The sequence below is a fragment of the Triturus cristatus genome, chromosome 12 (assembly GCF_964204655.1).
Source record: "Triturus cristatus chromosome 12, aTriCri1.1, whole genome shotgun sequence".
NCBI classification, from domain to species: domain Eukaryota; kingdom Metazoa; phylum Chordata; class Amphibia; order Caudata; family Salamandridae; genus Triturus; species Triturus cristatus.
The window spans coordinates 417,867,041-418,011,219 of NC_140595.1; positions in this window are offsets into that span (position 1 = coordinate 417,867,041).

A 144,179-nucleotide genomic window follows, 5' to 3' on the forward strand; every position below is an offset into this window, starting at 1 on the left:
TTGAAAATGCTACTCTTAGAAAGTTGGCATTTTCCTCCCTTAGCCATTTGGTGCCTGCAGCCTGTCTCTGGTCTCGTGACTGGGTGTAGCTGACAGCTAAGCTTTCTGTATTCCTTCTAATGGCTGCATATCCCCTATAATTAGTCTGGAGCCAGGACAGGGGAGACAGGATGCCTCAGGACTTCAAAAGTAAACCTCTAAAAGCTTCTCTCCCCACTTCAAAGGCCCAACTGGGCATAAATATAGGACCTCAGACACCAATTCTTCAGTACACTTCTGGACCTGTGGATATTCTGTCAGGAAGATGGACTGCTGTGCTGTTGCAGGAACTACCTACCACTGTGCTGGACCGCTACCAGAAAGCAACTACTGTGCTGCTGTGCTGACCTGCTGCCTGCTGCCCTCTTGCCTAGGGAGGAAAAACTGGAACCGCAACCTCATTTTGAACCCAGAACCCCAGAATGACTCTAAGGGCTCATCTGCTGGCCTCCTCATCTGAGCCTTGGAGACATAAAAGGCTTCTCAACCAGCTCCTGGACTCAGCTGCAGTGAGTTCTTGACACTAAAGCGGTCCCCTTCAGGTCCTGGAACCTTGGTGTGTCTCATGGGGCTTAAATCAGGCATTTAGGGACTTCGCAAAAGCAAATTGGCCCATTTGCTCTGAGACCGTGCGGCTCGCAGCGAAAACCAGCCCTGCTCTTTACACCGAAGCATCGACTGCTCATGAGGGACCGACTACATGAAATTCCAGCCTGCCCGTCCGTGACACCTGGCCTGCTCTTCGTGCTACACCAACAGCCTCCCACGATGGTCTCCTTGCAGACCTCATCAGCATGAACAGGACCCCTGGCACAAACCTTTAGAAGGTAAAACTTTGGCTGGACTAATCTGAGACTGTATCCGACCTGTACTCCATTGCAGTCAGCCTACACTTTTGACTTTGAACCAGTCCAGCGCAACCAGCTAGTAGCAGTTGGTGCTTTGTGCTTTTATGCGCTACGTTACCCCGTATTCTTTAAAAAATCATAACTCCTGTTCTTCTGATTGAATTGTTGTTTTGGTCTGGTTTTATTTAATACATTTTGTGCTATTTTTCTTACTTGTTGTGGGATCTTTATTTGTGTGGTGTTTTCAGTGTTTTACTGTTTGAAGTTGCGCAAATACTTTGCACATTGCCTCTTAGTTAAGACTACTCTGTGCCAAGCTACCAGGGGTTGTTCATAGGTTAGTTTGGGGTTTGTGTGTGCCTCACCCTGACGGCCATTGTGGTTGCTGCTTGATCAGGACTCACACATAGGTCAACCAATAACCCAGTTTCTAACAATGACTATCAATGGATGAACATGTAATTAGGTTTTGTCTGCTTACCCAACTTCTGGATGAATATGATACCTAACATATCCCTGCAATAGTATGATATCTGGCACAAGCAAGTGATTCAATCGAAGTAGATCAATAAAATAAGAGTTAAATATATCTCTATGGTGCAAGAAATGTTACATATGACAAAGTTTGCATGTTAGGTCTTTTAACTTGGCTTTTCTGTTTTTGAACTATATTTTCAACCGCATGAATGCACCGGTGCTCCTCTACATTACATTTTATATATAATTCTAAAAGCAATCACATGTGGAATTAAAATCCCAGCGGTGCTGTCCGATTTTCTAAGAAACACGCGATCAAAAGCACCTAATTGACCTGCACATCTGGAATCACAGTGCATTCTTGTAATTCTGAAACTCAGTTAAATAGCTCCCTCAGGTAAAAGGTTGTAGCAGGCAACATTAATGGCCTACTGACAGTGGCGAGAGAAGGGGCAGCTCATCAGCAGCAAACATTTAGAATTGCTCAAATAGCACACCGAGCAGCAGAGTAATTTACCAAATCTCTACTCAAAACATGAAGCAAATTCAAACCCTCTGTGGCCAACACAACTCCAGCGAAGAATCATACTTTCCTTGAAGAAATGCACTGTTTGGAGTCTAAAAGTTTTTTGTACAGTAAAATCATATATGGCCTCAGCCACTGTTAACCAGATGTCTCCACAGAACCGTAAGAATCGCTATGGAAATTTGCTTTAACTATTGAAAGTAAAATATAGCACCAAGAAGAAACTGAGCAATAAAAGTGTGTTGCTTTACCTGCACAAATGGTCAATCACACGCATTTTAATGGGTTGTCACCATCAAATGGCATATTTTCTTTGACCATGTTTCCAGTAATTGTGCAGACATTAAATTATCAAGGCATGGCACATAAAATGTCTAATGTTTGAAAAAAGAAACAAATGCAAGCTACATTTGTGATGATCTAGTCCCGAACAAACTGCAGGCACTAATTACAAACAGGGCACAGCTCTTAAAAGGTGTCACTTTAGTAGTGTGTTTTTCAGAAGTGAAGCTGCATGGCAGGAAAGATGGTCGCTTGCTCCAAAAACATATGTTGCCCAAGCCTCATTGGTAGGTCTTAGGTGCATCCACTTTAAAGGACGCTTTACGTCAGTGTTGAACCTCCTCCAGAATAGGACATTGTCAAAATGTGAAAAGACTGCACTTCTGTGCAAATCTGTATTTTCGAAAATGATCAATTTATTATAAATCTATAGAAGAAAGTGCACACTATAATTATTTTCTTATGATTTAAACTATTTTCTGTATTATTTGTATGTTAAAAATACTGCATCTTAAAGCCTACAATTAAGTACCCTTAAATGTTCTAATAAATATGTTTTACAGTGCCAATGAATCTGAAAGGAAAACAGGAATTGTTAATCTTGTAACATTTCCCATTAATGGCGAAACTGAAGCACATGCTTTATCCCAACTTATGTGTGCAAAATAAGTGTAATAAATACATTTTACCACACATATTAATCTTAATAGTTGCAAGCTGTTAATCTGATAAACAAGGTAATAATTTGTAATAAATAATTGTTTATTGTCTTGATATTTTGCTTGGCTTGGATTTAGCAACATGCAATAAAGAAATGCAATTTTGAATAATTTGATTGTAATACTACTGGGAAAATACTGGAAATGTTGATTAGATGAAAGAGAAATGTATTTACTGAGAACTGAGAAGATTTTCTAATATGAGCATTCCTGCATTATTGCAAAAACAAATGATTTTAAAGTTTAATTTTGAAACATAACAAGGACATTCGAAAGCGGAGACATGAATAGAATTGGTCTTCATTTTTAATTGCGTTATCTTAACTTGGAAATAGGAAAGGGTACAGGCAACCACTAATTAAAAAGTATATGTTGTGTGCTAGCAAAGCAGCATGAAGTTGCAAGAACATTGTAAATTATAAGCAATATGCAATATTTGAAACAGAATGAAAATAGGCCATGCAACCTATTCCTTGTTTCTTTATTTTTCAGCGTAGCCATCAGGCAATGCATACGTGCAAGTGTAAGTGATATCACAGTCCAATCACTATACTTGAAAAAAAAAATCCCAAAAAATTAAAACTTTTCATATTAAAATAATTGAAGACATGATCACAAACACCTTTGAATTCCATTTCGGTCAATGATGTTTGTTTGTGTCAATTTGTGGACTCGAGACGGAAAAATGCATTTGTGGGGATTTTCTGGGCTGTAAGGTACAAAGAATGTGTTATGTTCGCAGTTTCATATTCAATCATGAATGTATTAATCGAATGTTAAAAGGGAGCCTGTGAATTCATTGATCTATGATAGGCAAATATGCAATGTCAGGAAATGTAATTTAATTATACATATTCATCAAGAATGATGATAAAGGAATGACATGGGTCTCATATCGAAAAGACCTGCTCCCAATTAGGTATTTCTATATCATTTATATGCATTTCAACTTCTGTAAGCAGATTTGACTATTTAAGAAAGTGGTTTATCAATGTAAAATTGCCTTAATCAGATTCATAACTTGATGTACAATGCATAAAAACAGGCAGCTCACAGAGTTTGCACCACCAAAGCATATATGTGTAGAATAGTCAAACCATCAGGCCGGTGCATATTTGTGGATTAAATGGTGGTGCTTGGCATGTGCATTTAATGCTCTTCTTGATCGTTTGAAGAATTATAAAAGTAGAGCCTAAAGTAAGATATATATTTCACCCTAGAAAAAAATACGGCACTTAAAAAAAGCAGCGCATATGGAAAAGCTACTTTCCTATACACTAAAGAGGTCAAATGCAATACCATTTCCTACGTGGCTATAGTACAATTGTAGAAATCATACATCCAAATGATGCACATACATTTCGTATATGAGCGATTGTTTTTATTTTCCTCCCACGCCACAAAATATTCTAAGTGAAACTAAAGCACACGTAAAATATGTTCATTCCACTCTTGTGATCAGTGATAAATTAAAGACTATCGAGCCTGACAAAAGGTCAGCAACGGGCTTCAAGCTTTCTTCAATTCTCTTCCTGCGTGCGCGGGCCTGCACTTCCACCTTCAGGTAATAAATGGTATTGCACGCTTGCAAATTTCATTTCTACTCAGGAGCCTTTCATATTGAACGGATTAACAATGAGGAGACAGGTATTTTTGTACAGATGAACACAAAGCAACGCTATCCACTTACCCCTGGCTGCACGTTAGGTGAACAAAGACGGAGAATTGAAGACAACTGACTTCAGTTAAAGCACTAGTACTGTACAGACACTTCATTGAGGGCATATGTATTTGAACAATGAATTGTAAAGACGAAACAACACTGCTTCTGAAGCAATCAGCAATCAGCAAACAGCACTCGTGGCGCACGGTATCTCATCCACTGACTGCAACTCTTGTTGTAGATCACCATATCAAAAACAGCACAATAAAAAATCACAGAATGGTTATCGTGGTCACTGAACTGCTATCAAACTATTTCAGCGAGACCGAGGTTAGTTCTCTAATTAGTCAGTGTACTTGTTTCAGGCGCACAACACCCATTGGGCTCACCCGAGTACTTCACAGGTCTTTAAAAGACCATGTACTTGTTAATGAGGCTTTTGTTGTGTTTTCACCCCTTCTTAGAGGCACTCTGCCTATGGCTGGACGTTTTAGCCCCTCCTGAAATCAGCCCCCCCCCCCCCCGTCAAATTTGGCTCTAGTTGCCCGCCTGCTTGTTTTGGAGGGTCAATAGGATATCAGCAATAAAAGCTTGATGCAAACTGGGCATTTCACCCTTTTTCAAAATAATACACCTAAGGAATGGCTGAAATCCTGTCTAGCAAGACACCGTTGTGTGCTGCTGGCATGATGCCATAATATCGAGTCCTGTATATTGTGCTACAAACATATAATTGCAGGACTATTGACAAATGCAATTATATACAGGTAGTTATGGAGCATTGAGAAAGGCATTTTGCTGAAATGCATCTGTGTAGCTGATTACTTGATGAATAAATTCTGTTTAATTTTGACCCCAGAGTGCCCGCAGTTCTCTTTGGAGTTGTGGTTGTGTATACATACGTAAGTCCACTGTCACATGCGGGGCACTTGCCCTAAAGAGTTCGGCAGCTTAAAGGTGGAACTTGTAGAGCTGGATTGAATGCATGCTGCCCGAACCGCCGCAATTTGAGTTATTCTGCACATATTTCTAATGGCTCATAAGATGGGTACTATTTAATCCAAGAGGATGTGGTTACTTAACCAATCATCCTGGGATTTGAGCTAAAGGATTCTTTTTACATCAGCGGCTGGCATATGGGACAGTGTAAGGATTTTATATTATCCAAGACACACAAGACTGTTACAGGTGCGCAGGAGTGAAAGGCGCACCCATATGTATGCAGTAATTTCTCCCAGGACATTTAAGGACAGCCAGCATTGGGAGTTATATGGAGGAAAGGTTAATATTATATCCATGAGCATATTTATATTATTAACAAACATTACAGTTTTACTTATAAACACTGAGACTGTAACATTGACTATCATGCTGATTGAACTTTATATCGTGATAACACCATTGGGCGTAATGCAAGGATTGATATGCTATCATGGCGACTGAAGATGGAGTAATATACTGGGATGTTGCAACCCTTCCTCTATGTCTATTATTATTGTCCAATGGGATTGCAACATGGCAGATTTAAAGATGGCCGCCCTGAGAGGAGCTCCAGCCTAGCGGAAACCCCCCCCTTTTCCCTGCTTTTTCCCCCTTTCCAAACAGCAGACATGGAGATGACCTGGCCGATGCACGTTGGAGCCGCTTGGTTCAGCTATAGAGGAGTCTGGCCCAGGTTTCTCCCATGGCCATTTCCTACCCAGCCGTACATCGGGGCAGGGCTTACCTCTTCCCGCCAATACTGCTTCTACTTCTGCCTTTCCCGCCTCCCATGGAATTACTCGTCCTCCGGTTGTTTGCCCAGCCTTGTCTCAGTTCTGGATCCTCCTGGGTGCTCTGGATGCCGTTGGACAGGTCGAGGATGGGATTCCAATCGCTCCGGGACTTCGAGATTGATTTAGCCGATGCCCAGTGGAGCCACCTGGTTCAGTTGTTGAGGAGTCCAGCCCGGGTTCTCCCGCAGCCGCCACCGCTGCTGCTGTTCTCTAACCCTGCCCCCTTCCTCGGATCAAGTTGCCGCTGATGTTGAGGCCAGCCATGGCTCAACTCTACGTCCATCTGCTGCCTGCCAGCCCTCACTGCTGCCTCCCCATGCTAAGACCCGCCAGGCTGTGCTTGTGAGAAATGCGAGACCTCCTCCAGGTACTAAGGTGCCTGAGCCACGACTGGAGGATTGCCGTTACCAATGCCCCAGCGGTCCTGAATCCTGCACGCCCCGTCTCTATTCCATACGCCCTTGTGACCGGTGAATCATTTTCTTGATTTGTGGTTGCGAGTGACATGACCAGCGGACTGCCTTTTATGGCTGCCCCAGTGGTCCCGTGCCTGCACTCCTCTAATACCATTCACCCGCTTCTGTTTTTGAAACTGTGTCCCCCCCCCCCGCCTTTTTGTGACTTTGACTTTCCTTGCTCGTGTATCCTGCTCCCGGCTTCGCATACACGGACTGTTTGACCCTTTGAATTTTGCTCTGCCCGCCATTTTGTTTCTGGCCACCGCCGATTCCCAGGACCCTGACCCACCATCTTGTTTTCGACTTCTGTCCCTTCCCTTCGTGTAATCATGCAGGACTGTAGTTCCTTCTCCCTTTCCTCCTTTCTCCCCCTGGCCATCCTCTATCGTTTTTTTCCTCCCGCCTTTGAGTGTCTGAATTGTTTTCTGTTTTCACCCGACTGCCTTTACTCACTCCCCGCCTTAGATCCCCTTCTTCCCCCACCTATTCTTTTACTCCCATTCCTGACCCCTTTCCCTCTCTGCCTCTTAAGAGATGTCATTTATGGTATATTTTCTGTGAAAAAATGTTTATTTATGTTTCCTGTTACTCGCGGTTGCTTTGTTTTCATTGACATCTTTAATGCCTTTTCTGATTGGTATCCCACTCTCTTCCTTGTCCTTACCCTCTTCTCAAACCCCTTCCTTTCTGCACTTCCCCTCATTCTTTTCCTGCCCTCGGGCTGTTCTATGCCGTTGCCTAAACTTATTCCTTTACTGTTACTCCTCTTGTTGCCTCTTTATTAGTCTTCTCATTGCCACCCACGAGTATTCCCAGATCCCTAACACATATTTCTGTTTCTTTTTTACATGTAATATTGTGTAATTGTTTTGTAACTTGGTCGTACTGATACTCTGTAAAGCACTCTGATACCTCCAGGTCTATCCAGCTCTATATAAATCTCTTTTAATAAATAAATAAATAAATAAATAAATAAAAGACATGAACTGTTTTGTGTCCTTTTATTGCCGCAAGCATTGAGAAAGGCATTTTGCAGAAATGCGCCTGTGTAGCTGCTTACTTGATGAATACATTCCGTTTAATTTCTACCCCAGAGTGCCCGCAGTTCTCTTTGGAGTTGTGGTTGTGTATACATACGTGAGTCCACTGTCACGTGCAGGGCACCCTCCATAAAGAGTTCAGCAGCTTAACAGTGGAACTTGTGGAACTGTATATATATATATATTCACTGAAAAAACCATGGGTTTCACACACGTTATAGTTAGGAATTAGCATTTAAAAAACCTTAGAAATTCAATGAAAAACCCAAAGGTTTCACACATGTTATAGTTAGCTGGACATTTCACTCGTAAAAAACCAATGAAATTTCCCCGTTATAGTTAGTTCAGCTAACTATAACTCGCGCGCCCGCAATGCACTGCTGATGACGTCACATATTACATCACTCATGACATGGTCACTGACATCACTCATGACATCACTGATGACATCTCAAATGACATCACTGATGACATCACTGATGCCATCATCCAGTGAATGTGTGTTTTTCTGAAAATTAAATATGTTTTATATTTATGTATATCTCAAGGTCAATGGAAGAATAATTGGGTATATAATTGTTTAAATGGATGCTTTTTTTAAAAAACATTTTTGTGTAACTGACTGATTAAGGGTATTATAGTGAATACATGGCTTAGTGAGAAATGTTTAAATATGTAAATATCTGTATCAGTCTCTCACTTTGTGTATAAGTGGCTGCATGGGTTGGTGAGTAGCTACATGGGTGTCTATATAGGTTATTAGTTGGTTTTTTGAGTATCAGTCTGAGTGTCTGCATGGTTCGGTGGGGGGGTATTATGTAGTGCATTGGTGCATGAATGAGTGATTCACTCTTTGTATGTGTTGAAGACAACATGTGTGCAGGACTGTATGGGTGGATGAGTGTGTGTATGGGTGTGTTAGTGAGTGAATGACTGTCTCAATAGTGTCTTTATGAGTAACTACATATCTATTAAATTAGTATATGTGAATATTGGTGTATATAAGTGAGTATATGTGACAGTGAGAGATTGAAAGAGTTCCTGTATGAATAAGTATGTGTTTCTATAAGTGTTTGTTTTTTAGACTAACTATGTGTAAGTTTCCGTAGAAGTAAGTGTGGTGGTGTGTGTATAACTGTATAAGCTAATAAATGTATGTTTGTTTCTTTATTAGCATGAGTGACTATGTGTGAGTAACTCTATGGATGAGTGGCATTGTGTCACAGGATGTATAGGTGTATGAGTACATATGAAGAGTGAGTGCATGTATGAATGACTGTATAGGACTGTTGGTGAATGAGTGGATGTGTATGTGGTTCTAAGAATTACTGAATAGGTTGTTGTAACTGATATTGGTATGTCCATTTTTTTAAAAATTTTAGTTTCTATTTTTGTATGTGTGTATCAAAGGTTATATTAGGGTGAGAGGAGGTCTGCCACTCTATCACAAGGATGATGTCATCAGTGATGTCATCAGTGATGTCATTTGAGATGTCATCAGTGATGTCATGAGTGATGTCAGTGACCATGTCATGAGTGATGTAATATGTGACGTCATCAGCAGTGCATTGCGGGCGCGCGAGTTATAGTTAGCTGAACTAACTATAACGGGGAAATTTCATTGGTTTTTTACGAGTGAAATGTCCAGCTAACTATAACATGTGTGAAACCTTTGGGTTTTTCATTGAATTTCTAAGGTTTTTTAAATGCTAATTCCTAACTATAACGTGTGTGAAACCCATGGTTTTTTCAGTGAATTTGCAAGGTTTTTTAAATGCTAATTTTTTTTTTTCATTTTTTTTTTTACATATTTTTATTATAATTTTCTATCCTTTTTTAAAGACTATGGTTAAATTTTATAAATTCTACAATATGTTTTTTTAAAATCATTTTTATAAAATAAACAGGTAAGATTTATTAGTATAACATATTGTTTTTTTTTAATTTATTTATTTATTTATTTATTTTAACGTGCGCGTACGGTATGCGCACGTCTTGCTTTCATTACGTTAGATTTCTACGCTGTTTGCGTTCATTTACGCAATTTGCGTAGACGTACGTCGCGCACGCGCAGCGCGTAACGCGTACGCTGCACGCGCTTGTTACGCGGAAGTGAAGGGGCGTGCCTGTTTTGCGCATGCGCGCGAGCGCGTGTCTTTTTTACGCGCATGCGTACTTTTACCGTGAGCGCACCGTAAGCGTAACGTACGCGCACGGTGGGTCATGTGATCATGAAACACAACTTTTGATTGGTTGAAACTACTTTCAGTTCTAGAACACTCCTACACCACACCCATTCCCCTCATTTCTGCTTGTGATCCCTTAGGAGAAGGAGCTGAGTTGTCTTTGTGATACGATGGCAGAACAGCAGAACTCTTCTGAGAGTGAGGCTAGCAGCACTACCTTGAGGCAGAGAAGGAGGAAACAAAAGAGCTCTTTCATATGGGAGTATTTTTCTTTTCCAGAGGACAAGAAAAAGGTAAATGCACCCTTAGTGACTTGTAAGCTTTGTGGCCGTGTACTTTCAAGAGGGAATCCCAACAAGAAGTATTCCTTCGGGAATCACACCATGTTGAGACACCTTCAAGATGTACACGGTAGGACATTTGCTCGACATACAGAAGGTAACCCTTCAGTAAGTCAACCAAGCACATCCACAGCAGCTCAGCCTGGTCCATCATCTGCAGTGCCGAGTCCATCTTCGGCAGGTCAGCTGAGCCCTTCATCTGTGGGGGGAGCATCTCCTTTTTCTCGTCCTCTGGAAATCAACCATCGGTTTTCGAGGGTTTTAGTTCGGTGCGCCACTTGTCATGATCTAATTGCTTATAGGGAGACCAGTGTTGCCCTAGTGAACAATTTAATAGATCAGCACATTTGTCGTAGAGACTAATATTCCCACTCTTTCTTTCCTCTGTCCCTGCATGAACACAACGGCTCTTTTAAGAGCCAACCTTACCTTTTAACTTTTTTTATATATATTTTTTTAAACTTTTTTTAATTTTTTTTTACCGTACGCGTACGGTACGCGTAATTTTTTTTTTTTTAAAAAACACTAAAAATCAATTATCACATTACAAGGTCCTTGAGAGACTACAATGATAAACTGAAAATGTGATTGTGGAGAAGTGGAAAAAAGGGACCATGAAATTGTTGACTTACCATACCCACTCAAAAAATTATTTATTAATTAAAATTTAATTTTTATTGCTTTAAAAATGGTTCAAGTTTTCGAAAATTTTCTATCTCAATCTGAAAAAAAAGAAAAAAGTATTAATATTTAATAAAACATTTTATAATACAGTACACATATTTACATATTTTCCCCCCAAAAAAATTTCCCTTTTTTTTGCTGTTTTCAGAATATATTGCATTTCACTATAAATTGTGAAAGCAATTGCATTCATCATTTAACAGCGGGCAAAAAAAAAATAACAATCTCAAAGATTGTTTTAAAAAAGCACAGAATCTCTTCTCACTTAAACATAACATTATAGAAATCCATAATATTCTTAAAAAATATCATCTAATATCAATACTTATTTCTTTAAAATACCGTCTGACATTTTTGTTTCAGAAGTATTATCACAAAAATATATCTCAAATAACTCCACAATACATCTGGTTCCATTTCCTTTAGGCCAAATAGTAATTTTAAAATTCTTTTTTGATTAAATTTCCAATGGTAATCCAATAAAAATCTAAAGTTTAAATTGTACAGATCTCACCGATTGTCTGTAACATTTTGGTTTCCGAAAGATAAATTAATAATTAAATAAGTCCACAATACAATTGTTTACCTTTCCTCATGGCCAAATAGTAATTTTAAAAATATTTTTTGAATAAATTTCCAATGGCAATCCAATAACATTCCAAAATTTTAAATTGTGCAGATGTTACCGATTTTGGTGCCAATTCCGATCCGGTAAAAACCGGGTACGAACCGTCGGACGGAGCCTTTTCTCCGTCCGACTCGTACCCGGTGCGAAATCCATCCGAAAATGCAAGTACGATTCATACGGAAACACCATTTCCGTACGATTCGAACAAAACACCGACCGAACAGAAACTAAAAACAATTCCGATCCTGAAAGGAGCCGACGTGACGTCGGTACGCATCCAGCCTACGTTTCACGAACCAGGAAGTACGATTCGAACCGACGTCATCCCGCACGGAAAATATTTACCGGCTGCCAAAAACTGCCGGGAAATCAGGACGACACACGCAAGGAGCAGCTGGACGCGACGAACAGACATGGACCCGAACCTACGTGCCATCCCTGCCCTCCTAGCAGTCCACCTGGCGTACAGGAACCGACGCAGACGCCGCAGAAGGTCAGCACAACAACCAGGGGCAAAGGGGGGGGCAGGGGCAGGACACACAACACCAACACATGGTACCAAATCACACATGGCCTGGACATACCTGACCATCAGGGCCTGGTCACTTCCAGGGGGTGGGGGCGAGGCCAGCAACGCAAGCGTCCGCCACAACGGAAGTGGATGGTCACGCGAACCGGTACGTACCCTACCCAGGCCGCAAGAGCGTGGGTACGGAACGTACCACGCGTCCCCCTACGTCACTCCAACAATAGCGGTACGGCCCGTACCCACGTCAGAAAGGCCTTGGTACAGCTCGTACCAGCATTGCTGGGGTCATGTAGGGGTACGCGTGGTACGACCCGTAGCCACGCCCCCAAGGCCTGTGTACGGTGCGGACCCCACGGCCCCGCAACAATGGTGGGACGCACCGTACCCACCCACCAAAGGCATGGGTACGGCCCGTACCCAGGCACGCAGAGCGTGGGCAGGGGTATGTACGGACCGTACCCCCACCCGTGGAAGTACGGCCCGTACCCCCACCCGTGCATGTACGCCCCGAACCCCCACTCGTGTATGTACGCCCCGAACCCCCACCCGTGTATGTACGCCCCGAACCGCCACCCGTGTATGTACGCACCTAACACCCACCCCAGCAGAGTATGTACGCCCCGAACCCCCACCCGTGTATGTACGCACCAAACCCCCACCCCAGCCGTGTATGTACGCACCAAACCACCACCCGTGTATGTACGCACCTAACACCCACCCCAGCAGAGTATGTACGCCCCGAACCCCCACCCGTGTATGTACGGACCGAACCCCCACCCCAGCAGAGTATGTACGCCCCGAACCCCCACCCGTGTATGTACGGACCGAACCCCCACCCGTGTATGTACGCACCCAACCCCCACCCCAGCCGTGTATGTACGCACCCAACCACCAGCCGTGTATGTACGCACCAAACCCCCACCCGTGTATGTACGCACCTAACACCCACCCCAGCCGTGTATGTACGCACCGAACCACCACCCGTGTATGTACGCACCGAACCCCCACCCCAGCAGAGTATGTACGCCCCGAACCCCCACCCGTGTATGTACGGACCGAACCCCCACCCCAGCCGTGTATGTACGCACCAAACCACCACCCGTGTATGTACGCCCCCGAACCCCCCCCAGCCGTGTATGTACGCACCGAACCACCAGCCGTGTATGTACGCACCAAACCCCCACCCCAGCCGTGTATGTACGCACCAAACCACCACCCGTGTATGTACGCACCTAACACCCACCCCAGCAGAGTATGTACGCCCCGAACCCCCACCCGTGTATGTACGGACCGAACCCCCACCCCAGCAGAGTATGTACGCCCCGAACCCCCACCCGTGTATGTACGGACCGAACCCCCATCCGTGTATGTACGCACCCAACCCCCACCCCAGCCGTGTATGTACGCACCAAACCCCCACCCCAGCCGTGTATGTACGCACCAAACCACCACCCGTGTATGTACGCACCTAACACCCACCCCAGCAGAGTATGTACGCCCCGAACCCCCACCCGTGTATGTACGGACCGAACCCCCACCCCAGCAGAGTATGTACGCCCCGAACCCCCACCCGTGTATGTACGGACCGAACCCCCACCCGTGTATGTACGCACCCAACCCCCACCCCAGCCGTGTATGTACGCACCTAACACCCACCCCAGCCGTGTATGTACGCACCAAACCACCACCCGTGTATGTACGCACCTAACACCCACCCCAGCAGAGTATGTACGCCCCGAACCCCCACCCGTGTATGTACGGACCGAACCCCCACCCCAGCAGAGTATGTACGCCCCGAACCCCCACCCGTGTATGTACGGACCGAACCCCCACCCGTGTATGTACGCACCCAACCCCCACCCGTGTATGTACGCACCTAACACCCACCCCAGCCGTGTATGTACGCACCGAACCACCACCCGTGTATGTACGGACCGAACCCCCACCCCAGCAGAGTATGTACGCCCCGAACCCCCACCCGTGTATGTACGGACCGAACCCCCACCCCAGCCGTGTATGTACGCACCAAACCACCACCCGTGTATGTACGCCCCCGAACCCCCCCCAGCCGTGTATGTACGCACCGAACCACCAGCCGTGTATGTACGCACCAAACCCCCACCCGTGTATGTACGCACCTAACACCCACCCCAGCAGAGTATGTACGCCCCGAACCCCCACCCGTGTATGTACGGACCGAACCCCCACCCCAGCAGAGTATGTACGCCCCGAACCCCCACCCGTGTATGTACGGACCGAACCCCCACCCCAGCCGTGTATGTACGCACCAAACCACCACCCGTGTATGTACGCCCCCGAACCCCCCCCAGCCGTGTATGTACGCACCCAACCCCCACCCGTGCATGTACGCACCGAACCTGCTATAAGAATGGGGTGTGCAAAACACCCCCAGCAGTGCCCAGACACAGGAGGGGTGGGTGCAGGGTCCTCCCAGCAGTGCCCAGACACAGGAGGGGTGTGTACCTATCACTCCCAGCAGTGCCCAGACATCGGACAATATACCCCATCAACAAGTTCAGTGACCTACAAGGGTGATACCCCAGATGCAGGCGGAGCCATCGCTGAGCCAGCATGGCTATATTGAAAGGCAACCCTCACACATCCAGGAAATGTAGACACAGCACAGCACAGCATTTGGGAGACACCCTGCAGGAAAAATGGCCTGGGCCACAGAGGATGGAACACACCTTGGGACAATGTCACCATACAGTGAGAGCAAACATGACCAAATACCATTTGCAGAGACCTTTGTGATGGCACGCAGATGGCAGGGTACACCCCATGAGCAGCACACTCCAACATTTCACAGACCCCTAACACATTATCACCACCCCAACGCAGGGAGCACCAGCACCAACAGCAAGTCCAGGAAAGCATCAGTGTGCAAAACAAAAAGAAAAGGCTTTATTCAGCAGGAAAATATATCAGAGAAAATGTCCACTATGTACAAGGGCCATGGGCCAGCCCAGCAGCAATGTCCGGGGGGGGGGGGGTACACATCGGGACGTGTGTCCCCTAGCTTGCCTGCACAGTTCACAAGTCCATTTCATCCACAGAAGAGGGGGCATCAGGGGGGAGGGTGGAAACAGGCACCGCAGGGACAGGAGGGGAAAGGGTAGGTGTTGTGGGTGCAGGGAGGGATGAATCTGCCACAGGGGGGGTGCCAGCGCCAAAGGTGGAGGACAGAATGGCGCTGCACACGTCGGCAAGTTCCCCCAGCGACTCCCCCGTACCCAAACCAACCACAGGCCCCAAGGAGGGGGGGGGGCAAAGGGATGGGTCGCAGCGCCACTGGGGGAGGGTGTGGACAGGGTGGGGGACTCAACTCCCCTGGCCGGGTCCCGCCTCCACCGCTTGCGGGGTGGTGTCATCCTGGGGCTGGGGGGCACACTCGCAGTGGATGATGCTGTCACTGACTGTTGGCCAGGAGAGCTAAGGGGAGTGGATTTGGAGGGAGTGGGTTGTGTGGAATGCGGACTCCCACTGTGGCTGCGTGTTCTACGTTTCTCCCCCGACCCAGTGGGTGTGCCTTCCTCACCCTGTGTGTGCGTGACAGGAGGTGTGCGCTTCGCCTTCCCTGGTGGTGTGGTGCCTGTGTCTGTTGGGGTGCGTGCACGCTGACGTCTGGATGTGCGTGGGACAGGCACGGGAGTGGGAATTGTGGATGGGGCAGGGGTAGGGGGTGTTACGCAGCGCTGCAGGAGATCCAGTGCTGCAGTCAGTGTGGAGTCTATGGACCTCAGCAACTGCCGTTGGTCAGACTGCGCAGCCGACATGCCCTCCATGTATGCCTCCATCTGGGTCAGCACCTGGGTGTGGGCATGGAGGACATTTAGCATCGCAGTCTGACCAACCTGCAACTGCCTCAGGATGTCCACAGACTCCGCACTCACCGCAGCAGTGGTGACAGGGGCAGGGGGTGCGGTGCCTGGCAGGAAGGAGACATGTGGGGACCGAGCACGGAGGGAAGGGCCACGAGCATGTGGGAGGCCGGTGATGGAACCTGAGGTGGCGGGGGGATGTGGAGGGCTGCCATCAGCTGGGGGGGCAGACTCCGCCACCTCTGGGAGCTCAGCCTCGGACCCGTCTGCGTCATAGTCTGTGTTGGCAGTCAACAGGTCCTCCGCCTCACTCCCTTCGGCCTCCGTGCCACTCCATGTGCCAGACAGGACAGCACTGCTGGTACTGGTGCTCAATCTCTCCTCCCGGTCCGTGCTAGTGTCTCCTTCCGTGTCCCCCGGCGATGCTGTGGGCAAGGTGAAGAGACAGGAGAAAATCAGACACCTGTACACTTATGTCACATGAGTCAAATATACATAGGTCACATTGCATAGCCTGAAAAGCAACAGGAGTAACACCTACAAAACAATGTACACATGTAGGCCATGGAACACACAGTTTTTCTACCCACCATGCCACTGAGACACAATGGAGATCATGACACAACAGCAAATCACTGCACCTGAAATTTTAGAGAGGAGTCAGCCTCTGGGGACAAATGTGCACAGCACCTGCACCACACTGCGTCGTCAAAAAGGGATGAGCATGAATCATATCCATTTACTCTTGCCGCATGCTGCAAAGGCAATACATGAAACCAGGCCACACATGACAGGGTCACTGCACCTTGAGCGTATGTCCAGTCAAACATCACACACAGGCTAAACCCAGCAAGGAGGATGAAGCTTCTGACATGTAGGCCTTGTACGCACAAACCACCCACACCTGAGACAATCTCATTGAGACGGAGGAAGTATGTACACCTCTTACTCTGGGATGGAAACACATGGCCTCCACTAATTCATGACTGTACACACACAGCCCCTGGTGGCCATGTCCACACATCATTGACAGGCAAACATCATCAGATTGTCTCAACAACACACACAGGTAATGCCCACTATGAGTATGCACAAGCAAAATGGGTCCCCCTGTACAGTGGACACATGTAGCAACCTGTAGGTCCTAACAGTTGAGCCCAGGGTACAATGCCACCCTACGCAACCCATGGCAAAGACACAGTGAATGGCCATATTGTTGGATGACGCACATGATACCTAGGAAGAGGTGCCCCAGGGCACAGTAGTGCCCACACTCCTCCATGGTCCAGGATGGACATGACTGCAAATTAAGCAACCGTCCCTGCACTTAGCAGGCCTCCCACTCAGGCACATCATGTCAGAGGGCACACAATTGGACATGCATGCTGGAAGGCTGTACATTTTGGAGACACACCCCTATGTCGTGATTCACAATCAGTGCCAAGTGACATGGACACCACAATGACTGAAATTGGCCATGGCACACGCAAGGTCCCCATACCTGTGGCACATCACCCCCACACATGATGCTGATAGCATAGGGCACCTGCATGAACTGCCTGCCTAAATAACCGTGTGCAAGAGTGGCGACAGACCAGGGAACACATTGCAAGGAGGGGAAGGGAGGGAGTGAGAACAGCACTGTGCTACTTTGTGGAGAAGTTGACGCACTGCACAATCAAACCCTGGCAGTGTATCCATGCAACTGCACACTTACATTGGCTGGGGACACACACCTGACACACATGTACCTACCCCCTTCCTGCTGCTGCCTCTCCTGTAGGCGCCTGTCCATATCGGGGAAGACCACCGCCAGCACACGCTTCTGGATGTGGGTCAGACGACGGCGGCCACGGTTCTTACGGCTCTCAGGTGAGTCCCCCAGCAGGAGCCGTGCAATCCTCCTCGTCCAGCACCGGATGTCCTGCCAGCGTTTCCTCACCTGAGACAGGCTCCGCCTCCGACCCTCTGTACCCCTCACGGCACTGACGGCTTCCCTCCAGATCTCCCCCTTGGCAATGGCGCCTACCTGTGAGGATGCAAAAGAGAGAATACATTAATCCACATGAGCAAAGACACAGAGACACACATATAGAACAATCCTCATTATGAACAGGCCATGGTATGCATGCAACTAATTGCACCTTTGTCATAGGGACATTATCCACTGTGGAAGGCCAAATGCACTACGTGCCAGTGGAAGCACACGGGTGGCATGAGGGGTACCACACACTCACTGACCAGGGATCACACTGTGCCTCACAGGCTACACCAGGATTATGTACAGCACCTCACAGCAGTCACCTGCCCCAGCACACTGATGCTACCTCAGCAGAGTACACAGACACACACAGGTACAGGACAATCACATGGCATTGCCAACTGCGGGTACACACCTCACTCTGCCCATGTGCCAGTAGACGGGGGTGTCACAGGTGTGGGGCTGGCTCAGCACGGCATGCACACAGCACTGCTCCCTGCTCACATCCGATGGCCAGGCCATATCCATCCCTCATGCTGCTTGTGTGCAACACTCCCCATATGCACTCACCCACATGACAGGGGACTAACACACACACCAATGTGCAGGGGACGAACACGGCCTTTGGACACTCACAGCACAGGTACACTGAACAAACACACATCCATGGGTACTGACACCTGTCACACTGGGGGGAACACAGGATCACATCAGGACTGTGGAAACAACATCCCCAGGAGGAGTATGCAGGCAGAATGTGGCATGCACCTTGCATTCATTGTCACAGTAGGCACTATGCAAGTGAGGAGTGCACACAGGAAACACAGCATGCTCTGCATGGGTGACATGAGGCCTTCCACACCCTGGGACCCACTCCAAACAACAGTGCATGTCTGTCACACATGGACACAATGCCAGAAGTCACTGTCACACAAAAGGGGCACAGTCTAAGCTAGTGGAGTCTGCACTCACCTGAACCCCTGGTCGACCATACAGGCTCTGGAACTGTGGGAGGATCACATCTATCAGGGCAAGGTTCTCCTCCTGGGTGAATGGCTGTGACCTCTCCACAGTCCTGGACATGGTGCCAGAGGAATCACTATCAGCAGCAGTGGTCATGGATGAATGGATGTGCAGGCAAGTGCTCTCTCATGGGACCTGGCTGCCTTATATATGCCTGGCTGGCCTGTTCATGTATAGGAGTACAGATTGATTGGTCAGTCACATTAGCATCCTACGTTTCATCCAATCCCTTCAAACCTACCCCAGTGTGTGGCTTTGCATGGTTTCAGTTTTGATAATGATGTCAAGTCAACATCCACATTGCAACAATGTAGATTCTTTCAAACTGACTTCTGCTGTGCACCTGGTGCTCAAATTCAAAAATTTAACTCAGTCTCCATGGCAACCATCAGGCATTTAGGCCCTTATACTTGTCCCTCATGTGTCCCCTATGTGTTTTCATACATTTACACACAGGTACGGTGCGTTCCACGCCCTAGGCACCCCACAAGCAGTGATACCGACCGTACATGCGCTTGTACGGTCCGGATCACAATAAGGGCGCTGGCGTATGCGTACGCCACAGTAGTACGGACTGTACACGCGCTTGTGCGGTCCGGATCACAATAAGGGCGCTGGCGTATGCGTACGCCACAGTAGTACGGACTGTACACGCGCTTGTACGGTCCGTACTACTGTGGCGTACGCATACGCCAGCGCCCATATTGTGATCCGGACCGCACAAGCGCGTGTACAGTCCGTACTACTGTGGCGTACGCATACGCCAGCGCCCTTATTGTGATCCGGACCGTACAAGCGCGTGTACAGTCCGTACTACTGTGGCGTACGCATACGCCAGCGCCCATATTGTGATCCGGACCGCACAAGCGCGTGTACAGTCCGTACTACTGTGGCGTACGCATACGCCAGCGCCCATATTGTGATCCGGACCGCACAAGCGCGTGTACAGTCCGTACTACTGTGGCGTACGCATACGCCAGCGCCCATATTGTGATCCGGACCGCACAAGCGCGTGTACAGTCCGTACTACTGTGGCGTACGCATACGCCAGCGGCAATATTGGCCCAGGGACCCTATACACGCGCTCCGAGCGTATGTACGGTGCGTATAACAACTGTCAGTGGTGACAGGCGGCACACAGACAGGAATGGAGCGGACAGGTATTGCCAAGGGTGGACACAAATGCATTGTCTGTGCAATACCACCTGTGTGTGACACAGGTGTGTCAGGATGTGATGTGGCACTTTACCCCTGAGGTGTGGGCAAAGCACATGTACGATGAGCTGTGTACACATGTCGTGTGTGATGGTGCGCATTGTACCACACATCCCCTGCACTCCTTTGACATGTGTGCATGTCGTACACACTAGTGGAGCCATGAGTCACTTGCATGTCCCAGTCACGGACACCCGCACCTGTCCCCTGATGCCAGGTACACGGAATATTACATATGACACGTGTATGGCTGCGTTGCATGCTGCAACCATGTCATGTGTGTGGCATGTCTTTCCATGATTTTGCTGTAGGTGTGTGGTTCAATGCGTCAGCAGTTGCTGCTGCCAACATGTGTCTGTGTGTCGATGGGCATGGCACACTGTTCCGCACACCAGCCCACATATGTGATTTGCCATGAGGTGTGTATGTATCCAACTACACGGAGTATCAACACAAGTACATATCCACATGCTCCCTATGTATGTTCTGTCTCGACATGTACTCCTCAAAGGCAATGTGTGTGGCCTGTCCTATTCCTATGACATGTGACCAGTGCATATCGCATCCAACTACCTGTCTGTACCATACGCATACTACTTCTGCACATGTGTGGATGTCTGTGAATCCTGTGATGCGTGTGCATGTTCACTTACACTGGCCCACAGCTAGTCTCATGCCATGTCATCGTGATCTTGCCCCCCTCCGTTAGTGGCTGTCCCTTGGTAGGAGTGTAACCTGACTGGCGTACGTGTCCAGGAACTGTGGCACAGACCTGACTCACAACGTGGCATATGTGTATTGGCTGTGTAACATGTGCTCAGTGCATTGACGATGTTGTTGTACAGTGCTCACTCTTAGGTGTTCCTTCCATTTCACTGCAGGGCTCCGCCTCTCCCTCGACGTATGCCAGACATTGCTGCCCTGCATGAACGGGACTGTATACGCCGCTACAGATTCAGCCAACGGTTGATTGATGAGTTGACTGGCCGGCTGGAAGCACAACTCCTCCCGCGCCACAGGTATCCAAGTGCACTGACACCCAAGTTGAAGGTGATGGCAGCCCTACATTTCCTTGCCACGGGTACGTTCCAACATACCATTGCTGATGTCGGGGGCATGTCCCAGACGATGTTCAGCCGTGTTCTGCATGATTTCTTAGAGGCCATGTTGGTTCACCTGGATGAGTACATTAAATTCCCAAATCGTGAGCAGTTGACAGATGTCAAGCGTGAGTTCTATGCCCTGGGAGGGATGCCCCATGTCATTGGGTCCATAGATGGGACACATGTTGCGTTGGTACCACCACAGGCACAGGAGGTGGTGTATAGGAATCGCAAACATTATCACTCCATTAATGCCCTTGTGGTGTGTCTGTCCAACATGGTGATTTCACATGTCTGTGTTCGCTTTCCAGGATCAGCACACGATGCCTTCATCATGAGGCGTAGCAGGGTGCCAGAAATGATGCTGCAGCTGCGGAACGAGCGTGCATGTATTGTTGGTGGGTAGACTCTGGCAGTTCAGTGTTTGGCGTCATCTTCCAATCTCACTGCCTGTGCTGACACACTTCTGTCCATGATGTTTCCTTGTAGGGGACGCTGGCTATCCCAACATGCCATGGCTGATGACGCCTGTCCGCAACCCCAGCACGGCTGCCGAGCACCGCTACAACAACGCACATGGGCGGACCAGGAGAGTCATTGAGAGGACGTTTGGACTTCTGAAGAGCCGATTCCGGTGCCTCCACAAGACCGGCGGAGCACTCCCATATGCCCCGGTGAAGGTGTGCAAGATCATCATCGTCTGCTGCATGCTGCACAACATGGCAGTGGAGGAAGCTGTTCCACTCATACTGGATCAAGATGACCAGGACCATCCACCCGTGGAGGATGAAGGGCTTGGTGACGGGGCAAGTGATGTGGAGGAGGAGGAGGCTGTGGAGGACATGCGGAGTCGGCTCATACGCAACTTCTTTGCTTAGTGGTGAGTTCCAGTGTCTGAGTGTGCACGCATTGGGCCGTGTGTGGCATGTGTTGCAATGTGTGTGTCCATCTGCATGTCTGCCAAGTGAGTCAGTGGTGTGTATTGAAGTGTCACTCAAGTGATGGCGCAATGGAAGGATGTTGTCTGAGGGTCATCATTGTCACCTGTCATGTTAACAACATGATACGTGTTAAGTACATGCTTGCGGATGTGCTCCTTTGTGCTGAATCCTTGTGTGTCTCTCTTCCACAGGTCCATGTGCATGCTGTCTGCTGGTGGCATTGTTGTGCTCCTGCTACTCCTCATGAACACAGCGACATGTGCTGATTCAGCGTCACATGCACGGGCAAGTGTTGAAATCTCCTCAGGGTAAGGGATGCCTCACGTCGTTTTGGGTGTGTGAATTGTTTGTAGTCTGTGTGCACTTCTCCGGTTCATGTGTGTTCCATTTGCATACATGGTGATCCTACATGGGGAACATGACATGGGGCAGGCTTCACCTGGAGCCATGCTCAGACTTGGTGACTGTCATGTGGCAGGGGATTGGGGATTGTGATGAGGCCATCATTGTGTGTAACACTGGCCTCGGAAACATACAGGTTGCACCGGGTTGACATGGTGTGTGATTGCCCCATCAGGGCCTCAATGGTGTATAGCGGCCTCTCCGTGGCAGCAGGGGGTGTTTAGCTGTTATCCGTCACTTGTGTGCCAGGTCAATGGGATGCCAGCATCTGTGTTGCAATGGGGGGTGCCAGTGTTGCTCCCACATGTACATCCACATGACCTGTGTATGTGTTGACAGAGTATCATTGTCATTCCAACACACATGACTAATAAATTTGTCCCTCTGTCTCCAAGGTGCCTCTTCCCTATCAATGGTGCCCTGTTGCCACTGTGCGTGCCGCAGGTCTGGCATAGTTTTCATAGGTGGTGCATATGTGTCTATGTGTAGAGTGACAAGATGCTAGGGGTTTGTCAGGGAGTGGGAACTGTATTATGCACAAGATGCACAGTTCCATCCACCTCAAGGCAAGAGAGACCATCCCCCAGGGCAACTACAACATCCGTGTCGAATCCTACCCTGCAGTCTACGGACATGTGCCTCACGACTCCCATGGTACTTGTCCATATCCGGAGTGCATCTGCACAGCTCTGCTACTGCGTCGGGCAACCAGGCCACATCAACGTCCTAACGGGATGGGGGGAATGTTTCACAGCCAGCTGCAGGATGACCTTCTAGATCCACGCCCACACTCATGATGCAGCCCACAACCCCAACACAACCATGTGGCACAGTGATCCTAAACTGCATTCTGGCATCTCCATGCATCCAACCTTGGCCTAGCCACCATTCTCAACATCCGCCTGACGCAAGCATGCTGCACATTGTAGGGACACATGTCTAGACATACCTGGGAGCGGCAAGCCAGGTCACTCAACATGATCCCTGACCTCTGCGCATGACTGTTGCTCCCCTGAATGTGTCTGTAGCCACAGTTGTGCGGGAACCACTCAGCTGGTTGGGCCCAGCACAGGTGAGTTTGGTACTCCATGTCTGTATCAGATGAGACATTGGGACCCATGTGTGTCCTGGGCAAGACTGCGACCCCACGGTTTGGATGGTTGGAGTTAATTCTGAGATCAGGCATGCTTTGACTGTACGACACACACATGTATTGTAATAATGTAGAATCACGGCATCATCTTGTAAGTGTGATTAATTTATTTGTGGTGGGGTACGGGTTTGTGGGGATGACAAGAGGTGCACAGCGGGAGTGTAGAATCCAAAGTTCACTGGGGGAGTTGGTATCCTTGTCGTAGCAAAATGTCAGAGTCCATGCCACAGTCTTCGTCAACATAGGTCAGACAGTGACCAGCAAGTCCATGTGGCAGAGAATGTCATGTGCTGCTATTGGGCCAGAGGGCCAGGTGCCAGGCCAGGTGACCTGGGAGATGGTGATGTTCTGCTGACTCTCACAGTCTTTTTCGTGGACGACCCACCTTCCTGCGGGGACCCTCGGAAGCAGTCCGTGACGATGTCTGTGACGCTCCGTCGGATGAATCCTCCTCCTCCTGATCCCTCCCTGTGTCTGGTAATGGCCTTCGCCTGGTGCCACAGGGAGGGTTGCCCATGTTGTCGGCAATCCGACGGAGTACACCGGTCATTTGGGTTTGCACCGCCACGAGCTCAGCCTGTCTATCCTCCATCCTTCCTTGGTGTTGCAGTTGACAGGCATGTTGCTGGGACTGCAGGGTCTTCATCTCCTGGAGGGTCCCCTTGATGTCATTGAGGGTGGACGCAATCTGGTCCATGCCCCTGGTGTCACGCCGGTATGTATCCAGGATGTTGCTGACCTGGGACACTACCGGGTCCTGAGCTGCCTGGTCAGGTTCGCGCCTCCGCCGTCCTCCACTCCCGCCACCCCTGCCCACGTGCACCTGGCCTGCCGTTGTGGGTGCATCGGGTCTCCGGGACCCCTGAGGGATGGCATCTGCGTTGCCGCCTGCCTCCTCCTGGGTGCCCGGAGGACCGTGTCCCTCCTGGGCAGACTGGCTGGGTGGTCGTGTGCGGGCAGGGCTCCTGGACGTCTCCTGGGATGTGGCAGGAATGGGGGTGGTGGTTGGCACAGTTGTACCTGACGCAGGTGCTGCAGGTGGTTGGACACCAGAGGGGCCAGGTTGGTCTGGGTCATCCACGGAGTGGTGAGAGTCATCGCTGGCGGTGGGGTCATCATCCCGCGGAGCCTGGTCCTGTGTGACTTCCCCCCCAGTGTTGGGGGGTGTTCGTCGACGTTGACCTGTGTGTGAGAGAGACAATGTTAACAGTGTCACATGTGGCATCCATGTTGCATGCATTTCTGATTTGGCACTCTTCCTCTGGGTAGTTGGATCTGTCCTGCATTCCTCTCACAGTGCACTTGTGCATGGCTATGTCCCTTGGCCACAGCTGTCAGGGCTTTACGCATGTGTGAGACACAATCTTAGTTGATGCATCTATTTGGGTACACAGTCAGCAGTGTGGTGTGCGGGCGTAGCGAGCCATGCAGAGGCGCCTTACGTGTTGCACTGTACGTGGCCAAATGGTGTTTTGGCAAGGCAATTTGATGTTGCAGGTAGGGGACTGAAGCATTTGTGACAGGGTTCTTACCGACACGGTGGGTGGGTATACTGGGTGTGTGGTTAGGTCTGTGCCTGCAGCACGGATGGACTCGTGCACAGATTGACACATGGACCGGTCTTCATCTACGGAAGGGGGGGTTGAGGCACTGCCAGACCTGGTCTGCATGCACACAGTCCACCGGCTGACGAGTGGACATGGCCACACCACCCAAGGGTGATTTAGTCTCCCTGTGTCTCCCTTCCTCCCTCCCTCTGTCACCCTCCTCCCTCCCTCTGTCGGTCTCCCTCTGTCACCCTACTCCCTCCCTCTGTCTGTCTCCCTGTGTCCCCCCTCTGTCTCCTTCCCTCTCATTCCCCCTCTCCCTCCCTCTCTTTGTCACTCTCTGTCACCTCAGGCCAGCTTCCTGGGCACACACAGTTAGCCGGTCTTTGAATGGCCATTGGCTTGTTCATGTGAGTTAGTCCCTGTTCTCCGGGCACCCATTGGGCAGTGTGTCTGAGTGTAGGCTGCTGCTGTGGCGGTGTGTGCTGAGACTCTATCAGAGCGATGCATCTTCATTGTCTGCTGTTATGTGCAAATTGTGCCTTCAGACCCATGGCATCCTGCATGGCAGCCATCATTTGCAGGCAAGACAGTACTGTGTGGGTACACACAGTTTGTATGGCTGTGCCCTGGGCCATATGGGCTGAGGGCATTGTTGTGTGCTTGTGAGTTGCTCAATGTTAGTTTTGCTGCCCCCACTCCCAGCATCGACCACATCCTGTGTTGTGTTGGTGTTTTGTGTGGCCTGTGACTTGGCATGGCCCTGATTGATGCATGGGGCATGGAGGCGCCAGTGGCATGTGTGTGTTTGTGGAGTGTTGTTGTGTCCGGTGGTGGCTTGGGGGGGGGTGGCATGCATGATTGATTGTGTATGGCATCCCCCCCATGTGAGGTGAGTTGTTTGTGTACTCACCAGGGTCTGGGAGTCCTGGCAGTCCGTGTAGTCCCTCCACCGCCAGCGTGGACATCACCTTCTCCTCCCAGGGATGGTATTGTACCGGTCTGGGGGGCGGCCCTCCTCCAGTGATGTTCCCCTGGTTGTGATTGTCAGTCATCTTCCTCTTGACCGTCCTCCGCAGATCGTACCACCTGGATTGGCACTCGTGCCTGGTCCTTCTGGTTGTCCCAACAGCATTCACAGAATCGACGATCCTCTGCCACATGGCGGTTTTTTCGGATATGCTGGTCTGTCTGACCAATGTCCACTCCCAAAGAGCTGTGGCTCGACTCTGAGGATTTCGTCGACAAGGATCTCCAGCTCCTCCTTTGTGAACTTTGGATTCTTGGTGGTGGACATGGCGTGGGGTGTGGTTGTGGGGGTGTGGGTGTGGATGGCTGTGGGTGTGTGGGTGTGGTAGTGGAGGTGTGTGTCTGAATGTGATGAGGGGGTGTTTGTGTAGGTGGTTGTGTGAAGGTATGCAAGTGTGAGGTTCAAGTATGGTGGTGTGGGTCGTCTGTGGGCTCTGGCAGCAGTGGGTCTGTTGCAAAGGCTCATGGTTTGTGTGTGTGGTCCATTTTTATTGGTCCATTTGTGGGTGTGGCTGTGTTTGAAATTTGTGTGGGTGTGTTATGAGGAGTGATTGAGTTTTGGGCCTCTGTTTGGCAGTTTGGCAGTTGCAGGTGAGTGTATGTGATGTTTGTGGGGTTGTTGGGCCTGTTTGGTGGTGTGGGGAAACTCTACTTGACTCTCCTTGTGTAAATATGGTTTGTCCGGGTTCAGTACGTGTTTTTTTGGCGTCAGTACGGTCCGTACATGCACTGGTGGGGGTGCGGTCCGTACATTCCCTGGTGGGGTGGTGGTTCGGTGCGTACATACACGGCTGGGGTGGGTGTTTGGTGCGTACATACACGGGTGGTGGTTCGGTGCGTACATACACGGCTGGGGGGGGTTCGGGGGCGTACATACACGGGTGGTGGTTCGGTGCGTACATACACGGCTGGGGTGGGGGTTTGGTGCGTACATACACGGCTGGTGGTTCGGTGCGTACATACACGGCTGGGGGGGGTTCGGGGGCGTACATACACGGGTGGTGGTTCGGTGCGTACATACACGGCTGGGGGGGGTTCGGGGGCGTACATACACGGGTGGGTGTTTGGTGTGTACATACACGGCTGGTGGTTCGGTGCGTACATACACGGCTGGGGGGGGGTTCGGGGGCGTACATACACGGCTGGTGGTTCGGTGCGTACATACACGGCTGGGGTGGGGGTTTGGTGCGTACATACACGGCTGGTGGTTCGGTGCGTACATACACGGCTGGGGGGGTTCGGGGGCGTACATACACGGCTGGTGGTTCGGTGCGTACATACACGGCTGGGGGGGGGGTTCCGGGGCGTACATACACGGGTGGGTGTTTGGTGCGTACATACACGGCTGGTGGTTCGGTGCGTACATACACGGCTGGGGTGGGGGTTTGGTGCGTACATACACGGCTGTTGGTTCGGTGCGTACATACACGGCTGGGGGGGGTTCGGGGGCGTACATACACGGCTGGTGGTTAGGTGCGTACATACACGGCTGGGGGGGGGTTCGGGGGCGTACATACACGGCTGGTGGTTAGGTGCGTACATACACGGCTGGGGTGGGGGTTTGGTGCGTACATACACGGCTGGGGTGGGGGTTTGGTGCGTACATACACGGCTGGGGTGGGTGTTTGGTGCGTACATACACGGGTGGTGGTTCGGTGCGTACATACACGGCTGGGGGGGGTTCGGGGGCGTACATACACGGGTGGTGGTTCGGTGCGTACATACACGGCTGGGGTGGGGGTTTGGTGCGTACATACACGGCTGGTGGTTCGGTGCGTACATACACGGCTGGGGGGGGTTCGGGGGCGTACATACACGGGTGGTGGTTCGGTGCGTACATACACGGCTGGGGGGGGGTTCGGGGGCGTACATACACGGGTGGGTGTTTGGTGCGTACATACACGGCTGGTGGTTCGGTGCGTACATACACGGCTGGGGGGGGGTTCGGGGGCGTACATACACGGCTGGTGGTTCGGTGCGTACATACACGGCTGGGGTGGGGGTTTGGTGCGTACATACACGGCTGGTGGTTCGGTGCGTACATACACGGCTGGGGGGGGTTCGGGGGCGTACATACACGGCTGGTGGTTCGGTGCGTACATACACGGCTGGGGGGGGGGTTCGGGGGCGTACATACACGGGTGGGTGTTTGGTGCGTACATACACGGCTGGTGGTTCGGTGCGTACATACACGGCTGGGGTGGGGGTTTGGTGCGTACATACACGGCTGTTGGTTCGGTGCGTACATACACGGCTGGGGGGGGTTCGGGGGCGTACATACACGGCTGGTGGTTAGGTGCGTACATACACGGCTGGGGGGGGGTTCGGGGGCGTACATACACGGCTGGTGGTTAGGTGCGTACATACACGGCTGGGGTGGGGGTTTGGTGCGTACATACACGGCTGGGGTGGGTGTTTGGTGCGTACATACACGGCTGGTGGTTCGGTGCGTACATACACGGCTGGGGGGGGTTCGGGGGCGTACATACACGGGTGGTGGTTCGGTGCGTACATACACGGCTGGGGGGGGTTCGGGGGCGTACATACACGGCTGGTGGTTCGGTGCGTACATACACGGCTGGGGGGGGTTCGGGGGCGTACATACACGGGTGGGTGTTTGGTGCGTACATACACGGCTGGTGGTTCGGTGCGTACATACACGGCTGGGGGGGGTTCGGGGGCGTACATACACGGCTGGTGGTTCGGTGCGTACATACACGGCTGGGGGGGGGTTTGGTGCGTACATACACGGCTGGTGGTTCGGTGCGTACATACACGGCTGGGGGGGGTTCGGGGGCGTACATACACGGCTGGTGGTTCGGTGCGTACATACACGGCCGGGGGGGGGTTCGGGGGCGTACATACACGGGTGGGTGTTTGGTGCGTACATACACGGGTGGGGGTTCGGGGCGTACATACTCTGCTGGGGTGGGGGTTCGGTCCGTACATACACGGGTGGGGGTTCGGGGCGTACATACGCGGGCGGGGGGTGGTGGGGTGTTCGGCGCGTATGCGGGCACATGTCTCCATGGTTGCTATGGGAGTTCGGTTCGGACGGTGTTTTTTGCGTACGGTTGTGAAATGGGGAGGACGGGAGGGATCGTACTTGCGCAGTCGGACTTTATTTTTCCGCACGGTGGGTTTCTCGCCCGGGGACGTGTCGGTGACTTTTCCCGACCCGAGGACGTGTGGGGAAATCTTCCCAATGCGATTCGTATGGACTTTTTTCCGTTCGAATCGTACTTGGCAGTTTGTACGCTACTTTGACGATTCGGACGGAAAAAAATCCGGATACGAGTCGGACGGGGAATTTTTTTACCGGATCGGAATTGGCACCTTTGTCTAAATTTTTGGTTTTCCAAAGTTTCATAAAAAATTTAAAAAGTCCACGTTACAATTGGTTACCTTTCCATTAGGCCAAATGATAATTTGTAAAATCATTTTTTAAGAAAATTCCAATGGTAATCCAATAAAATGGTAAAATTGTTTTGTACACATCTTGCCAATTCTCTCTAAAATTTTGGTTTCAGGAAGATTAGATAGGAATTTGCTAAATCAAAAGGCAAACGTTGCTTGAAAATCAATTGGGAATCATTACACAGTGTCCAGCCTTTTTCACATTTAAGATAAACTGTGTAATGTCCAGAAGTAACAGTAGGTCCTTCATGGAAAATTATTGCAACTGTTACAAAAGTTTTTCCTGAAATTGATAATTGCTGTCCTGTAAACTTCTTTATTAAAGTATCTAATTTTGAACCATCAGCTTTACATCATTGCATCATTAAAATTACATATTGTCCGTATTCCTTTAAAATTAACGTTGAAAACATTTCAGATTTACACTCACTGCATTCCATGCTATGATTAGCATCTTTAACTAATTTAGCAAAAGTGACTGTTTTACTTTCTGGCAATGTTAAATAAATAAACCTTTCAGAATCAACATTAGAGCCACATATATTGTAACAGTTTTCACAACTATGTTCCCATTTATAAGAGAGACCAAACAAATTATCAATGGGAACCTCTTCTTCTTCCAGTACCTGAAGAAAAAACATCAAGAATTCCTGTGCGTCTTGCTGTACATTTTGAGAAAACTGTGTTCGTCCTGAACATACATCTAAAAGTTTTCTAATTTCAGTAGCACTTTCTATTTGAGTTTTATCATTACTCAGCTTTTGAAAAAGGAGACTCAACTCAGAACAGAATCTTTTTCCCTGATTTACTATTATCTGCTCTTGCACACTTTCCAGATAAAAAGCAACATTCAGCACTACATTAGCGTAGCAGTTGACACCAGAGCTATTTTCAAAATGACATCCTACAACCTGTTCTTCATTTTCCTTTTTCTTTTTGCTTGCAATTACATCACTCCTCTTTTTTTTCCTCCTCTCTACATCTTCATTACAGATATTCTCATTTCTCCTTTTACGAGAAACTACATGTTTCTCCAACACAGGATACTGACCTAAATGAGGAGCATAGCTTCTTCTTAATCTATTATACTCCTTTACACAATTTGTATCAGCACTAACTTTAGAGTCATCAAAGTCTATCATGAATAAACCAGATAATGTTTTCACTCGTGACAAAGCTACATAAGCCATACCTTCTTTGAACACAGTTGAACCAATGTTCACAAAAGCACAATCTACAGTCAATCCTTGAGACTTGTGAATAGTTACAGCATATGCTAGAGAAAACGGAAACTGCTTCCTACGTACATATAAGTCTTTCACAAGCATGAAACGAACTGAACAACGACAAATATCTTTAACTTCTTCTATCTGATCAAATTTTATTTTTAAACATTCAATTCCATCTTTTTTCTGATAATTAATAAAACCCACAACTCTTCCCATAGCTCCATTAACTAAACCCTTTTCAACATCCAAATTTCTCCTTAAAAATACTCTACAGTTCATGCAAACATATAGATTTTTTTCTAATCCAGCTGTTTTGGAAATGTTCTTCTCTAGTGAATCCAATTTATTTTTCAGTGTGCCTGTTAATGTGATAGTAATTCTTCCATCTTCAATTTTGTCCACTGCTTCCAATTTCCTGATATCTTCCTTTTCCAATTTTAAAAGCTCCTCATTGAATATTGAGCATTCACGTAGAGTTGGCATTAAGCAGATGACACTTTTCTTTTCTGCAATGTTCTTGTATATCTTCTCTGCAACTATTTCTTCTTTTGGAAATAAATTATGTAGCAGCCGACTCTGTAATGCTTTTTTGCCAACTTCTGTGAGTAGTCCAATCCTGATATCTTTCAGAATACTTCCATATTCTTCATCGTTTGCTTGCCTCATATTAGTAGTAAGTTCCTTGTACTCAAAGAAGGACCAAATATTTGCATTACCAATGCTTCCCAATGACTTCTTTGTGTCTTCATGTGTCACAGTATTAAACACTGGTTGTCCTTTAACTGGAGTAAGCTGTAGAAGATCCCCAAATACAATGACATGTTTTCCACCAAATAACACGTCATAGTCTGTCCTTAGAATTTGCTGCATTCTTAAATGCACAAAGGCAAGCATTAAGTTTGATACCATGCTCACCTCATCAATAATGAGAACTTGCATCTTCTTCAATACTCTTGAAACTTCCAAGCATGCTTCTCCAGTTAGCTTGTTGTATTGTATTTTGTTCTCATGCTCCACTGGTAACATTAGCAAACGATGTAAGGTGATTCCTTTTATGTTATATGCTGCTAACCCAGTTGGAGCAGTAACCACACAAGACAAAGTAGAATCCGTTTTTTGCTGTAGGTAGCTTCTGATGACTTTTATTAGGAAACTTTTTCCAGTTCCAGCTTGTCCGCTTACATACATCCTGATTGGATGAAATGATGTGCATGAGCACTCTTTTTTTTCATGTAGAAATCCGTGATCAATTTTGTTTCTGATCTCTTCATAAATTTGTTGCTGCTCTTCGTTCAGTTGTCTTTCTAAATTTTGTAAGTCTATAAATTCTTCTTGAGCTTGATTCATAGCCGTTTCCACTTCATTCATGGCTATTGATGCTTCATTTTCAACGATTGGTTGTCCTAGGGGATCTTGACTGAGTGTTACTGAACTTTGGCTGTCCTGAGAACTGTCTCTAGCTACTTCTGCTGCAATTGTAGTTTCCTGTTCAATTTCTTCATTTAACATTTGCAGATAATTTGTGAATGTATTGCATTGTATGCTGTCTTTGCAAGCATAAAATGAATCTTCATAGCTTTGAAATTCTCCCAGTAGTTCATCCTCTGTACGTCATGGTTTAAACAGCTGTAAAAGAGCCAAGTAGTAAAATTCCTTTTTGTCAGTAGTGTCGCAACTCAGCTTCCGGTGATTTATCAAACTTCCTTTTGTTTGCTTCACCAAACATCCTTCCTCACCAATGACTTTATATTTTCCATTTTTGATGTCTTCTGCGGCTTTCCGTGAATAAATGTAGTTCTGCAGCACTTCATAGAGACACATGTTCTCCAGATGTTGACTTCTCTTGGGATAATATGTGTCCAACATGTTTGATTTCAAAATATCTGTACTTTCTGGGTCATTCTCGGCCAAATATTCAATTTCTCCAACAGATTTCAGTACCCGATTTCTCATTGCTGCAAGGCCTAAACTTGCCCAAATTATTCTTCTTGATTTCGAGTAGAGACTTGCAGAAGATAACCTATCTGAACATTCGTAGGATCCAATTTCTCGATGCGATAACATCTTTAAACTGAAACTGTACAGCTTCTTACTGACAGTCTTCTCGTGAGAAATCTCTTCCCACATTTCCTTCAATTCCGTTTTCTCAGATTTAGTAATGTAAGACGTTACATATCGAGCAACAGCAATGGAATTGTCAGCTACATACTGTATATCCATGTTAGCATTCCACATGGATAAAATGACTGGGTTGTAGTCATTTATATTTTTTGATTCTTCTTTTCTTTTTAGGTTGTAGGTATTCTTAGGTGATTTTCTTGTAATAGTATGTCTCACAGATGACATAAAACTGTTTACTCTTCCATTTGAAAGAACAGGTCTAGGAAATCCAAATCGACATTTAGTGTAGTAGTTTTCTTTGCTCTTGTATTTCCGTCGACAGTATTTTCCACACCGATGACTTTGGAAACGTAAAACTTGCTCCTTTAACTTTTTCTCTTCTGTGCTTTTTGGTATAGCACATGTTGCATATTCTTCAATGTAAGATAACACTGCTTCATCAGTATCTGTTCCAAACTTTGGGGCATCCTTGATCCACAACAGCATATGAATATGAGGAGCACCTCTTGCCTGGTACTCTTTTCTCCAAAAGAAATCCACTACTTCTCCAAGAGGTGGATTTTTTTTATTGCAGATGAAGGACATCATAGCCTCAAATCTATAATTGAAATATCTGCAAACATTAACCGGATCCAATGAGCACAGTTCTCCTGCTGTCTTGTATTCGATGTTTTTAATGTTTGAATTTGCCTCTCGTAGAAAATCCAGTAAATCATCCCAAGCGTACTCGGCACAGCTTAGGGTAAGGAACCATGTTGGTGTTCCTAAATTCCGTAACATGCATTTTAATTCACCATGGCGTCGGTACCAATATTCATTTGTCCCACGCTGACAAGCCATCAGATTGATCAGTTGTGTTTCCAAATGATCATCTCGGTGCTGCACTTTCTCCATAAAATCCTTAGCAGACACATTTTGTAAATGTACTCCACTTTTTAAAATGTGATTTACTGCATATGATAATGCAGACAAGTCGCTTTCAAATAAAAGATGGAACAAATAAGGAATACTTTGTCGAAATCTGGGATCTTCTGCATATAGTCTTGTAGTCCGATACTCAGAAGCTGGAATCTGTTCTGGACGTTCATCGTATCGTCCTCCTTTTCCTTTAGGAAACAGCTGGGGAAAACATCGAGCTTCCAAGCTCTCCTCCCATACACTCACGGGAGTTCCTTTTGCTTTCTTCATCTGAAATAGATCAATATTGTCTCCCATAGCTTCTTTTGAATGTAGAGGATGTATGCTAAAATGTTCATACATTTCTTCTTCCTTTGACTTGTCCACTTTTTCAATTTGTCCAGTTGGTGTTTCTGTGTCTTCTTGTAAATCTTCTTCTTCTTCTTCTTCTATATAAATTGATTCATACCATTTGTTATTCCTTTTCAAATACAAATTTGCTCTTTGTACTTTCCGTACATCTACCAGCTCCTGCCAAATCTTCTTATTCTTTGTAGGTACACCATTAACCAGAATAACTAATGGTTCAGTTTCCAAAGTATCTGCATCAATAGTTTCCATATTTTTTTTCAAATCCAAGGGCAAATACACCACTCTACCTTTTAAACCTCTCAGTAAATCTGAAGGAGGTAATTTACCAGTTTTGGGCTCCATACGTACTATGGTCTGGAACGGATGAACACATTGAATAAGTATAGACTCATATGTATTTAATTCAGAAAGTTCGGCAGGAATAACATCCAATTCTAAATTATTATGTACAGCTCTGGTCGGCATTCTATTTTCCTCTAACTTGTTGTAACAGTATTTACAAATACGCTGATCTTCACCCAATTCAAAACAATTTTCTAGAAATATATATGTGACAAAATCTTTCCACTTATAATTATCTTCATTTTCACTCTTTCTGTAGAGATCAACATTCCTAGTTTGTTTTCAATAATGAGTTCTGCGGCAACAAATACAAGTAATATTTGGTCTTTCGTTAGAGATTTTTTCAAATTTTGTTATGTGATCATTAAATGTCTTACTTACAGAGGGTTCTACATTCTCTTCCACTTCTTCCTCATTTACTGTGTCCTTTTCTGCACTGTTTTGTTCAGGACCAAAGTAACAAAACTGAATTTCATCAACAACCTTCTCTACATCTGATACCGATCCACGGAACAGAGCCCTATTCAATTCATCTAACTTTATTGCTGGACTTTTAGCAAAATACAACCGTCTCACAAACTTTCTCATTTCAGTATGATGAACAGCCAGCATCCTAAAATGATGGAAAACACTATTACACACTTTTCTAGATAGACAAGCCAGAGAATGACCCTGCAAACCAGTATTCTCTCTCACTCTGCATGGATCTAGACTTTGAAGCACCTTAATCTTCTGTTTTACACTTTTTTTACTATATTCTCTTAGAAACTCATGAAATTTATCAATAGATTCCTGACGCACAGTGCAAATACTACTACAATTCCAAGTGTACACTGGGGCTTTAGGACGTCTCCCCATAGCCTCATCCGCCATCACTTGTACCTCATCTCTTGGAACCATTATCTCCTTCTCCATTATGCAACCATTTTTCACTTCATAAGCACGACCTCTGGTGTCAACTGCATGCAGCAAACTATTACTTTGAAAATAACTCTCTTCATTAAAAAAAGGTTCACTACTTGAACTATGCATCCATTTTCCTAAAAACACTTTACAAAAGTTTGTTCTGTTCACTACTCTTTTCCTTTTGCTTTGTGATTTCAGTACATTAACCATTTTATCTAATGTACGCATCCTATTCAAAATTAAAATGAATAGTTTCCTTTTTAATTCTAATGCCTTTGCTGCAATGGCTTCAATTTCTTTTTTTCTCTTGTAATATTTTGCCTTTTGCTTATATTTCTTCACATCCTTTATCAAATTGGACATAACTCTTCTCTGAAATATTTTTCTACGTATCTCTTTAAACGCTGTTTTTCTGTTTAAGTTAATCTTTGTTGTTGCAGAAGGTATATTTGCATTAACTACATTCTCAATTTTTTCCTGTTTTTTTCTATTGAAAACATTCTTTCCAGTACAGACATTTTGTACATTTTTCCTTTTTTTGAAGATGTTCTTTAAAAAATCTTTTGTCTGCTTACCAGAAGACTTGTTCTTTTTCCCAACATGAGCATCTCCAACTAACTTAGGTCCTCCAGTTGCCTTCAAATATAGGTTTTTTTGTGGTCTTTCTTTAGTCTGGATTTTGTAGGCATCTTAAATTTTGTTCACTGCTCTTCAGCAATACCTGAAAAAAACTAAAAAAAAATTCCTTTATTTTATTTAAATATATTACTACATTTTTTATGATCTTTTCAAATCTTAAAATACTATGTACCCCTTTCCTACAAGTGAAAATTACAATAACACCATCACAAATTAAATACCTAAAAACAATTCCTGTGTGCACACAGAGTCATGGTTTGAAATTAGGCAGAAAACGAAATTTCTTTGCCAATTGCAAAGCATACTTTCTACTACTTTTTTGGCAAGTGATAAGTACTTTTACAGTCTGACACATTTTAAATCCACTTTTCAGATTCTGAAATCATCACATGTCCAAACTGCTTTTTCAGACCAGCACCATGTGTAACCTGGGTGACTGACTACACTCCAGCAAGGGCAACCAGCCTTAGTGTTGCTGAATGTATTTGCATTACTGACTGAAACCTCAAACCCCACTCGGTTGTGAATACTGTGCATGATTCCACAGGATAAGCAGCTGGGTGTGTGCTAAGAGTCTGCTTCTGCATACTAAAAAATGGCTCCCCCTTTCCATCTAATGCAAATGTAAAATCACCAGAGCAATACGCAATAAATCTCTGCCTGTAATTCCTATTTGGACACAGAGTCATGTTTTCACATTAGTCACAAAACGAAATTTCTTTGCCAATTTGAAAGCACACTTACTACTCTTTTTTTTGGCAAGTGATAAACATTTTTACAGACTGACACATTATGAATCCACTTTTCAGATTCTGATAAAAGCACATGTCCAAACTGCTTTTTTCAGACCAGCACCATGTGTAACCTGGGTGACTGACTACACTCCAGCAAGGGCAACCAGCCTTAGTGATGCTGAATGTATTTGCATTACTGACTGAAACCTCAAACCCCACTCGGTTGTGAATACTGTGCATGATTCCACAGGATAAGCAGCTGGCTGTGTGCTAAGAGTCTGCTTCTGCCTACAAAAAAATGGCTCCCCCTTTCCATCTAATGCAAATGTAAAATCACCAGAGCAATACGCAATAAATCTCTGCCTGTAATTCCTATTTGCACAAAGAGTCATGTTTTCACATTAGTCACAAAACGAAATTTCTTTGCCAATTTGAAAGCACACTTACTACTCTTTTTTTTGGCAAGTGATAAACACTTTTACAGACTGACACATTATGAATCCACTTTTCAGATTTTGATAAAAGCACATGTCCAAACTGCTTTTTTCAGACCAGCACCATGTGTAACCTGGGTGACTGACTACACTCCAGTAAGGGCAACCAGCCTTAGTGATGCTGAATGTATTTGCATTACTGACTGAAACCTCAAACCCCACTCGGTTGTGAATACTGTGCATGATTCCACAGGATAAGCAGCTGGGTGTGTGCTAAGAGTCTGCTTCTGCATACAAAAAAATGGCTCCCCCTTTCCATCTAATGCAAATGTAAAATCACCAGAGCAATACGCAATAAATCTCTGCCTGTAATTCCTATTTGCACACAGAGTCATGTTTTCACATTAGTCACAAAACTAAATTTCTTTGCCAATTTGAAAGCACACTTACTACTCTTTTTTTTGGCTAGTGATAAACACTTTTACAGACTGACACATTATGAATCCACTTTTCAGATTCTGATAAAAGCACATGTCCAAACTGCTTTTTTCAGACCAGCACCATGTGTAACCTGGGTGACTGACTACACTCCAGCAAGGGCAACCAGCCTTAGTGTTGCTGAATGTATTTGCATTACTGACTGAAACCTCAAACCCCACTCGGTTGTGAATACTGTGCATGATTCCACAGGATAAGCAGCTGGGTGTGTGCTAAGAGTCTGCTTTTGCATACAAAAAAATGGCTCCCCCTTTCCATCTAATGCAAATGTAAAATCACCAGAGCAATACGCAATAAATCTCTGCCTGTAATTCCTATTTGCACACAGAGTCATGTTTTCACATTAGTCACAAAACGAAATGTCTTTGCCAATTTGAAAGCACACTTACTACTCTTTTTTTTGGCAAGTGATAAACACTTTTACAGACTGACACATTATGAATCCACTTTTCAGATTCTGATAAAAGCACATGTCCAAACTGCTTTTTTAAGACCAGCACCATGTGTAACCTGGGTGACTGACTACACTCCAGCAAGGGCAACCAGCCTTAGTGATGCTGAATGTATTTGCATTACTGACTGAAACCTCAAACCCCACTCGGTTGTAAATACTATGCATGATTCCACAGGATAAGCAGCTGGCTGTGTGCTAAGAGTCTGCTTCTGCATACAAAAAAATGGCTCCCCCTTTCCATCTAATGCAAATGTAAAATCACCAGAGCAATACGCAATAAATCTCTGCCTGTAATTCCTATTTGCACACAGTCATGTTTTCACATTAGTCACAAAACGAAATTTCTTTGCCAATTTGAAAGCACACTTACTACTCTTTTTTTTGGCAAGTGATAAACACTTTTACAGACTGACACATTATGAATCCACTTTTCAGATTCTGATACAAGCACATGTCCAAACTGCTTTTTTCAGACCAGCACCATGTGTAACCTGGGTGACTGACTACACTCCAGCAAGGGCAACCAGCCTTAGTGTTGCTGAATGTATTTGCATTACTGACTGAAACCTCAAACCCCACTCGGTTGTGAATACTGTGCATGATTCCACAGGATAAGCAGCTGGGTGTGTGCTAAGAGTCTGCTTCTGCATACAAAAAAATGGCTCCCCCTTTCCATCTAATGCAAATGTAAAATCACCAGAGCAATACGCAATACATCTCTGCCTGTAATTCCTATTTGGACACAGAGTCATGTTTTCACATTAGTCACAAAACGAAATTTCTTTGCCAATTTGAAAGCACACTTACTACTCTTTTTTTTGGCAAGTGATAAACACTTTTACAGACTGACACATTATGAATCCACTTTTCAGATTCTGATAAAAGCACATGTCCAAACTGTTTTTTTCAGACCAGCACCATGTGTAACCTGGGTGACTGACTACACTCCAGCAAGCGCAACCAGCCTTAGTGATGCTGAATGTATTTGCATTACTGACTGAAACCTCAAACCCCACTCGGTTGTAAATACTGTGCATGATTCCACAGGATAAGCAGCTGGCTGTGTGCTAAGAGTCTGCTTCTGCATACAAAAAAACCTCCCCCTTTACATCTAATGCAAATGTAAAATCACCAGAGCAATACACAATAAATCTCTGCCTGTAATTCCTATTTGCACACAGAGTCATGTTTTACAATAGTCACAAAACGAAATTTCTTTGCCAATTTGAAAGCACACTTACTACTCTTTTTTTTGGCAAGTGATAAACACTTTTACAGACTGACACATTATGAATCCACTTTTCAGATTCTGATAAAAGCACATGTCCAAACTGCTTTTTCAGACCAGCACCATGTGTAACCTGGGTGACTGACTACACTCCAGCAAGGGCAACCAGCCTTAGTGATGCTGAATGTATTTGCATTACTGACTGAAACCTCAAACCCCACTCGGTTGTGAATACTGTGCATGATTCCACAAGATAAGCAGCTGGCTGTGTGCTAAGAGTCTGCTTCTGCATACAAAAAAATGGCTCCCCCTTTCCATCTAATGCAAATGTAAAATCACCAGAGCAATACGCAATAAATCTCTGCCTGTAATTCCTATTTGCACACAGTCATGTTTTCACATTAGTCACAAAACGAAATTTCTTTGCCAATTTGAAAGCACACTTACTACTCTTTTTTTTGGCAAGTGATAAACACTTTTACAGACTGACACATTATGAATCCACTTTTCAGATTCTGATAAAAGCACATGTCCAAACTGCTTTTTTCAGACCAGCACCATGTGTAACCTGGGTGACTGACTACACTCCAGCAAGGGCAACCAGCCTTAGTGATGCTGAATGTATTTGCATTACTGACTGAAACCTCAAACCCCACTCGGTTGGAAATACTGTGCATGATTCCACAGGATAAGCAGCTGGCTGTGTGCTAAGAGTCTGCTTCTGCATACAAAAAAATGGCTCCCCCTTTACATCTAATGCAAATGTAAAATCACCAGAGCAATACGCAATAAATCTCTGCCTGTAATTCCTATTTGCACACAGAGTCATGTTTTCACAATAGTCACAAAACGAAATTTCTTTGCCAATTTGAAAGCACACTTACTACTCTTTTTTTTGGCAAGTGATAAACACTTTTACAGACTGACACATTATGAATCCACTTTTCAGATTCTGATAAAAGCACATGTCCAAACTGCTTTTTCAGACCAGCACCATGTGTAACCTGGGTGACTGACTACACTCCAGCAAGGGCAACCAGCCTTAGTGATGCTGAATGTATTTGCATTACTGACTGAAACCTCAAACCCCACTCGGTTGTGAATACTATGCATGATTCCACAGGATAAGCAGCTGGCTGTGTGCTAAGAGTCTGCTTCTGCATAAAAAAAACCTCCCCCTTTCCATCTAATGCAAATGTAAAATCACCAGAGCAATACCAAACAGCTTTCTGAGACCAGCAACATGTGTAACCTGGGTGACTCACTACACTCCAGCAAGGGCAACCAGCCTCACTGATGCTGAATGTATTTGCATTACTGAGTGCAACCTCAAACCCTTAAAGTATTCCTTATTTTTACCAGTACACCTTAAATTTTCGTGAAAACTTAGTCCATATTATTTTACATGTTCCTCACATTTAAATTTCTCCCAAAACAGAAAATAATAAACACAACTTCAACAAAAGGAATTCCAATTCTATTATTCATTTCTTAATTTACCATATACATCCCCTCTCAAACTCTAAACTCACCTTTAAAATTAGTTAGTTGTGAAATAAATGTGGCACTCAAACAGCAGATTATCAGAGCCACGATCTCTCTTCTGTACGCCTCTCTCCTCTAAGCAGAACCAGATAATGGCAAACTTTCCCTCTCTTTTTCCACACATATACATGTTAATTTCAAATCTCAGTGCTTCCCCCTTTTTTCAAATGTAATCACACATTTCTATTGGTTGAAAACCAACCCTTTTCCAAAAGTACCCTTCCCCCAACTTGACTTCTGCCTAGTACCCTTCCCCCAACTTGACTTCTGCCTGCTACCATAGCAACAGCTCTTGAAACACTGCTGTGCAGAGTTAGGTCAGAAGTTCACCAAACAATGTTTCAATTCCAAAGAGCAGGAGTGCTTGACTTTTCAAACCTAACAGCAAATCCATAGTACTGTTCTTTAGTAACACATTTTTCTGTACCAATACAAAACATGCTTCTATAAATTTACACATACAGCCTAGTTTTTATTCTAGAATGGCATGAAACAGCCAATCAGTTCTTTTTTTTATAAAAAAAAAATATGTATGCCTCCATTTCCAAACTGTCTTTCATTTCTTTTTACCATTCTACTGAATTACACCTCCTGAGTGCATCCAGTTCTCCTTTGAAGATGTTCACAGTGTGGATTGTAGGGCACAGCTATGTCTTCTGGAGTGAAAAGTATGCAGAGAAAACAGATATGGTGAGAGACCTTGCTTTGCCAAATGTAGACATTAAATGGATTGGTCAGAGAGGGATAAAGTGGCACCAATTGATGCCATTGGTGAAATCCTTCATGCAAATCCAACACCCTGACCTCATAATAGTGCACTGTGGTGGCAATGACCTGGGCACTTTGACTGGGGTAGGTCTGGAAATGCTTATGAAGGACACCTTTGCACAACTGTTTTCACTTTTCCCTAAAACTGCCTTTGTGTTTTCTAACATATGCCAAAGGCAAAAATGGAACTGGTCCAATCATTTTTGTCCGCAGATTGACAAAGCAAGAAAGCACGTCAACAAATCTGTTTCTGCTTTCCTCCGTGACTATGGTATGGGTTCCATTTACCACAACAACTTGCGTTACGAAATGCAAGACATTTATAGAGGAGATGGTGTACACTTCACTGATGAAGGGAACAGAGTCTTCCTCTTGAACCTTAGACTCTGCATCGGTACTTACTTGTAGGTACCAATAAAAAATCACTTCATAAACACAACGGCTCTTTTTAGAGCCCCCTAATATCTAAACACTTAAATCTGCATTACATTTCTTTTTTTTCTTTTTTTTACCGTACGCGTACGGTGAGCTTACCGTACGCGTACCCCGCGATTTTTTTTAAAATCAATAAATGTTTTCTTTGTACTTTTCTGTCCTTCTTTGACCCCCTTACAAATGTTAGGGGGTCTGTAACTCTCTTCCTTGCCCCCTTTTCAAGATATCACCCTTTTTTACCGGAGTGAAATACACAAAATGGCGGCCGCCGCTTCCTGGTTTCGACCGATTCGAATGTTTACTAAGATCTAAGAGCCAATCAGAATCGCGCTCGCGCACGTCACCGTACGCGTACGGTAAGCGCACCGTAAGCGCACCGTAAGCTGGCTCAGATATATATATTGATTTAAAGGCTATTTTCTCAGAATCTACTGAACAGATTTACACCTAACCTACAAAAGGCACTTCCTTGACCTGAGGACTACCTCTCTGCCAAATTTCATTAAATTCTGTTCAGCCGTTCGGGCTGTAGCTGTGTCTAAAGGTCCTATGGAAAAATGCATGGGAAAAACGCGTTTTGGGACCCCCCTTTTATCTCAGCCCCCGCTTGACGAATCCCCCCGAGACTTTCAGGGTAGGAGCGGAGCGTAGCGCCCCACCTATTTTGAAAAATTCGCGAGGATTCGCCGACCAGCGCCAAAGTTATTCAAAATAGAATGTTGCGGATTTCCTATAGAAATGTGGTCCTAACTATAACTACCTACTGGCGACCGCCAGTAGGTAATATATATATATATATATATATATACATATCTTCACTGAAAAAAACATAGGTTTCAGGGGTGTTATAGTTAGCTGGACTTTTCACTCGTACAAAACCATTGAAATTCCCCCGTTATTGTTAGTTCAGCTAACTATAACTCGCGCCCCCGCAATGCACTGCTGATGACGTAACATATTACATTACTCATGACATGTCAGTGACATCACTCATGACATCACTGATGCTTTCAGTTTTTTACTTTGATTCCATCAAGAAGGTATTCAGATATGTCTCACATTTGCCATAAATTCTGAATGTTAGCACTCTAGTTGCTCATTAGATCACTGTAGTAAAGCTACTGCTCACCACAGAAGTCTGCTGTTGGTATTAAAAGTGCATGTTTCAGTCTGCATATCAGAATTTTTTAATGAAATAGAAGAGGATTTGAGAAGTCACTCAAAAGTGCCCTAATTTTTCTTTCTTCAGCACTAATCATAATTTCTATGGCAAAATGAACCCCCTCATTGTGTTCCTTTTTAAATTAAATGTTTTAAGTGTTACCAGTTTATTCCAATCAAGATGGCTTCAGGTGTGCCATACTTTTGTCAATAGTAAGACAGTAACCGCTCTAGTTGTTCTTATGAATACTCTGGGACATTCTGTCATTGGGCTATACTTGGGCTACATCTGGGTGATATTTGGGCTACATTTGGGCTCTTTTGTCTCTGGTGGCCATTTTGGGAGATTTATTTGTTATGAAGTTTCCTAATTTCCTCATTTACTACAGTCTCCTCAGTAGGAAATACTTTCAGTTTTTTACTTTGGCTCCATCAAGAAGACATTCAGATGTGTCACACATTTGCCATAAATTCTGAATGTTAGCACTCTAGTTGCTCATTAGATCACTGTAGTAAAGCTACTGCTCACCAGGGAAGTCTGCTGCTGGTATTCAAAGTGCATGTTTCAGTCTGCATGTCAGAATTGTTTTATGAAATAGAAGCGGATTTGAGAAGTCAAAATGTGCCCTAATTTTTCTTTCTGCAGCACTAATCATAATTTCTATGGCAAAATGAATCCCCTCATTTTGTTCCTTTGTAAATTAAATGTTTTAAGTGTTACCACTTTATTCCAATCAAGATGGCTTCAGGTGTGCCATACTTTTGTCATAAGTAAGACTGTTAGCTCTCTAGTTGTTCGTTAGAACACTCTGGGACATTCTGTCATTGGGCTATACTTGGGCTACATCTGCGTGATATTTGGGCTCTTTTGTCTCTGGTGGCCATCTTGGGAGATTTATTTGTTATGAAGTTTCCTAATTTCCTCATTTACTGCAGTCTCCTCAGTAGGAAATACTTTCAGTTTTTTACTTTGGCTCCATCAAGAAGACATTCAGATGTGTCACACTTTTGCCATAAATTCTGAATGTTAGCACTCTAGTTGCTCATTAGATCACAGTATTAAAGCTACTGCTCACCAGGGAAGTCTGATGCTGGTATTCAAAGTGCATGTTTCAGTCTGCATGTCAGAATGTTTTTATGAAATAGAAGAGGATTTGAGAAGTCAAAATGTGCCCTATTTTTTCTTTCTGCAGCACTAATCATAATTTCTAAGGCAAAATGAACCCCCTCATGTTGTTCCTTTCTAAATTAAATGTTTTAGGAGTTACCACTTTATTCCAATCAAGATGGCTTCAGGTGTGCCTTACTTTTGTCATAAGTAAGACTGTTAGCGCTCTAGTTGTTCTTTAGAACACTCTGGGAAGCTGCAGTAGAACACAAAGGAATCAACTGACAGTCTCTGCCCTTGTTGGATGTACATGTTTTACTGAGAATGTCAGACTTCATTCTCACATGACTGAGAAAGATAATGTGAATTTACAGAAAATATGCTCTCAGTTTAGCTTATAGATCACCTTCCAAACCTCTGTGGGAAAAGCATGAGAAAATAGTTTTCTCTCAAACATGAATTATGATATCACAGCAGAAGGCTTTTTCAAATGTTAAAATCACCTTAGAACACACCACAATTCCTAAAATGAGTATGGTACCATCAACAAATGAATTCTAATGTAAATAAAGTCTTAAAACCTTCTATTAACTGCAATGCTTTTTAATGAGGTGCTATCATGTATATTTGTCCCAAGATGGCTGCCAACACTTCTTGGATGAAGTACTGACAGCCAATCAGATCGCACGATGAGATGTGTGGTTAGGCTCCGCCTAGATATATCTATCTTTTTAACTCTAATTTTCTCAGGAACTACTGAACGGATTTACACCATTTAAGCAAAAGGCACGAGTCTGAACTGAGGACTACCTCTTTGCCAAATTTGGTGTAATTCCGTTCAGCAGTTCGGGCTGTAGCTGTGTCAACAGGTCCTACGGGAAAATGCATGGGGAAAATGCATTTTGGGACCCCCTTTTTTCTCGGCCCCCGCTTGACGAATCAGCGTGAAATTTTCAGGATAGGAGCGGACTGGAGCTGGCCAAAAGTTTGGAAAATTCCGCGAAGATTCGTCAACCGGCGCCAACGTTATTCCAAATAGAATGTTGCGAATATCCTATGGAAAATAGGTCCTAACTATAAATACCTACTGGCGACTGCCAGTACGTAATATATATATATATATATATATGTATATATATATATAAATGCTCCAAAACCCTTTCCACTCTGAGAAGGATACCAGCACTCACGGGGTTGTTTCAATCACAGCGGTGACTTTATTTTAGTAACTTGTTACTAAAAGAAAGTCTTTTTGCGGTGCACCGCCGCAATGAGGCACCCACCTGCTGAGTGCTTTGCCCGATCGGTGCATTGGAGCGATATATATATATATATATATCACCTACTGGCGGTCGCCAGTAGGAAGTTATAGTTAGAACATAGTTTCCGTAGGAAAAGCATTTTTTGATTTGCTAATAACTTTGGCGTCATTTGACGAATGTTCGCGAAATTCATTAAAAAAAAGTCTATCCAGGTCAGCTCCTATCCTGAAAGTTTGGGGGTGATTCGTCAAGCAGGGGCTGAGAAAAAAGGGGGGTCCCAAAATGCTTTTTCTCCATGTTAATTTCGATAGGAAATTTTGAGACGAGCTACAGTCCGAACTGCTGAACGTAATAATCCCAAATTTGGCAAAAAGGTAGAGCTTGGTTCAGAAAGCAACCTTTTTTTTTAAATGGTGTAAATCCGTTTTGTAGTTTTTGAGAAATTCAAAAAATAAGATTCAAAAAATCAATTTTCCATAGGAAACTTTGGGCAAGGCTACAGCCGAAACTGCTGAATGGAATTTCCCCAAATTTGGCAAAAAGTTAGTGCTTGAATCGGATAGCAACCTTATTTTTAAATGGTGTACATCCGTTCAGTAGTTGCTGAGAAATTAAAAAAATATAAAGTTTCGATATCTAGGGCAGCGGTGGAGTCACGACCCCTCCCGACCACGAGCTTCATTCAGATTGGCTGCCACGATCATGAGCTTCTTTCAAATTGGCTGTCAACACTCCAAACCAGGAAGTGTTGGCAGCCATCTTGTGACTCAGAGAAGCGAGTCACCAGAAAACAGAGAAACAAAGATATAAAACAAGAGAAGGCGGCAGGGTAGAAACAACCTGACCCCCTAGGCCTGCTCAGGGGGTCCCAGAAGGACCCCAAAGGCCAAAAAAAGATTTTTTTTTTTTTAACATTTCGGCTGCGTTTTATCTTATCTTATCTTAAAAAATATTAGTGGGGGCCCGTTGGGACCTCCACAGCCCCAGGCACCACCACCTCCCCAGGGCTTCACTTATGTTGGTAGGGGGGCCACACAGCCCCCGTCCCGGAGCCTGTGATGGTCCTGGGGACCGCCACCCCAGGACACTGCTGTTTGCTATATATTTTGGAAGCGAGAGCAGGTTTCCTGCTCTCTCTTCCAAAATCCAAAGCCTATTGCTTTTCCACACGGGGAGCTGCATGTCAGCAGCTCCCCATGTGGAAAAGCAATGCCGGCTCCCGTAGGAGGCGGGGAGCTGGCAGGGACCATGGGGGCATTGGGGCTCCCCCCACGGTCCCCAATGGTGAGGCCAAGCCCCGGGGGATGGGGTCCCCAGGGCTAGAAGTGGCACAGGAGGGGGGCCACGCGGCCGCCCTCCCCAAATAAAATATTTTAAAAATAAAGGCCCGCCACAGGGAATGGGATCCCCGGGGCCAATAGAGGCCTCAGGAGGGGGGCCACACAGCCCCCCTCCTTAAAAAAAAATAATATATATATGGCCATGCCCCAGGACATATAACTGTATGATTGGTTGCAATGGGGACTTGGATGGATTGAGTGCGTATGGGAGACACATGCATAAACATATTAATTAAGTAGCACAAATGAAGGCAATATTTTGTGACATAGACACAACCATCAAACCTGTAACTTTTTTTTTATAATGAACATGTGGGCATGGTTCGGGGGATGGGGTCCCTGAGGCGAATGTAAATTAGTGAAAGTAGATGTTTTAAAAAAAAACGGTGTCGTGACTCTAGCACGGCTCTCAGCGCGGAACCCCTTGTGAAAGCAATGGATGCACGGCTCTCAGCGTGGCCTCCCCTGTGTGAACGCGATGGGTGCGTGGCTTTAAGTGCACTGGGTGCGCGACTCCAAGCAAGAATTTTTTTTCTTCTTAAAACTAAATTATATGTTGGGTTATTAGGTGGCTCTGAAAAGAGCCCTTGTGTTTATTGGGAGATTTTTGTAGCTACATGTAAGTGCCGATGCAGAGCCTTACGTTGTTGAGAAGGACTCTGTTTCCCTTATCTGTGAAATGTACACCATCACTCCTGTAGATGCCATCCATATTGAAACGCAGATTGTTGTTGTATATGGACCCCATACTATGGTCTCTGAGGTAAGCAGAAACAGCTTTTTTTACATGTTTTCTTGCTTTTTCAAACTGAGGACAAAATTGATTGGACCAGTTCCATTTCTGTCTTTGGCATATGTTAGAGTATACAAAGGCAGTTTCGGGGAAAAGTAACATAAATTCTGCAAAGGTGTCTTTCATTACCATTTCCAGACCTACCCCAATCAATGTGCCTAGGTTATTGCCACCACACTGCACAATCATGAGGTCAGGGGTTTGGAGATGTAAGAAGGCTTTAACCAAAGGCATCAATTGGTGCCACCTTAATCCTCTTTGTCCAATCCATTTAATGTCCACATTTTGCAAAGCTAGATCTTTGTCAATACCTCTGTGTGCAGCATACCTTTTGCACAAGAAAACATAGCTGTGTCCCACAATCCACACTCTAAGCATCTTAAAGGGAAGTCTGGATGCACTGAAAAGATGTCTGTAGTTGAATTAGACAGTTGGTAGACTGAGAGGTATCTAAAATGGTGGGCATGACACTTTTTAAAAAAGAAGAGAAATGATTGTCTGTTTAAGAACATTATATAGACAAAAATAGGGTGCATGTTTCTGTGTTTAAAAAGCATGTTTCGTATTGGTTAGTAAAAAATGTTTGAAAGGTGCATTAGATAGGATAAGCTCATATTTTGAAAAGTCAAGCACACTTGTTGTTTGTATTTGCAACATTGTGTGCTGAACTTGTGGCCTGTGAGTTCAGTTGAGTGTTCCATGAACTGTTATGGAAACAGGCATTAACCTCTTCTGTGCCCATGACGAGATAGTCTCGTCATGGAGCACGGTCGCGCTGTGCCCATGACGAGACTATCTCGTCATGAACCCCAACCACTAATTAAACGCCCGGCACAGGAGGGGGAAAGGGCGTGGCACAGAAGGGGTTAAAGAGAATGGGGGTAGGTTAGAAAGTTAGCTGTGGCATAAAAATGTGAATTTGATATAAATATTAAAGTAATATTTTATTACAGTGAGATTTCCCAAGTCTGTGCTATCTTTAGAAGTAGTGTATTATTAAAAAAAAGTGGAAAAATAATTTGTAATATATTTTTGAACTCTCGTATGGATTAGCGGTGCCATCGTTTACGGTGTACGGTGCAGGCGTGACTGCAGAAAATTCAAGAAGCATTTTGGGGTCAGTTAGAAGTCAGTTGGCAAGGGTTGATATGTGTAACTATTAGAAAATGTCTTTTAGAATTTGAAATAATCTGGGAAGCAATGTGATTTGTTATTTACATCTATATGTGTAGAGAAAGAGAAGTAAAGTTTGCCATTACTGGCTTTGCTAAGAGCAGTGCATTTTAAAGAATCAATTTGAAAGGTGTACTATGTGGTGCTTCTGTTTTTAAAGATAAAATATAAATCTTGACATTTGAAGTTTGAGATATATTTTGTAATGAAGAAATGTTTATTGCAGTTTTATGTAATGTATTTAAATGTTGTTTAATATAAATTCTGTATAGTATTATGTGTGTGTTTTTGAATAGGGATTGCTGATTATGGCAGTTTGTATCAGTGTGTGGTTATGTACATTAGTAGTATACCGCATACTTTTAGGTGTTGATTTCAAATTGGAAATGCATATGTTGAGTTAAGGTATTAGTGATGAGGCTAGTTTTTATAAGTCTCTAGAGAGGTACATTTGAAACATGCTTCATAATCTTTGGTGTTTGGTTTAAAATTGCAGTTCGTTCTGTGAATTTATGAGGTGTAGATAGTGTTGTGGTACAGATATATCCATGCATGTTTTCAGGAATATGGTGAGATTTATAGCAGAGACATGTGAACGGTTCCTGCTTTCTATTTGGCTAGGTGTAACATTATAAGTAGTTGTAGAATGGTAAAGCAGCAGCACAAAAGTGAGGTTTGATATATGTTTGTAGAGATATTATCACTCAAGCAGTTCGTATGTACTCCTAAAATATCCCAGACATTATGTTTTTCAGTAATATGGTGAGACTTATAGCAGAGAAATGTGAATGGATAGTGTACAGAATATTGTAGCTGTACTAGTGTCAGGTGCCACCAACCATATACTGGTCATGGGAGAGAATGGAAATGGCCTCCAGCACATCGCCTCGCTGGTCACAGAGTTAGTGGCACCGCAAGGGCTGAGCAGGTGTAGAGCCTGTGATGAAAAGCCGGGTGCACTCGTATGTCCTCTGCCATGAAGAAATCAAGACCCAGCACCAAATGTGAGACCTGGTGTTCTGCGGAGCGGGGCTGCATGATATGGAGGGTGCCCTGTCGGCGAGCCCCGGGCTTGGGGTTTTCAGCGGCACGTGCCGGGACATACTGCAGCCCTCAAGCTCACTCATCTGAAACATAGTATACAATCAGTAATGGCAGATTACATAAACTGCACACACCTAAATCGGTGTTCTGCCGCTACCCACCCAGGCTGCTGCAACCCATCCACTCCGCCGCCCATAGATGTCTGCCTGCCCCTGTGCACCCAGGCTGCTGCACCTCATTCACTCCCACCATCCAGAGGTGTCTGCCTGTCCCTGCGCACCCAGGCTGCTGCACCCAATCCACTCCCACCTCCCAGAGGTGTCTGCCCTCCCCTGTGCACCGAGTGAGGAAATTCAAATATGGCCCCATCTTTGCTTGTAACACCATTACGCTGTTACCCTCACTCAGGCCCCTTCAACCTTCATAGCGTTTCTTTCATGTTCTATACTGTTGCACATATTACACGACCTTTCCTGTTTCCCTGAGCTAAGTCCATTCTGAGACCCGGCTCGAAGCAACTAATTCCCCAGATAACCGTCTATTGACCCTTGGTGACCGTTCTCGGCCTCTCCAGTTGTTTTACGAATCACCATCTTCAACACGCAAGCACGTCCTGTCGTAAATTAATTTAACCAAGGAATGGCTATGCCACCTGACCTATAGGGTCGGGTAGAGAACACGACCTTAGGGAAGGAATTTCTATTACCCATTATCCTGTATCTTGTACAAAGAATGTTTTCTTGTGGATGATTTGTATTTTTATTGCACATTGTGGGGGTTGTTGCTTTAGGGGATTCAAGCGCTACAAAAGACTGTGAGCCACGGATTGAAGTGGCAGTCTCCTGAGAACCTCCACTGATGTACTTCTAGGACAACTGTACCTAGCTGCAGCTAATAAATTGAAGTTCCTATGCCAGACAGAGTGTTCCGTGTCTCTGTAATTTGGAAGGAGAACTCAGAAGATTTCAGGCATACCCTGTGCCGCCAGGCTTAAATAGCCCAGTTCTTCAATTTGGTGCCCTCTGTGTGTTCGCTTCAGAGGTTGTGGGTCCAGCCCGAGGATCGTGAGGAGCCCCGCAAGGAAATTCCGGAGGACGCGCACCAAGTGATCGACCCCTGCATGTCGTAAGTGGACTGAAGGTTTTTTACCGTGTGGCTTCTCCCTTCCAACGGCTGCAAAGACCTGCTGCCCTGACTGCGGGCACGCTTTGGCTCCCTTTGGTAATTTGTATCGCGAGCATCAGACGGACCTCTGTTGGCGTACGGAAACATCTGGTTAAGTTAAGTATAGTGGCCACTCCTTTGTCTTCGTTTTGTCTTTGTTCGACTTTTGCAAAAGCCGAAACCGAGAGGTGAGTGCAGTTTTTTTGTACTATAAAGTGACTAATTAACCCCTTGAAGTTTGTAAAGAAACTATTGTGGTAGGGATGCCTAGTTTCAGTAAATTTGGAAAATGGTTTTGTTATAATCGCGATAGGGCTTCCCGACTGGAGGACTCTTGTCCAATTCCTCCGGCCAGAACTCCCACTTATGAAGTATATTCTAAACATGGTATTGGCCCCATAGCTTTTAATGAGGCATGGGTTCGCTATACAAGAAAAGATGGTGTTTTACGATGGCCACAGAACGGCAGTTTTGAGCTCAATATTTTAGATAATTTGGAGAACACTTTGTTTACACGAAAAGCCCGGCCGGCTATGTTTGACTCTTTTCGCCTATGGCATAAGGAGGCCAAACAGAAAGAAATAAAACAAGCTAAAAGGGATAGGAGTGATATGTCTATTTTGCAAGCTGCGCAACAGTTTAAAAATAATGAAACCGATCATGCGATTGAGGTTTCAGATAGGCAACATCGTATGGCGGTAGATAAATGTTATCCAATGTTGCCAACTTCCCCTGCGGAGCAAAATGTGGACCCTGAGAAGGATCCTTTAATGTCCCATCTGTTGAGATTACCCCCGCCCTATGCGCAGGGAGCTAATGTACCTTTTGGATTACCGCCTGCCCCCAGAGCGAATGCACCTTTATTGTTAGCACCTGCCCCGCCTGTTCCGCCTGTTGTCCCACCTGTCGCTCCCCAACCGGTTTCTGCACCCCCACCACAGCTTTCTCCGGCATTGCCGAGCTCTCCCTTACCTTCGGCTCCCTCCGTAAATGTTACTTCCTCTTCTGCCCCGCCTAATATTCTGTCTCCTGCCCTAATGACGAATTCTACCTCCGTCGGAGGCGAATGATCGATACCGTTTCTGGCCTTTTGTCCCCTCTCTTTGGGACATTTCAAATGACCCCTGTTCCTCCTCGTAGACAAACTCGTAGTCAGCTACCAGGTCCGGAGGAACGGGAAGTGCTAGATCTTCAAGCCCGAAGGAGGATCACGAATGGCCCCCAGTATAGTGTGCAAGATATTATGGTCACCTTGCAGCAGTGGGAGGCACCAACGCAGAGATATGTTTTTGATACTATGTGTAAAATTTAAAGTCAAGAGTGGGAGGATATGGGATTGGGACGAGCCCCTCAGGGCCTGCTCAATGTACAGGCCGAGTTTGATACAGGGCTGATTGTGGGCGCAGAGGTCGAGGACGCGGTAGGAACGCTTGTCACTTTTAGAATGATGCTTGCCTGCCGGTCCTTGCCAAAACGCGATTCCTCCGTCAGGCGAAAATTAAAACACTATCCCATGCGAGAGGTTCCCCCAGTGTGGAGAGAGGAGGTTTCAGCTCAGGGTGCTAATCCTATTATACCTGCTCACTTTCAACGCGTGTGGGTACACGTTCCGTGGAAACGATCTGAGGTATTGGCCCTTAAACAGTCGTTACCAGACCCCCGTAAAAATCCTGCTGGGTACTACAAAGAGTTGTCCCAAACTGTCGATGCATGTATTATGAATTTGGCCGATATAGACATGCTAATGGGTAATGTGGTCCCACAACCGTTATGGGCTAGGATTCGGAAGGAGGACCATGTGGGGGAACTGGGGGGTGATTGGGCTGCCATACTCGCCGTGGACAGACTCCAAGTGGGTGGTGCCAAACCTGAGGCTCTAATTACAGAACTCCCAGCTAGGATCACTACCTTACTGAAAACTATGATGCCCCCTCTGCGAGTTAATTGGGATAAGTTAGCAGCTTGTAAGCAGAAAGCTGATGAAAACGTCTCTGATCTCTTCACTCGTTTCGAGGAGACGTTCATCGATCATAGTGGTCAGGATATGAGCACGGAAGGTGGCCAACGATTGTTTGTAGACAAATTTGTGTCAAATTTGGTTCCGGAAATATCTAATAAGTTGAAGAATTCTGAAAGCGCGTGGGCGGTCTCCTCTTCGGCCCAGATATTGGCTACTGTCCACTATCATGAAAATAGGGATACAGGCTGCTGCACACCATCTACTCTCAGCGCCTAGAGGTGACTGCCCACCGCTATGCAAACAAGCCTCTCTGCTCACCTTCCGCCACCGGCGTGTGTCCAAGAGGGCCCACCATGTAGTACAGCTACAATATTCTGTGCACTATGCATGCAGACATCTAACCAGCTACATACTATTGATACTCTCTTCTAAATACCCAGTTAGTACCAATGCAGTCTAGGAATCTTCCTGTCTGTCCCATGCACTTCTCCAATCACCCATCCAGCACTATCTACTTATCCTATCACTCCGCCAATACCTAAGCACTTATAAATTCACCATGCACTCTGTTCGCAGCATTGTAATCATTCTGGTTAGTAGTCATGTACTTATGGAATGGCCTAGCCAGTAACACTAGTACAGCTACACTATTCTGTGCACTATCCATGCAGACCTGTAACCAGCTACATACTATTGATACACTCTTCTAAACACCCAGTTCGTACCCCTGCAGTCTAGGAATCCTCCTGTCAGTGCCGTGCACTTCTCCAATCACCCATCCAGCACTATCTACTTATCCTATCACTCCGCCAATACCTAAACACTTATAAATTCACCATGCACTCTATTTGCAGCACTGTAATTATTGCAGTTTCTAGTCATGTACTTATGGAATGGCTTAACTACTAACACAAGTACAGCTACAATATTCTGTGCACTATCCATGCAGACCTTTAACCAGCTACATACTATTGATACACTCTTCTAAATACCCAGTTAGTACCTATGCGGTGTAGGAATCCTCCTGTATGTCCCATGCATTTCTCCAATCACCCATCCAGCACTATCTACGTATCTTATCACTCCGCCAATACCTAAGCACTTATAAATTCAGCATGCACTCTCTTTGCAGCACTGAAATTATTCTAGTTACTAGTCATGTACTTAAGGAATGGCCTGGCCAGTAAAACTAGTACAGCTACAATATTCTGTGCACTATGCATGCAGACCTCTAACCAGCTACATACTATTGATACACTCTTCTAGACCCATGCAGTCTTGGCATCTTCTTGTCAGTCCTGCGCACTTTTCCAATCACTCATCCAGCACTATCTACTTATCCTATCACTCCGCCAATACAGAAGCACTTATAAATTCACCATGCACTCTGTTTGCAGCACTGTAATCATTTCAGTTACTAGTCATGTACTTATGGAATTGTCTAGCGAGTAACGCTAGCACAGCTATAATATTCTGTGCACTATGCGTGCAGACTTCTATCCAGCTATATACTATTGATACACTCTTCTAAATACCCAGTTCGTACCCATGCAGTCTAGGAATCCTCCTGTCAGTCCTGTGTACTTCTCCAATCACCCATCCAGCACTATCTACTTACCCTATCACTCCGCCAATACCTAAGCACTTATAAATTCACCATGCACTCTGTTTGCAGCACTATAATTATTCCAGTTACCAGTCATGTACTTATGGAATGGCCTAGCCAGTAACACTATTACAGCTACAATATTCTATGCACTATGCATGCAGATCTCTAACCAGCTACACACTATTGATACACTCCTGTAATTGCCCAGTTAGTACCCATGCAGTCTAGGAATTCTCCTGTCAGTCCCATGCACTTCTCCAATCAACCATTCAGCACTATCTACTTATCCAGTCACTCCACCAATACCTAAGCACTTATAAATACACTCAGGCACTCTCCTTGTAGTATTGTAATCTTTTAGTCACTAGCCATGTATTCATGGAATGATACAGGTACTATCCATGCAGATCCACAAATACATGTGTACTACTAATGCTGTGCTCTAGTATCTTTCACACTATTTATACACTCCTACATTAATGCAGGTAGCACTGTTCCATTGCTCAAATCATTGATGTAGTTTCTTTGTATGTATTTTTATAGTTATACATGTGAATATTTATATATAATTATTTTAATTATATTAAATTGTTTTCAAAACTTTTCTTTTTTTACAGATATTTTGCATAATTATTAAGAAAGAGTTACAATGACAAGAAAACAGCAAAGAAAAATAGAACAAAGAAAAGAAGCCTATGTAAAAAAAATAGCAAAAGAGAAATTAGATCAAGTACAACATGGATCCTTAAAGAAAAAGCCTTCTGGTAAGCCAAGTAAAGATTTTTATAAAAAAACTTGTAAAGAGTGTTTCAAATTCTAAAAATAAACAAGAGAGTGATAGAACAAGAATAGTGAAACAAAAGGAAAAGAAAAATGCTGAAAAAAGTGGAAAATTGGATTATCAGAAAAAGAATTATGTTGGAAGCAGGAAGAAACAATTTTCAGAAATGTGAAAACAATTGTATAAAAGTAGAGTACTCCAAGATATACTAAAAAAATTTAAAATATGTAAAAGGAGATCTGCATTTTACAGACAAAATAGGAGAGTCTAAGTGTAATTAAAAAAGCATTTGAATTGAAAAGAAAATTGTTTATCTTAATTTTAAAAAGAGTGAAGACTATAAATACAATAATGCTGTGTATGAAGGACAAATGTAAAGGAAAAAGAATTGTAAATAGAACTAATTTTTGTTAAATATTTTCTGGGGAATGGAAGCATACTTCTAGTACGGAACCTTTTTTTAATGAAGAAAGCTATTTTCAACAAAATACATTAGTGCATGCAGTTGATACCTGTGGTCGTTGTTACAAACTGAAAAATTGTTGTTCAATTGAAAAAGAAAAGATAGTTCCTTGAAATGTTGAAGAAGTAATAGCTGAGGAAGTTCAAGGGAGACGCACCCAGGCTACAGTGTTTACATGGGATTGTAGTAGTATTTGTAGTATACGTTGACAATCTATTGATATTTTACTAACTTTCTTAAGAGAATATGGAAGAAAAACTGTGAAACAGAAGATTAAGATATTGCAAGGACTGGATCCTTGCAAAGTGAGAAACAATTCAGGGTTGCAAGGCCATTCTATGGCTTGTCTTTCTGGGAAAGTGTGTCAAAGTCGTTTTCATCATTTGAGAATGTTAGCAGTACATCATTCCAAAATGCAGAAGTTAGTTAGAAGATTATACTACGTGAAAAGTCCTGCATTATGTCTAAATGAAATTAATACAGCTCTTTTGCATGGTTCAGTGTTGGATGTAAAAAAGGTTTGTGATGATATAGAGTTACGTTTCTTTGCTGGTCAAGAGGAGTGTAGAGAAAGTGAGAGTTTGATAAGTGTAGGTGTTGAAGAAGAGATGGGAGATACTACTGATGTGAAGTTTGAAAAAGAAATAACAAAGTTTAAAGTAGTTTCTGGTGAAAATCCCAACTATGTTTGTATTTGTTGCCGACATACTCATTATAAAATTCAAACTAGGAATGTAGATGTGTTTTTAATAAGTGAAAAGGAAAACAATGATAATTGGAGCAAATTTGCTGCTTATCTGTTTGTGGAAGGTCGTTTTGAGTTAGGTACTGTACAATGTATTTGTAAATATTGTTACAATAAATTAGAAGAGAACAAAATGCCAGCTAGAGCTGCCCATAATGACTTAGAATTAGTAGCTATACCTCCAGAACTTAAAGATTTAAATACATATGAGGCCATCCTTATTCAATCTGTGCACCCGTTTCAGGCTATAATTCGTATGGAGCCTAAAGCAGGTAAGCTGCCTCCAACAGATCTGGAAAGTGGTTTAAAAGGAAGAGTTTAGTATTTACCTTTAGATTTTAAGAAAAATGTTGAAACTGTTGGTGTAGAAAGAGAGGATACTGAACCTGTAGCCATTCTTGTTAATGGTGTACCCACAAAGAGTCGGAAATATGGCAAGAGTTAGTAGATGTCACGAAAGTCCAAAAAGCTACATTATATCTGGTGCAAAACAATATTTACTATAAAAATATAAATGTAGAAGAAGAAGAAATGAGTTTAGAAGATGAAACATACATTTCAAGTGGACAAATAGAAAAAGTGGAGAACTCAAGAAAAGAAGAAATGTATGAACATTATACTATACACCCTCTACATTCAAAAGAACTGATAGGAGATACTATTGAATTGTTTCAGATGAAAAAAGCAAAAGGAACTCCCATGAGTGCGTGGGAAAAAAGTTTGGAAGCTCGTTGTTTTCCACAGCTGTTCCCTACTGGAAAAGGTGGATGATATGATGAACGACCAGTTCAGATTCCAGCTTCAGAATATCGTACTTTACGACTGTACTCAGAAGAACCAAGATTTCGCCAGTGTATTCCATATTTGTTTCATCTTTTATTTGAAAGTGATCTGTCTGCACTTTCATCTGCAGTCAACCATATATTAAAAACAGGAACTCATCTTTCACATGTTTCTGCAAAGGAATTTATGGACAAAGTTGAAGAAAGAGACGAACATTTAGAATCACAGTTAATTAATTTGATGGCATATCAACGTGGTACTAATGAATATTGGTATCGACGTCATGGGGAACTAAAATGTATGTTGAGAAGCTTAGGAACCACTATGTGGTTTGTTACACTTAGCTGTGCTGAGTACGCATGGGATGATTTACTGGATTTTCTACGAGAAGCAAATTCAAATATAGAAAATATTGAATTGAAGACAGCTGGAGAACTGTATTCCCTGGATCCTGTAAATGTTTGCAGATATTTTAATCATAGGTTTGAAGCTCTGATGTCTTTCATCTGTAATAAAAAAAATCCACCTATTGGCAAAGTTATTGATTTGAGAAAGGACTACCAAGCTAGAGGTGCTCCTCATATACATATGCTTTTATGGATCAAGGGTGCACCCAAATTTGGAACTGATTCGGTTGAGACTGTTTTATCTTTTATTGAAGACTATGTTACCTGTGCGATTCCTAAAACAGGAGGAGAAAATATCTTAAGACAGCAAGTTTTACGGTTTCAAAGTCATCGGTGTGGAAAATATTGCCGACGGAAATGTAAGTCAAAGGATACATTTTAAACAAAATGTTGATTTGGCTTTACACGTCCAGTAATTTCCAAAGGAAGAGTGAACAGTTTTATGTCAGCAGTGAGGCATACTATCACTCGAAAATCACCCAAAAATCGAAGTACATTAATGATTACAATCCGGTGATTTTGAAGATGTGGAATGCAAATATGGACATACAATATGTTGCAGATAACTCAATTGCTGTTGCTCGCTATGTCACGTCATATATTACCAAATCTGAGAAGACAGAATTGAAAGAAATGTGGGAGGAAATTTCACAGGAGAAGACACTTAGCAAAAAATTGCACAGCTTCAGCTTGAAGATGCTTTCACATCGAGAAATTGGATCCTTCGAATGTTCGGATCGATTGACATCTGCAAGTTTATATTCAAAGTCAAGAGGAATCATCTGGATAAGTCTTGGTCTTGCTGTAACACGAAATCGAGTTTTGAAATCTGTACAAGAAATTGAATACTTGGCACTGAATGAACCGGAAAGTACAGATATTCTGAAAACAAATATGTTGGATACGTACTATCCAAATAGAAGTCCATACCTGGAAAGCATATGAAATACTGCAACATTATAGTTTTAAAAAAAATGTTACGGAAAATATAAATGAAGGAAAATACGCTGTAATTGGATCTGAAGGATGTTTGGTAAAACATGCCAAAGGAAATCTTATCAATCACAGGAAATTAAGTTGCGATACTCCAGATAAAAGAGAGTTTTTCTATTTAGCTCTTCTGCAACTCTTCAAACCTTAGCCGACTAAAATGGAATTACTTAGAGATTGTGACTGCAATGAAGATTCTTTCAATGCATGTAAAGATAGCATTGAAGTTACAATTTTTTCCAAATTATCTCCAAAGAAGAGATTAATCAAGAAAGAACTATTGCAGCAGAAATAGCTAGAAATAGTTCTCAAGATAGTCAGAGTTCTGCTCTACAAAGTCAAGATCCACTAGGAGAAGCCTTACTTGAAAATGAAGCGGCAATAGCAATGAGTGAAGTGGAAACGGTGATGCAGCAAGCACAACAGGAGAATATTGATTTGGAAAATTTAGAGGAACGTGTGAATACTGAACAGAAAGAATTATATCACCAAGTTACACAGCAGATACAGCATGGATTACTGCATGAAGAGAATGATTGTCAATGTACATCATTTAGACCTATTCTTATGTACTTCAGTGGACAAGCTGGAACGGGGAAAAGTTTCTTGAATAAATGTTTGTCAAGTTATCTACAGAAAACAACAGATTCACATTTGTCTTGTGTTGTAAATGCTCCAACTCGGTTAGCAGCACACAATATTAAAGGGATTACATTACATTGTCTACTTATGTTACCAGTAGAACATGAAAATAAGTTATTGTTTTGAAGTTTAAAGAGTACTGAAGAAAATTAATCTTCTGGTAATTGATGAAGTAAGCATGGTCTCAATCTTAATGCATGCGTTTGTACATTTGAGGAAGCAGCAGATTTTAAAAACAAATTACGATGTTTTATTTGGAGGAAAACATGTAATTGTATTTGGTGATCTACTACAACTCACACCTGTGAAAGGCCGACCGGTTTTTAAAACCCTTCTTCATGAAGACACTAAAAAATCTTTGGGAAGTATTGGAAATGTGAACATTTGGACTTATTTTGAATATAAGAAACTTATTAAGAGCATGTGATTAGCAAATGTTGAAGATTATGGAAACATTTTTAAAAATATTAGAATTGGTGTCTTAACAAAGGATGGAAAAATGCTTTAGAAAGTCAGCTACTAGGAATCTTGTTTCCAAAAGAAAATATTGCACCTGAAACAATCTACCGAAGAATTTCAGAAAACAAATCTATAATTTGCCTGATGCCAACACTGAAAGAATGCTTTACATTCAATGAAGAACTATTGAAACTGGAGAATGAACCGATAATGAAAATGCTAGTCCTTAATAAAGTAGAACACGAAGGAGTAACTATTATTTTGTCAGATAAATTACAGTTAAAATTAGACTCTTTGGAAAAATCAATATCTAAGACTGCTGGTTTGGAGAAGACCTTATATGTATCTATAAACTGCCGGGTAATATTGCGGCGTAATTTAGATGTTGAGAAAGGTTTAGTAAATGGAGCAATGGGGAAAGTTGCTGAGTTTGTTTGTTATGCAAATAGAGATGGGATTGAATTTTTGAAAATTTGATCAGATTGAAGAGGTGAAACAGATTGGACGTTGTTCTGTTAGTTTCTTGCTTGTAAAAGATTTGTATGTTCGGAGAAAACAGTTTCCTCTTTGTTTAGCATATGCACTGACCATTCATAAATCTCAAGGTTTAAGTGTAGACAGTGCTTTGGTAAATATTGGAAGTTCTGTGTTTAAAGAGGGAATGGCATATGTTGCATTGTCTAGAGTAAGAACGTTATCCGGATTGTATTTGATTGATATTGATGAGCAAAAGGTTAGTGCAGATGTAAATTGTGTAAAAGAGTACAATAGTTTAAGAAGACTCTATGCTCCTAGCTTAGGTGAATATTGTATTTATGAAAAACGTTTAATATGTCCAAAACGAAAATATGATAAACATTTTACTGAGGTTGCAATGAAAAAAAATTGAAAAGAATGATGAGTCTGGAAAGAAAATAGAAGGGAACACGGTTGCTAATATTGTAGGATATCAGTTAGAAAATAGTTCAGGTATCAACTGCTATGCTAATGTAATCGTGAACGTTGTCTTTTTTTTAGAAAATCTACAGCATGCACTTATGGAAAATCGAGAAAAAAGATTTTGTTCTTTGTTACATTATATTTTTGAAAAGTTGAAAACTGATAAAACGAAAATCCATACTGCTTCTGATGTGCGGAATCTTCTGAAGATATGTTCTGGTTCTTCACAATCTACACAGAATGTACAGCAAGATGCTCAGCAATTTTTTATGTTTATGCTTGCAGTATTAGAAGATGAAGGTATACACATTGAAAATTTGTTTGAACTACGTTACAGATGGGATCATATATGTGACAGCTGTTCATTTTCATCTACCACTAAAATACACACTGAACGATTCATATATTTGACAATGCCAGATTTGAAAACAGTGTCTTTCAACAATCTAGTGAAATCAGCTAATCAAGATATGGAATGTACTCGGAAATGTTGTCAACAATATTTATAGAAAGATGTGGACAATATATTATTTTAATGCTGCAACGTTGTAGAGCAGATGGAACAAAATTGGAAACCAAAATTAAAAATGTTGTGGCAGGTCAAGTGTCAATTTCAGGAAGAACTTTTTAAAGCAGTGGCTATTGTTTTCCACGATGGACCTACTTCAACATCTGGACACTATACTGTGTATTTAAAATGCAATAAAGGATGGACACTATGTAATGATGCACATTTAGAGTTCAAATTTTGGTTTCCTAATTAATTACCAAATTCATATTTAATATTTTTGATGCCAAAATTCTGAGAAGATATCAACATGAATTACTGAGTATATTTTGGATATTACCACTACAGAATATTTTAGATACATCATTCATCCTATTGGAAACATATAAATATGATTTTAGAAGTCTGTCTTGGATATCCTCATTGCAAATGTTTTCAGAAACATCATTCGGCCGATTGGGAAGGTGTGTATATGAATTCAAAAGATTGTTTTGGATATACTCAATGGAAATATTTTCAGAAACATAATTCGGCCAATTGGGAAGATGTTGGTAATTACGGTTTCATTTATTGATTCTGTTCTTTCATATGGCATTTGGAAAATTGTGTTCGAAAGAAGGTGGTCATATATTTAATCTTTGTATTATATACCATGTCACTAAGGATGTTCATTTGTGAAAATGTAAATACAAAGTTGATTTTATTGTAGATATTGTGAAGAGAAATATGTTTTTTTTTTTAACAATATTATTGATTGTATTTTTGTTGTCATCTGATGATCAACATTGAAATCACTGTGTATGGTGAAATTCAAAAGAATCTGACGACAGCAAAAAAAGGCAAATTGAATATGTGATGTAATTGTATACTTATGTTGTGTTGTGAAAACTATAAAATTGTATGTAATAACAGAATTTTTCTCTTCTCTTTTACAGACCATACTACTAAAGTTTAAAATATTTTAAATTTACATTACAAAAAAAAGAAGTGATAATATATTACTATTAATTTCATATATATACTTGAAAACAGGTAAGATTAATTCACCCAGGTACTACCCTTGCAGGCTATCAAAGACACTGCCACGCCCCATGCCCACCTCCAGTCACCCAGCCAGTACTATATACTAATCCAATCCAGGGATCCTGGTCTAAGACGGGGCAAGATGGCCGCCGTGGCTCTGTAGGCACCAGTCGCTCCTCTGCTCCTCTCCTATCCTAGGATGTCAAGAGGCCTGTGTGGGCTGGGATGTGGTTCCTCGGTGGGCTATTGTTTAATATCTTGCCAGTAGATGCAAGATTAGGCTTACTCTGGAGAACTACTGCTGGTGTGAGGAGAATTTTGTCCTACTGCTGGAGGTGTGTACTCGGCAGTGGCGAAGTGTCATATGGTATGTTGCAGAGAAATAAGCGGGGTAGAGACAATCAAGGAGACAAGAACAGAAATACGGATAACGATAAAGACAGAGCGACTGGCTCCATGGATGGCTTAGCGGCAAGAGAGGAAAATCGCTCTGGAGCGATCCCTAAAGAATCGGCCACTAATGTTAGAAAGCAAGCGGAGCGGTTCACCCGCCTTACAAAGGAACCCCTGCCGAGAAAAGCTGAGCGGCAGGGAAAGAAGAGTGAGGCAAGACCAGAGACTCGTTCAACATCAAGCAAGGCGGTAAGGGACCAGACATTGGAATTGGAAGGGAAAACTCATCGGCTGAAAAGAACGACGACTCTAAAGGAGCAGATGCGGCAGTCAACATTACCTGAGTCCTTTGTATTGAAGGCAGCCACGATCTCACAGAAGTATCCGGATGACCCTCGACAATCTGGGCACTCTGGGGTAGCGAGCGGACACCCTACGGCTCTGCAGAGTAGCGCGGGAGTCTCGCAGCCTCCAGCCGCCTGGAACGCCGAAGAATCAACAGACCGCGAGGACGCAAGCCCGGCGGCTCTGGTTGCTGGGCAACCGCTGGGAGCGGAAGGAAGTACCACGCATCAAGCGGAGCTGGGAGCCGGAGTCGAGAAGCCGAACGAGGAGGAGAGTGAGAAGGACGCTACAGATCCCAGCGCGTTAGATCAGCTGGAAAAGCGCAATAATGTGGAAATGCTAGACGCGCTGTTGACTGTGGAGGCAGGGCTGAATATGCAACACCTGGACCCGAGTTGGGGGAGCACTCAGAGCATCAGAGAGCACCAAGATCTTGACCAGGTTAGCGTAAAAAGCGGCAGAGAAGACAGAGGTATGAGGGGTGGCTCCCCTGAATTTTTTTCTGTTAATGAAGGCTCTGATACAACGGATATTAGTGACCTTGAAAGCGAGGAAGAACAAAGTTGTACAGAAAACTCTTCGGGCTCTGATAAAAGCCGGGGCTCCAGGGACCTAGTAACTCGGAAAAAAAAAGTTGGAACTAGAAGAGATGGTCGAGGGTCTAGAGGCAACACGAGCAAAAAATTGTCATGGGACTATGCTGCTACATCAGAAACGTATCAGGAAAATGATCAGGGAGAAGGAGACAATGCTGGGAGGCCTAAACCTCAAAATGTAACTCTCGAACTGTTATTTGGAACATTAAAACAGATGCAGTCAGAGGCCAGAGCAGAAAGTAGAAGAGCAAAAAGAGACACAAAAAAACTACAAGCCTCATTAAGAAAAGTAAATAGAAAATATGAAGAGGTTGAGGTGAGAGTAACGCAAGTTGAGGAAAGAACAAGTAGAGTGGAAGATGAGGTAACAGACTGGCGGACTTTTAGAATGGAGCAAGGAAAGGTAGTGGAAGACCTACAATGGAAATTGGAGGATTTTGAAAACCGCCAGAGGCGGAACAACGTAAGACTTTTGGGACTGGAGGAAGGGCGGGAGGGACAGGACCCGAGAGGGTACGTGGTCAAGGTATTAAAAGAAGCCTTTCCAGAATCAAAATGGCACTGGGAACTAGAAGTACAAAGAGCTCACAGATATCCTTTGTTTGTAAAAAAAAGCCGGATGGCTCAAGAGAATGCACTTCCAAGGGCAATGTTGGTTTATCTAGGGAACTTCTTAGCAAGGCAAGAAATAATGGATCAAGCTAGACCAGACTCAAGAAAAACAGCTGATGGAAATTTATTTTTTGCCAGGCCAGATTTCTGCCACGTCACCGTGGAAAGAAGGTGGAAGTTAAGACAGATGATTGCACCCTTTCAAAAGCAGGGTGCAGAAGCTTATCTGTTGTTCCCGGCAAGACTGAAAGTCATTAGGAATGGGCATATTAAAATGTTTATGTCTGAAATAAAAGCGGGAGAGTATCTTGCTGAGATCACGGAGCTAGGTAAAGGGAGAGCTCCACCGAGAACAACAGCAAATAGCCCACCAAAAACCCCGTAACAGCCCCGAATGGCCATGAGATATAGCAAATAGGAGGGGGAAAAACAGGATAGGAGAGAGTAGCGACACTACAGACTACAGGCGCCACGCATAGGTCAGGACTGACCTATTTGCCTGTTGTTAGGGGGGGTGGGATCCAGAAGGGAGGGAGACAGAGGGAGGGGGAGGGGGGGGTAGACACATACTTAGGAGGTGATTGTAAGTACAGTATATATAAGGAGGATTGTAGATGCAGGATGTGCAGTAACGTAGTTAAAAAACCAACTGTTGACAAGGAAATAATGAATATTGAAATATTGGTGGTACAGGTATATATAGAGTGTGGGGGGAAAAAATATGTATTACGATGACTTGTAGGATAGCCTCAATAAATATCTGTGGCCTAAATGAATTAAACAAGAGGCTTAAAACCACCGCCCTGCTAAAATCGCTGAACCTCGATTTAGTCTGTCTTCAGGAAACACATATTGAAGGCAATAAAGTATATCTATTGGATCAGCTTGGCTTTAATGTTTTAGCAAAAACTAATCAAAACACAAAAACAAGAGGTGTGGTGATTCTCGGTAGGAGACAGGATACGTTGGTTAGGAGAAAGAAGGAGGATCAATGGGGTAGATGGGTTATGGCAGAACTGAGTTTTAGGGGAGAAATTATTACGGTGGTCTCGGTGTATGGGTCCACAGGAGATGATCCAGAAATTTTTCAGTTTCTAGATACAGAGTTGGCAAACTGGCCGGAGCCTATTATAGTATGTGGAGATATGAATATACATGACGCAGACAGCAGCTTTTTAGATCCTACCAGAAAATACACAGGGAGGAAAAAGAGGACTCACACAGCCTTGGCAGATATGGTAGCACACAACTTATTGGAAGATCCTTGGCTAAAATGTCACCCAAATTTAGATGGGAGTACCTTTTTCTCAGCCCCTCATCAGGTTATGGTGAGGCTTGACTATTTCTTAATAACAAGAGGACTGTTGGATGGAGTTAGAATAGATAGGGAACCAAGGATCATTTCAGACCATAGCCCGTTAGTCTTATCTCTAAAAATTGGGCAAAGGAGTAATAGAGAGCTGAGGCAATGGACGTTTGATAGAACATTGCTTCAGGACGAACGGTATCGGGAAAGAATGAGCAACTGGATTAAGGATTACTGGGAGATAAACAGGGGTACATCATCATCGGGGATAGTATGGGATGCTTTTAAAGCAGGAATAAGAGGAGAAACCCTGAGCTATGTAATTAAGGACCAAATAATGTTGAAGGCAAAAGCTGAACAAATTAAAAAATCACTTGAGGAAGCAGAAGAAGCACTTAGGATATCTATACTTACACAAGCATCAATAGAGCAGATTTTACTGAAAATAGTTGCTCTTAAGGCAGAAGCTATGGATGAGATGGGGGAAAAAACAGTAGAGAGGTATATAGCAAATAAAGAAAAGGTGTATGAACTTAGTGAAAGAGTTGGCCATATACTGGCTGTCCGAGCCAGACAAAGGGATGCGCTGGCTGATATTAAAGAGATCAGGAACTCTCAGGGAAGTAGGGTCAAGGAAGTGAAACAGATAAGAGAGGTTTTTAAACAATTTTATACGGAGCTCTATACAGAAGATGCTTCGGAGGGAGAGGAGGATGCAAGGACATATCTAAGTGAGATAGAACCCTCAGTGATATCGGAGGAAGATAGGCAGGGGCTAGAAGAGGTACTGCACTTGGATGAGTTGGATGAGGCCCTGAGGGAGTTACCATCTGGGAAGGCAGCTGGTCCGGATCAGATCCCGGTAGAATTTTATAAGACTTTCCAATCATCCCTGGTAAGAGAAATGTTTAACGTTATGTTGTTAGCTCAGAAGGGTGACTCTGTTCCAGAATCATGGGGTGGCGCGGAAATCATCGTAATACCGAAGAAGGGTAAACCTGCAGATCTCCCGGGGTCTTACCGCCCCATTACCTTAATGAACGCAGATGTTAAGGTGTTCTCCAAAATTCTGGCGAAAAGGCTGTCTAGGGTAGTTGAATCAGTGGTAACCCCTTCTCAACATGGATTTATCCAGGGTAAGGGAACAACTCAACATGTCAGGCAAGTAATTACGGCATTTGATGCGGCAGGCACTCTAGGAGACCCTATGGCAGCTCTGTTTCTGGATGCTGAGAAAGCGTTCGATAGGGTCTCTTGGAGGTACCTATGGGAAGTTTTGAGATGGTTTGGTATAGGGGTAGGATTTATTAAGGCTTTGCAGACCTTATATATAAACCCGACGGCCAAGATAAAGGTTAATAGAAGACAGTCATCCGCAGTCAGGATTCAGAGGGGAACAAGGCAGGGATGCCCTTCTTCCCCGCTCCTCTTTGCCTTATACCTTGATCCCTACATACGTAAGTTAGAAAGTAATGCACAGATTCCACCACTAGTTTTAAATGGCTGTAGATTAAAGACATTAGCATATGCTGACGATGTGGCTATTCTAACTGCAAAACCCTTGGAAGCTATCAGGGTAATTGAAGAGGAAGCTGCGCGGTTTGGTCAGTTCTCAGGGTACAGTCTGAATAATGGTAAAACTCAGATAGTAAAAAATCAGTGGGCAATCTGTAATGACGGCAGAGTAGTGGGAGCGGCAACTTATCTTGGGGTGCAAATTACAGCAGAAATAGATAAGATTGTAGAAAACAATATGACACCACTAATAGCCCTAGTCAAAAAGGATCTGGAAAAAATGAATAATCTACATCTCTCACTGGTAGGCTGTACAAATATCATCAAGATGTTGGTCTTACCTAAATTGTTATACTTTTTTAGGTCTATACCCCTACTGTTTGAAAATAGTTGGTTTAATGGCCTAGAGTGTATATGTAATAGGTTTATCTGGGCGCATGGCAAAACTCGAAGGGCCTATAGGTTCATGACATTACCCAGGGAAAAAGGGGGATGGGGGGCACCTGATTTTAGATTGTATTATATGGCAACTGTTTTACAATATATACAAGGTCTAATAGGGGGAAATACTGAGGATGTAAGAATGTATAACATGTCAACTGGGGTGTATGCTGCTGTGCTAGGGGCAAACTCTTATAATTGTTTTTTAAAATGTATAGATTTTAGTTATTTCAAGAGAACTAGGTTTAAAACTGTTAAAGCAGCAGTTACGGTATGGAACGCCTTCTTAAAGAGGGTGAAGATGGGGAGGTTTCATAGATATGTGTATTTAACTAACAACAGATCACTCCCACCGGAAATATTTGATGATCAGATAATGACAGAATGGGCAACGAGGGGGGTTACGCAAATAGGAGATTTGTTCTCCCAGGATGGCTTCAAGCAATTTTCGGATTTAAGAACTACATATGGTTTAGATAATAGGGGTTTTTTCAAATATTTGCAGATTAGAAGCTTCTTTAAAAACAAAACGGGAGGTCCTGCAGGCTTTAATAAAATAGAAATAATGGAGAAAATTAAGTTGATGGGGGATTGTTCAATAAGGTCATTTTATGCAGTCCTCCTGAAAGAAACCCAGGACGATCTGGAGAAATTTGGCATGAAATGGGCGGTTAAAATAGGAGGTGATTGCAACCTGTTTATTGAATCGTTGAGCTTAGGTCGCACAATATTAAGTGCAGGTCCACTTCAGTCTCAACACTATAAAACATTATATTTTTTATATTTTACGCCTGCAAGGATAGCAAAATGGGGTGGGATTACAGGAATTAACTGCCCTCGTTGCGATGCGTTAGAGGCAGATAGTATACATATATTTGCTACATGTACCCAGCTACAAACACTGATTAAAGAGATAGAAGAGTTTTTAGCAAGGTCATTAAGTATAGTGATTTCTTTGGTACCATCTTGGATCATGTTAGGAGTGGCTGAAGGGGAGCAAGAGCAGTATGCAGAATTTTTGTTTGTGATAATGGCTGTCTATAGATTGACAATAGCTAGGGCTTGGTTAGACAAAAACCCACCAAAATTCCAAACGTGGTTAGCAAACACGCTGTACGCATATAATATGGAGCAAAATATTTATGCCCGAAAAGGGAGGAGAGGAAGAAGTTTGGGGAGAAGGATCTGGGAGCCAATAAGTAATTGGAAGGAGAAGCAAAAGTAGGACGATTGAGCCTCCTTTATTCTTTATTCTTTGTATTTTCTTAACGTTTCCTCAAGGTTTTCTTATTGTATAATCAAGGTGATAAAAGTAATAGAACTTAAGGAGAATATTCTAAACTGTTCAATGTAAGAAATACTGTACTTACTTTTGTTGAGAGAAAAATAAAAAAAAATTAAAAAAAAAAAAAAAAAACTAATCCAATCTCTCCACTGATACCCAAGCACTTATAAATTCACCATACACTCTCCTTGCAGTACTGTAATCATCCAGTCACTGCTCACGTACTCATACATTGGACCAAGCACTAACACAAGCACTGCTACAATTCTCTGTGCACTATCCATACAGACCTCTAAGCAGCTACATACTACTGATTCACTGCTCTAAATACTGTGGTAGTACCCATGCACTCTAGCAATCACCCTGTCAGTCCCCATGCATTTCTCCAATCACACATCTAGCATGATGTACTTATCCAAACACTCCGCCAATATTAAGCACTTATAAATACACCATACACTCTCTTTATAGCACTGTAGTCATCCAGTCACTGCTCATGTACTCATACAATGACCCAGGCAATAACACACGCACTACAACAATCCTCTGTGCACTATCCATGCAGAGCTCTGACCACCTGGATACTACTGATTAACTCCTCCAAATACCCTGGTAGTACCCATGCAGTCTAGCAATCCTCTTGTCAGTCCCCTTGCACTTCTCCAATCACCCATCTAGCACGATGTACTTATCCAATCACGCCGCCAATACCCAAGCACCTATTAATTATCCATTCACTCTCTTTACAGCACTGTAATCATCCAGTTACTGCTCACGTACTCATACAATGGATCAAGCACTAACACAGGACCTGCTACAATCCTCTGTGCACTACCCTTGCAGACCTCTAACCAGCTACATACTACTGGTTCACTCCTGTAATTACCCTGGTAGTACCCATGCAGTCTAGCAATCCCCCTGTCAGTCCCCATGCACTTCTCAAATCACCCATCTAGCAGTATGTACTTATCCAATCAGTCCGCCAAAACCCAAGCACTTATAAATGCACCATGCACTTTCCTTGCAGTACTGTAATCATCCAGTTAAATAGGCACTACTCATACAGTCTTACAATCATCCATGCACTACCCATACACTGTTTGAATCAATCAGCACTCACAGATATACTCATGCAATCACCCACACATTAGCATGCAGTTTTTTCTCTTTTTTAATCAGATAAGGTAGTTCTGAAAATAACTTTTTTTGGTTTTATACTTTTTTATGTTTTTTAAACAATTTTGTATATTTTTTTTGTGTTTTCTTCAATAACAGGAAAAACAAAAGAAGTACGTTTCAACTTTGCAATTAACCAGTCATTGCAACAATAAAAAAATAATATAACAATGGTGGTTTCTTGCCGCAGAAACCACAGCATCTACGGATTGCTCCCCACAGAATGCTACACTTGATGCAAGCTTGTTTTAGGTTTCCAAATTCAGGATGAATGTCCAGGCCTCAAGATGAGAAGCTTGAGGTTCCAGATGTGCTTGGACCAGCTCCCTGGTCATCGTACTGCCTTTGTTCTTGCACACCTCATAGTTGTTCACAAGCAAATGGACGAGGGTGAATGGTCTGCATGTGTTTATATATGCTGGATGTTCCGCAGGAGTACTTCTTGTCACTCCCCCTAGACAGTACTCTTGAGCATAGTATGCAAGTGACTTTTCATGCCTTGACTTTCTTTTTTCCAGGTGGAATTGAGAAGAATTTCCGGATCATGCTTTCCTTTTTTCTTCTTAATGAAATGTCCTCTTCCTCTTCTTCCAAAGGAATATCCACCACAGGAGTAGAAGAATCCATATTAGAAGAAAAAGGAAACCACCAAAGCAATGTACAAAGTACCTCAAAAAATACAACAGGTGTTTCCTGGGATGCTGTAGAAAGAATGAGAAAAATGGGTGGGGTCCTTCAATTTCTAGAATGGAAAACTTTATCAACCAATGAAATGCTTTCTTTTCAGGTCACATGGGGGTTGGGCAACCAGCCCGCACCCAACGCGAATTCACGAAAGTATATTTAACAGTAATATAACTTTATTGCAATTATAAATATATAATTTTCATAATTAGTTTACATAATCTCTTGGTCTAATATACATATTCAACTAGTACATATAGTTTTCAACATAATTATTTTTTCGTGGGAGTCTTGCATCCAGTGCGACCACGCACGTTCATTACGTTACACAGGGCGGGGAACAGCGCTTCTGTCGCATACCAAACGTGCTTCTTTCACATACCAAACCCGCAGATGATGCGATCCCATACGCATATTGCGTTACACAGGGCCAGGCACAGCGCACCCGTCGCTAACCAAATGCGCATCCTTCACGACTTTGCCAATATGGCGGTTTGAATCCGTGCACCCACCGAGATAAGTACACGATGGGCGCGCAATTCCACTTTTTCTAAAAAAAAAAATATTAATATGTAAGAAAAAAGAAGAAATTATATAATGTTCATTGATGTCATTTGAGATGTCATCAGTGATGTCATCAGTGATGTCACTGACCATATCCTGAATGATGTAATATGTGACATCATCAGCAGTGCATTGCGGGAGCACGAGTTATAGTTAGCTGAACTAACTATAACGGCTGAATTTCTATTGTTTTGTACGAGTGAAATGTCCAACTAACTATAACGTGCCTGAAACCTATGGTTGTTTCAGTGAATATATATAGTAGACAGTAAACAGCAGAATGGACCTATACCAGTTTGTTAGGAAGTTAAAACTGTTAAAATTACATCTAAATCAAAATCTACGTAATCCATCTAAAACGACAATACGACCAAATATATCAAATGACCCCTTTGGCCTAGTTGTAAGTGATGCACCTGTCTTGTAAGATCTTTTGGCACTATCGAATATTGAAGTACGGAGTACTAATGAAGCATTAGGGGATGACGTTCCAATTGGACCTCAAACTGAGACTCTAGAAAAGGGAGATCATACCCCATTCCGACCACCTTCGAGATTTATACCACAAAGTGCACGTGATAATTTGGACATCTTTGGGGAGAATGTAACAAAGGAGTTGAAAGAACTATATTATAAAACTCTCCAAAAGAAGAAAAAGTTTAATCCGAAAAAATCGATGTTGCACAAAACAGTGGCTAAAATACAGAAAGATGAAGGGGTAATAGTAAAACCATCGGACAAAGGCGGAAACGTTGTATTGTGGGGACGTGAACTGTACAAAACGGACAATTGTGAATGCTACTCTAGGATCACCATGAGGGATTATGAAAAAATGAAAGAACAATTCTTTTTGAGACTGGATGCCTGGAAAGAAGAAGAATTACTCAGTTGGGATGAATTTAAATTCATTAAACAAGAGAAACCGGTCTTACCATTTTTTTATATGCTCCCTAAAATGCATAAGAGCACCACAAATCCACCAGGAAGACCCATAATCTCCTCTTGTTGTAGTCTCTTTGAGAATGCTTAAAAATACATAGACTATTTCTTATATCCCATTGTAAGGACATTAACATCATTTATTAAGGATTCAACAGACTTTTTAAAATGAATATATGATATACGTTGGAATGCTAATAACATGGTACTATTAACCCTCGATGTTGCTACTTTATACACCAGCATAAGGCATAGGGATGGCCTAAAAGCGACAGAATACTTTTTAAATAGAAGACCCATAAGATTTGTGAAACAGAATTTAATGATTTTGGAATTAATGGAGTGGTGCTTAACCAGAAATATATTTCTATTTGGTGATGAATTATTTCAGCAGGAACAAGGGCCGGCGATGGGCACCTGCTTCACCCCCAGTTATGCTAATTTACATCTAGGCTGGTGGGAGGAGCAGGTGCTCGGGGGCCCCCCCCCTTGAATTTTGGTCAAACCATATATTATTATGGGTCAGATTTATAGACGACGTTTTTGTGCTGTGGCAGGTCACAGAAAGTGAAATAGAACTGTTTGTAAATGATCTGAACCATAATAACCTCAATTTGAAGTTTGTAGGATATCATAGTCGAACTACTATAGACTTCCTGGATGTTAGAGTAACATCGCAAGGGGATAAATTGGTGACCACAGTATTCAGAAAGCCAACAGCTGGTAACACTATTCTTCACGCGCATAGCTCACACACCGCACCTTTAATTAGGAGTATACCGTTCGGGGAATTTTATAGAGCGAGAAGGGCATGCAGCGATGTAACTGAATACTTAAAAACTGAGCAAGAAATGACTGAGAGATTCATCCAAAGGGGTTATGCACCACACATTATTGATGGGGCAGCAGCAAAAGCAAGAAAGTTGGAAAGACAGAGGGTATTATTCGAGCCATCTAAGACCCAGCTAAAGAAATGTGAGAAGGGATTGGACTGTCAGAGATTTATAAGAACGTTTAATTCCGAACATAAGGAAATAAGATCAATCTTGAATAAACATTGGTATTTGGTAAGAAATGATCCGATTCTAGGCCCCAAAATAAAAAAGCATCCGGACATTACCTATAAGAAATCCAAATCATTGAAAAATCTAATGGTGAAAAGTGAATTTCAAGAAAGGAAAGGAGGAACTATTACCTGGTTACAACAACAACAAAAAATGGGTTTTAAAAAATGCCTAAAGTGTAAGGCGTGCCAACATGGACTGAATCGCACTCACTTTACGACATTGTTTAATAAAACAGTGACTGTAAAAGGTTTCCTAACATGTAGATCGAGTTTTGTAGTTTATATTCTGCAATGCCCATGCTCGAAAATGTATATAGGAAGTACCACTCTACCTGTATACCAACAAATTTTGCAACATCGGAGAGCAATTATCAATAAGGATAGAACTTATCTTATTGCGAGACATTTTGAATCATATCATGAGAGTAACCCCTTGAGTCTACAGTACAGTTGTGTAGCAGAAATCCCAAAGAAAAAGAGAGGGGGAGACAGGGAGAGAGAACTCAGGAAGCTTGAAACTTATTTTATTCTAGAGTTCAATAGTAAGCAGCCTTATGGGTTAAATATTGATGAAGACCTTTACACCTGTCTGAAATGAGCAATAAAATAAAATAGAAAGATGAAGAGTAATGCTGCATGCAAGGAAACGAAGATTTGTTATATGACATTTCTGAAATTTTTTTGATAGACATAGACTAATGAAGTCGGAGATGGAGGGTTGATGTTAAAACAGTACAATAATGTTGATTTAAAAATTAGGGTGGCTACATTTGATAAATAGAACAAAAGTATATTAGTTGAAATTGACTGCCTATAATATAAGCTAAAGCATTTGCACTTTTTTTGGGTTATAAACAAATTGACCTGAAGATTGAAAGCACTAACACTTTTGTTTTAGATTTGTACTGTAAGAATGTGCACTTTGAATCAGGGCTGAAATCAAGCCAGAGATGAACGTAAAAGCACTTTATTTTTGATATCTCGTACTGTAGTAAATATGCACTAGCACTTTTTTTGAATATCCAGTACTGTATACATTTATACTCCAATTCAGTGAAGGAACTGAGTTTAAGATGAATGAAAACTTGCACTGGCACTTTCAATTTGAACATCAAAAATAAATTTTTGGCATTTACCCTCCAACTGAATTGCATTGGACTACTTATGATTTCAATTGTAATAGAAACAAGGATATAAAGCTTTTCATAAGTATGATATTGTTTTTTTTGGATTAATGACAGAAACGAGTACGAAATTAATTTTTCTACTAAATGTTTTATTTTCCATGTGAAAAAGTAATAACAAACATACTCTTTCTATATATATTGAATGAGTCTCTTGGTATACTGTTTATGAAAATTGGCCTGTTTAAATGTTCAAAGATGGCCACTAAATTCACAGTGAATATACCATGTCATGAAATTTAGTCCATTGTTGATGTCTACCACTTGGAATGTCTATTTTAATTGTAAGTGAATGGTGTTTCCACATCGTGAACAAGGCGGCATTCTGCCATCGAAACGCGTAGATGTAACATCACTAAAAAATCAAATCAAAGAACCTTTACCTCTTGGAGTGCTGGAAATTTTCTGCTCAACGCGATTTTCTATGTTAATATATATATATATATATATTTATATATTACCTACTGGCGGTCGCCAGTAGGTAGTTATAGTTAGGACCACGTTTCCATAGGAAATCCGCAACATTCTATTTTGAATAACTTTGGCGCCGGTCGACGAATCCTCGCGAATTTTTCAAAATAGGTGGGGCGCTACGCTCCGCTCCTTCCCTGAAAGTCTCGGGGGGATTCGTTTAGCGGGGGCTGAGATAAAAGGGGGGTCCCAAAACGCATTTTTCCCATGCATTTTTCCATAGGACCTTTAGACAGGGCTACAGCCCGAACGGCTGAACAGAATTACTAGAAATTTGGCAGAGAGGTAGTCCTCAGGTCAAGGAAGTGCCTTTTGTAGGTTTGGTGTAAATCTGTTCAGTAGATTCTGAGAAAATAGCCTTTAAATCAATATATATATCTGAGCCAGCTTACGGTGCGCTTACGGTACGCTTACCGTACGCGTACGGTGGCGTGCGCGAGCGCGATTCTGATTGGTTGTTAGATCTTAGTAAACATTCGAATCGGCCGAAACCAGGAAGCGGCGGCCGCCATTTCGTGTGGTTCACTCAGAAAAAAAAGAGTGATAACAAGAAAAGGGGGCAAGGAGGAGAGTTACAGACCCCCTAACATTTGTAAGGGGGTCAAAGAAGGACAGAAAAGTACAAAGAAAACATTTATTGATTTTAAAAAAAATCACGGGGTATGCGTACGGTAAGCGTACGGTAAAAAAAAAAAAAAAAAAGAAATGAAATGCAGATTTAAGTGTTTAGATATTAGGGGGCTCTAAAAAGAGCCGTGTGTTTATGAAGTGATTTTTAAGTGGTACCTACAAGTAAGTACCGATGCAGAGTCTAAGGTTCAAGAGGAAGACTCTGTTCCCTTCATCATTGAAGTGCACACCATCTCCTCTATAAATGTCTTGCATGTCGTAACGCAAGTTGTTGTGGTAAATGGAACCCATACCATAGTCACGGAGGAAAGCAGAAATAGATTTGTTGACTTGCTTTCTTGCTTTGTCAATCTGCGGACAGAAATGATTGGACCAGTTCCATTTTTGCCTTTGGCATATGTTAGAAAACACAAAGGCAGTTTTAGGGAAAAGTGAAAACAGTTGTGCAAAGGTGTTCTTCATAAGCATTTCCAGACCTACCCCAGTCAAAGTGCCTAGGTCATTGCCACCACAGTGCACTATTATGAGGTCAGGGTGTTGGTTTTGCATGAAGGATTTCACCAATGGCATCAATTGGTGCCACTTTAACCCTCTCTGACCAATCCATTTAATGTCTACATTTGGCAAAGCAAGGTCTCTCACCATACCTGTTTTCTCTGCAAACTTTTCACTCCAGAAGACATAGCTGTGCCCTACAATCCACACTGTGAACATCTTCAAAGGAGAACTGGATGCACTCAGGAGGTGTAATTCAGTAGAATGGTAAAAAGAAATGAAAGACAGTTTGGAAATGGAGGCATACATATTTTTTTCATAAAAAAAAGAACTGATTGGCTGTTTCATACCATTCTAGAATAAAAACTAGGCTGTATGTGTAAATTAATAGAAGCATGTTTTGTATTGGTACAGAAAAATGTGTTACCAAAGAACAGTACTATGGATTTGCTGTTAGGTTTGAAAAGTCAAGCACTCTTGCTCTGTGGAATTGAAACATTGTTTGGCGAACTTCTGACCTAACTCCACACAGCAGTGTTCCATGAGCTGTTGCTATGGTAGCAGGCAGAAGTCAAGTTGGGGGAAGGGTACTAGGCAGAAGTCAAGTTGGGGGAAGGGTACTTTTGGAAAAGGGTTGGTTTTCAACCAATAGAAATGTGTGATTACATTTGAAAAAAAGGGGGAAGCACTGAGATTTGAAATTAACATGTATATATGTGGAAAAAGAGAGGGAAAGTTTGCCATTATCTGGTTCTGCTGAGAGGAGAGAGGTGTAAAGAACAGAGATCCTGGCTCTGATAATCTGCTGTTTGAGTGCCACATTTCTTTCACAACTAACTAATTTTAAAAGTGAGTTTAGAGTTTGAGAGGGGATGTATATGGTAAATTAAGAAATGAATAATAGAAATGCAATTCTTTTTGTTGAAGTTGTGTTTATTATTTTCTGTTTTGGGAGAAATTTAAATGTGAGGAACAAGTAAAATAATATGGACTATGTTTTCACAATAAATTAAGGTGTACTGGTATAAAAAAAGAATAGTTTAAGGGTTTGAGGTTGGACTCAGTAATGCAAATACATTCAGCATCACTAAGGCTGGTTGCCCTTGCTGGAGTGTAGGCAGTCACCCAGGTTACAAATGGTGCTGGTCTGAAAAAGCAGTTTGGACATGTGCTTTTTAAAAAATCTGAAAAGTGGATTCATAATGTGTCAGTCTGTAAAAGTGTTTATCACTTGCCAAAAAAAAGAGCAGTAAGTGTGCTTTCAAATTGGCAAAGAAATTTCGTTTTGTGACTAATGTGAAAACATGACTCTGTGTGCAAAGAGGAATTATAGGCAGAGATTTATTGCGTATTGCTCTGGTGATTTCACAGTTGCATTAGATGGAAAGGGGGAGCCATTTTTTGGTGCAGAAGCAGACTCTTAGCACACACCCAGCTGCTTACTATGTGGAATCATGCACAGTATTCACAAGCGAGTGGGGTTTGAGGTTTCAGTCAGTAATGCAAATACATTCAGCATCACTAAGGCTGGTTGCCCTTGCTGGAGTGTAGGCAGTCACCCAGGTTACAAATGGTGCTGGTCTGAAAAAGCAGTTTGGACATGTGCTTTTTAAAAAATCTGAAAAGTGGATTCATAATGTGTCAGTCTGTAAAAGTGTTTATCACTTGCCAAAAAAAAGAGCAGTAAGTGTGCTTTCAAATTGGCAAAGAAATTTCGTTTTGTGACTAATGTGAAAACATGACTCTGAGTGCAAATAGGAATTACAGGCAGAGATTTATTGCGTATTGCTCTGGTGATTTCACAGTTGCATTAGATGGAAAGGGGGAGCCATTTTTTGGTGCAGAAGCAGACTCTTAGCACACACCCAGCTGCTTACTATGTGGAATCATGCACAGTATTCACAAGCGAGTGGGGTTTGAGGTTTCAGTCAGTAATGCAAATACATTCAGCATCACTAAGGCTGGTTGCCCTTGCTGGAGTGTAGGCAGTCACCCAGGTTACAAATGGTGCTGGTCTGAAAAAGCAGTTTGGACATGTGCTTTTTAAAAAATCTGAAAAGTGGATTCATAATGTGTCAGTCTGTAAAAGTGTTTATCACTTGCCAAAAAAAAGAGCAGTAAGTGTGCTTTCAAATTGGCAAAGAAATTTCGTTTTGTGACTAATGTGAAAACATGACTCTGAGTGCAAATAGGAATTACAGGCAGAGATTTATTGCGTATTGCTCTGGTGATTTCACAGTTGCATTAGATGGAAAGGGGGAGCCATTTTTTGGTGTAGAAGCAGACTCTTAGCACACACCCAGCTGCTTACCATGTGGAATCATGCACAGTATTCACAAGCGAGTGGGGTTTGAGGTTTCAGTCAGTAATGCAAATACATTCAGCATCACTAAGGCTGGTTGCCCTTGCTGGAGTGTAGGCAGTCACCCAGGTTACAAATGGTGCTGGTCTGAAAAAGCAGTTTGGACATGTGCTTTTTAAAAAATCTGAAAAGTGGATTCATAATGTGTCAGTCTGTAAAAGTGTTTATCACTTGCCAAAAAAAAGAGCAGTAAGTGTGCTTTCAAATTGGCAAAGAAATTTCGTTTAAGGGCCTAATGTGAAAACATGACTCTGTGTGCAAATAGGAATTACAGGCAGAGATTTATTGCGTATTGCTCTGGTGATTTCACAGTTGCATTAGATGGAAAGGGGGAGCCATTTTTTGGTGCAGAAGCAGACTCTTAGCACACAGCCAGCAAGTTACCATGTGGAATCATGCACAGTATTCACAAGCGAGTGGGGTTTGAGGTTTCAGTCAGTAATGCAAATACATTCAGCATCACTAAGGCTGGTTGCCCTTGCTGGAGTGTAGGCAGTCACCCAGGTTACAAATGGTGCTGGTCTGAAAAAGCAGTTTGGACATGTGCTTTTTAAAAAATCTGAAAAGTGGATTCATAATGTGTCAGTCTGTAAAAGTGATTATCACTTGCCAAAAAAAAGAGCAGTAAGTGTGCTTTCAAATTGGCAAAGAAATTTCGTTTTGTGACTAATGTGAAAACATGACTCTGTGTGCAAATAGGAATTACAGGCAGAGATTTATTGCGTATTGCTCTGGTGATTTCACAGTTGCATTAGATGGAAAGGGGGAGCCATTTTTTGGTGCAGAAGCAGACTCTTAGCACACAGCCAGCTGCTTACCATGTGGAATCATGCACAGTATTCACAAGCGAGTGGGGTTTGAGGTTTCAGTCAGTAATGCAAATACATTCAGCATCACTAAGGCTGGTTGCCCTTGCTGGAGTGTAGGCAGTCACCCAGGTTACAAATGGTGCTGGTCTGAAAAAGCAGTTTGGACATGTGCTTTTTAAAAAATCTGAAAAGTGGATTCATAATGTGTCAGTCTGTAAAAGTGTTTATCACTTGCCAAAAAAAAGAGCAGTAAGTGTGCTTTCAAATTGGCAAAGAAATTTCGTTTAAGGGCCTAATGTGAAAACATGACTCTGTGTGCGAATAGGAATTACAGGCAGAGATTTATTGCGTATTGCTCTGGTGATTTCACAGTTGCATTAGATGGAAAGGGGGAGCCATTTTTTGGTGCAGAAGCAGACTCTTAGCACACACCCAGCTGCTTACCATGTGGAATCATGGACAGTATTCACAAGCGAGTGGGGTTTGAGGTTTCAGTCAGTAATGCAAATACATTCAGCATCACTAAGGCTGTTTGCCCTTGCTGGAGTGTAGGCAGTCACCCAGGTTACAAATGGTGCTGGTCTGAAAAAGCAGTTTGGACATGTGCTTTTTAAAAAATCTGAAAAGTGGATTCATAATGTGTCAGTCTGTAAAAGTGTTTATCACTTGCCAAAAAAAAGAGCAGTAAGTGTGCTTTCAAATTGGCAAAGAAATTTCGTTTAAGGGCCTAATGTGAAAACATGACTCTGTGTGCAAATAGAAATTACAGGCAGAGATTTATTGCGTATTGCTCTGGTGATTTCACAGTTGCATTAGATGGAAAGGGGGAGCCATTTTTTGGTGCAGAAGCAGACTCTTAGCACACAGCCAGCTGCTTACCATGTGGAATCATGCACAGTATTCACAAGCGAGTGGGGTTTGAGGTTTCAGTCAGTAATGCAAATACATTCAGCATCACTAAGGCTGGTTGCCCTTGCTGGAGTGCAGGCAGTCACCCAGGTTACAAATGGTGCTGGTCTGAAAAAGCAGTTTGGACATGTGCTTTTTAAAAATCTGAAAAGTGGATTCATAATGTGTCAGTCTGCAAAAGTGATTATCACTTGCCAAAAAAAAGAGCAGTAAGTGTGCTTTCAAATTGGCAAAGAAATTTCGTTTTGTGACTAATGTGAAAACATGACTCTGTGTGCAAATAGGAATTACAGGCAGAGATTTATTGCGTATTGGTCTGGTGATTTCACAGTTGCATTAGATGGAAAGGGGGAGCCATTTTTTGATGCAGAAGCAGACTCTTAGCACACAGCCAGCTGCTTACCATGTGGAATCATGCACAGTATTCACAAGCGAGTGGGGTTTGAGGTTTCAGTCAGTAATGCAAATACATTCAGCATCACTAAGGCTGGTTGCCCTTGCTGGAGTGTAGGCAGTCACCCAGGTTACAAATGGTGCTGGTCTGAAAAAGCAGTTTGGACATGTGCTTTTTAAAAAATCTGAAAAGTGGATTCATAATGTGTCAGTCTGTAAAAGTGTTTATCACTTGCCAAAAAAAAGAGCAGTAAGTGTGCTTTCAAATTGGCAAAGAAATTTCGTTTAAGGGCCTAATGTGAAAACATGACTCTGTGTGCAAATAGGAATTACAGGCAGAGATTTATTGCGTATTGCTCTGGTGATTTCACAGTTGCATTAGATGGAAAGGGGGAGCCATTTTTTGGTGCAGAAGCAGACTCTTAGCACACACCCAGCTGCTTACCATGTGGAATCATGGACAGTATTCACAAGCGAGTGGGGTTTGAGGTTTCAGTCAGTAATGCAAATACATTCAGCATCACTAAGGCTGTTTGCCCTTGCTGGAGTGTAGGCAGTCACCCAGGTTACAAATGGTGCTGGTCTGAAAAAGCAGTTTGGACATGTGCTTTTTAAAAAATCTGAAAAGTGGATTCATAATGTGTCAGTCTGTAAAAGTGTTTATCACTTGCCAAAAAAAAGAGCAGTAAGTGTGCTTTCAAATTGGCAAAGAAATTTCGTTTTGTGACTAATGTGAAAACATGACTCTGTGTGCAAATAGGAATTACAGGCAGAGATTTATTGCGTATTGCTCTGGTGATTTCACAGTTGCATTAGAAGGAAAGGGGGAGCCATTTTTTGGTGCAGAAGCAGACTCTTAGCACACACCCAGCTGCTTACCCTGTGGAATCATGCACAGTATTCACAAGCGAGTGGGGTTTGAGGTTTCAGTGAGTAATGCAAATACATTCAGCATCACTAAGGCTGGTTGCCCTTGCTGGAGTGTAGGCAGTCACCCAGGTTACAAATGGTGCTGGTCTGAAAAAGCAGTTTGGACATGTGCTTTTTAAAAAATCTGAAAAGTGGATTCATAATGTGTCAGTCTGTAAAAGTGATTATCACTTGCCAAAAAAAAGAGTAGTAAGTGTGCTTTCAAATTGGCAAAGAAATTTTGTTTTGTGACTAATGTGAAAACAAATGTAGTAATATATTTAAATAAAATAAAGGAATTTTTTTTTAGTTTTTTTCAGGTATTGCTGAAGAGCAGTGAACAAAATTTAAGATGCCTACAAAATCCAGAGTAAAAAAAGACCACAAAAAAAACCTATATTTGAAGACAACTGGAGGACCTAAGTTAGTTGAAGATGCTCATGTTGGGAAAAAGAAAAAATCTTCTGGTAAGCAGACAAAAAATTTTCTAAAGAACATATTCAAAAAAAGGAAAAATGTACAAAATGTCTGTACTGGAAAGAATGATTTCAATCGAAAAGGACAGGAAAAAATTGAGAATTTAGTTAATGCAAATATACCTTCTGCAACTAAAAAGATTAACTTAAACAGAAAAACAGCGTTTAAAGAGATACGTAGAAAAATGTTTCAGAGAAGAGTTATGTCCAATTTGATAAAGGATGTGAAGAAATATAAGCAAAAGGCTAAGTTTTATAAGAGAAAAAAAGAAATTGAAGCCATTGCAGCAAAGGCATTAGAATTAAAAAGGAAACTATTCATTTTAATTTTGAATAGGGTGCGTACATTAGACAAAATGGTTAATGTACTGAAATCACATAGCAAAAGGAAAAGAGTAGTGAACAGAACAAACTTTTCTAAAGTGTTTTTAGGAAAATGGATGCATAGTTCAAGTAGTGAACCTTTTTTTAATGAAGAGAGTTATTTTCAAAGTAATAGTTTGCTGCATGCAGTTGACACCAGAGGTCGTGCTTATGAAGTGAAAAATGGTTGCATAATGGAGAAGGAGATAATGGTTCCAAGAGATGAGGTACAAGTGATGGCGGATGAGGCTATGGGGAGACGTCCTAAAGCCCCAGTGTACACTTGGAATTGTAGTAGTATTTGCACTGTGCGTCAGGAATCTATTGATAAATTTCGTGAGTTTCTAAGAGAATATAGTAAAAAAAAGTGTAAAACAGAAGATTAAGGTGCTTCAAAGTTTGGATCCATGCAGAGTGAGAGAGAATACTGATTTGCAGGGTCATTCTCTGGCTTGTCTATCTAGAAAAGTGTGTAATAGTGTTTTCCATCATTTTAGGATGCTGGCTGTTCATCATACTGAAATGAGAAAGTTTGTGAGACGGTTGTATTTTGCTAAAAGTCCAGCAATAAAGTTAGATGAATTGAATAGGGCTCTGTTCCGTGGAACGGTATCAGATGTAGAGAAGGTTGTTGAAGAAATTCAGTTTTGTTACTTTGGTCCTGAACAAAACAGTGCAGAGAAGGACACAGTAAATGAGGAAGAAGTGGAAGAGAATGTAGAACCCTCTGTAAGTAAGACATTTAATGATCACATAACAAAATTTGCAATAATCTCTAATGAAAGACCAAATATTACTTGTATTTGTTGCCGCAGAACTCATTATAGAAAACAAACCAGGTATGTTGTCTACAGAAAGAGTGAAAATGAAGATAATTATAAGTGGAAGGATTTTGCCACATATATATTTCTTGAAAATTGTTTTGAATTGGGTGAAGTTCAGCGTATTTGTAAATACTGTTACAACAAGTTAGAGGAAAATAGAATGCCGACCAGAGCTGTACATAATAATTTAGAATTGGATGCTATTCCTGCTGAACTTTCTGAATTAAATACATATGAGTCTATACTCATTCAATGTGTTCATCCGTTCCAGACCATAGTACGTATGGAGCCCAAAACTGGTAAATTACCTCCTTCAGATTTACTGAGAGGTTTAAAAGGTAGAGTGGTGTATTTGCCCTTGGATTTGAAAAAAAATATGGAAACTATTGATGCGGATACTTTGGAAACTGAACCATTAATTATTCTGGTTAATGGTGTACCTACAAAGAATAAGAAGATTTGGCAGGAGCTGGTAGATGTACGGAAAGTACAAAGAGCAAATTTGTATTTGAAAAGGAATAACACATTTTATGAATCAATTTATATAGAAGAAGAAGAAGAAGAAGATTTACAAGAAGACACAGAAACACCAACTGGACAAATTGAAAAAGTGGACAAGTCAAAGGAAGAAGAAATTTATGAACATTTTAGCATACATCCTCTTCATTCAAAAGAAGTTATGGGAGACAATATTGATCTATTTCAGATGAAGAAAGCAAAAGGAACTCCAGTGAGTGTATGGGAGGAGAGCTTGGAAGCTTGATGTTTTCCCCAGCTGTTTCCTAAAGGAAAAGGAGGACGATACGATGAACGTCCGGAACAGATTCCAGCTTCTGAGTATCGGACTACAAGACTATATGCTGAAGATCCCAGATTTCGACAAAGTATTCCTTATTTGTTCCATCTTTTATTTGAAAGCGACTTGTCTGCATTGTCTTATGCAGTAAATCACATTTTAAAAAGTGGAGTACATTTGCAAAATGTGTCTGCTAAGGATTTTATGGAGAAAGTGCAGCACCGAGATGATCATTTGGAAACACAACTGATCAATCTGATGGCTTGTCAGCGTGGGACAAATGAATATTGGTACCGACGCCATGGTGAATTAAAATGCATGTTACGGAATTTAGGAATACCAACATGGTTCGTTACCCTAAGCTGTGCGGAGTACGCTTGGGATGATTTACAGGATTTTCTACGAGAGGCAAATTCAAACATTAAAAACATCGAATACAAGACAGCAGGAGAACTGTGCTCATTGGATCCGGTTAATGTTTGCAGATATTTCAATCATAGATTTGAGGCTATGATGTCCTTCATCTGCAATAAAAAAATCCACCTCTAGGAGAAGTAGTGGATTTCTTTTGGAGAAAAGAGTACCAGGCAAGAGGTGCTCCTCATATTCATATGCTGTTGTGGATCAAGGATGCCCCAAAGTTTGGAACAGATACTGATGAAGCAGTGTTATCTTACATTGAAGAATATGCAACATGTGCTATACCAAAAAGCACAGAAGAGAAAAAGTTAAAGGAGCAAGTTTTACGTTTCCAAAGTCATCGGTGTGGAAAATACTGTCGACGGAAATACAAGAGCAAAGATAAAGACTACACTAAATGTCGATTTGGATTTCCTAGACCTGTTCTTTCAAATGGAAGAGTTAACAGTTTTATGTCATCTGTGAGACATACTATCACAAGAAAATCACCTAAGAATACCTACAACCTTAAAAGAAAAGAAGAATCAAAAAATATAAATGACTACAACCCAGTGATTTTATCCATGTGGAACGCTAACATGGATATACAGTATGTAGCTGACAATTCCATTGCTGTTGCTCGATATGTAACGTCTTACATTACGAAATCAGAAAAAACAGAATTGAAGGAAATGTGGGAAGAGATTTCTCACGAGAAATCTGTCAGTAAGAAGCTGTACAGTTTCAGTTTGAAGATGTTATCGCATCGAGAAATTGGATCCTACGAATGTTCAGATAGGTTATCTTCTGCAAGTCTCTACTCGAAATCAAGAAGAATAATTTGGGCAAGTTTAGGCCTTGCAGCAATGAGAAATCGGGTACTGAAATCTGTTGGAGAAATTGAATATTTGGCCGAGAATGACCCAGAAAGTACAGATATTTTGAAATCAAACATGTTGGACACATATTATCCCAAGAGAAGTCATCATCTGGAGAACATGTGTCTCTATGAAGTGCTGCAGAACTACATTTATTCACGGAAAGCCGCAGAAGACATCAACAATGGAAAATATAAAGTCATTGGTGAGGAAGGATGTTTGGTGAAGCAAACAAAAGGAAGTTTGATAAATCACCGGAAGCTGAGTTGCAACACTACTGACAAAAAGGAATTTTACTACTTGGCTCTTTTACAGCTGTTTAAACCATGGCGTACAGAGGATGAACTACTGGGAGAATTTCAAAGCTATGAAGATTCTTTTAATGCTTGCAAAGACAGCATACAATGCAATACATTCACAACTTATCTGCAAATGTTAAATGAAGAAATTGAACAGGAAACTACAATTGCAGCAGAAATAGCTAGAGACAGTTCTCAGGACAGCCAAAGTTCAGGAACACTCAGTCAAGATCCCCTAGGACAACCAATCGTTGAAAATGAAGCATCAATAGCCATGAATGAAGTGGAAACGGCTATGAATCAAGCTCAAGGAGAATTTATAGACTTACAAAATTTGGAAAGACAACTGAACGAAGAGCAGCAACAAATTTATGAAGAGATCAGAAAAAAAATTGATCACGGATTTCTACATGAAAAAAAAGAGTGCTCATGCACATCATTTCATCCAATCAGGATGTATGTAAGCGGACAAGCTGGAACTGGAAAAATTTTCCTAATAAAAGTCATCAGAAGCTACCTACAGCAAAAAACGGATTCTACTTTGTCTTGTGTGGTTACTGCTCCAACTGGGTTAGCAGCATATAACATAAAAGGAATCACTTTACATCGTTTGCTAATGTTACCAGTGGAGCATGAGAACAAAATACAATACAACAAGCTAACTGGAGAAGCATGCTTGGAAGTTTCAAGAGTATTGAAGAAGATGCAAGTTCTCATTATTGATGAGGTGAGCATGGTATCAAACTTAATGCTTGCCTTTGTGCATTTAAGAATGCAGCAAATTCTGAAGACAGACTATGACGTGTTATTTGGAGGAAAACACGTCATAGTTTTTGGAGATCTTTTGCAACTTACTCCAGTTAAAGGACAACCAGTGTTTAATACTGTGACACATGAAGACACGAAGAAGTCATTGGGAAGCATCGGTAATACAAATATTTGGTCCTTCTTTGAGTACAAGGAACTTACTACTAATATGAGGCAAGCAAACGATGAAGAATATGGAAGTATTCTGAAAGATATCAGAATTGGACTACTCACTGAAGCTGGCAAAAAAGCATTACAGAGTCGGCTGCTACATAATTTATTTCCAAAGGAAGAAATAGTTGCAGAGAAGATATACAAGAACATTGCAGAAAACAAAAGTGTCATCTGCTTAATGCCAACTCTACGTGAATGCTCAATATTCAATGAGGAGCTTTTGAAATTGGAAAAGGAAGATATCAGGAAATTGGAAGCAGTGGACAAAATTGAGGATGGAAGAATTACTGTCACATTAACAGGCACACTGAAAAATAAATTGGATTCACTAGAGAAGAACATTTCCAAAACAGCAGGATTAGAAAAAAATCTATATGTTTGCATGAACTGTAGAGTATTTTTAAGGAGAAATTTGGATGTTGAAAAAGGTTTAGTTAATGGAGCTATGGGAAGAGTTGTGGGTTTTATTAATTATCAGAAAAAAGATGGAATTGAATGTTTAAAAATAAAATTTGATCAGATAGAAGAAGTTAAAGACATTTGTCGTTGTTCAGTTCGTTTCATGCTTGTGAAAGACTTATATGTACGTAGGAAGCAGTTTCCGTTTTCGCTAGCATATGCTGTAACTATTCACAAGTCTCAAGGATTGACTGTAGATTGTGCATTTGTGAACATTGGTTCAACTGTGTTCAAAGAAGGTATGGCATATGTTGCTTTGTCACGAGTGAAAACATTATCAGGTTTATTCATGATAGACTTTGATGATTCAAAAGTTAGTGCTGATACAAATTGTGTAAAGGAGTATAATAGATTAAGAAGAAGCTATGCTCCTCATTTTGGTCAGTATCCTGTGTTGGAGAAACGTGTAGTTTCTCGTAAAAGGAGAAATGAGAATATCTGTAATGAAGATGTAGAGAGGAGGAAAAAAAAGAGGAGTGATGTAATTGCAAGCAAAAAGAATAAGGAAAATGAAGAACAGGTTGTAGGATGTTATTTTGAAAATAGCTCTGGTGTCAACTGCTACGCTAATGTAGTGCTGAATGTTGCATTTTATCTGGAAAGTTTGCAAGAGCAGATAATAGTAAATCAGGGAAAAAGATTCTGTTCTGTGCTGAGTCTCCTTTTTGAAAAGCTGAGTAATGATAAAACTCAAATAGAAAGTGCTACTGAAATTAGAAAAGTTTTAGATGTATGTTCAGGACGAACACAGTTTTCTCAAAATGTACAGCAAGACACACAGGAATTCTTGATTTATTTTCTTCAGGTACTGGAAGAAGAAGGGGTTCCCATTGAAAATTTATTTGGTCTCTCTTATAAATGGGAACATAGTTGTGAAAACTGTTATAATATATGTGGCTCTAATGTTGATTCTGAAAGGTTTATTTATTTAACATTGCCAGAGAGTAAAAGAGTCACTTTTGCTAAATTAGTTAAAGATGCTAATCTTAGCATGCAATGCGGTGAGTGTAAATCTGACATGTTTTCTACATTAATTTTAAAGGAATACAGACAGTATGTAATTTTAATGATGCAACGATGTAGAGCTGATGGTTCAAAATTGGATACTTTAATAAAGAAGTTTACAGGACAGCAATTATCAATTTCAGGAAAAACTTTTGTAACAGTTGCAATAATTTTCCATGATGGACCTACTGTAACTTCTGGTCATTACACAGTTTATCTTAAATGTGAAAAAGGCTGGACACTGTGTAATGATTCCCAATTGATTTTTAAGCAACGTTTGCCTTTTGATTTAGCAAATTCCTATCTAATCTTCCTGAAACCTAAATTTTAGAGAGATTTGGCAACATCTGGACAAAACAATTTTACCATTTTATTGGATTACCATTTGGAATTTACAAATAAAAAGATTTAACAAATTATCATTTGGCCTAATGGAAAGGTAACCAATTGTAATGTGGAATTTTTCCATTTTTTAAGGAAACTTTGGAAAACCAAAAATTTAGAAAACATCGGTAACATCTGCACAATTTAAATTTTGGAATGTTATTGGATTGCCATTGGAAATTTTTTCAAAAAAGATTTTTAAAATTACTATTTGGCCATGCAGAAAGGTAAACAATTCTATTGTGGACTTATTTAATTATTAATTAATCTTTCGGAAACCAAAATGTTACAGAGAATCGGTGAGATCTGTACAATTTAAACTTTAGATTTTTATTGGATTACCATTGGAAATGTAACCAAAAAAGAATTTTAAAATTACTATTTGGCCTAAAGGAAATGGAACCCGATGTATTGTGGAGTTATTTGAGATATATTATTGTGATTATACTTCTGAAACAAAAATATCAGACGGTATTTTAAAGAAATAAGTATTGATATTAGATGATATTTTTTAAGAATATTATGCATTTCTATAAAGTTATGTTTATGCAAAAAGAGATTGTGGGCTTTTTTAAAACAATCTTTGAGATTGTTAATTTTTTTTTTGCCTGCTGTTAAATGATGAATGCAATTGCTTTCACAGTTTATAGTGAAATGCAATATTTTCTGAAAACAGCAAAAAAAAGGCAAAAATATTTTTTGAAAAATATGTAAATATGTGTACTGTATTATAAAATGTTTTATTAAATATTAATACTTTTTTCTTTTTTTTCAGATTGAGATAGAAAATTTTCGAAAACTAGAACCATTTTTAAAGCAATTAAAAAAAAATTTAAATGAATAAATCTTTTTTTGAGTGGGTATGGTAAGTCAATAATATCATGGTCCCTTTTTTCCACTTCTCTACAATCACATTTTCAGTTTTTAATTGTAGTCTCTCAAGGACCTTGTAATGTGATAATTGATTTTTAGTGTTTTAAAAAAAAAATAAAATTACGCGTACCGTAAAAAACATATATAAAAAATAGATGAAAGGTAAGGTTGGCTCTTAAAAGAGCCGTTGTGTTCATGCAGGGACAGAGGAAAGAAAGATTGGGAATATTAGATGGTACGACAAGTGTGCTGATCTATTTTACAGTTCACTAGGGAAATACTGGTCTCCCTATAACTAATTAGATCATGACAAGTGGCGCACCGTACTTCAACCCTCGCAAACCGAGGGTTAATTTCCAGAGGACCAGAAAAAGGAGATGCTCCCCCCACAGATGAAGGGCTCACCTGACCTGCAGAAGAAGGACTCGGCACTGCAGATGATGGTCCAGGCTGAGCTGCTGTGGATGTGCTTGGTTGATTTACTGAAGTGTGGTAAATAATTTAATTACCGGTACTTAATTTGATGCGGAAAATTATTAAGAATAACTCAGTAAAATAAGAGGCAGAATCCGTGGTATTAGAGGTTCCGAACGGGCTTTATTCCAATGCCAATTCGAATTGGGGACTTCATATTCCATCACCACGGAGGTTCAGGAAGTGAAGAGCAATACATTATTGACAAGTAATCAGTTTTATAGAAGAAACATTACAGTGAAACAGATGTAGGAGGCGTAACAATTGATAACGGAGATAAAACCATACATGCGTAACTAAAATAGGTGTAACTGGGCGTAACAAAAAAACGTCATTAGGTATGATGTCATAATGGGTGGTTCCATGAAAAGAATTTCACAATGTCAGCAGAAATATTTGGCAGAGATGCGCGCGCAGCAGCATGACGTGTAATTGACGTGCAACTAGGGGGTGAAGGGGACTTGACATTTAGCTCTACATGTGGAGACAAAAAGTCTGGGGTTATGTCAACCTAATCCCAAATCATATCTAATATCCTATGTTTAAAGAACTGTGTTATCCAAAAGGAAAGGTTTCTCGAACTGAATCTATTCTATACGGTCTGTGAGTACGTGTACAAGCGTCTATGTGTCTACATGAGATGCGAAGGGCAGAAATCTTCCATAGGAACAGGGCTATGAATTACTTGCATGAAGACAGAGAAGCCGGGCTCTTTGCTCGGTAGCTGGAAGAATGTTTACTTAAACTACTAGACAGGAATGCATTGGGTAGGGAGCGGAGCAGATAATCTCGAAGGTGAAATACAGTTTTTGGCAGGCAACAGGCTGGAGTCAGGCACCGTTAGCCGCGCAGGGAGTAGGACAAAGTTCATGGATACAGATGCGAGCTCAGACTGGAGCTGTCAGAGAAAGAAAACAGGGAAAGGCTTGATGGCAGCATTCAGGGCCTACTCGCCTGAACTGCAAAAATGGAGTAACTGAGCCATATAAAGTCGGTGGCCTTCATACTTAGGAATAGAATATCCGGCCCATTCATGGCGGATCTGAAAGAACACATGTTGACGGTGGACGCACATGTGTTTGCGTCTTCATAACTGGAACTGGAGGGAACATACATGTACTTGTAGCTTATACATGGAGCCGTTGGGGTCTAAGATAGGGGACATAACGGGTCATGAAAATTCATATTTCCACATTCCCTCCTTGTCCCCTACTGACCTCAGGAGATATCGATCTTCATCAATCCATCAATCTGTTCATATAACATCATTTGTTCTTCTTTCTTCATCCGGCATTGTGAACGAAAACTTGGATGTGGAATACACGATGTGGCACACAGGCCACAAATCGCTGGCCCACATTGTAGACATAAACAGCAACTGAATAATATGAGAAAGCCAATACCTAGGAAGGATAGTATTCTCCATCCCCAGGCCGACAACACGCTCCAAAACCAACCGGACCAAGTCCAGGTGCCTGGATTCTGGTGTATCTGGCTTACAATCTTATGAAGGCGAGTTATAGCTTTATATACAGATGGCGAATTTTCTGGGATGAATATGCAGCAACTTGATCCGATGACCCTACAAGCTCCGCCCCTATCGGCCAGGATGACGTCAAGGACAAGACGATTTTGAAGAACAACAATCCTCATCGCAGACTGCTCCTCTGTCAAGTTGCCTAAGGCGGAAATAGTTTCATTCACTACGGCTTCAAGGGTCCTGGTTAATCTACGTATCAGCTTACTATTAGTGACTGTACCTATATAGGGAAAGAGACCTTTATTGAAATCTGTATATTTTTCCCATGCTGTCTCAGTGTAATCGACAACTGGGAGATCTCTCTGCTGTCTAGTGTGTACTAAATGGATGTTCCTATGATAATCAGGTGGGGCTAGGAAAACAGGTGGCAGAAGGAATGCTATGTAACAGGTACCATCCCAATCTAGAGGTAAGCGTATATATGCGGTATGACCACATATAAAGTAGGAATGACGAGAAGCTCTAAATGTAGATTTGCCTTGATCACTGAATTGTATTACAGTGGTGCATTTACTATGGCCCATGTGTATGGAACCATTCTTTCTTACACATAATTCCCCTTTTACTGGGAATACTGACATGGCGGGCAAGATTGGTGTAGTTTCGGATTCAACGTTCAGGATCATGAGATTAAGTGTAAAATTACCTAATCCATATACTTCATTTTCTAGATCAGTTCCTGTTCTTTTGGGGAGTCCCTCCTTGTTGGGGTAGCAGACTTTGAGCAAAACTAGGTTCAGGTTTCCCCATACCCAGTTGTCTTGATAAACTGCGGAATTTGAATCTAAGGAATTGATTAAACTGAGCCATGCTCCACAGGAGCCATTGTGGGTGAACGGATATGGAAAGAGAGGCAATACTCCCTTATAGTTCTGATAGGGAGGGAGTCGGCCACATATCCAACAATTGGTAGCATTGCTGGTCTGATGGGAATGGTGTAACATACTAATGAAAGTGTTATTGCGCAGCGCAAATCTGTAGGACAATTCATGCGGTGGTAATTCGCTAAAAGAATGTTCAGCAGTAACATTGTAAACATGTTTAGAAATAGGATGATATATGTGCAACAATATACTTGCAGTGATTATTATAAGACTTAAGAAAAACAAAATTAATAACGTCACTGTGCAATGACTACGCAGTGATTTACAATACGCATGTCGTTTCAACATTTTTCGTTTTTTTTCTCTATTCAGGTCTAGGGGATACATGTCAGAGACAAATTCAACCGCTTCACCTTGGAGAGGACTTAAACAATCAAATTGTCTGACTTTCTAGACCTTAATTTTAATTTATAGAGTTCTGTTTCAGTCTTTTCAACCAAAGGGAGTTTTGAATCAGTCTGTGAGGGAATGCAGGGCACAATGTCTACATCAGAGGATAGTCCATGAAATTTCTTGATGTGGCTCGAATGTAACCACCCTTTTCTACCCTCGATCTTCACGGCTGTCCTCGTCGTCAGTAGCACGAGTTGAGGCGATTTCCACCTGGGATCCAGCTGAGACTTCCGGTCAAAATTCCTAACAAAAACCAGATCACCTGGAACCACGTCATGGGGCTTCACCTCAGTATTATCGGGAAAAGCTGCAGCTACCTGTGAACGACAAGATTGTAGTGCAGACATCAAGGAAGCCAGGTAATCTGTCAGCATATTACAGTCAACATCAGTGATTTTACGAGGTATAGGCGTCCCCCACATATTCGGTGGTCTACCGAAGATCACCTCATACGGGGATAGCCCTGTTCGAGAATGTGCTACCATTCTCATGTAAAAGAGTGCAACTGGTAAGGCTACTACCCAATCAACACCTTTCTCTCTACATATTTTTGACAATCTAATTTTCAGAGTTTGATTATGTCGTTCCACGAGACCTGCTGCCTCGGGGTGTCGGACACAGTGAAACTTCCATTGATAACCTAACAAAAGTGAAACGTGTTTCATTAGTTCGGATGAGAACGGCTGGCCGTTATCAGAATAGACAACACGTGGTAAACCGTACCGTGGGAAGAATTCTCGAACTAACTGTTTGGCAGTAGTCGGGGCAGTGTAATCTGAGACGGGATACGCCTCTGTCCAACGGGAAAGAGCGCATACAACTACAAGAACATATTTGAATCCTCGACATCGTTCCATCTGGATATAATCCATCTGGAGGACTTCAAAAGGGTGATCAGGAGGCTGAAATCCACCCTGCTCTACGGGGATGCTTTTACCTGGATTAAACTGACAACATATCATACAGGTACGGACTTTTTGTTTAGCTGCTGCTCGTAAATGTTTGTTGAACCAAATGTGTTGAATACTATCTAGCATAGCTTTTTCTCCTAGGTGCGCTGGACTATGTATTGTATTAATGATAACTTGAACCATTGAATCAGGAAGGAACCATACAGATTTTTCCTTCGTCATCCATCCTTGATCCGTTTGGATCCCTCCTAATTCAGTCCATTTCTTTATTTCATCTGGTGTAGCATGTGTCTGTATGTCAATTACATCAAGAGCGGGATCCTTAACTGTCATGCAATGTGTTGGTGTCGGAACTATAGTCTTTGTCACGTCAGATGTGTGAATTTGAGCAGTCTGTTTAGCTGTTCTGTCAGCTAGATCATTGCCTTGAGAAATGATATCAGTAACTTTCGTATGAGCTTTGCATTTCATAATCGATATTGCAGTGGGTAGATGAATTGCGTCTAATAGGGCATGAATAAGGGGTCCGTGCTGAATGTGGGCACCGTGAGAAGTTAAATAACCTCTCTCTCGCCACAGCACGCCGAAGTCATGAACGACTCCGAATGCATAACGTGAATCCGTGTATATATTAACTTTCTTATTCGTGGCTTGAATACAGGCTTGTGTCAGAGCGATGAGCTCTGCTGCTTGAGCTGACAAAGTGTTAATACAATTTGTTTCAATGATTTCAGTGTCTGTTGTGACTGCGTACGCGGCCACTAACTCTCCTGTACTTGTTCTCATGCATGAACCATCTACATATAATGTCAGGTCTGGATCTGATAATGGGACGTCTGTCAAGTCTTGTCTAGGTTTCGTCGTGATAGTAATAACTTCAATACAATCATGTGCTAGTGGGTCTGTTCCGTTTACTGGCAGAAGTGTGGCAGGATTCAATGTATTACAACGTCTGATCTCTATATGTGGCTGAAACAAAGTTAATTCATAACCTGTGAGTCTTGCTATAGTCAAGTGTTGTGTTTGCGTTCGGTTCAGAAGAACCTCTACTGCATGTGGTACTTGTACTGTCAATTGATGTCCTAATACTATAGAATCGCTTTGTCTGATTGCTAAAGCTGTTGCTGCCACTGATTTCAGGCACGCAGGAAGAGCTTGAGCTACGGGATCTAATGTGCTAGAAAAGTAAGCACACGGTTTGTGCGATCCTGCTTGTTCCTGTGTGAGTACTGACAAGGCAGTACCTTCGCGTTCCGTAACAAAGAGTGTAAACTGTTTACTGTAACATGGTGTTGCTAAAACAGGTGCTTGACATAAAGCTTTCTTTAAGCTTTCAAAGGCTTGTGTATGTTCCTGAGTCCAAGGGAGGACAGTCGATGTGGCTGCCTCTTGTGCTGTCAACTGAATGAGTGGTTTTGCTAGAAATGCATATTGAGGGATCCACTGCCTACAGTATGAAGTGAGGCCTATAAAAGCCCGCACCTCCTTTTGTGTCTTGGGTATTGGCATGTTGGCAATTAACTGGATGCGATCAGGTGTAAGCTGCCTTCCCTCCTTGGACAGCGAGTGACCAAGGTAAACAACTTGCTGGACACAGAATTGCAGCTTAGAAGGGGACACCTTGTGCCCCTTGTCGGCCAGAAATTGTAAAACCGTCAGTGATGCTTTTTCACATTCAGGTTCGCTTCGAGCGGTGATCAGCAGATCATCGACATACTGGAGCAGTGCAGTGTTTATTGGCATGTGTATACTGTCAAGTTCTCGTTTCAGTGCTTGGCTATAGATGCTGGGGCTTTCTGTGAATCCTTGAGGTGCGCGTGTGAATTTAAAACTTCGTCCATTTAAACTAAATCCGAACAAGTATTGGCTTTCCGGATCTATTGGGACGCTGAAAAAGGCATTCTTGAGATCAATTACAGTAAAGAACGTTGCTTTGGAGTCAATGGCTGTCAGTAATGAAGAGATATCTGGGACCACGGTGTATTGTGGTACAATGCATTTATTTAATTCGCGTAGATCAATAACTAATCGATATACTGGCGGAGCCTTTGGATCAGTTCGTTTAAGAATCGGAATTATCGGAGAATTACATACATTGGAGTCGGTTTCCACAACCACTCCTTGGGCAATAAGCTCGTCAATGATTTGCAGTAAAGCCACTACAGCATCTGGTGGTAACTTGTATTGTCGCATTCGTGGTAGTACTACTCCTGTCTTTAATGTGACTTGATATGGTGTAATGTTCATGCAACCAACATCAGTAGGGCCTTGTGCCCATAAATGTATAGGTAAATTCTGCAGTCGGGAATCCATGTCTCGAGACACATAGTGCCCTTTGAAATCACGTAAAAACAGTCGTACTCCTTCCGGAGAGCAGCATATTATAGCTCCTAGAGCTTTCAGTGTTTTTATACCTAACAAGTTTTCTGGACATGATTTAGTAAGCAATAAATCTGTAGTTCGTGTCAAGGGACCAATCGTAAGTGGAAGAGGCTGTGATACTTCGTTAATGATAGGTTTTCCTGAAAAACCAAGGGAAATATTCTGTGAGCCTGAGAGGGGTGCCCCTGGAACTTCACTACGTTTTATGGTTGTTCGGCTTGCCCCTGTATCAAGTAAAAATTTTCTATCTTGGCCTAATAGTTCACTGTGTACATAAGGTCCCTCTTGATCTACAGGAACCTCGATAAGGGGTAAGTCAACTTCCCTCTCTAGGCTGTTTCATGAGTATCGTTGATAATCAGGATAGTCATACTGTGCGGTCTGGTACATCTGTCGTGTCGTTGGTTGTGTGGCAGCAATAGGCTGCGGTGGTGTAGCTGGCATAGACTGTTGCGGAGCTGGCATGGATTGTGCATGCTGCGGGGCTCCTTGTTGGTTCTGATCCTGTCTAAGCGGACGTGGTCTTTCCTTTGTTGCACCTGTGGCGATATTGTGTTTTAAGACTGGACAATCGTGTACATAATGACCTGGTTGTTTACAATAGTTGCATGTCCCTTTCACAGGACCTGCTGAATCACTGGACTGTGTCATACCCTTTTTATGACCGTCAGCTGGAACTGTCTGGGAGACTAGCATTTTCATTTTCGTGTCTTTCATTCGCCTTTGTTCATGTTCTTGTTCCTCCCTAATTCTATTGTGATGGTACTGTAACATTTGTAACATTTGTGACGGAGTGTTACCTTGCCAGGTACTCTCAAATTTCAATACTCTATTCTTAACTTGGGGCAGGGAGTTTTCAACTAATTTTGTCACAAACAGATGTGGGTATGATTCGCTATTTGCTTTTATACCACTATTTATACCAAAACATTTTTCGAATCGGGCGTAGAAATCACTAGTGTCTTCATCTTGCTTTTGTTTTCAGACTGAGATTGCACCCCAGTCTTCCTTTTTCGTAGTTAATAAACGTGGCAATACCTGTACTAGTAGACCTGGTAGTGTTTTAGTCTTTGGCCCGAGCCCTGAACCTGGACCTCGGGCTCTTTCTTCGGTTTCTAATGCTGTCCAATCTATCTTTTGGTCTCCCACCTCCCAATCTTTTTCTTTGAGTTTCTCGTAAATGCCAGCTGGCATTAAAACCTTTAATATTTTCATAATGTCGGGATAGGTATACTCTCCCATGAGCAACATGTCTTTAATTTCCCGGTGGAAACCCGCTGGGTCTTTGTCATGACTGGGTACCACCTTCTTCATTTCTAATAATTCTATTTTAGATATGGGTGCGTATACAAATACACGTTTAAACTGATTGTCATCTCCTTTTATTGGGTGCACTTCGCGTAAAGGATTCTGTCTATCCATATGATACGTCGTTCTTTCCTTGATGGGCAGTGAGACATGTTCTGGGCATACGAAAAGAATATACTGGTTTCTGAATTCTAATATTTCTCTAATTAAATCTGTACCTGAACCTCTCCATTTATTCGAGAGCAATTCAGTCAATATATCAGGTAAAGGACCAGGGTCGGAGTGTTGGCTTTTATATAATATAAGGAGATGTTGAATCATGTATAAACCAGCTAAACGCTGTTCGTCTGGGGTAAGGTTTAAAAACGTGTGTGCTAGTGTATCATCACTGTATTTTCCGGGACTGTCAGCCCATAGTACTGCTGATCTAGCTAATTCCTGTTCGTTTAATGAATCAAGTATATGATGTCCTCTTCGTTCTCGAAGTAGGTTGTCAGCGGCTTGGAATAAGTGTTCGGGAGATCTTATATTGATTATAGGGGTTTGGTAATGTCTGCTACTTTCTGGACGTGTCGGACGTACCGAATCATTACAGCATCTAGTATTATTAGAAAATCTTCCTCTACCTACATAAGCCATCGTGTCTACGTATCCTGTTGGCGGTCCTGACTCTTCCTCTTCCCTTCTGTCTTGTTCAGGCTCGTCTATCTCTAATCTCTCTTCGTGTATTCGTTCTATTTCTTTGCGGATCTTTCGGTACATAGCTACTATACATAACTGTCTATCATGTCTTCCTTCTGATATATTCTGTCCCCAAGTGACAAGTTTTTGCATCTCTTCCGCGTTTACCCCCGGTCGGTCTTGATTTCGGATTACACAGTTTATAAGGAAACGTAACAGTTGCCCTTGTACCTCTGCTTTCTGGTACTCCATGGCTCTGCTAATACTTTCAGGACCTCGTCCTGACTGGACAAAGTGATATATATTTTCTAAATGTGTAGTCATTCCTGGTAGCTTCGCTAAATATATTGCAGCTCGTCGGATACGTAATGATGATAGCAGCATTTCGTCCCGTTTACCGGGTACAGGATCGTATCCACAATCTACTAGAAGTTCCTTAAGCATGTCGGGATTTGCTAGTTTGGGCGTACGTTGGTGTGCTAATTCTCTAAGCGTAAGTTTATTTCCTCTGGGGGGCGTAGAAAAAATGTTTGTCGTACCTCCTGTAGCACCATCTGAGGTGCTGGGCGTGAAAGGATTTGTTGGATGTACGACAGAAACCGTGGATGCGGGAAAAGCGGTAGAAACAGGTGTGCTTGTCGGAAAGTGTGTCGGAGTTTGTTGTTGTGGAGGTACAGACGGAGGATCTTGGCGTTGTGTATCATCGGCAAGCGATCTATGTGGTGCAGTGTTAACATACTCGGGAGCTGCGTCATCTAAATAAGAGGAAAGAAAAACATCTTCTGCGGTTTTGGGATGCCCTTTGGGATGTACTTTTATCGGAAACAATGGGGGTGGCAAGTCTTTTGGTATTTCCGGAGTAGCCTTAGGTAACCCTTCGGCCAGGAGTGGATACATACCGTTCATAAGGGCATTTCTTTGTCTGTCTACTTGTTCTGACTTTACTCGTGTACCTTCCTCAATTAAGAGATTTTCTTGGGCTTTATTTGAATTCTCCTTACTCTTCTCTTCTAGTCTGAGTGCTTTTTCTGTACGTCTATAGGATTCTTTACGCCATAATTCAATGGCATCTTTCTGTGATTGTCTAGCTTTCTTTTTCCATAACTCTTCCTCTACTTTCATGATGCAATCTGCATCCCAGGTCCCAGCTGCGGGCCATCTCTGATTTTCTGGTAATTCCTTGGTATAGTCTACCCATAAATCAAGAAATAATACGGCATCTAGGCCATGTTTATGATACATGAAGTACCCTGGAGTGTCCCTAGGAGGAATGGGAACAGCTTCTTCGAGTACCCCTTTTCTAGTTTTGATCTGTCTTAACTTTGAAAAGAGCGGCATATTGAGAACTGATCTGATACTTAATCTTAAGCACACTTAATACAACTAAACAAAAATAATGAACAATAATGAACAGTCATTCACCCCACAATATGCAGAACGTATCTAAAACATTTAACATTTAACATTTAACATTTTAACAGTTAACGAACAATAATGATGGCCATTAGGAAACTAGTCACTTAGCATACTTGACATACTAGATATACTGCTAAACAGTACAGATACACTGCTGAAACAGTGCAGACCGGATTTGTGTACCCAAACCCGTCTTGACCGGCACAACCTATGTGCACGTCAGAACGCCTCCCCGGCAATGGTACTCACCGGGTAGCTCGGAACGGAAGGCCTCGGAACGGAACTGAACTGGACCGGACTGGACTTGACTCGGAACTTCGGAACTTCGGGACTTCGGAACCTGGTGGGCCTCTGTATACCTCGGATCTTGCTCTCTCAGCTAGGCTCTGGTCGGAACACTTCGCACTTCTCACCGCCTCGTCTGGGTGTTGATCGCAGCCTCAGTCGCCCCTGCTTGGCCGGAGGGAGATACAGGAAATCCTGCAGGTACGCGTTTTTGTCCGTTCAGCTGTGGCAGGAGACCGGGCCTGCAACGCACCTCCGGCGCGTGAGATGAGAAAGTGTCCCTGTTCGGGCGCCAATCATGTGGTAAATAATTTAATTACCGGTACTTAATTTGATGCGGAAAATTATTAAGAATAACTCAGTAAAATAAGAGGCAGAATCCGTGGTATTAGAGGTTCGGAACGGGCTTTATTCCAATGCCAATTCGAATTGGGGACTTCATATTCCATCACCACGGAGGTTCAGGAAGTGAAGAGCAATACATTATTGACAAGTAATCAGTTTTATAGAAGAAACATTACAGTGAAACAGATGTAGGAGGCGTAACAATTGATAACGGAGATAAAACCATACATGCGTAACTAAAATAGGTGTAACTGGGCGTAACAAAAAAACGTCATTAGGTATGATGTCATAATGGGTGGTTCCATGAAAAGAATTTCACAATGTCAGCAGAAATATTTGGCAGAGATGCGCGCGCAGCAGCATGACGTGTAATTGACGTGCAACTAGGGGGTGAAGGGGACTTGACATTTAGCTCTACATGTGGAGACAAAAAGTCTGGGGTTATGTCAACCTAATCCCAAATCATATCTAATATCCTATGTTTAAAGAACTGTGTTATCCAAAAGGAAAGGTTTCTCGAACGGAATCTATTCTATACGGTCTGTGAGTACGTGTACAAGCGTCTAAGTGTCTACATGAGATGCGAAGGGCAGAAATCTTCCATAGGAACAGGGCTATGAATTACTTGCATGAAGACAGAGAAGCCGGGCTCTTTGCTCGGTAGCTGGAAGAATGTTTACTTAAACTACTAGACAGGAATGCATTGGGTAGGGAGCGGAGCAGATAATCTCGAAGGTGAAATACAGTTTTTGGCAGGCAACAGGCTGGAGTCAGGCACCGTTAGCCGCGCAGGGAGTAGGACAAAGTTCATGGATACAGATGCGAGCTCAGACTGGAGCTGTCAGAGAAAGAAAACAGGGAAAGGCTTGATGGCAGCATTCAGGGCCTACTCGCCTGAACTGCAAAAATGGAGTAACTGAGCCATATAAAGTCGGTGGCCTTTCATACTTAGGAATAGAATATCCGGCCCATTCATGGCGGATCTGAAAGAACACATGTTGACGGTGGACGCACATGTGTTTGCGTCTTCATAACTGGAACTGGAGGGAACATACATGTACTTGTAGCTTATACATGGAGCCGTTGGGGTCTAAGATAGGGGACATAACGGGTCATGAAAATTCATATTTCCACAGAAGTGTTACCTTCAGTAAGTCGAGCATGTGTCCTTCTGTGTACATCCTTAAGGTGTCTCATCATGGTGTGATTCCCAAAGGAATACTTCCTGTCAGGATTCCCTCTTGAAAGTACACGCTTACACAGCTTACAAGTCACTAAGGGTGCATTTACCTTTTGCTGGCCTTCTGGAAAAGTAAAATACTCCCATACGTAAGAGGTCTTTTGTTTCCTCGCTCTCTGCCTCAAGGTAGTGCTGCTAGCCTCACTCTCAGAAGAGCTCTGCTGTTCTGCCATCGTATCACAAAGACAACCCAGCTCCTTCTCCTAAGGGATCACAAGCAGAAATGAGGGGAATGGGTGTGGTGTAGGAGAGTTCTAGAACTGAAAGTAGTTTCAACCAATCAAAAGTTGTGTTTCATGATCACATGACCCACCGTACGCTTACGGTGCGCTTACGACAAAAGTACGCATGCGCGTAAAAAAGACACGCGCTCGCGCGCATGCGCATAACAGTCACTCCCCAACACTTCCGCGTAACGTGCGCGTGTAGCGTCCACGCGTACACGCCCCACGCGGAGTATGCGCGGCTACGCAAATTGCGTAACAATACGCAAACAGCGTAGATAAATTACGGACATTGCGTAAACCGTACGCTTACCGTAAGCTTACCGTACGCGCACTAAAAAATAAATAAAAAAAAAAGGAAAAAATTTATTGCTAATAAATTTTACCTGTTTATTTTATAAAAAATGTAAAATAAAAACATATTGTAGAATTTTAAAAATGTAACCATAGTCTTTAAAAAAGGATAGAAAATTAAAATAAAAATATGTAAAAAAAAAAGAAGAAAAAAAAAAAAATTAGCATTTAAAAAACCTTGCAAATTCACTGAAAAAACCATGGGTTTCACACACGTTATAGTTAGGAATTAGCATTTAAAAAACCTTTGAAATTCACTGAAAAAACCATGGGTTTCCCACACGTTATAGTTAGGAATTAGCATTTAAAAAACCTTAGAAATTCAATGAAAAAACCAAAGGTTTCACACATGTTATAGTTAGCTGGACATTTCACTCGTAAAAAAACATTGAAATTCCCCCGTTATAGTTAGTTCAGCTAACTATAACTCGCGCGCCCGCAATGCACTACTGATGACGTCACATATTACATCACTCATGACATGGTCAGTGACATCACTCATGACATCACTGATGACATCTCAAATGACATCACTGATGACATCATCCTTGTGATAGAGTGGCAGACCTCCTCTCACCCTAATATAACCTTTGATACACACATTTAAAAATAGAGACTGAAATTTTCAAAAAAATGGACATACAAATAACAGTTACAACAACCTATTCAGTAATTCTAAGATCCACATACACATCGACTCATCCACCAACAATCCTATACAGTCACTCATACATGTACTCACACATCATATGTACTCATACACCTAAACATCCTGTAACACAATGCCACTCATTCATAGAGTTACTCACACATAGTCACTCATGCAAATAAAGAATCAAACATCCATTTACCTGCATATACAGTTATACACACACCACCACACTTACTTTTACAGAAACTTACACATACTTAGTCTTTTAAATAATCACTTATAGAAACACATACTTATTCATACAGGCAGTCTTCCAATCTCTCACTCGCACATATACTTACTTATGTACACCAATAGTCATATATACTAGTTTAAAAAATATGTAGTTACTCATAAAGACACTATTGAGACAGTCATTCACTCACTAACACACCCATACACACACTCATCCACCCATACGGTCCTACACACATGCTGTCTTCAACACATACAAACAGTGAGTCACTCATTCATGCACCTATGCACTACATAATAACCCCCACCGAACCATGAAGACACTCAGACACTCATACTGATACTCTAAAAACCAACTAATAACCTATATAGACACTCATGTAGCTACTCACCAACCCATGCAGCCACTTATATACAAAGTGAGAGACTGATACAGGTATTTACACATTTAAACATTACTCACTTAGCCATGTATTCATAAAGATACACTTAATCAGTCAGTTACACAATCAATTTTTAAAAAACAAATCATCAATTTAGACACTTATATACTCATTTATTCTTCCATCGACCTTGAGATATACATATATTAAACATATTTAATTTTCAGATAAACACACATTCACTGGATGATGTCATCAGTGATGTCATTTGAGATGTCATCAGTGATGTCATGAGTGATGTCACTGACCATGTCATGAGTGATGTAATATGTGACGTCATCAGTAGTGCATTGCGGGCGCGTGAGTTATAGTTAGCTGAACTAACTATAACGGGGAAATTTCAATGGTTTTTTACGAGTGAAATGTCCAGCTAACTATAACATGTGTTAACATGTGTGAAACCTTTGGTTTTTTCATTGAATTTCTAAGGTTTTTTAAATGCTAATTCCTAACTATAACGTGTGTGAAACCCATGGTTTTTTCAGTGAATTTCAAAGGTTTTTTAAATGCTAATTCCTAACTATAACATGTGTGAAACCCATGGTTTTTTCAGTGAATATATATATGTATGTATATATATATATATATATATATATATATATATGTATATATTAACCACCATCCTGTAGTAATCGTAGTCTCGATCACACCAACCAGGTACGGACCTCAACGTGGATATTAAATTCTTCTTTTTATTGTTGCAGATTTAAAAAGTGCAAATGCAAGTGCAAAAAATCTCTATACAAGCAAGTGCCCAGCATGACGCGTTTCGACTGCCCAATGGCAGTCTTGATCACATGACGCGCTGGACCTATCAGTGCGTATAAATAGTGAAATTCAAACAGAGCACATGATACAATTTACCCAATTACAGAAATCTGAAAATTAGCACGAATAACTGGTTTTTCAATTCTCCCCCAATGGGTAACACACATGTTAAACTTCAATGTAAACCATATTGTGTATCAAACAACAATAAATACATAGTGCTTGCAAATTATTATGATTGAAATACCCAATAACCAGTCCACTAAAATTCATTCAAAATGTCAGGCCAAATATAAATACAGACTTCGTACTGAAGAGTCTCTATTGGCTAAAATGACCAAAATAAGTGCATGTAGTCAGAATGGTTGGCCTAATACTATTAAAGTTAATACTTTATGAATGAATCTAATTCCTGTTTACATGGTAATTTGTATGTGCAAAACTGTGCAAAAAAGTGATCTAGTGCAAAAGTGCATAATACTAGAATTTCAAACAATAATGTAAACATACAGATATAGCAGCAGGAATATAGATGTCCCTTAAGTAATCTCCTCATCTTAATTTCTTTAGTCAATTTCATCATGTATTGTTGTCATGTCCCAATCTTCAGTTTGAGTACCCAGATGTATCTAATGGCAAGAGAAAGGAAAGGAATGGATTTTGTGTTTATTTAAAAGCTATCAGTATTTAATCATACATTTAGCTTAGACATAGTGTCTCGACTTATTAAAGTTAGTTTTTAAATATATTTGGTAAAAAAACTAGCCGCTCGAAGTCCCATAAAACTTAAAACATTTGAGGAAACCTCAAATAAAATCAAGTAAAATCAGGGATGTCAATCATTATTCAATCCTTAAACATGTCACAAACCATTGTGGATCATCTGAAGAAGATATAAATATAGCAGCCAACAATTTTAAAATGCATTGTTTCTCAAAGAAATATATGATAAATAATATAAAACTGGCTAAAATCCCCAGGCTTCGAAACCGGCAATATCCTCTATCACAACCTGTAAAATCTAGAATAAACCAGACTAAAACTTGGCCATAAAAAAGCAATAAAAGCCATTTGATAGTAAAACTGGGATCCATCATAGGATTTGAGTGATGTTAAAACCAGTTATTCTTAAAGAAAGTTGTGCACATCATCGCTATTGTTAAGACCATTTGGCATTTTAGTGTCGAGTAGCATAATAAATTCAGATTCTACTTGTCTCAGTCTCTTCTCTCTATTACCTCCTCGGATATTTTTTGGGCACTGAACTGATGACAAAATATTTGAGATCATCAAGATTATTATTATGTACAAGTTTAAAATGTCGTGCCACAGGATAGTTAGAATCAGAATTGACCACTGCTCTAAGATGTTGTAAAATCCTGTTAAAAACTTGCAATTTGGTGCTACCTACATATAATAAATGGCAGGTGCATTCCAAAACATAAATGGCATAATCAGTTCTGCAAGAATAGTGTCCTTGTATTTTGATAGGTTCTCTACTAAAAGCAGTCACATATTCTGAAGTATTTTTGCCAAATTTTGCCAAATTTGCATGCACAACATGAACTGCATTCAAAAAACCCTGATCTCAATGTAAGCGAAGTATTAGAGAATGTCACTTCCGGACTGTTCCTAACTAATGCATCTCTCATAGATGGAGCCCTTCTGAAAGTTAGACTAGGAAGTTTAGGCAAGATTTGTGACATTGTTATGTCAGACCGAATAATTGGCCAATTTTTGTAGAGAATCTTGCGAATCTGTCTCTCCTGTCGGCAAAAGTTAGTGATCAATCTTATATTCTCTATAGATTCAGTAATAGTTGTATCAGTGAAATTTTCAATCTGGATAATTGTTGGGTTTTCAGATCCTTCAAATGTATCACTATTTACACCAATACTGTTAGCCTTGTCTCTTGCTTTTGTTAAATCTATGGCTTTGTATCCTCTCTTTAGAAATCTATTAAAAGCCTCCTTCTGACACTCTTCAAGATCCACATCATTGCTACAAATACGTTTAATTCTCAAAAATTCACCGAAGGGAATACTTCTTATCAGGTGTTGAGGATGTGAACTGCTAGCATGAAGTACAGAGTTTCCTGCCATAGATTTCCTATGTAACCTGGTGTGGATTCTATTATCTTTTATATAGATTTCCACATCCAGGAATTGTACTTTTTCTTTACTGATGTCAGATGTAAATTTCAAATTTAAAGCATTGCCATTCAAATCATTGATAAAATCCATAGCTGTCTCTGGTGAACCTTTCCAAATCAAACAAACATCATCAATAAATCTCCACCACTGGAGAACATGTTGGTCAAATATATCTTTGTGAGTGCTTCTGAGGACATGCTCCTCCCACCAGCCCACGTGTAAACACGCGTAGCTAGGAGAGAAGCATGCCCCCATAGCCACTCCGCGTAGTCGTTGATAAACCTCCTTATTAAAAAGAAAGTAATTATGAGTTAAACAGATCTCTATCATCTTGATCAACATCTTATTGTGTTCATACATATGAATGCTCCTTTGATCTAAAAAATGGCAAATTGCGTTTATGCCATCCTCGTGATGAATACTAGTATACAATGAACTAATGTCCATCACAATTAGTAGATAGTCCTCCTCCCATTTGACTGTTTTTAATTTGGTCAAAAAATGTCCAGTATCCCTAATAAATGAAGGTAAATTTTCCACAAATTCATGTCGGAAATGACCCACATACTAGGACATAGCCTCAAGTAGACTTTTTTGTGCTGAAATAATCGGTCTTCCAGGGACTGGTGTCAGATTTTTATGCACCTTAGGGATAAAATATAAGAAAGGAGTCAAAGGATGGTCATTTTTTAAGAAACAGTACTCATTTTTAGATAGTAAACCAACACGCCTCCACTGTGCCAGTTCGCCAAAAACATATTCTTTGTAATGTCTTAATTCCTGGAAGTTTGCTTTCCTATAACAGTTAGTATCTTTTAGATGCGACCACGCTTCTTCCATGTACATAACTCTTGGCCAGAGAACAATATTCCCGCCTTTATCGGCTTTGTTAATGATGACTTCAGTGTGCTTTTTTAGTTTGCATATGAGTTTAGTATATTGAATTTCAGAATGATTTCTTCGCAAATTTTGTTGTGAAACTACCTTATTCAACTTTTTCAAGTCTTCCACTATGCAGTCACTAAATACATCTATTGCGTCCCTTGGCATCATTGGAATGAAGGTAGATGGAGGTTTAAATGGGATGATTGCTGGCATGTTACATATGGCCATGTCTGAACTGGGGTGGCAGAGAGGGCTAAAGAACGGTGATGGATTAAACCCAGATCAGTTGACTGGGGGTGAGTGCTTGCAATGTTCAACACTCCGTCCATCATTTCCTTTGGTTTTTGCTTTGTTCGCCATAAGTTGGCAGGGTATGCTCAGACGTGAGTCCCTTGCTCACTTTGCCACTGGATTCAAGCAAGCCTGGCTGAAGACGGCTGAAATGCCAGAAACCGGTCCTAGGAAGCTTGTTTCCAGTCCAGGGAAGACATGGCTTGGCAGTTCGGGCTGGACTGTTCCCATGAGGCACAGGGTCAGACTGATTTGCATATGGCCATGTCTGAACTGGGGTGGCAGAGTGGGCTAAAGAACGGTGATGGATTAAACCCAGATCAGTTCACTAGGGGTGAGTGCTTGCAATGTTCAACACTCCGTCCATCATTTCCTTTGGTTTTTGCTTTGTTCGCCATAAGTTGGCAGGGTATGCTCAGACGTGAGTCCCTTGCTCACTTTGCCACTTCAAGCAAGCCTGGCTGAAGACGGCTGAAATGCCAGAAACCGGTCCTAGGAAGCTTGTTTCCAGTCCAGGGAAGACATGGCTTGGCAATTTGGGCTGGACTGTTCCCATGAGGCACAGGGTCAGACTGATTTGCATATGGCCATGTCTGAACTGGGGTGGCAGAGTGGGCTAAAGAACGGTGATGCATTAAACCTAGATCAGTTGACTGGGGGTGAGTGCTTGCAATGTTCAACACTCCGTCCATCATTTCCTTTGTTTTTTTGCTTTGTTCGCCATAAGTTGGCAGGGTATGCTCAGACGTGAGTCCCTTGCTCACTTTGCCACAGGATTCAAGCAAGCCTGGCTGAAGACGGCTGAAATGCCAGAAACCGGTCCTAGGAAGCTTGTTTCCAGTCCAGGGAAGACATGGCTTGGCAGTTCGGGCTGGACTGTTCCCATGAGGCACAGGGTCAGACTGATTTGCATATGGCCATGTCTGAACTGGGGTGGCAGAGTGGGCTAAAGAACGGTGATGGATTAAACCCAGATCAGTTGACTGGGGGTGAGTGCTTGCAATGTTCAACACTCCGTCCATCATTTCCTTTGGTTTTTGCTATGTTACATATGATACCTGCCTCTAAAAGATTCCCCTGTGTTGCATTTTCTTGTGAATTGTTTATTTCTGCCAAAGTTTGAACTGCAAGAAGAGTATTTACATCCGCAGCTTGCAAATTTGAACAAAGCCCCTGTACAGTGCTACTCTGTAAAGCAACATTTGCAGCTTTCCTTAGTTGAAAGTGTTTTCTTAATTTAAGCTTTCGAATGAATTTAAAAACATCTACTCTTGTTTGGGTATATTTGAAACAATTAGTGGGACAAAATGACAAACCCAAAGCCAATAGTTGTTTTTCTGCGACTGACAACGTAATTTCTGATAAGTTGATTACTGTATATATATATATATATATATATATATATATATATATATATATATATATATATATATATATATATATATATATATATATATATATATATATATATATATATATATATATATATATATATATATATATATATATATATATATATATATATATATATTATCTACTGGCGGTTGCCAGTAGATAGTTATAGTTAGGACCTAGTTTCCATAGGAAAAGCGTTTTTTGTTTTCCCAATAACTTTGGCGCCGGATGACGAATCTTCGCGAAATTTTCAAAACTTGTGGGGCGCTCTGGTCAGCTCCTATCCTGAATGTTTTGGGGTGGTTCGCCAAGCAGGGGCTGAGAAAACAGGGGGGTCCCAAAACGTGTTTTCTCCATGTTAATTCCCATAGGAATCTTTAGACACGGCTCCAGCTCGAACTGCTGAATGGAATTACACCAAATTTGGCAAAAAAGTAGCCCTTGGTTCAGAAATAGACCTTTCTTTAAATGGTGTACATCTGTTCAGTAGTATTGGAGATATTAAAGGATAAAATGTGTTTATATATCGGGCGGGACCTAACTACACAAGCCCGAGCTTAGCTCTAATTAGCTGACAACAATTCGATCCAGGAAGTGTTGGCAGCCATCTTGGTGCAATGTTTTTAGGTCTCGCCTAGCGACGCAGCGCATGCGCTGCATGCTTGGCGAGATCTATTGTTGTCAATCTACCCAAACAGCACTGCACTAACATAAACCCTAAAACACTACCCCAGCACAACCCCCTACACTACAAAAACACCACTGCACTACCCTACACCCTAAAACACTACCCCCAGCCTGACCCCTTACACTACCCAAACACCACTGCACTACCCTAAACCCTAAAACACTACCCCCAGCATGAACCCCTGCACTACCCAAATATCACTGCACTACCCTAAAACATGACCCCCTACACTACACAAACACCACTGCACTATCCTAAACCCTAAAACACTACCCCCAGCACGACAAACTACACTACACAAACACCACTGCACTACCTTAAACCCTAAAACACTACCCCCAGCATGACACCCTACACTACCCAAAAATCACTGCACTACCCTAAACCCTAAAACACAACCCCCAGCATGACCCCCTACACTACCCAAACATCACTGCACTACCCTAAAACATGACGCCTTACACTACACAAACACCACTGCACTACCCTAAACCCTAAAACACTAGCCCCAGCACGACCCCTACACTACACAAACACCACTGCACTACCATAAATCCTGAAACACTACCCCCAGCATGACCCCCTACACTACACAAACACCACTGCACTACCCTAAACCATAAAACACGACCCCCTACACTACACAAACACCACAGCACCACCCTAAACCCTAAAACACTACCCCTTACACTACACAAACGCCACTGCACTACCCTAAAACACTACCCCAGCACTATCCCCTACACTTCCCAAACACCACTGCACTACCCTAAACCCTAAAACACTACCCCTAGCATGACCCCCTACACTACACAAACACCACTGCACTACCCTAAACCCTAAAACACTACCCACTGCATGACCCTCTACACTACACAAACACCACTGCACTACCCTAAACCCTAAAACATGACGCCTTACACTACACAAACACCACTGCACCACCGGTGCATTTAAACCGGGCAGCTGCACGCGTCAGCTGACAAGCTGACAGAACCTCTACCTGCCGCAGATTTGAACGCGTTAGCGTTAGCGCTTTTTAAAATACGAATCCTCCTGTTTCTAATTTGATTTCATATTTTTTTGTTATCCCCTGATTTTATTCACACTCTAACCCTCTTACTTGCACTATAAAAACTTTGCATCAACACCGCTCTTTGGCGGATCACGTCATTGGGAAGCGTGGGTGATCTTTGACAGCCATCCTGGTTTGGGAACTGCCAGGTGTATGTTGGGCGCCATTTTGGGGGAGTAGGCGGGCAGTGCAGGCTCCGACGGTGCATTTAAACCGGGCAGCTGCACGCGTCAGCTGACAAGCTGACAGAACCTCTACCTGCCGCAGATATGAACGCGTTAGCGTTAGCGCTTTTTAAAATACGAATCCTCCTGTTTCTTATTTGATTTCATATTTTTTTGTTATCCCCTGATTTTATTCACACTCTAACCCGCTTACTTGCACTATAAAAACTTTGCATCAACACCGCTCTTTAGCGGATCACGTCATTGGGAAGCGTGGGTGATCTTTGACAGCCATCTTGGTTTGGGAACTGCCAGGTGTATGTTGGGCGCCATTTTGGAGGAGTAGGCGGGCAGTGCAGGCTCCGACGGTGCATTTAAACCGGGCAGCTGCACGCGTCAGCTGACAAGCTGACAGAACCTCTACCTGCCGCAGATTTGAACGCGTTAGCGTTAGCGCTTTTTAAAATACGAATCCTCCTGTTTCTTATTTGATTTCATATTTTTTTGTTATCCCCTGATTTTATTCACACTCTAACCCGCTTACTTGCACTATAAAAACTTTGCATCAACACCACTCTTTGGCAGATCACGTCATTGGGAAGCGTGGGTGATCTTTGACAGCCATCTTGGTTTGGGAACTGCCAGGTGTATGTTGGGCGCCATTTTGGAGGAGTAGGCGGGCAGTGCAGGCTCCGACGGTGCATTTAAACCGGGCAGCTGCACGCGTCAGCTGACAAGCTGACAGAACCTCTACCTGCCGCAGATTTGAACGCGTTAGCGTTAGCGATTTTTAAAATACGAATCCTCCTGTTTCTTATTTGATTTCATATTTTTTTGTTATCCCCTGATTTTATTCACACTCTAACCCGCTTACTTGCACTATAAAAACTTTGCATCAACACCGCTCTTTGGCGGATCACGTCATTGGGAAGCGTGGGTGATCTTTGACAGCCATCTTGGTTTGGGAACTGCCAGGTGTATGTTGGGCGCCATTTTGGGGGAGTAGGCGGGCAGTGCAGGCTCCGACGGTGCATTTAAACCAGCCTTCTGCACGCGCAGCGGCGACGCGCAGTGGTGTGCGCCTCCCTGCGCCGGAGTCGTGCCAGAGTCCTGCCCGTCAGCGCTCGTCCGTGTCTCGGGAACGTCCGGGGCAGGACGGCGAGGTGTTTTACAGCTGTATTTGCAGGTAATACGTCTGTGTTATCTCACAGAAATGGTATGTTACATCTCGGCCGACCTACTTGCCTTACGCCCCCCTAGTGGCCAATGTCATCCTTTATTCCCTGGCAGCCGGGCTTTTCGAAAAGGCTGTTTTACTTGTGGGTGGCGGCTTCCAACTACTATCGGAACTGCGCCGGACAATATTCCGCCACCTTACCAATGTCTTCTTCTCAATACTAGATCTATGATCGGTCACTCTCTTGATATTTGGAATTTATTATATAATTCCGATATATCATGCTTATTTCTCACAGAGACATGGCTGAGTGATTGCTCTGCACCTGACCTAGCTAATGCCATCCCTCCGGAATATAACATCTTCAGGAGGGATAGAATATCTGGCAGAGGGGGAGGTGTAGCTCTTGTGGTTAATAAAAACATTCCCTGCTCAACCTTTCCGGTGGAGAATATTCAGGGATGCGAAGCCTTGGGCTTCACCCTTCAGCTCTCCCCCCTTCAGGCTTGTACCGGGATTCTCTTGTATAGAGCCCCGGGGTCTGCAGGGTCGTTCTTTGATGAACTACAAGTCGCTCTCTCCATTCCTTGTCTCAGATCAGAGCACTGTATTCTTCTTGGGGACCTCAATGTCCACATGGATATCGTAGCGGACCCTGATGCAATGAAACTAAGTGACATTACAATTACACTAGGACTGTCTCCGTTTCTACTGAAGCCGACGCACAATAAAGGCCATACTCTCGACCAGATCTTTTCTACAAAAGATATTGTGATAAAGTCTATACAACCTGTACTATGGTCTGATCATTTTTTGGTCTCTTTTTCGATACCTGTCACTGCTGTTACTCGGGTGAGAGAATCAACAGAGACCATGCGAACTTCGCGCCCTTTCCATCTACTTTCGGCGAAAATGCTATCTGAGGCCCTTACTATCTTTCCATGTCCTCTTTTGGGTAATTTGGAAGAAAATCTCAGTCTCTTTCAGAATTGGCTGACAGCCAGACTCCAAACCTTAATTCCCGAAAAAAAGCTTAAACAAGGTGAACGTAGAGCGTCGGCCCCATGGTTCACCCCCCAGTTAAGGAAGCAGCGGCAGGGCTGTAAAAGGGCGGAGAGAGTCTGGCGACGGACCTATGACTTGACTGAGAAAGCGAAATTTCGAGTAATAACCAAAGCCTATCACCAGTCAATCTGGAATGAAAAAAAAGCTTATTTTGAGCGTCGAATTGATGAGGCCGAAAATGGCTGTAAGGATTTTTTAAAGTTGTTCTGGATTTTACGTCCCCAGCTCTGTGTACTCCATCTCATACTCATTCTGAAGTATGGATAAAACAGCTTGCAACTTTCTTTACCAGCAAAATTACAACCATTCAAGCCTCTCTTCTCCACTCTAGTTCCCAGTTGGCCGCGGGTCCTTCATCCCCCCCTGCATTCAGGGAGGGTCTAGGCCCCTCTCTTTCACATTTTCCACATCTATGCCTTGACACCTCTCTGGAGCTTTTGTCAGGCTTGAAATCAGGCTCTCCACTTGATCCATGCCCAGCTAAATATCTGGGGAAGGTGGCACCTGCTTTAAATGCCCTGCTGAATCCACTCTTGAATTCTTCATTGCTAACAGGAGTAGTCCCACAAGCATGGAAACATGCTCTGATCCTGCCATTGATCAAGAAGCCTACCTTGGACCCCCTCATCCATGCCAACTATAGGCCTATCTCCCTTCTCCCTGCTCTGGCGAAAGTGGCCGAGAAATTTGCACATCGGACGATTTCTAATTTCATCGAAGAGCACGATTTGCTGCATGACACGCAATCTGGGTTCCATGCAAATTTCAGCACAGAGTCGGCTCTCTTAGAGGTCACGGATGCCATCAGGGAAGTACTCGACTCTGGAGGAAGGGCCATGTTGGTAATGTTAGATCTATCGGCGGCCTTCGACACCGTCCCTCACGATCGCCTCCTTGTAAGACTCTGGGAGTGCGGCATCCGGGGGTCGGTGTGGAGTTGGCTCAAATCCTTTCTAGCCGGCCGCCGACAAACGATCTGGGCGCCCCCTTTCTCCGCGGATATGTCTCCACTAGAGGTAGGGGTACCGCAGGGTTCCATCCTTAGCCCCATGCTATTTAACATCTTTATGGCCCCTCTGGCGGCAGTCGCGGAGTCTTTTGGTGCCCAGATCATATCTTACGCCGATGATACCCAGCTCCTGTTCACCTGTGACAGGGGCGGGACTTTCGATGGCGTACAGATCAAGGATTGTCTGGGGGCGGTTTTCGAGTGGTTTAGGTGTAATGGGTTAAAGTGCAATCCAGATAAGTCGGAGTTGCTCTTTTTTGGTTGCACCTCTGAGCCAGACTGGAAAGCCTGGTGGCCTCAAGATTTGTTTCCACCTGACTGCGTGTCCCTCAAGGCAAAAAATCTGGGAGTGATTGTGGACAGTGAACTGTCCTTTGGGCCACATGTTTCGTGCCTTTCAGGTAAATGTTTCGGCATTTTAAGGATGCTGAGAAAGTTTCTTCCTTTAGTGTCTTTTCAGCATAGGAAGATTATTGTTCAGGCTCTGATCGGATCGCGACTGGACTACGCAAATGCCCTTTTTTTTGGGTCTACCAAAATATCTTTTGACCCGTCTGCAAGTGGTCCAGAACTCGGCAGCCCGTGCTATCTACGGGCTTCCGAGAAGAGCCGGCGCCACGACCCTATTGAAAGAGTTACACTGGCTGCCGATCGCCAAAAGAATTCTTTTTAAGTGCCTGACTTTTGCCTTTAAGGCTCTACAAGACTCTGGCCCCAAGTACATAAGGAAACGTCTCTCCCGATATGTACCGGGCAGGGCCTTGAGATCATCTTTGCTATCTAAAATGTCAGTCCCGGTCATTAGACGTGCACGGTTGGGTGGTCGATCCTTCCGCTACCTGGTCCCGAAGGAGTGGAATGAATTACCATTTTCTCTTAGACAGGCTCCCAGTCTCCTTGCGTTTAGAAAGGAGCTTAAAACGTGGCTTTTTACTAAATAAACCTTTTTTCTTCTAGATAACCTGAGCCTTTTTCTCTGTCTCCTCTTTGTGTTTGTTGTGTTCTGTTTTGTCTGCCAATGTTCTTCAGCAAAGCGCCGGGATGCTCCTGGGAGTAGCCGAGCGCTATAGAAGAAATAAATTAACATAACATAACATAACAAAACACTATCCCCAGCATGACCCCCTACACTACCCAAACACCACTGCACTACCCTAAACCCTAAAACACTACCCCAGCATGACCCCCCTACACTACCCATACACCACTGCACTACCCTAAACCCCAAATCACTACTCCCAGCATGACCCCCACACTATTCCACTCCCATAAATCCTAAAACACTACCCCCAGCATGACCCCCTACACTACCCAAACACCACTTCACTACCCTAAACCCTGGAAAAGAAACCCCTACCCCATGCCCAATCCTCCTTACCTCTCACTCCTCATGGTTCCTCTCTCCTCGTGGTTCCTGCTTCACGTCATCTCTGAGGGGCGCTGCACGTCATTGTGAGGAAACGGAACAGATGTGGATCGTCTACATATTTTTTTTAACGCACGGTGATTTACCATACATACCTTAACAACGAAATTCGTTGTAAAGGCATGCGTGGTAAATGACCATGCATTCTAAAACAATGCATAGTAATGACTTCGCGATGTACAACACATGCGTCGTAATGCATGCGTTGTAATGGTATCGCGAAGTAAAAAAGTCGTTGTAACGGCTGTTTACTGATTGAAGCTGGCCCCTGTTCTTCAGTGAGTCATTTATTTGATAAATTAGGAGGAAGGAATGAGTTTTTTTTTACCGAAAAGTGTATTCCCGGCTGATGTATTGTGAAAGAGTCCGCGTGGCCTGGTTTCACTTCCGGTGAGATAGTGGAAGAGTCTTTTTGGATCTAAAGGAGTTCTGTTGTTGGACGGGGCCAGCGCGACACGTCATCAGAAAACACAGCTAATGGAAAGCGTCCTCCCTGAAGTGTGGAGCAGTGCAATGAGAGGTCTACGAGTGTGCGTCCCACTGCAGTATGACCGTACCGCGTGACCCATGTACCGCCTCCAGGGTACGGGAGGCATAAGCGACATCGCAGATCCTCTTGAAGACCGTTGTAGCACTAATTCTAGATTTTGGAACTAGGGCATTTTAACCTTGTTGTTCCTGCCAGATACAAAGAGAAGATCCTGTGTTATTCAGTGCCCTCATTACCTTTTTTGTGGGTTGTGGGGCTTGTCACTTCGCTGCCCCGCCAGTGCACATGACTGGGCACCCCATCTTGTGTGCCATCTGCAGAGCCTCTGCCCTTGGATCACTGGTTTCAGTTTCTGGAGTGGCAACATAAACAGTTGCTCCCAAAGGACTAGCCTGAATACTTAGGTGAATTTCCCCTACACCAGCATTCCACAGAAATTCTTTCCTAGCTCTCCTATGTCGACGAGGACGTCATAATAGCACAGCTCTGCTCGCGACACCGTATGATGTCATCGGAGCCATAAGAGGACCTCGTTGGCGTGCTGATGTGAGTTCCACCCATTATTTCTGTGCCACCGAGGCAAACAGGAGGACTGAGACGTTTTCACATGTATACATAGTATACTAAATATATATATATATATATATATATATACATATATATATTTACTAAAAAAACATAGGTTTCAGGGGCGTTTTAGTTAGTTGGACATTTCACTTGTACAAAACCTGTGAAATTCCCCCGTTATAGTTAGTTCAGCTAACTATAACTCCCGCGCTCGCAATGCACTTCCCCGTTATAGTAAGTTCAGCTAACTATATCTCCCGCGCTCGCAATGCACTTCTGATGACGTCACATATTACATCACTCATGACATGGTCAGTGACATCACTCATGACATCACTGATGACATCTCAAATGAAATCACTGATGACATCACTGATGACATCATCCAGTGAATGTGTGTTTTCCTGAAAATTAAATATGTTTTATATATATATCTCAAGGTCAATGTAAGAATAAATGGGTATATAAGTGTCTAAATGGATGCTTTTCTTGGAAAAATTCATTGTATAACTGACTGATCAAGTGTATCTTAGTGAATACATGGGTTAGGGAGTAATGTTTAAATATGTAAATATCTGTATCAGTCTCTCACTTTGTGTATAAGTGGTTGCATGGGTTGGTGAGTAGCTACATGAGTGTCTATATAGGTTATTAGTTGGTTTTTTGAGTATAAGTATGAGTGTCTGAGTGTCTGTTTGGTTCGGTGGGGGTAGTACATAGCGCATAAATGCATGAATGAGTGACTCACTGTTTGTACGTGTTGAAGACAGCATGTGTGCAGGACTTTATGGGTGGATGAGTGTGTTTATGGGTGTGTTAGTGAGTGAATGACTGTCTCAATTGTGTCTTTATGAGTAACTACATATGTTTTAGACTAATATATGTGAGTATTTTTGTATAAAAGGGAGTATATGTGAGAGTGAGAGATTGGAAGAGTTCCTGTATACATTAGTATGTGTTTCTCTAGGTGATTAGTTAAGAGAGTAAGTATGTGTAAGTTTCTGTAGAAGTAAGTGTAGTGGTGTGTGTATAACTGTATATGCAAGTAAATGGATGTTTGATACTTTGTTTGCATGTGTGACTATGTGTGTGAGTAACTCTATGGATGAGTGTCAGTGTGTAACAGGATGTATAGGTGTATGAGTACATATGATGAGTGACTACATGTATGAGTGACTGTATAGGACTATTGTTGAATGAGTGGAGGTGTGTGTAGATCTTGGAATTACTGAATAGGTGTGTTGTAACTGGTATTGGTGTATCCATTGTTTTGAAAATGTTAGTTTCTATTTTTGAATGTGTGTATCAAAGGTTATATTACGGTGAGAGGAGGTCTGCTACTCTATAACAAGGATGATGTCATCAGTGATGTCATCAGTGATGTCATTTGAGATGTCATCAGTGATGTCATGAGTGATGTCACTGACCATGTCATAAGTGATGTAATATGTGACGTCATCAGTAGTGCATTGCAGGTGCGCGAGTTATAGTTAGCTGAACTAACTATAAGGGGGGAATTTCACGGGTTTTATACGAGTGAAATGTCCAACTAACTATAATGCCCCTGAAACCTATGGTTTCACAGTGGTGAAGGAAGGGGGCGGGGCCTGAGGTGACATGTGTGCAAACACACCCTGTGGTGCGTTTTAAGTTGGCAAATTAATTCATCTTTAATTCTGAGGGTCCTTGGGGGCCAACTAGCCCACCAGGTACCTCCAGCATGCGCCAGGGAGCTGCATTGCAGAGAGGTGTTCAGAGGTCACGCCCCTTTTTACACCACTCTGCAACGCAGCTCTGTGACACTTACTGGAGGTACCTAGTGGGCTAGTTGGCCCCCAGGGACCCTCAGGATTGAAGAGGAATTAATTCCCCAACTTAAAACGCTCCACAGCCTGCGATGGTGACCCGCCTCACAGCCGGTTAAAAATGACTTTTAATTGCAAACAATGTTATGACCTTACTAAAGCAATTAATTAATGAATCTCGCATTACAGGACTCAATGTCCCAGGAAGCAATTGAATACACGCCCACTGGGGACGAGCATACCAATAATTAAATCGAAGTGAAAATGCAAGGATGCGAGTGGTTTATTACCTGTTTGCGGCCCAAGAAGAAGGGATGTGAGATTCTGAGACGTATCGGCCTGAAAAATGAATGTGAGACAAGACAGCAGGCTGCATTTTAAACTCAAGCAATGTCGAGTGACCTCCTATTGCGCAAGGCACATTGGAACAAATATATATATATATGTATATATATATATATATATATATATATATATATATATATATATATATATATATATATATAAGATTAAAAAAAACATAGGATTGAGGTACATTAGCCTTACACATTTTCGTTTAAAAAACCTTTGAAATTCACTGAAAAAACCATAGGTTTCAGGCACGTTATAGTTAGAAATTAGCATTTACAAAAACCATAAACTTCACTGATGTCATTTGACATGTCATCAGTGATGTCATCAGTGATGTCACTGGCCATGTCATTAATGATATAATATGTGACGTCATCAGCAGTGCATTGCGGGGGCGCGAGTTATAGTTAGCTGAACTAACTATAACGCCAGAATTTCTATGGTTTTATACAAGTGAAATGTCCAACTAACTATAATGTTCCTGAAACCTATGGATTTTTCAGTGAATTACTATGGTTTTATAAATGCTAATTTCTAACTATAACGTGCCTGAAACCTATGGTTTTTTCAGTGAATATATATATATATATATATATATATATATATGTATGTGTGTATATATATATATATATATATATATATATATATATATATTCACTGAAAAAACCATAGGTTTCACACACGTTATAGTTAGGAATTAGCATTTAAAAAACCTTGCAAATTCACTTAAAAAACCATAGGTTTCACACATGTTATAGTTAGCTGTACATTTCACTCGTAAAAAACCAATGAAATTCCACGTTATAGTTAGATCAGGTAACTATAACTTGCGCGCCCACAATAAACTGCTGATGACGTCACATATTACATCACTCATGACATGGTCAGTGACATCACTCATCACATCAATGATGACATCTGAAATGACACATTGTGGATTGCGGTCGCGCAAGTTATAGTTACCTGATCTAACTATAACGTGGAATTTCATTGGTTTTTTACGAGTGAAATGTACAGCTAACTATAACATGTGTGAAACCTATGGTTTTTTAAGTGAATTTGCAAGGTTTTTTAAATGCTAATTCCTAACTATAATGTGTGTGAAACCTATGGTTTTTTTCAGTGAATTTGTACGGTTTTTTAAATGCTAAGTTATGTATTTATGTTTTTTTTTTTTCTGGTTTTTCACCGTGCGCACACCCTGGGATTTGGGGAGCTGTAGTCTTCAACATCAGACTGCAGCTGTTACCAATTCAGCAGAGCCAGCTGACCTCACGACATTGGGAGGGCCTTGGAAATATAAGGGAGGGAGTTGGTTCAACTTTGTTTTAGCTGCGGCATCTGAGGAAGGCTCACACGAGCCGAAATGCATAATGCCATTGCAAGCTGCTAATTAAAGAATCCCCGCCAAGTTCCCCGTTGTGTCCTCTTGCTTCTTCGTCGGAGGGGCAGATTTTGGATATTTTACGCGCTTGCCAGTGCGCGTTCGGAGGACCCGTTCTACAAGAGTCCTGCGACTTACTGGCATTGTGGCAAACAAATTCTCCGAGGTATCGGATGTTGTGGGACCGCCTCGGGATCAGGCCTGGCAAATGGCTGCTGTGAGCTACAGCCCGTGACTTCACGGGGAAGAGGGATCATTGTATCACCGCTTCACGGCCCGGCTCGACTGTGTATTTTGAGGCAGAACGTTGGGGACTTGAGGGAGTTCAGGACTTTAGCGTACGGGGTTGACCTCACCATTACACCCCCTCCTTTACCTGGCATTTCAGCAACCATTGAAGGACATCATTGTGGCTCCGCATTTGGTACTTACCGGAGAATTGGATTTTGGGAGCTGTAGTCTTCAACATCAGACTGCAGCTGTTACCAATTCAGCAGAGCCAGCTGACCTCACGACATTGGGAGGGCCTTGGAAATATAAGGGAGGGAGTTGGTTCAACTTTGTTTTAGCTGCGGCATCTGAGGAAGGCTCACACGAGCCGAAATGCATAATGCCATTGCAAGCTGCTAATTAAAGAATCCCCGCCAAGTTCCCCGTTGTGTCCTCTTGCTTCTTCGTCGGAGGGGCAGATTTTGGATATATATATATATATGTATGTGTGTATATATATATATATATATATATATATATATATTCACTGAAAAAACCATAGGTTTCACACACGTTATAGTGAGGAATTAGCATTTAAAAAACCTTGCAAATTCACTTAAAAAACCATAGGTTTCACACATGTTATAGTTAGCTGTACATTTTACTCGTAAAAAACCAATGAAATTCCACGTTATAGTTAGATCAGGTAACTATAACTTGCGCGCCCACAATAAACTGCTGATGACGTCACATATTACATCACTCATGACATGGTCAGTGACATCACTCATCACATCAATGATGACATCTGAAATGACACATTGTGGATTGCGGTCGCGCAAGTTATAGTTACCTGATCTAACTATAACGTGGAATTTCATTGGTTTTTTACGAGTGAAATGTACAGCTAACTATAACATGTGTGAAACCTATGGTTTTTTAAGTGAATTTGCAAGGTTTTTTAAATGCTAATTCCTAACTATAACGTGTGTGAAACCTATGGTTTTTTTCAGTGAATGTGTACGGTTTTTTAAATGCTAAGTTATGTATTTATGTTTTTTTTTTTTTTCTGGTTTTTCACCGTGCGCACACCCTGCGCGCACGGTGCGCTTCGCGCGCCGTGCGCGCGCTGTGTGCACTCGGTGCGCTTCGCGCACCGAGCGCTCACGTTGCGCAGTTCATACTGTGCGCGCCTCGCCTTTTTTTACACAGTAACAATTTTTTTTTTTCCCTTGCGGGTCCTTCAATTTATTTAATAAATGTGATTGTTATTTCTTTTTTTTTTTTTCTCTTTTTTTTTGCTGTGCGCGTACGGTAAGCTTACCGTACGCGCACTCCGCGATTTTTAAAAAAAATTATTAAATGTATTTTTCGTACTTTTTGGTCCTTCGTGGACCCCCTGACAAACGCTAGGGGGTCTGCAACTCTCTCCGTTGCCCCCTTTTCACGTTATCCACCTTTGTTTTTCAGTGCGAGAGACAGAAAATGGCGGCCGACACTTTCTGATTTCGACCGATTCGAATGTTTACAGTCATGTAACCACCAATCAGAATTGAGCTCGCGCACGGCACCGTACGCGTACGGTAAGCTTACCGTAAGCGCACGGAGCGCGCTTACAGATGTATATATTGATTTAAATGCTATTTTCTCAGGACCTACTGAACAGATTTACACCAGACCTGCAAAAGGCACATCTCTGACCTGAGGACTACCTCTCAAATTTCAAGTAATTCTGTTCAGCCGCATGGGGAAAACGCGTTTTGGGACCCCCCTTTTTTCTCAGCCCCCGCTTGACAAATCCCCCCGAGACTTTCAGGGTAGGAGTGGAGCAGAGCGCCCCACCTATTTTGAAAATTTCGCGAGGATTCGTCAACCGGCGCCAAAGTTATTCCAAATAGAATGTTGCGGATTTCCAATGGAAACATGGTCCTAACTATAACTATCTACTGGTGACCGCCAGTAGATAATATATATATATATATATATATATATATGAAAACACACCAGGACCTTCGTCTGCTCGCAGCTTCGTATCAGCTGGCCCAGCCACCAAGGAACTACGAACCACCGAATTCAGGCAGATAATTTCTTTATTAAAGCTGTTAAATCCTTTAAAGACGCGTTTCGGGCGCCACTCGCCCTTGTTCACTTCAACGGAGAGAAGTTACAAAGCCATATTTAAATGTGATGATAAGCCCACGTGACCAAACAGTATGAATAAATATAGAAGAAACACACATTCTATTTCTCAGCATATATCACAGTGGTAGGCATAGTCTTTTTTCTAACTTTTTTCTTTTTGCATGTACCCCTTATTGTTACTCTCTTTTTTTTATTTTTTTATTATTATTTTCCTCATCTTATTTCTTAGATATATCATTGGTTGTGTATATGCCTTACAAATTGGATAAGTCCATAAATATTCCTATTTGGCTACTTCACGAATATATATATATTTTACAGTTTTCTTTTCCAGAAAAGATTCCACACGCACTTACTGGTGATCATTTGTTATAATCCTCAATTTATTCCAGGCAACAGCATAGTATGCGACAGGTCAAACAGCCCTACGCGTTTCAGTCTGTCAGCAGACCTTGATCACGGGTGCAGAGTGCCACCCCTGGGATCGTATTTAAAAAACATTTACCACATGTTGTTACATCACATCCTTGTTTAGGTGCACTTTGCATTCTGGTAAGTTTAGTGAAACTTAATGTGCAATTCAATGTTAACATTTATTGAAAGGTAGTGCAAGTGTGAATGAATTTCATGATTATCATATGACAGGCATTCCTAATAATAATACCATGGTTTTAACTTGTTGACTTCTGATCGTACATTCTGTTCGCCAACCACTTTACATATTTTTGTTATGCTTTTCAGTCAGGTACAATAACGCGTGTCCACTTTTCTTTAAATTCTGCTCTCTAGTGGGCCTATTTTCACATAATTTCCACATTGTCATGTTCTTCCGTAAAAAGTGTTTATACGTATGCTATCTACTCTTTTAATCCATGCCCTCCTGTGAGCTGTATTGCATATGATATGTGTGCTCTAACTGAAAAGCATTTACTTCTGTTTCGTTTGGCGAGCGTTGGAACTTTATCCTTGTTTTTCTCTTTTAGTTCACAAGATAGTCTATTTGAGCTGTCAATTTCCATAGTTATTACACCTCCTTAATTATAAGATCTTTGTTTTCTACATTTCAAACACCCTATCTGAGTGAGCCAAGAGGAAAAAGGGTTACAGATAAGAAAAATTCAAATTTCAAAACTAAGGGGAGAACCCTAATAGACAAATAATGGAACCAACAAAAAAAGAGGAAAAAGAAGAATAGAAAAGGGGATAGAAGATCAAACAAAAGGAAGAGAAAAGGAGGGGCAAACCTGAAAATTGTTTAGTCATTATATTTACAATATTGACTATATATCGTACTGGTATTGTCTCTCATTATAAGTTCTAGTGCATCTCCTCGTCTTCATTTAGCTCATTTGGGGCTAGAGTTCGGAAGGCCAAAATGTGACGCGATTCTTTCTGTCTCAAGGTGCGTTCTCGATTGCCACCTCTCACATGACGCTCGACCATCTCCACAGCGTAAAACTTTAACTGTTTCCAGTCCCCTCCATGCTACTTTTCCATGTGTTCCGCAACAGCGTAACTGCGATCTCTATTTGCTGTTGCCCTCACGTGTTCCAGAATGCGCTTTTTCAGTTCGCAAATGGTGCTCCTCATGTATTTGAGTTTGCAGGAACACTGAATTAGATAGATAACAAATTGGCTTTTACAATTACAAAAGGTTGTGATAAATCGATTTTGACAGTGACGGCCCGTGTAGGGCGTTTTACCGGGGCGGTGACGTGGTGCAGAGGAGGGGCAGGGTGGGGGGTTGCAAAATGCGGCAAACGGCCGATTTCAGCGAAATTCGTTTTATTAATTTTTTTCATAACTTACCTGAAATCAGCCGTTTACCGCATTTTGCAATCCCCCACCCTGCCCCTCCTCTGCACCACGTCACCGCCCCGGTAAAACGCCCTACACGGGCCGTCACTGGATTTTGATCATCTCCCTTCTCTTTATTTTTTGTCTTGTCCTTTATTATGTCACATCTTGTGTTTTTGTGTCCTTTCAAGACAAGATTCCAATATTTTTTTGTTATATTTTCTTTTTTTGAATCTATAATCTATGCATGGTCTGTTTACTGTGTTTTTACCATTCACGGTCTTCAGAGCATATCCGTTGAATTCTCAATAGTTCTCCATATGGGATATTTTTGATTAATGAGGCTTGATGGAAACTTTCCGCATGTAATGTTGCATTACTTGCTGTGGTTTTATGATGCAGTGTTGTGTGCACTTTGTTGTTCATAATTTAGATCTCAGTATCTAAGAAGACCACTCGATTGTCACTTATGTTGTATGTGAAATGTAGGTTGGTGTTGGTGTTGTTAAGAATAGTGAAATATTCCTCAAATTCTTCCACGGAGCCATCTCATATTATGAGAAGATCATCTATGTACCTTAACCATGTTATAATTTTATCCACATGTTGATCATTCTCCGGGTTCCATGCCACCTTTTGCTCCCACCAACCCATAGTGAGACAAGCAGAACTAGGACTAAAAGAAAGATCCATCGGCATTCCGTTTTTTTGTAGGTAAATTTCATCCCCAAACATGAAAACGTTCTGGGTCACGCATAATTCAATCATTTCCATTACCATTGCATTATGGTTTGCCAAATGGATGTTTAGTTCTTTCAAGAAATAGTCACATGCCGTCATGCCAATTTTATTTTGAATGTTGGTGTATAACGAGATCATCCATTGTGATTAATTTATACGTTGATGCCCAAGTGGTCTATTGTACTATTCGTAGTAGGTCACTTGTGTCTCGTAGGTATGATGTTAATCCTTTTACATACGGCAGTAGATAACTATCTACAAAGTTTGCAATTGGCTTGTTTGTATTGTGGTGTGGGATTATCTTTTAATTGTTAATAGTACTTAGTGTTGTTCAACTGCAAGTGTGCCTCTTGTATATAGAGATTTCTATCTAGTATGATGATATTACCTCCTTTCTCTGCCATCTTTATTTCAATATCATCATCTTTCTTTAGCGCTTTTAAAGCATTGCGCTCTTCCAGTGTCAAGTTCTGCTTATGTCTTTTATGTTTAAGTTGGTTACTGCTTCATGGAAGGTCTCTATTTTATTACCAGGTGGCTATTGCAGATAGAATTTAGATTTTGATTTTTTACCACTGGTTCCTTCACCCAGTTGGGGGCAGTATGTTTCCAAATCTTTGCTTGGTTCATTCACATCATGATCAAGTTCCATCAGTATTATGAAGTTTTCTGCATCTTCCGTCCTTAAATTCATGGTAGGTGTTTCTTTTTGTTTTTTGTAATCCGCCATGTTTGGATTCTCTTTAAAGGTTTTTGCTAGTTTAAGCTTGCGGATATATTTATATAGATCTATCATGGTTTGTGCCAGGTCCATTTCATTGGTGGGGCAGAAGGTAAGGCCCTATTTGAGTACTTGGGTTTCTGATTCCGTCATATTTCTTTTTGATAGGTTGATTACCTCAAGTTCTTGTGAATTGTTGTTTAAGTCTTCCTCTGTCTTTTTTTCTATCTTGGCGTGGATAGCACTGTGCTAATCCTATGCCTGAAAACTTTGACCGAAAAGGAGACGTTTGAGTTGAGCAAATTTAGAGTGTCGCTGGTGTTGAGGGTGCTCTATTCAGAAGCTGCCTTCCACCTAAACTTGGGAACTACCCAGAGTTCTCTGCTTCTCTTTTGTATAATGTATGCATCACTCTATGCCTGCAGGGGTATTCTTTTGGATATATACATATCAGTGATGTCATTTGAGATGTCATCAGTGATGTCACTGACCATGTCATGAATGATGTAATATGTGATGTCATCAGCAGTACATTGCAGGGGCGCAAGTTATAGTTAGATGAACTAACTATAACGGCCACATTTCTCTGGTTTTGTACGAGTGAAATGTCCAACTAACTAAGTTCAAGAAAGCTTTATTGAGTAATACAAAGGTATCAATACGAAGTACATCTTAATAACCTCATAATAAAGTATCCAGCATAAACGTATTTATAAGAATACGAAACAGACTCATAAATGACAATAAAAAGATATAAAAACATCTACAATCTGAGGACTTGTGAAATATAAGAAAAAAAAAAGTAGGGACATTCAGGGGATCAGGGAGGTTTGGGAACTTCTTGATGTAATGGATGTGGCTGAGAAAACCTTTGAGCACTTACATCAAGAAACCTTGTAATAGGTGACCATAAGTCCAAACGTTTCGTTGCCATTGTTAGAGGATAAACAAAAGCAGTATCTAACCTGTTGTTATGGCAAACATTATACCACCAAGCTCTATAAGAAATTTTTGTAAAGTCTTTCCAGTTTATAGTAAATTGCTGAAAAGCAACAGCTAATAACAGGTCTATAATTTTTACATTAAACATCAAGTTTTCCCACACAGGCGAGAGGCTCCCTAAGAAGACATTGGTAAAGGAAAAAGGAAATTTAGTATCAAAAATTAAATTGATTTGAGTCCAAACTTGTTTCCAAAAATTGCAAACAAAATCACAAGAAAACAGCATGTGAAATAAATCGGCTTTTGGAGATAAACATGTCCAACATACATCGGAAACATTTGAAAAACTTTGCTCAAAACATATGGTTATAATAAAAGTCTATTATAAGCAAAGAACAGTGTTTGCGTTAAATTTGCTGCTCTAGAAGATTTACGTAATTTAATCCATAGGTTCCTCCAGAAAGGGATAGGCCAAGAAGTTTGAAAATCATGCTCCCATGCTACTTCAATTGTGGATTTCTGCCTGGTGATGGCTGCGCGTTGTAGAAAATTATAGATAGTGGAAGCTTTGGATGGATGTTGTAATCTGGTATATAAGTGTGAGATGGAGTCAGTGTTATTCGGCACAGCAGGGGCATTGGATAGTTGAGTGTAAGTGGTCATTTCGGCTTCTTTTAAAAGACTATATTTAGCAATAAATGAAGTGGGCAAGTTAAATATTTGGCTGAGTGAAGAAAAGGGTAGAAAAACTGATTGGGAAAATAACTGGTAAACCCAAAGGAATCCTTTTTGTCTCCAAGTTTTCCAGTAAAACGTTTTATTACGAATGAGTAGGTTCTTATTATACCAAATAGTAGATTGAAGAAAGGAGTCTATAGTGTGTCGTTGAGGAGGAGATGAGGGCCTGAGAAGTTTAGAAGTAAACTTAATTATAGGGGTGAAGAGGGACTGCGGTTTATTTGAAAAAGATAGATATTCTTGGAAGGAAAAGGGAGATAAGAAGACATTTTCAACTAATGTCCACAAGGGGCGATCATCCGCAGGCTCAAGTAGCCAAAAGGAGGCCTGGCGCAAGAGGAATGCTTTCTGATATGTTCTAAAATATGGAAAATTAACTCCGCCTTCGTCTTTAGGGCGCATTAGCTTTTGCAGAGACATTCTAGGTTTTTTGTTATTCCATAAGAAGGAGGAAAGAATTGAGTTGATTTTATGTAATAGTTTAGCAGGAATCGGGATTGGTATATTAGATAAAGTATATAGAACTATGGGCGTCAACATTATTTTAATAGTGTCCAAGCGCCCCCACCATGAAAGGTAAAGGGGATGCCATTTAGTGGTGAAGTCTACAAGCTTTTGAATACACTTATTCAAACATAGTCCTACTGTATCACAAATGCTAGGGGTGATATAAAGTCCTAGATATTTAATATAATTAGAGCTCCATGTGAAATTAGAAGCGCTATAGTCCGGTTTGAAAGTGTATTTAGTTAAGGGCAAAATTTCGCATTTGTCATTATTCAGCTTATAGCCAGAAATAAGGGAATATGCTGGACTTCAGCTAAAAAGGCAGGAATCGATTCATTTGGATCAGAGATGAAAAGCAAAATGTCATCAGCATAAGCTGCAAGTTTAATATGAAAGTTGGTCATCTTAAAGCCATGTATATGTGAGTTCTGGCGAAGTTTGGAGAGGAAAGGTTCTAAGGCCAAGTGAAACAAAAAGGGAGATAGGGGGCTTCCTTGGCGGACTCCTCTACCTAAATTATAAAAAGAGGAGACTAAACCATTGGCGCAAACTGCAGCCCGGGGATTGGAATAAAGGAGAGAGATCAGAGAAATGAAATTAGGACCAAAGCCAAACCATTTAAGAGTATAAAACAGGTAAATCCACTCAACCCTATCAAATGCTTTTTCCGCGTCTAAAGTGATTGCAATCAGGGAGTGCTACAGACGCGAAGATTTGGACAGGATGTTAAAAAGAAGTTGGGTATTATCTGTAATAAAACAACCCTTAACAAAGCCAGACTGTTCATTTTCCAATAAATTTGGTAGGTAGGAGTCCAGTGTAATAGCTAATGCTTTTGAGAAAATTTTGTAATCAATGTTGACCAGTGAAATGGGCCTATAATTTTTACAGAACTTAGAGTCTTTACCATCCTTAGGAATAAGGCAGATGTGTGCTTCTGAAAAGGATCCAGAGAACTCGTTGGAAGAGATGAAGAAATCTATTAAAAGATGCAACTTAGGTAAAAGAATTTTGGAAAAGTGCAGGTTGAATTCTACAGTGAAGCCATCTGGACCCGGTGCTTTATCTTTTTTGAGAAGTTGTAGTGCAGACAGTAATTCCTGTTGTGTGATAACTGACTCTAAGGAGGACAGGTCTAGAGAGGAAAGGTGAGGTTTTGGTATGTTAGAGAAGAAATGGGATAAGGATTGTTCAGTGGGTTGTGTTGCGGATGAATACAGAGATTTGACAAGGGGGAGAGAAAATTCACTTAGAATTTCAGCGTCTTTAAATTTTAAGTTCAAGTTAGTATCATATATCGATTCTATATTTAATTTGTTCTGCCTAATCTTTAAGTAATAAGCCAGTATTTTGCCGGCTTTATTCTTACCACCATAGAACTTAGCACTAGATTTTAACAAGTATAATGAGGCGTCATCAGTCGACTTTTTGTTAAATTGCATCTTAGCGTTTATAAGAGCGGTGAGGCAATCCTTTGAGTGTGAAGTATGATATGAGTGTTCTAGCTTCTTGATGGCTTGAAGAAGATTTTTAGTCTGTAGATGGCTAGATCTACAATGTTTAGCAACAAAACCGATGATGAAGTCTCTCGCTGAAGCCTTGTAAGCATCCCATATGGTTGAAAATGGGATATTTTCTGTATGATTCAATTCAAAATATTCGTTAGAAAAATTAATAAAAGAAGTGGTAAAATGTGGGTTTAGAAGAAGAGCGTTATTGAATCGCCATCTTTTAGGGAGCAAGGATTTAGGCAAAATATCAATACCAACTGAAATAGGAGCATGGTCTGAAATTAAAATAGGACCAATATCTGCAAATGTTAGTGTTTGTGATATGTGGTGGGAAACAAAAATGTAATCTATTCTGGACTGAGTATGGTGGGTAGGGGAGTAAAAAGTATATTCCCTGGTAATTGGATTGTACAACCGCCAAGCATCCAGAAGTTAGTGTTGGCTTATTGCATAAATGAAGGATTTATGCGGTTTGTTAGGAACAAATGGAAATCTAGAATTTCTGTCTATAAAAGGGTCAAAAACCTGATTACAGTCACCGCCTAATATAAAATTGTCTTCCATTGAGTGTGCAACCTGTTTGGCTAATGTGGACCAAAAAGAGGGTTCACCAGATGTGGGGGCATAAACATTAAGAAGAGAAACCGGAACATCTTTTAATAACAGCTTGACAGATACCCATCTCCCGTCACTGTTCGATTCTTGGGACTGAAGTGAAAGTGGGAGTGACTTGCGACAAAGTATCATTACACCATTCCGTTTCCCATCTCCTGGAGATGAGAAGACATTCCCTACCCACCCTCTTTTTAATTTTGAAGATTCAGCATCTGTTAGATGAGTCTCTTGTAGAAACACCAAGTCAGTATTTAGTTTAGCTAAGTGAGTAAGGACTCTTTGTCTTTTGATAGGCGAGTTTAGACATTCCATGAAATGAGCTTCAATGACATGAGTAATCAAAAATAAAATACAGCAAATACTCTAGGGGAGACAACTGATACGTTTCAGCATCATTGTGGATTATTGAGAAAGAATGACGAGAATTTTAAAAAAAAGAGCAGAAAGGTAAATAGGAAAGAGATGTAAGGTATTGAGAATATTGACCGAAAGAAAAAAGATAAAATTGATAAAATGTAAGGCATTAAAGTGATGAGAAGATGAGACATATGTAAGGAGGAGAAAGAAGAAGAAGAAAAAAATGCTGGATATTGAATTGAAAAAGAGAAGAGTGTAGAGGTAAGCAAGAGAAGAAAAAAAAGTGGATGATAATATATAGGACACCAGAAGTAGAAGAAAATAAAGATATCATGTGCGAAACAAGACAAAAAACAAAAGACAAAATGAAAGATATACTTACAGTGAGGGAGAGAAAGAGTGGGGAGAAGTGGGATCACATGGAGCGGACGAGACAGCCACGAAGGACCGAACCGGACCTTGGAGGGGACACGCCAAGACAAAAATCTGGCGATTAAAAACAAAAAGTAGTGAGATGAAGAGGTTAACTCTAATTTATGTGGTAAGCATAAACAAAAAAAAAAAAATACTTGCAGTGCTACATATTAATAACTAGGATGTCACTAGAATGTAGTAACATATAGTGGCAAAACTATGATAAACAACATGAGAAAAGACAATCCAAGTAGCAGACTGAAATAATTAAGTTCCATGTGAGTAAGATGATCCTCAAGAATCCATGGAATCTGTGCTGTGCGCATTAATGAAACTTCGTAGACATACTGGATCATCATATGAAATGGTATTATTATTGTAGGTTACTTTGAACAAGCATGGGTGGAATAGGCTGTATCTGGCGCCCATTGACCGAAGAATCGGTCTCATATCGAGAAAGGCCTTACGTCTTGACGCAGTAGCCCTGGAGTAATCCTGTGCAAAAAATATTGTGGCACCAGACCAGGTGATCTTCTGGCGGGCCCTAGCAGCAGCTAGAACTTTTAACAAATCTGTATACTCCAAGAAATATAAGATAACTCCTCTTGGCTACTGTATAGACATTGCGCTGTTGGGAGCACGGCCGAGCCTGTGAGCACGTTGTATGTTCAGCCTAGTGTCTTCTGGCAAATAAAGAATCTTAGGCAAGAATGACTGGACGAAGGCGACCGGATCTGAACCTTCGACCCCCTCTGCTAAATTGTATATGCGTAGATTGTTCCTCCTGCTTCGGTTTTCAAGGTCCTCAACCTGTTTTTGAAGAGTTGACACTTGAGACTTTAGAGAGGTAACGCTAGATGTGGTATCCTGAAAAGAGGAGACGCTCTGTTCCACAGTTGAGAGTCTAGCATCAAGTTGTGACCAATTGTCGGATCAAGATTGTAACTTTGTGTTTGTTTCCTCCATGAACGGCCTAAGGGCCCTGATTTCCTGTAATAGAAGTTCCATTGATACAGGAGAAGTAGATTTTGGCGGAGATGGGGATCTTTTTTTAACCTTTTTGTATTAGATTTCCCTGCAGGTGGTTGCATAGAATCCATATCCGTGCCACACTGGTCCGACGTAAGTAGACCCAGACTCTCCAAGTCAGATAATGCTGAGAAGACTTTAGAGTTTTTGATAAAAATGTGTTTAGGTTTTGAAATAGCAGAGCTAGCGCCTTTTGTTCTTCCCATGTAAGATGAAATCCCTTAGACCGCACTACAAAGTATGCAGCTAAGCTGTTTGAGGATACACTGTGAGGCAGGTCAAAACAGAGCCAAGAAGCAACAGAGCGTCCCTCCACAAAAAAACGATTCCTACACAATTGCTCAAAGTAATGTAGGTAAGCCACCACGGCTCTGTTATATACTGCAGAAGTGGCGCTAAAATAAAAGTGAAAGAAAGAAAGGCGCTTGGAACCACGCCACCCCAACCTCTATATAGAGGTGAGGTAAAACTGGACCTCTGTGTCACCCCCAGACTCACACCTGAATTTCAAAGGATTAAGACATACAACAATGTGACCTTGTAGGCAAGATAGCTCTCGTGGTAGCCATCGGCCGACAAAATGGCGGCCGCAGTGAAGCGCTGCCAACTCCGTCGGCCCCAGGCTACACCACCCAGAATATTATCTTTAAACTATGCGCTATGTAGGGTTTGGTTACCTCTCTGCTCATTGCATCTGCACAAAATGCCTTTGAAAACAAATACAAGCAGAGCATTTAATGTCATATGTTACTTCCCAATGTTGCGGTCTCTCTGGGCAGTCCATTAAAAATCTCTGTTTTTCTTGCATTTGAACAGTCCGAGGTGCTGAGACTTGAAGAGCACTGTGCTGTGAGGCAGAACAGGGGTGGGTGGAATTTGCGAAATTCACTTTTGCAAATTATCGCGAAAATGTTAAAAATCTCCGCAAACACACAGAAATATCGCGAAGATGCGGAAGTTTTTTTCCCGCCCATTCGCGGTATTTTCTGCGTGGTCGAGGCTCGCTAACTTACCCATGCGGTTGCTCGCGGGCGCTGCCTTCTTGTTTTCACTTGTCTAGCGGTGCATGATCGCGAGAAGAAAGACGTGATCGCGCGACGAATGATGTTACTGCGGGCACGAACTGTCGCGAGACAGCGCAAATGGCTACCAACAATCCAACATCTCGTGGAGAACGCGACCGGATCGGGAAAACTTGTCGGCGAACGCGGGGATTCAGGTAAGGCGATCGCGCACACGCGAGAATGTATTATTTTACAGCGTGAGCAAGCACAAAATTTCCGGTAAAATGCGGATTGCGGAAATTTTGACATTTTCGCGCTCTCCGCGGAACGCAAAAATGTCAAATTATTGCAATTTCCGCGAGCGGAACGGAATTTTAGCCCGGCCTAGGCAGAAGACCATCTGCCAACAGGTGTCACTTGACTGAAGAGGTAGTGCCACATAAACAGTCAAAATTCAAATTCACTTTCTAGGAGGTTAGGTTATTTTCCTCTTCTCAAACGTTCATATTTATTGCTGCAAAAACTGAGAAGTGACTTTCAGTTTTATAATTCAGGAAATCTTGTGGCAGTATACTGTGTAGCGATAAGCAGCAGGCTCCGGTTAACAAAATGGCGGCCGCCGCCTCACAGAAGAGCTCGGCCGCGTTACCTTCCGAAAGTTGCAGAATGCCGCCGCTTGAGGTCGCGAAGCATTCTCCGTTGACAGCAACATCCGTTCATGGCGCAGCTCAGCTAGAAAGCGACCTGCTGGGCATGCTGCGAGCGCGTTTCCTCAGCGCCGGGTCGGGAGCTTCAATGGAGCGCCGCCATCTCCGCCGGCCACCAAGCCACGCCCCCCCAATGTCCAACTAACTATAACGTCTCTGAAACCTGTGATTTTCTCAGTGAATTTCTAAGGTTTTTTAAATGCTAATTTCTAACTATAATGTCCCTGAAACCTATGGTTTTTTTTTGTGAATTTCAAAGGTTTTTTTTAATGCTATTTTCTAATTATAACGTCCCTGAAACCTATGGTTTTTTAAGTGAATTTCAAAGGTTTTTTAAATGCTAATTTCTCACTATGCCTACAAAGGTAGGACATGTGAAGAAAGAGGAAGAAAAGCGCAGAAAGAAGCAAGACAAATGCAGAAAGAGGCAACAGAAGTCCAGAAAGATGAACAAAAGTGCAGGAACAAGCAAGAGATGTGCAGAAAGAACCAACAGAGGAGCAGAAAGTCCTCCTGTGCCCCCAACTTTTTGCTGACGGGTACTGGTGGTAACTGACTCTGACTAACCAGGCCTAGAGCCAGTGCTATGCTAAAAATCACTTAGAATACAGTGAAAACACCTACATACACTAGGGGTACTCCTGTGACTAGCAGGACCTTCTCTGTATTTGCCATGAGGTAGTGCCTGGTTCATTGCATGAGTACATGGGTACTGACTGGATGATTAGAGTACTGCAAGGAGAGTGCATGGTGAATTTATAAGTGCTTGGGTTTTGGTGTAGTGATTGGATAAGTACATGGTGCTGGCTGGGTGATTGGAGGAGTGCATGGGTAGTGACAAGGAGATGGCTGGACTGCATCGGTAGTGCTCAGGAGATTGTAGTAGTGCAGGTGTTAGTGCTTGGGTCATTGCATAAGTACATGGGTACTGACTGGATGGTTGGAGTACTGCAAGGAGAGCGCATGGTGAATTTATAAGTGCTGGTGTTTTGGCACAGTGACTAGATAAGGACATGGAACTGGCTGGGTGATTGGAGGAGTGCATGGGTAGTGACAAGGAGATGGCTGGACTGCATCAGTAGTGCTCAGAGGATTGTAGCAGTGCATGTGTTAGTGCTTGGGTCATTGCATGAGTACATGGGCAGTGACTGGATGATTAGAGTACTGCAAGAGAGTGCATGGTGAATTTATAAGTGCTTGTGTTTTGGCGCAGTGATTAGATAAGGACATGGAACTGGCTGGGTGTTTGGAAGAGTGCATGGGTAGTGACAAGGATATGGCTGGACTGCATAAGTAGTGCTCAGTGGATTGTAGCAGTGCATGTGTTAGTGCCTGGGCCATTGCATCAGTACATGGATACTGACTGGATGATTACAGTACTGCAAGGAGGGTGCATGGTGAATTTATAAGTGCTTGGGTTTTGGCGGAGTGATTGGATAAGTACATGGAACTGGCTTGGTGATTAGAGGAGTGCATAGATAGTGACAAGGAGATGGCTGGACTGCATCAGTAGTGCTCAGGGGATTGTAGCAGTGCATGTGTTAGTGCCTGGGCCATTACATAAGTACATGGGTACTGACAGGATGATTAGAGTACTGCAAGCACAGTACATGGTGATGTTATAACTGCTTGGGTTTTGGCGAAGTGATTGGATAAGTACATGATGCTGGATGGGTGATTGGAGGAGTGCATGGGTAGTGACAGAGGGATTTCTGGAGTGCATGGGTATTACCTGGGTAATTGGAGTAGTGAATCAGTAGTGTGTAGGTGGTTAGAGGTCTGCATGTGTAAAGTTCAGGGGACTGTAGTAGTGCATGTGTTAGTGCCTGGGCCATTGCCTAAGTACATGGATGGGATATACAGACAGAGGATGCTGTGACAAGTTTTGGAACAAGGGGAATAATTAATGAAAATGAATTACATATTACATGCATTAAAATAAAACATTGATTCCATTTGTTCCAAAAGCCATCGAAAACATTTCAGCACGATAACCAGATTTTTCTTTGCTCTCTTAGTAAACCTGTCCTCAATGGATCCCTGGGTCCCCAGTAAACCTCTCCTGAGCGGATCCCTGGGACCCCAGTAACCTCTCCTCAGTGTATCCCTTGTCCCCAAGTAAATCTCTCCTCAGCGGATCCCTGGGACCCCAGTAAACCTCTCCTGAGCAGATCCCTGTGACCCCAGTAAACCTCTCCTCAGTGGATCCTGTGACCCGAGTAAACCTCTCCTCAGTGGATCCCTGGGACCCCAGTAAACCTCTCCTGAGAGGATCCCTGTGTCCCCAGTAAACCTCTTATCAGTGGATCCCTGGGACCCCAGTAAACCTCTCCTCAGTGGATCCCTGGGGCCCGAGTAAACCTCTCTTCAGTGGACCCCTGGGACCCAAGTAAACCTCTCCAGAGCAGATCCCTGGGACCCCAGTAAACCTCTCCTCAGTGGATCCCTGGGACCTGAGTAAACCTCTCCTTATTGGATACCTGGAACCCCAGTAAACCTCTCCTGTGTGGATCCCTGGGTCCCCAGTAAACCTCTCCTCAGTGGATCCCTGGGACCCAATAAACCTCTCCTGAGCGGATCCCTGTGTCCCCAGTAAACCTCTCCTCAGTGGATCCCTGGGGCCCCTGTAGACCTCTCCTCAGTGGATCCCTGGGACCCCATTAAACGTCTTGTCCGCGGATCCCTGAGACCTCAGTAAACCTGTCCTCAGGTGATCTTTGGGGCCCCTGGGAAAGTGTATGAAGATGTGCTGTGTGTGTGTATCGTCCACATTCATAAATGGATAACATGCACGTTAACATCGGAGCAGCACATTTATCCCACGTACATTTCATAAGCAGTCCATTCACACATACACGTTTAGAAACGCCCCTGTTTCGGTGTGCTGTATTCAATGATTACCAACCACACATCCATGTAAACATACACAAGACTTTATATTTAACAAAATAAGAAGCAAAAAGCGACTCTGTTGGTATCATTCACATTACAACACAAGAAAACCCCACTAAGTTGTGGACAATTGCTACAAAGTTATCTGTTTTAGATGTTAACAATGATGTCTCAGAAAATTAAATACAAGTATAGACAATTGACCGTGTCTAACACAAGTGACGGAGCGGCTTCCTCCCAGGTCTTTAACTAAGCGTCTTAGAATTTCTCAGACCTTCCATGAGCGGAATATCCCCTGGTTCATAAAGTGAGACTGTAGGCCACTGAGCCCTGAACGGGTTGTTTCTAACTTTCTTAGGCTGAACAAAAAATCTCATATGCTGAACGCTGTTAGTATAAGATGTTTTCACATCCTGCTTCCGGCCTACGAAGAAAAGCTGAGCTCTTGAGAGCAAAAATCATTGCACGAGCTTCACACTATTCAAGCAGATCAGTAAATGGGCGTGAACCCTCCAATGATACTGAGGCACGAGCTCCTTTCAGCAACACAGGGGCATGAGCTCCTTTCAGCAACACAGTGGCACAAGCATCTTCCAGGAGTACAGGAGCACGAGCTCCTGTCAGCAACACAGGGGCGCGAGCTCCTTCAGGAAATAAAAAAGCATCAGGACCGTTCAACACAGGGGCATGAGCTCCTGCCTATAATAAAGGAGGTACGAGTTCCTTTCGATAATAGAGGGGGGTGGCACGCTCCCTCCAGGTCTTTCAACAACACGGAGGCATGAGCTCCTTCCAATAATAAAGGGGAGACGGACTCCTTTTGGTAGTACATAAGTGCGATCTACTTTCAACAACACAGGGGCTCGCATCATTCTAATAATATAAGGCCAGGGCATGAGCATCTTCCAGGAGTACAGGGACCTGACCTCCTTTCAGGAACCCAGGGGCGCAAGCTTCTTCAGAAAATGCAGAAGCATTAGCTCCTTTCAACAACTCAGGGGCACGAGCTCCTTCCTATAATAGAGGGGACTAGAGCTATTTCCGTTGTTACATGGTCACAAGCTCATGCTGATAACAGAAGGGGTTCGAGATCATTCCTATGGCACATGTCCACAGGCTCCTTCCAATAATAGAGGTGGCACAAGCTCCTCCCAACAATAGAGGGGGGACAAGCATCCTCCAGGAGTGTAGGGGCATGAGCTCCTTTTGATTACATAGGGGCACGAGCTGCTCGCGATAACACAGGGGCACAAGCTTCTTCGGGAAGCACCAAAGAATCTGCTCTTTTCAACAACGCAACTGCACGAGCTTCTACCCATAAAAGTAGGGGGACAGCCCTTTCCGTTAATACATGGCTACAAGCCCATTCAGATAACAGAGGGGGTATGAACTTATTCCGATAATAGAGGCACAGGCTACTTCCGATAATAGAGGGCGGCACAAGCACCCTCCAGAAGTACAGGGGCACGAGCTCCTTCCAGCAATCACAGGGGCAGGAGCACCTTCCGGTAACAGAGGGGGTACGAGCTCCTTCCGGTAATAGAGAGGCACAAGCTCCTCCAGGAAGCACAGAAGCACAGCTCATGCTCCTTTCAATAACACAGGGGCACAAGCTCCTTCCAATAACAGAGCAGCACAAGCTCCTCCAGGAAGCACAGAAGCACAGCTCGTGCTCCTTTCAACAAAACAGGGGCACAAGCTCCTTCTGATAACAGAGGTGGCACGAGCTCCCCCTGGGAGTACAGAGGCACGTGTGCCTTTCAACAACACAGGGGGCATTGCGTTTTTCAGGGAACAGAGGGGCGCAATCTCTTTTCAATAACATGTTAGGGGGTTTGTAAAGCATGTGTTTACTCCATATGGGCACAAACTTCCTCCTATAATAAAGGGACACAGCCCCTGGCAATACCACAAGGGGCTGAGCTCTGTTGTACATGGGCACAATCTTCCTTCAATAACACAGCAGCAAAAGCTACCTCGTATATAAAAGGGACGCAAACACAATCCTCTGCCAAAACCCCAGGTCCTGCAATACCCCAGGTCGCCGGCTCCTTCCGAGAGTATGGGGATGCCGGCTCATTGCAATAATACGGGGGCGAGAGCTCCCTGGGTAAACCCCCTCCAGGCGGCGAGTCATCCCACCCCTCTCCTTCCTACTGTTACCACCAACTGCGCGCTTTTACCTTAAATCACCACTGACAACTTTCTTTGGTGCCTGAAAAGGTTGCAGTTTATTCATCTGGATTAGCAAGGCTACCCCCTTAAAAAGTACAAAGAAGGTCGGGGAAAGGGGGAAATAAACAAAATTACAAGAGAAACAATCCCTCTACGCACAGTCACATGTGAAGTATAAATTAGACGCGGGATGAAATCATACCGCTGATGGCTGCTGGAAGAAGGTTATCCCGTCGTGAGCGACCGCAACATAGGAGGTAATTTGCGTAGTTAAATCAGGAATTTCTTATGCTCTTTAATGTGGGCTGCACAAGAATGGGTTGCGAACTGGGTGGCAGATTATATCATATCCCTCGATAGACTGGGTTATGGACTATGGAATTATGGCAGCGGGATATTGGCTGCGTTTAGCTATCTGAGCCCATGTGGACCTAGAGATAAGAATACATTAAAGGGAGGCCTGGGCCGTAAATAACAACGTATTAGGCACTATTTGAAGTATTCTCTGATCTTAAAAAAGAACACATTGTTTTTCTGCTTTGCAGCACGCATTGTGTTTGGTATTAGGAACGAGAGATACCAACAAAGCGATACAATTGAGAGCTTTGAAAGTAAATAGGAAGCTACATACACAACAAGGTAAATGATTTTCGATAAGCACCAACAATGTCCAGGAGTTTGTGACTTATTAATTCAGCTCTACATGTTAAATATTACTGAGGGGCTCATTACTTTAGTATCTGCGAAAGGTGACAATATGTGGAATAGCATTTTGTAATCATTGCACTCTTTCCACCAAAATAGAGGCAGCCCGTGACAGAATATCCGAAACCTAATCGAGAAAACAAAGGACTACTAATCATATGGTGGCGCTATATTTCACTAGACGAGCGAGGCAAAAACAATTGCGGATAAGGAACCTTAGATTTTTAGGTATGCAACCTACTATTGTTGCTCCCTATGTTGTGTAGGGTCGTGTCCTTGCAAAAGTCAATTAGAAAAAGGAATACATGCGGGTAAATTCATCTTAATCATTGCGTGTTTCTCCTTTTTTTAAATAGAGAAGCTGTCCGTGCAAGAAAACCTGTTTAGTAATCTGTCGAGATAATAAGGAACTGCAAACAAAACAGTTGCGTTATTCTTGATTAGGATCCAAGACACTTATCAGGAGTTCATGAATGAAAGGTAATGGTTATATAATATAGCATTAGATGCTAATACCAGGACAACAAATTCAGGAATATTGAAATCATGATACAATAGACAGATTTGGCATTTTTGCTTTATATTCATTGTAGATATCTGAAGGATTCTACTTTATGAAGTCAGGTCTTGTTAAGGCCCAGTACATCAGTGTGTTCTCAGAAAACACCATTAACAACAGTCACAGGTAAATACTAATCTTATTTGTTGTAGATGGTCAGTGGTATGCCCCATTATAAGGATATAATGACCACATATAGGAAGTATACCCAATATAGAATTGTATTCATTTTTTTACCTTCACTTTTAACCACTTTTAACTATTTTTCTCTCACAAAATTTCCTGTTGTATATACACAGAAGTGACACTTACTCATACTTATTCTGCACGGTATGAACATTATGTAAGTATGTTCAGGATTTTATCATCATTTTCTATGCTGTTTAAATTCTTTGTATCCTTGTCTGAGCATGAACACTACTAATCGCACAGAATGCCGGTTACTCACCTTGAAAATATCCATAAGTGGCACATTTGTTTGCTACGTATATTTACTTAGATTAGGAGAAATGTAAAATATCTCCTAGGGCCTTTTGATAATGGAATTAAATTAAGTGTAGTCTAATTATTTTCTCCACTGCTAGTACAGATCTGTTCCCCCTTCCTTCCACCCTTTATAAATCATAAAATAACAGGTCCTGAAGAAGATAGTTTAACATTAATCATATCATTCAAACGTATGTCGACCGCAAAGACTGTGACACCCCAGCTACCAGCACAGCATTTGAGTGTTGATTTTATCACCCTGATGGATCCATCTTTGCTTGCAGTGTTGTTCTGGGGTGTAGAGTGTGAGTGTATTGTGTGCAAGTGATATGGTTGCAGAGTAGAGAGAGGTGTGAGTGTGTTGAATCATTTTCATTATTGTATTATATGTAGTGTACTATTTAAATAATGCAGATAGCCACATTTGTGTTAAAAAAAAGTATGTTAATAGCTTAAAATATATATGTACTTTCTTTGCATTTTGAAGTCTTATAAAAAAAATGTAAAAAGAAAAAAATGAGATGAAATAAAATCTGTAATAATTATGTATTTTTCGGTGTGGAGCATTATGTTCTTTTTTACCTATTTCTGAGCATTGACAAGCCATATACCAAAGCAATTTAGGTCTAGAGGGATTGTTTCTCTTGTAATTTTGTTTCTTTCCCCTTTCCCTGACCTTCTTCGTACTTTTTTAGGGGGTAGCCTTGCTAATCCGAGTTTTCATTGTTTTATGAATCACAGGCTGATCCAGCTGTCTGGTCACACAGATGAGGTAAGCGAATATGCACGTTAAAACAGTGTTTCTAAAATATCTGATTTGGACTTTTCTCTATTCTTCTGCTCTTGACACATTGGTGTGTGCTCTTTCACAGGGACTTTGTGGTTCTATCACTCTTTTTTGGATGTATTTATTGTCTTAATGTCTCTCTTTATATTTAGATAACTAATCTTTTTTTAAATTTGACTGAGTGATACATTTTGTTTTTTTGGAATCTCGTTTGTCCCTTATAAATAATCATGGAAGCCCTTCAAACTTTTGGCTTCACAGACGCAGATTTTACAGCACTGATAGGGAATACTCCCATTACAAACCAAAGAGTACCGCTATCTAATTCTGAAAACAATGAATGGACTTCATTATTGAATCTAAGGAAATAATATAAAAGAATGGAGTCCCATGCCACATTCATGTTAGAGTACCTTCGGGAAGGGGTAATTCCATCTGGACTGCGGGTATGCAATGTGCCGGCACTCTTTGTGGAACTATGCAAATTCTTGGAGAGATGGTCACATATAGGTAATAGATATTCCAGAGATTGGATGATTCTAATTATAGAAACAGCCAGAGAACTAGTAGCTGCTCTGAATTTGGAAATCCAAGAATTAGAAGATGAACTGGAACAGCAGTAGAAGAGGCTAAACTTAAACTAGAAAACCTTAATGGTAAATTAGATGATTTTGAAGAATACCTGATCAAAAAAAAGACAGACAAGCTAAAGAAGGATATTAAATGGTTTATGCAAGAAAATGTGAATCCATATCTGAGGACCAACTATTATCAAGAGTGGCAAAGTGAGAGTGAGGCCCAATCATATGGATATAACAATAAAGGAAAAGTCCTCACATTCTCTGACACCAACTTGTCGGACTTAGATGGAGACGCACCCAATAACTATGAAGTACATTTTCAAGGACACCTACCTCAGAGAGGTAGAGGTAGGGACTATTAACCATACTATCAGGTACCACCTCCTTTTTTAGGAAGAGTACGGGGCCAGAGCAGAACACGTTTTCCAAAACAGGACAGGAGAGGGTATCAACAGATGGACCCACAATCTCCTCAAATGTATATGAGGACCAGGAACCAGCAGTAATGAAGAACCTGAACAGGGGGTTAATGGTGGATACCATACCCATTTTTAACTTGTCCAAACACAGTCTAAATCATGACGAGTCAGCTATGTTAGCAAAGGATTGTCCTTTGTGCCAAACACCCATTGTGACAAATTTAAGCTTAACCGAGACATCTTTGCCTTCTTTAGGAAGATTCGATTGAAAAAAACGTTTTCATAAAGTGATGAAGTAGGTGCAGATGATAACCTTTCAGGGTGTAAACCTAAATCAACTTTCACTCCCACCTTGGAGATGGTGGGCCCCGAGATGGCAATCTTTGAAAAATCGGTGCTTAATGAGATCCAGAAGATTACCAAATATAGCAGTAGACCAAATTTGTCTAATTCTGAGAAAACTGCGTTGGTAAAACTTCAAAACATACCTGACCTCACAATAAAATCCTGTGATAAGGGAGGGGGTATAGTCCTGCTGGGCACATATAAATATGAGGACAAAATTAACCAAATGCTGGCAGTACCAGAACATTACTGACCTATTAGAACGGGGGCGATTACTAAATTACAGGATCAGAGAAGCAACATCACAAAAAAGCATGTGAAGACCATATCATCTGTGAAAAAGAACAAAAGTTTCTGAACAAACCTAATCCTGTAATGCCGGCAATGTATGGAGTATCGAAAACGCACAAAAACATCAGTGACCCACCTTTGCGGCCTATAGTATCCTCTATCAATTCCTCTACAGAACCATTGTCTAAATACATTGATACATTCCTGTGCCCGCTCACTACTAAGTACAAGTCCTACATCAGAGATACAGGGGACATTATTAGCAAATTAGAACATGCACCGTACGACCCTGATCGTGAAATCTTGGTGACATTAGACACCGAAGCATTATATACAAACATACCTCAACAACAGGCAATTGAAGCTGTGGCAAGACTCCTGGGAAGGATGCCAGGGGAGAGGCCTGATGCATTCATATTAGAATGTTTAGAAATTGTGTTGAAGAATAATTACTTTGATTTCAAAGGTAAGCTCTATCACCAAATCAAGGGTGTGGATAATATATATATGGGTGAATATGAACTGCAACATGTATTCAATGAAATGGCCCCATTCTATGAGAATGTCCTTAGGTGGCACAGGTTTATTGATGATATTTTTTTCATCTGACGAGGAGATGGAGCTACCCTCCTAATGTTCATTGAATGGCTCAATGCCAGCGATGACAATCTGAGATTCAGAAGCCATTACAGCACCAGGTCAATGGAATTCTTGGACATAGTCATTAAGGGGGAAGCAGGAGAAATCCAGGTGAATTTCTTCCACAAACCTACAGCCAAAAACATGATCCAATCACATGACAGTTACCACCGTAATCGTCAAAAAGACTCTATTCCCTTTGGAGAATTCATAAGGAATAGACGCAATTGTTCAAACATCAAAGACTATTACAAAAATAGTGAAGACCTGAAACTTTACTACAGAGGGGGTACCCAGACACCTCATCAGGACAGCCAACAAAAGGGCGCTCTATTATAACCGCATGGCTCTCTTGGCAGGCAATACACGCCTTAAAAATAAAAATGACTATTTGGTTTGTGTTATAAACCACTCACCGTTGAACTTTAAAGTTAAAAAGGTGTTGGATAAAAACTGGCACATTTTTAATACTAATGAAGACCAGGATACCATACAGAAACCTACTGTTGCATACCGAAGAGATTGAAATCTCAGGGGACAATTTGGTGCACACAAGAGAAAGACACACCCCATGAGAGAAACAAACAACGATCACAGGCCCCCCCATTTTGGGAAATCACCAATGTGGTACGTGTGTGGCATGTGATACTGGAGTTGTTACCCAAGTTTGGGAATACCAGGGAAAGAAGGGGAAACTTAGACACTTCACAAACTGTAGAAGCCACAATTTGGTATACCTTAATCTCTGCCCTTGTCGTAAAGGGTATGTGGGAGAAACAAG